Source organism: Dipodomys spectabilis, unplaced genomic scaffold, assembly GCF_019054845.1.
Source record: "Dipodomys spectabilis isolate Male_0828 unplaced genomic scaffold, ASM1905484v1 ptg000436l, whole genome shotgun sequence".
Taxonomy (NCBI): Eukaryota; Metazoa; Chordata; class Mammalia; order Rodentia; family Heteromyidae; genus Dipodomys; species Dipodomys spectabilis.
In genome coordinates, this window is record NW_024871113.1 from 5641022 (window position 1) to 5776955 (window position 135934).

At 37.6% G+C, this 135934-nt stretch overlaps 2 protein-coding genes across 3 annotated transcripts; one reads left to right on the forward strand and one right to left on the reverse strand.

Moving 5' to 3' along the window:
* The first annotated feature begins 12051 nt into the window (after window positions 1-12051).
* On the forward strand, window positions 12052-64308 carry Gucy1b1 (guanylate cyclase 1 soluble subunit beta 1). 2 transcript variants are annotated; one of them, XM_042668458.1, is made up of 14 exons: window positions 12052-12147; window positions 12741-12814; window positions 30897-30997; window positions 32793-32911; window positions 47279-47476; window positions 49639-49869; window positions 51251-51367; window positions 52230-52363; window positions 56208-56405; window positions 59860-60097; window positions 61305-61445; window positions 61953-62107; window positions 62364-62490; window positions 63538-64308. In XM_042668458.1, exons 1-14 carry the CDS (start codon window positions 12145-12147, stop codon window positions 63559-63561), a joined length of 1860 nt encoding a protein of 619 aa, XP_042524392.1. In that variant the 5' UTR covers window positions 12052-12144; the 3' UTR covers window positions 63562-64308. The 2 variants fall into 2 exon arrangements, with proteins under 2 accessions (XP_042524392.1, XP_042524393.1); XM_042668459.1 differs by lacking the exon at window positions 12052-12147 and having other exon boundaries at window positions 12743-12818.
* Window positions 64309-84852: 20544 nt separating this feature from the next.
* On the reverse strand, window positions 84853-120316 carry Asic5 (acid sensing ion channel subunit family member 5). Its single transcript, XM_042668406.1, has 10 exons — window positions 120245-120316; window positions 115709-116015; window positions 111013-111250; window positions 101618-101743; window positions 98961-99110; window positions 97731-97878; window positions 95155-95211; window positions 92644-92812; window positions 87089-87180; window positions 84853-85128 (listed from the first exon to the last, which is right to left on the reverse strand). The coding sequence occupies exons 1-10, from the start codon at window positions 120282-120284 to the stop codon at window positions 84938-84940; spliced, it is 1518 nt and encodes a 505-aa protein (XP_042524340.1). The 5' UTR covers window positions 120285-120316; the 3' UTR covers window positions 84853-84937.
* Between the last annotated feature and the right edge of the window lie 15618 nt (window positions 120317-135934).

Consider the following 135934-nt stretch of genomic DNA (forward strand, 5'->3'; position numbering starts at 1 on the left):
TCAGCTCTGTGGAAACCAAAGCCTAGGGAATCAATGCTAAGTCATTCTAATACCTTCTCTCTGGTACTATTTTAGGAAGTCAATCCTTGGTCACTGATTTTTCAGGAATCATGGATCTTCTATGAACAACCATGAAAACTGTGACAACTAACTTAGTCACTTGCAAAATACCAGGCCCTTCTCTGCTGTTCTGTCAACAAAGAAAGATACCAAAAGTGTCTTGGCTGTCTAAAAGAGAAAAAGTGAGGAGCTTGTATGCTGAGTAATGAATGACGTTTGAGGGAAATGTTCCTAGAAATCAGCAATTATATAAAAGTGCTAACCAATTGATTATTCAACACTACAACAAATGGCCTTCCTTACTGAAAAAGAATGAAGTGTAAAAAAAATGAAGAGAAAGTTTCATGTTAACTATTCACAGACAACTTCAGGAACAGTGTTCTGATTTATTATTTCCTCCTGATGAAATAAGCTTTCTCTATAATTGGAGTGACATCTTCAAGTGTGCTCCAATGTCATAATTAATACAAATATACACCCTAGGCTAAACCAAGACTCTGACCTTCAGGCAACAGTTGAGACAATGTATATTTAAAAGCAATAATTAATTGACAAAATTGTACAGGATGATGATATATATCATGATTTTTTTATATACTGTGGAAAACATCGATCATTTTGTGTCACAATTTTTGTGGTGAGAATATTCAAAATTTCTCTCGTATTTTAAAGTTGAGCACTAGAATCTATTCATCCTTGTTGAGTAGAATTTTGTATCATTTGAGCAACATATAGATCAATATTTACATGCAAGGCAAAAAAAGTGAAATCAATGGCCATTCTAAACATTTCATCAAAACTTTCCTAGCTTACTTGAGACATGGAGGTAATAGATATTCCTATGTTTAATAGAAGTTTCTTTTCCATCTGAGACTTCCATAACATGCCCTTTCATATCCACTGTACCAGCGCTGACCAATTTCTAAGATGTTTCAGCTCTTCCACAGCCTCTTCATCTTCTGAGCTTTCACCAGAATCACCCACAACACTCTGATCACAGTATTTTAGGCTTTTACTTGCCTTCTTCTGAGATAATATGTTGGAAATGATCTGTACAACTTGGGGGTTGGGAGTAGGAAAGGGAAAGTAGGAGAAAAATGAAGGAAGGGGTAACAAGTTTGACAAGAAATGTTCTTATTACCTTACTTATGTAATGGTAACCCCTCTGTACATCACCTTGACAATAAAAAAAGAGATGATAACAAACCATCACCACATTTTCAGGTATAATTTAGAGAAACAACTCCCTAAGTTGGTACGAATTGTTTTAAGTCTATTTTTCATTGTTATAACAAAATGTACACTAAGCTAACACTATAAAGAAAGAAAGTTTAGTTAGCTAACTTTGTTCAAAGTTGAAAGTTTAAAAAGCGTAGTGCTGGCTCCACAAAAAAGAAACTAGAGTGCTGTTGTGGCCAGGGCTGGTCATTTTATAACAAATCTCTTTCAGAAGAAGGGTCCTTGGAGATTTAGCCTACTCTTTTCCTAGAGCCTGCCTCTCCAATACTCAAGGACCTCCCACTATATCTTACTTATGAAAGTCTCCTCATATTATCACATTGATGACTAACTTTCCAATGCACTAACTCTTGAGGAACAGACCGGACTGAAGCAAATTAGGGTTTAATGGCAACTGCAGGAACTTTTGCTTAATCCCATGAAGAGAAAACCTGGGGTGACTATCATGCATAAAGATCCCAGCCAAAAAGAGATAAAAAGAAGAAAAAAGATTCATCCCTCCAGCTCAAGGGATGAATCTGAGAAAGAACTTAAATGCTGCAGCCTATGTAAGTCCTCATAGAGAAAGTTTCAAGTTCTTTCTTCACTCTCCCACAGTTGTACCGCTGATGGTATTCTCTGGGCTGTTACACATCCTTTACTGTAACTATTAGAGCACAATCTGGACCCCTGTAGCTCCTGAATAGAGGCAAGAAATGCCCTCACTAGTTACATACCTGGGAGTTTTGCACAACAAAGGACACACAAACAAATAGGGCTGTGGGTATCTGATAAAGTCATGGAAGAAAGTGTTGCTTTCTGACAAATATGGATAAAAGTGCCACTGTCATGGGCTGTAGTATAGGCTGAAAAGGGCCTGTGCTGATTCCTCTCTCATCTTACCCACTTCTTTAAGGGAAATGATCCTCATTTGGGGATCAGTTTTTGTGCTCTGGTTACATCCCACACAGCCAACTGCATAGGGAGGCTAGATTTTCCAAGCAGAAGTTTGGCACAAAGAACAGGAGTGTGGCCAAGTAGGTGGTGAGCAAATATCTTCGTGTGTGTGTGTGTGTGTGTGTGTGTGTGTGTGTGTGTGTGTGTGTGTGTGTGTGTGTGTGTGCCCATTCTGGGACTTGAGCTCAGGGCCTGGGCACTATCTCTGAGTTTTTTTGCTCAAGGCTAGCATTCCACAACTTGAGTCATAACTCTGCTTCCTGGTTTTTGGTGATTAAGTGGAGATAGGAGTCTCACAAACTTTCCTACCCGGGATGGCTTTGAACTTCTATCCTCAGACCTCAGTCTCCTGAGTAGCTACGATAATTGCCTGACTCTAAGTGAACCTCTTTACTGCTAAAGGTGGAAATAGTCTATATAGAATCTTCTTGTCACTGATGCAGCCTACTTAGGACTCTGGCAAATTTTCACAGGGAGTTCACTGTCTCCGTCTCTCACTTTTCAATCTTGAGATCAAATGAGAGGAGCCCAAAAGTATAGGCATTGCACTTAGCCTAGAAACAAAACAGTAGACTAAATGCGAGTGACCTGCTTTGAAAAATTACTGGAAGAAGAGTTGAACCTGTCAAAGTGATATATTTCTGCAAACATATCCAACAATTAAAATAACAAGGTTACCCCCTGTCCCAGAGCTTGTAATTTTCTTATTTCAGTACAGAGACTTCAAGTCAGCTCCTTGAACTAGGCACACTATCTGTCATTTTTCTTTTATTATTTTTAGATAAGATCTTTTATTTTTGTTTTCTCTTTTGTTCTTTATTTTCTTTTGGCTAGGCAAGACTGAGACAGTGATCCTCCTACCTCTGTAACTTCAGTAGCTGAGATTATAAGCATGCACCTGGCTCAGGAATCTACATTTTAAACATATGCTCCAAAAGATTTTTTAAAAATCAGGTTTCCAACTCTTTCCATTTCCTTATGAGTAGTACAATATCATTCTCTGTAATAGAATATACCACATTTTCGTGATCCGTTTGTCTGCTGAGGGGTATCTGCATTGATTCCATATCTTGCTATGGTAAACAATACTCCAATGAATATAGTTGTGCTGGTAGCTTAGTGTGACCTTGTTTGTGGTCATTTGAGTAAATGCCCAGGAGTGGGATTGCTGGGGAATAGGGAAGATCTACGTTTAATATTTTTAAAAACCTTCATAACACTTTCCAGAGCGGTTGAGCATGTTTGCATCGGCAAATTAGTAGCCGGCAATTGCACGGGCAATTTAGTAGCATTATCTTTTAGCCACATCCTCACCAATATCTGTTATTGTTAGGTTTCTTGATAATGGCCATTCTAACTGGGGTGAGGTGAAATCTCAATGATTTACAATTTTTTATAAATTAAATCTTGAACATTTCTTCATATGTCTTTTGCCCATTCTTCTTCTGAGAAATCTCTCTTTAAGTCTTTAGCCCATTTATTAATCAGTTTATTGTTTCTTTGAGAATCTATTTTTGAAGGAATTAATGTTTTGAGGGCTAAGTGTATTTTAGATATGAGGACTTTGTCTGATGCATAGCTAGTAAAAATCTTCTCTTAGTTACATAAGTCAGATGAAATGTATATTTCTTTTTGGACAATGCCGCCCTTCCCTTGTTTTCTCCCAGTTGACACTTCTTTATACAACTACTCCAAGAAAATAAAAGTAAAATAAAATGAAAATATTGAGTCACATTCACAAAAAGAGAGAGAAAGAAACAACAACATTTACCTTTGGGTGAGATGAGACTTCTATATTGTATGTAAGCTTTATCTTTATGGTCATTTTCTGAGTGAAATGCAGTGTAATAAGAGGAGAATAATAAAAGATAGATACACATGATGACAAAGCCATACTATGAGAGGAGGCATTAGGGAAAACTTTCAACTCTTACTGACATTCTTGAAAAATTAACATACCAATGTAACTTGTAGACCTGTCTTAGTCAGTTTGGACTGATAGATAGACTGATATCACAAATCTTATTTTTGTCAGTCGTGGGGCCTGAACTCTTTGGGCACTGTCCCCCAGCTCTTCAGCTCAAGGCTAGCACTCTACCACTTGAGCCATAGCTCCACTTCCGGCTTTTTCTCCATATATGGTGCTGAGGAATCGAACCCAGGGCCTCATGTGTGCAAGGCAAGCACTGTACCACTAAGCCACCTTCCCAGACTGCTATCACAAAAATCTTATAGACTGGGTGACTTAAACTGAGAGAACATGTATTCCACTAGTTCTAGAGACAGTGAAGTCCAGGATTATGGTGCTGGTAGATTCAGGTCTTGATGAGAGCCTTACTGACTGGCTTTTTTATGTGTATTGGAATCCTCACCTTTATATATTCATCTAAATAAAATTACCTCCCAAAGGGCCAAGTAGCATCATGTGAGAAGTTGGGGCTTTAATCCAAAAATCTGAGGGGGACACATATAGTTAATCCTTAACAAAATCTCTAGGCAGTCTCAGAATTTGGCTTTCAATATGTTTCCACTGAATGAAAGGTTTTCCATTTAGCTTGCATCTCTCTATTCCCATTACACATGTCTAACTGCTACATATCAATTTAAATATCTCTGAGTTAATCACATTTGCTACAACCATTTCCCATGTAAGGTGAGATTCACTGGCTCTAGAGATCAGAATATGGATATTGTCTTGGTGTGGGGATTATCATTATGACAACCACAGTAGGCTGGGCACTGGTAGCTCATGCCTGAAATCCTAACTACTCAGGAGGCTGAGATCTGAGGATCACAGATCAAAGCCAGCCTGGGAAGGAAAGTCTGTGAGACTCTTATCTCCAATAAGCCACCAGAAAACTGGAAATGGTGCTGTGGCTCAAGTGGTAGAACACTAGCCTTGAGCTGAAGAGCTGAGGAACAGCACCCAGACCCAGATTTCAAGCCCCATGACCACCAAACAACAACAACAACAACAAAACCAAGCACAGTATACCTATTATTATTTCTTTAAGATATTGAAATAATCACTCAGAATTCCTGTTCACTCTATCTTTTTCCATATGAGAAAATCCATAGCTGCAGTAAAATTAGCTTTATCTTGGATCAAACATGAGAAACTCACTTATTCCTATAGTAAGCCAAACAATTGAGGTCTGAGCTTCCTTGAAACTGTTGGCCAAGATTTTAATGAACGTTTTTGTTGTTAGGTTTTTTTTAAATAGAAGTGCAAACAAAAATAACAAATTACAAAGAAGAAAGAAATAAGGGAAAAAAACTGATAAGAGAATTTCAGCTAATTTTAGTAGCGGTAACATCAAAACATACCACAGGATGAGCTTTTGTTTATTTAGCCTGCAATAATATAATGAACAGCATCTGTCCTTTCTTAATTCTGTAGACTTTGTCTTCTGTCTGTAGAGCTGGAGTGAAATAAAGAGATAAAGAATTGTCTCTGTCTGCCTGTCTCTCTCTTTCTCACACATACATATGCACACATATGCATACACACATAGTCACTAAAGGATTTAAGCAAATACAACATTGATAAAATATAAATTATGTTTTCACAAGCACCTGGCTTAAGTCACATCTGATAAGTGTTTACCATTAACAAGCAGAGTAGTATGTCCTCCTCCAGTCTGATTAACTATAAACCACAAATTCCCTTATTTTCAGGAGAGAAAACAGGGTTAGAAAGGTTCAGTCATTTGTTTCTCAGAGTAAAACTGAAAATCATATTTCCTTCATGATGTTTCTCACATGAAGATCCAGGTAGTTTAAACAATCATACAATGAATAATAGCAAATCAAATGAACACTAAAATTTACTGCACATAAAACATTTTCATGAATGTTAACTCATCTGTAAAACACTACAAAAGGAATAGAAATTGGTGTTTTTACTGTTTTTGTTTTACAGAGAAGAAAGTTTAAGGAATAAATGTGAATTCTCATCCAAATTTATGCAACTAAAGTAAGCTATGTAAGTGGCAGAGACTTCTCTTCTGAACTCTTCTATTCTTTTAGGCACCATAAGGAACCAATACCAACGCCTGATTCTCTAGTTGCATGAAGGAAAATAATTGTATGTAGAAGGAGGGCTAGATTTTGAATCAATGTTCTACAATGAGTCACTAAGTCACTTGGTGACTTTATTAAAGTCCCTAGGCATCTGATCCCTACTGCAAAGCAAGCACAGTCACTTTTATCTAGTAGAAAACCAAAGGTGATAATGAATATAAAAGTAATTAATAACTAAAGTTATTTACAAGCAATTAAAAATCAGCTATCTATCATTAAAATCATTTCATTGGATCAAAACTGTTTCATACTTGAATCTTTTTTTCACGCTTGAATCTTTTCAATGTGGTTTTGATATTTCCCAAGTGCAGCATCATTATTAGCTTTGAATCTTAGCAAAGTAGCTTAAGACATTTGTTTCTATCTTGAAGTCTGATGCGTTGTGGCATTTGGAGTTTATCATAGGGGAATATTGGAAAGATAAAGATTCTTTGAAATAAATTCTAAATGACTATGCAATGTGCACATTTTGTAAGGATGTAAGTGATTATATCCAATGTAATTGTACTGCTTTGTATGCCAATAAAAGTTACTAAGGTTTTATCATTCGATTAACACCAACTAATTGCATATTTATGCAACTATATGTGAACACCCATTCAGGGGAGCACCTTTTAATTATTTTATTCCTATTATATTTGTTAGAAAATTCATAATATAGTTGTATCATCTATTTATGTTCAAATTTTGTTTCAAACAAAAATGAAAGTAATCTGCATGTGAAAAGTTGGTGCAGCTAACGGACATTCTAGTTGAATGTCTGTTAAAGAAAAAATGACTAAGTGTTGTATGCTAAAGTGTGGTAACAATAACTTTTTTGAGCATCACCATGACAGATACAGGCACCACTGAAATGGGATTTCCAGTGGAGTAGAAAGATTGGGTTCCAGTCCAAGGTGAGCATGGGAAGGAAAGTGGGAATGTATAACTAAGAAGGAAGGTGAGAGATCTATTGCTAGATGAAACATCAGGAATAAAGCAGTGTCTAGATGAACTGACCTAATGGGATTTTTACAAGCTAGGTGATCAGCAGCTACTTGAGAAATGGTGGAAAATGAGAAATATAAACAAATACCAATCACAGGGGATTAAAGTACTTAACAAAACTGACTTTCACAAAAAAGTTCATATGGGCTTCATAGAACATTCAATAGCATTTTCAAAGTCTAACCAAGCACACACACACACACACACACACACACACACAATGTGTGTGTGTGCTCAGTTAGAAAAGGTAAAATTGCTAACAGGGTGTATGCCTTAAGGGAACCTCTCAAATAGGCTATTTCTTTTTAAGAAATAAATATATTTTATTACCATGTAGTAGTTGTACAAAAGATTTAGCATTCAACAAATTAATTTATGAGTACATACTTCTTGATCAATGTCACCCCTTTCATAATTATCCCACATCCCTCCCAACCCAAGCCCTCCTTTCAATGATTTAGCTTCATACATATGCAGTAAGTGTTGTGATAATGATTTCCCCGCCTTCCTCTCTTCATTTGCCTATCCCATCCCTTGACCCACTCCATCCACTTTTCAAGTACGTTTCCCGATATTCATTTTGTTGGACTATGAATTAGTTTTTCTAGGGAATTAATTATGCTATTCAAATTATCTACTGAAAATACTATATATCAGTTAATAAATTGGGGTACGACTGCATACAGCCTCATTGTGTTTACTTGTACATTTATATATTAGTTCTAGCTTCCATATATGAAACCTTTGTCTTTCTGGGCCTAACTTACTTCATTCACCCTAATTTTTACCAAGTCCCTCCGTTTTAATATCATTCCTCCTAATGAATGGGTAAAATTCCATTGTGTATATGTTATACATTTTCTTGATCCATGCATCCATTGAAGGATATATGGGCTATTTCTGTACCTTGGCTATGGTGAATGGAGGAACAAAGAACATGATTGTGTGGGTGGCTTTATTGTATCCTAATTTGTAACCTTGTAGATAAATGTCCAAAGAATAGTATCATAAGGTAATTCTATATTTCAATTTTTGAGGCATCTCCAAACTGCTTTGCTGAGTGGTTAAACAATTTCACATTCCCACCAACGGTGTAATGGTTACTTTTTCCCTACATCTGTGCCAGCATCTGTTATTTGTATTTTAACTGGGATGAGAGGGAATCTCAGTGTTATTTTGATTTGTGTTCCTTTTATGGCCAGAGATGTTGAATATTTCTTCATATGTTTGTTGATCATTTATACTTCTGCCTCTGAGAATTCTCTATTTAGCTCATTTAACATTTATTAATTGGGTTATTGATTCTTTAAGAGTTGAGTTTCTTGGGCTCTTTGTATAATCTGGATATTATTAGTGTCAGACATATGTCTGGCAAAGATCTCCTATTATGTAGACTTCCTTTTAATCTTGTTAACTCTGTCCTTTGCCATGCAGAAACTTCTTAGTTTGATACAATCTCATTTGTTAATTCCCTCTTGGATTTGCTGAGCCCTTGAAACGTATTACTCAGAGAAGTTTTGTTTCTCTCCCTCCTTCCTGTAGTAGTTTCGTGGATTTAAGAGGTCTTGGATCCATTTTTCAATTCATGTAGTACAAAGTGACCAATGGAGATTCAGTTTCACTGTTCTGCATTCAGATTTCCAGTTTCCTAAAACCATTTGTTGAAGAGGTTGTCTTTTTTCCAATCTATGTTTTTTACTCCATTATCAGATATTAGAATGCACTCTTCTATTTTTTTGGAAGCATTCTGAGCTTTTCATTTTAACTATCAAGTAACATTTAGTAAAACTTCTTAAAGGTATAAATTTTGTGTATCTCTATAAAAGAGTTTCAAAAAAAACCAATAATGAGGCTCTGAGAGAGATGTATTCAAGCATATGAGTTAAAAGTAAATCATTATTTGAGGAATTGTTGATATTAAAAAGCTCATTGAGCCACAAAAACATCCATCATAGAAACTCTGCTTCCATTACAGAAAAAAGTGGGTTGAGCATCAAAGCTTTAAAAGAATGCAAGCAGAGCTTAATACTCCAAAATATGTCTTCTTTATCCTCAATGTAAAGTGTTATCATGTTCAGAAAATTGAAAATAGTGGTCATAGTATGTTTTAGTATCAAACCTCCTAATCTATTTTTATTAACTAAAATTGTATTATTTCAGCTGACATTTTATATTGCCATATATTTGTTTTTCATTTATTGGATGATCTCCAAATAGTTAAATATTGACTTTCAAGCTGGCTAAACCATGCTTTAAGCTGCTCCTTTTTTTCTTCAATTGATTCTCTTCAGCTTGAAACAGAAAAGATAATGAAATATGTTGTTTCTAAGAATATGGCCAAAAGCACTTCATGGTATTATTTCTGTAGTCCTTGGTCAGCAGTATGACAATGCATCTGCTATTTGTAGAAGCTTGGTGATTCCCCCACTGAGGGAGCCTCTTGATCTTGAATGTCATATCCTTTGTGCTATCTTGTGGCTCAAGTAAAAAGCCAGCAATGGGTTCATGAACTTCCTATAGCTCTAGAATAAATACGAGATAATCAAAAAATAGTGAAAATTACTTACAAATGCAAAATTGTTTTGTGAAAGAGCATAATAAATGAAAAATAGTAATTGGACAAATGACTTTGGAGAAAGGGTGAATGTTAAAATGACAGAAAGGCAGAGAGACAGACAGAAACAAAGATTGACACAAAGAGAGACTAGTAGAATGCTTATTCTTCAGTTTTTCCCTCACCCTTCATCCCCAGAGAGCAAATTCTGGGATGGTAGGTAACTGTAAAGTCTAATATGAAGGCACCAGTGGAATACTGTATATTGAGACACCATAGGTACACAGCTGTTCAAAGTTAGACAAAAACATGGCTTAAAATATCTCTTTACATTTTAAAATTGTTACATCTATGAGAGTGAAAAATTCAGAGGCTATAGAATAAAAGGCAAAAGTTTGATCCCTTCAGCCAACAGCTATAGTAACACTTTGTTGTACTTTCTCTCACCCAGCAGGCTGTGCTTATAGAAATGTATGTGGCTGTACATGTTTTATTTTCACCCAGCTAGCACCTTGCATATTCTATAGAATGACTTGAAAATTGAAGGTGTTTCTACTTGATATCTTTCCTTACACAACAATATATATTTCTTTACCATGATGTATCTTATATCCTGTGCTTCTTCATAGTAGTGTGATGTGCAAACTTAGTGGTTTAGAAAATGAAAAGGTTAATATTAAAGGTTAGCTTAAATTTTGAACTCATGTCTTTATGTTTCTTAGGTAGGTGCTATAATCCTTAAGCCATGCCTTTAGCCTTTTATCCTCTGGTTAGGGTCTCTGATGATTTTGACCCAGGTAATCTTGGATTATGGGCCTTCTATTTGTGCTTCCAGAGCTAACTGGATGACAGGTATGTATCTGCACATCCATGCATTTTCACTAGACAAGTTTTTGTGAACTTTTTTCTGGGTTGGCCTCAAACCATAAGCTTATGCATATTAGTCTTCAGAGTAGTTAGGTAAGTGGTATGTGTTACTGGTACCCAGCAATAATGCCTTCATATTCAATAGTTGCATACAGTGAGATGTTCCATTGTATTAACTATTATAATTCACTTTATCATAATATCATTGATGAAAAATTTTAGATTATGTATTGCTTTGTTTTATTTCAATACCAGTAACCTTCAACAACATCTGGCAGCAATACACTGTTATTATTTTGACATTTGTTCTAGCCCTATTTAGAATGTTCTCACAAGAAATCATTCATATTTTAGAACATCATCCTGGCTTCTCAGGTCCTATCAAGAAGGTTAACCCTGCTTTCAACCTTACACTGTGTGGACAGTTAAACCTGCCTAACAGTTACAATCCAGGTGCCTCTGTTCTTCTGACCTCCTTGTTCCAAGACTCCAAGCTTTAAGTACTTTGTTGCCCTGTTAAGACACAGATTTAAGGATGATTAATTAAAAGTCTGCATTTCATACTGCGTCTTTTCTAGTTCAACAGTTACCTAGGAGAAACAACCAAGACCAGTTCTAGATGGTTAGAGACTTGGATGTAGAGACTGATGTACATAGATTCTGTATACTTTACAAAAGACAGAGTTGGATATCTTCAATGTAGCTGGCCAAACTACCCAAATGTTACTGAACATTTCGGTTGGCTCTCTGAAGTCTCATTCACTAAAAGTAAAACACATTCATCAATACTTTTAACATTCCATTAACCGTAAACTATTGGAAGACCAAGCCACAGAGGAAGTGTCTGTCTTCAAGAAGGCTGACCATCACATGGACATATTTCTTTTAAAGACTCCATGACACACACACACACAGAGAGAGAGAGAGAGAGAGAGAGAGAGAGAGAGAGAGAGAGAGAGAGGGAGAGAGAGAGCATTACCAGAAGACAGAACTTTCAATCTCTCCATTAGAATACGTGTAGTAAGATCACAACAACTGCATTTCCCTGTTTCTTTGTCCCCTTCAACAGAATTCACGTGAAGAGCACTGCTAGAGCTTCCAGTCCTCCTGGTTAGGGCCTCAAATGAAGGCCTTGTCACCAGATGGGGGAGGGAAGGCATTGAGAGTAAAAGCACCAAAAGCAGCTTACTTCCCTCTTCTGACCCTGATTGGTTGAGGACTGGAAAGCAGCGACCGGCCTCTGTGGCTCGACTAGCCATTGGTTGAAGAGACCTGTCAATCAAGGCGGGTGGGGGCTGAGGTGCTCCCGACAGCTCTGTGCTGCCTCCCCAGCCCGGTTGCGTTGTCGCGGCGGTAGCCAGGGTCCCTAGGCCGAGCCTGTGCGTGGATGCTGCCCGTGGGGCTCCGGCTGTGACACCATGGTGAGTGATTTCAGGCAGGTTGGGTAGACCTTGGGGAGGGCTGATCTTGACCGTCCCCGGGAAGCGCGGAGAGGTGACTCTGGGTCCCTGGGGGCGCCACGGCTGGCCGCTTTCTGAGCCCGGGTCCTGGCAACCCAGGTGGGAACGGCCGCCTTAGTAGCCCGAAGGATCGATGCCTCTGCTTCCCAGCGGGGTCCCGGGTGCGGGGTCCCCGCCTTGCATGCTCGGGAAGGGGAGGTGCGGTGGGCGCGAGGTGTTCCGGACTGGGTCAGGCCCAGGGCGGGGGGGAGACCCAGCGCCCAGGCTGGCGAGGCTCCGGGCACACGTCCCCGCGCGCGCGGTCCCCTGAGCAAAGCCGGACAGGTGAGCAGGGCTAAGAAGATGGCGTGGGGATGGGGTGGACGGTGACATTATCTGCCCCGGGTTAGGAGGTGTCCCCCTTGGCGATCCACTCATCTTAGCGTATGCTAAGCCCTAAACCTAGCGCAGCCCGAGGGTGAGGGGACGGGTTGGGGGAGCCACGATATGCTCCCAGGCCCCCTCCCACCGCGGCGGGCCCCTGACGCTCCATCTCCCCCTGCGCTTCCTTGCAGTACGGATTTGTGAATCACGCCTTGGAGCTGCTGGTCATCCGCAATTACGGCCCCGAGGTGTGGGAAGATATCAAGTAAGTGACCTGCTCCAGCCAGCCAGGAGGAGCATGCATGGGAGGGGAGGCTGTGTCCCAGGGTGAGGCGGCCCCTGGGGAATCCCCTCCCCCTGCCCCCAGCCTCGCTGCAACCTCGGCTTCCCAAAGGCTGGTGGGTGCGCATCCTCCGCGTCGCCTCCGCCTGATTCTACCCGCCGCAGCTGCGCTCCCACGCTCCGGAGCTGGGACCCAGAGAGGAGGGCCGACCGGGGCGGGGCTACGCGGGGGGGGGGGGGGGGTGAGCCACCGAAAGGAGCCCCTTGGGGTCCATGCTGCGTCCGGACCAGGCCAGAGCGTGGGAATTACTCTTCCAGAATCCCCGAGGCTCCCAGGCTCCGTGGGCTGCTGAGCTCCCACGCGCAGGGCCACCTCCGGGATTTCATAGGTTTAAACAGAGGCCTTCCAAACAAATGGAAGACCTGGTTCCTTCGTGTCCCCCCCCCCCCCACCACCTTTTTTATGATGTACACATCATCAAAAGACGCAAAAGATGCACCCACCTTTTCATATATTTAAAATACACTCAGAGTAGTTCTTGAACAAGTGATCAAATGCATTTATTCAACCTGAAATCAAGTGAAACTGGAGTTTTTTCTGCTTAACTTCATGAAATCTTGTGAGTGGGAGGAGCTGTGGGGATGGGGAGTGTTTTTGATTTGTTTTCTACTGGCAGTTCTGAGGTGGAGGGGTCAACTAAAATTTCAGTCTAGAAATTTGAGCCTGATGCTCTGATGGGAACAGAAATACCACACCCACTTGAGGATCTAACCCTGATGTAAAGACACACAGCACAGCATCTCTCTGGACCCTCCCGTGTTCTGCGTTCAGTATTCCTAACAGAACCAGCCCCCTCCCTCTCTCCTGGAGATCCTACCCACTCACCATACCAAAAACATGTCAAACTCTCACAATCCATGAAGTGGATAGAAGGGTTACTTGGGTGGACAGTTTTAATTGTTTTTATTAGTTGTTCTGATTTTGTTGTGCACTGTAATTTCATTTTTTTTTTTGCTGATTTTTTTCCTAAGGAAATTAAGAAGAATCAATGTTAACAGGCTTTATTATGCAATAGCATGACAATGATTGCTTATCATTATTTGTAACGATGAAAGATTCTAAATGCAATGAATCCTTCCTCCGGGCCTGTTGCATTCAGTAATTTCCTTCGTGTTCCATGAGTCATTTTTGTTACCCATGGAGGGCATATACATCTCATACAAACAAGTTGCATTTTGCAAATTATTGCATCAAATGGGAATCTAGGCACTCTAGGAGACTTCAAGACTGAAGTTTTCTTTCCACATTTCTAAAATCTTTATATTGTTTATTTTGTCTGGTAGAAACAAAGTTGTAAACAGTGCAACTTATATACAACACTATTTTTACATCACCATATTTGTGCATTTATGTAAGCAACCCATCCTTAACCCCATATGTTTGTTAATCTTTATGTCCAATTTTCTCATAGATTTACTATAAAAATAAGTATGATTAGAATTTCAAGAGCATAATAAAAGATGACAGTTGTGGTGGTCATTATGTCATTCAATCACATTTAAAATGCTTGACAAAGCTCAGAGACAGTGGCTCATAGCCATAATCCTAGCTACTCATGAAGCTGAGATCTAAGATCATAATTACAAGCCAGCCCAGAAAGGAAAGTCTGTGAAACTCCAATTTAACACACACACACACACACACACACACACACACACACACACACACACACACACACACACACAAAATCAAGAAATGAAGCCATGGCTGGAGTGAAAAAGCCAAGGGATAGCCTGACTTGGCCATTATCAATTTAGATAATTGGTAAATACACAAATATGAAATTATGCTACATAGATTACTTTTAAAACTAAATTGTTGAGAAATTTGTTTATATTAGCCATATTTTCCTTAGGGGAGATAAAAATCTAAAAATATACAAATTTCATCAATGAAAACTTAACTACCAAAGCATGCTGAGACTATTGTCACACTCTAATAAAGTGTGTATGAATTTTGACTTAAACATTGGTATCGTTTAACTTAAGTAGCTCCAAATTTAGTTTCCTTATTTTCTTGCTACTGGAGTTTGAACTAAGAGCCTTTAATTACTAGATGATTACTCTATCACTTGAGCCACACCACCAGAATTCTTTTGCTTTAGCTGCCTTCAGATAGAGTATTATGTTTTGGAATCCTTGCTAGCTTTAGACCATGATTAACTATTCCTCTCACATATTTAAGATTAGACATGAAGCCCCATACCTGGCTTATTGGTTGAGATGGGTTGCACTAACTAGGCTAGCTGTGCTACCCTGAGATCTTCCTAACCTCCAACTCTTTATTATCTGGGATTGCAGATGTGAGTCACCAGTCCTAACTAAACAGTATTATTTTTGGGTGTGTGGGTGCCCATACTCAGGCTTGAACTCAGGGCCTGGGTGCTATCTCTCAGTGTTTTTGCTCAAGACTCTTATCTCTAGAGCTACAACTTCACTTCAGCTTCTTGATGGTTACCTGGAGATAAGAATCTCATGGCCTTTCCTTCCCAAGCTGATTTCAAACCATTCTCCTCAGATCTCAGCTTGCTAAGTAGCTAGGATTACAGGTGTGAGTCACCATTAATATTCTTAGACTGTTCAAATGATCATAATTCTAGTCTTGTGAATTTTTTTGTTAAAACTGAAACACATCACACGGATATTCTTCCTTTAAAATTACTTGAAAGATTAAGTGTCAGCAATGACAGCACTGTTAGTGGAAGTACTGTTGGCCGTTCAGGGGTTAATTTTGATTCAGTTTAGTATCTGAGCTAGACAGCAGGGTTGAGCTCTGTCCTGAGGAGACTGGAGTTACTCAGTGGTCTTCAGGCCAGAATTCCTGAGCGACTGCTAAATGATTGCTGAAAGACTATTTGCTTTCCAGAGCTGAGATGCTCATGGTCTGGGGATGGATAGTACAACTGAAAAGACTGTTGCCCTAATTCTGAGCCATCCTGTCCATTTGGCCTGACTGTCCAGAGGTAATCTCTAGGCATTGGGCCAACATACTTTCACTTTCAGCATTTGATGATAAATTGAATGTGTGAGAAAAGATTCTTTGTCTTTTCCTCAGTAAGTACCAGATTCCTCTATCTTCCCTTTCTGTGTATCTATCTAAATGAATGCTTATGAAATGTTACATAACACATTTTATTTTTGTTTAGTTTAGTAGGAAATAGCCATCCATCCTTTCTAAGAAAGATGCCAAACATTTAATGACAAATAAAACCCTAAGTAACAGATTCCAGACAGAAAATTATTAGTGGATAGGAGCCAAAATGTTTCATAGTAAACTCAGTATCCACTTATCCTCTTACTGGCAATACAATCATTTCTCAAGAGCTTTAATTTCATTTTTGTTTAAAAAAATTACCTAGACCAAGGGACAGAAAATTTCTCTTAAAGTGAAAGGTAGAAAATGTTCTATGTATTGTGGGCTAAGTAAAAATATTGTCTAGTTATCTATATAATTATTAAAATGTACCCAAACACCATTGTTAGCCCCGGGACCATGGAAAACCATGCAAGCTGTTTATCACTCACTTTCACTTCTGCACTATATCAGTCCAAATGGAAGAAATCAAGAGATCCCAGACTTTACTTAAAAATCTCATTTTGTCAATTGCTTTTCAGTTTTCAGTATTCTTGGTCCTTTTAAGGATTGCAGTTCTTAGATGATGTGAAAAATCCATCATCAATTTAGAAAATACCCAAAGTCTAGATTTCTTCACATTAAAATAGCATCCAAATACTTAGTTTAGAAATATCTGTTTTTCCTGAGCCAGCTATGGTTAAAGTTGATGCTGAATGAAATTATTGAGTTCAATTTTAGGTTTTCTAACTGAACAGGAGCATATGGTTAATAAAGATAAATTCATCCGAGGTAAAAATTCTAACATGGCTGAGTGCCAGTGGTTCATGTTTGTAATCCTAGCTACCCAGGAGGCTGAGATCTGAGCACTGTGGTTTGAAGTCAGCTCAGATAGGAATGTTCTTGATACTCTTTTTTTTAAAATTGTGAAAATACTGTACAGAGGGGTTACAATTACATGAGCAAGGTAATGAGTACATTTCTTATCAAGCATTGTTACCTCCTCCTTTGTTTCCCCTTCCCATCTCTTCCCAGCTCCTCCCCTCTTACCCCCCCCCTCCGCCAAAGTTGTAAAGTTTATTTTTGACATAATATCTTGTACATCTCATTGGTGCAATGGGTCCACCTGTATCCCTATTTAAACAATTTGTTTTTTCCCTTCCCCTCTACAAATTATACCAACATCAAATACAGTGAAAACAGGGGTTATACCATGGGGGAGGGACATACAAAGCAACAAAGAAATATCTTATAAATATGTTAGACACAATAGCAAGAAAGAAAAACATTTGAGTCCTTAACTTGGGGTTCATTTCGCTTAACATCAACTTATCTGACCATTTCTGCTTGTCTCAGATATATATTGCAAATAAGGGAAACCATGCGACCTATGTTTCTTTGGATCTGGCGTACTTTACTTAATATAATTTTTTCCAGATCTTTCCATTTCCTAACAAATGGAGCAATGTCATTCTTTCTGGTGGAGGCATTGAATTCCACTGTATATATTCTTATCTCCAACTAACCACCCCAAAGCCAGAAATGGAGTGGAGTTCAAGGAGTAGAGTGCCAGCCTTGAGCAAATCACCAAGGCTCTGAGTTCAAGCCTAAGAACTAGCATAAAAGAAACAACAACAACAACACTACAAGATGACTAAGTGGGGGCTGGGAAGGTTGCTCAGTGGTAGAGTGCTTGCCTTGCATGCATGAGGCCCTGGGTTCGATTCCCCAGCACCACATAAGCAAAAAGAAAAAAAGCTGGAAGTGGTGCTGTGGCTCAAGTGGTAGAGCGCTAGCCTTGAGCCGAAGAGCTGAGGGACAGCGCCCAGGCCCAGAGTTCAGGCACCACGACCTGACCCCCCCAAAAAAATGACTAAGTGTATTAAAAACAAAACAAATATTATCAGCCAGCTCCTGGTGGCTTATGCCTGTACGCCTAGCTAAGCCGGAGGCTGATATCTGAGGATCGATTCAAAGCCAGCCCAGGCAGAAAAGTCCCTGTGAGATTCTTATCTCCAGTTAACCACTGGAAAACCGGAAGTAGAGCTGTGGCTCAAAGTGGTAGACTGCTAGTCTTAAGGAAAAGAGCTCAGGGACAGTGTCCAGGCTGAGTTCAAGCCCTAGAACTGGCCAAACAAAAGTGGAACAATGCATACATAGCACATCTAAGGCCCTGGATTGTTTTCCCAGTATAGCAACACAAGCAGTTAACACACAGTCAAACAAAAAGCCTTCTTTCTGAAGCTTACAACTATTTGTCCATCCTTAAAATCTGGAGAACTACACAAGAGTATTGATATGCCCTGTTCTGATTTGAGATAAATATTGGATCTGAATTTGTGTATGAAATATGTACATTTGACAGCGTTATCATGACGGAAAGGTTGTCATTTATGTTCCCTTGTGGAAAAGATTCCTATTTGATCCTGTGGCTGTCTGATTCCAGCAGGCATACTTTTATTTATAGATTTTTTTCTCTTTCATTCATTGTTAAGCTCATCTTTAAGTAACATAATTTGGTGTTTCAGGTACTGAGGACAGAAAAGCAAATGAGGTAATACTTGCCTTTGAAAGGTCTAGAGATATCAGGATATTTTTAGTCTTTTTTTTTAACTTTCCTGTCTGTAACTCAAATATGGAAGCATGGAAACAGCAGCTTGATTGTCGAATAATGTAGACTGACCTTCCAGTTTTGAAATTAACTTCTATCAGAATTTATTAATTACAAATAAATGTTATGGTTCAAACAAGCATAAACGGGTATGGGCTTTGCAAGTTGCTTAAAGTTTCCACATATAGCATAAGGAAAAATAATCACTAATGTATTGAACTGTCATAATATATTGAATAGTATGTACAAAGCATGCCAGACATGATGACTCAGGCTGTAATCCTAGCTACTTAAGAGGCTGAGATCTGAGGATCCCAGTTCAAAATCAGCCTAGGCAAAAAAGCCCATGAGAATTTTATTTCTAGTTAACCTCTAAAGATATACATGGAGTTGAAGTTCAAGTGGTAGAGTGCTAGCCTTGATTGACGTATCTAATGGATATCGCCAAGGCCCTGAAATCAAGCCTTATTACAAACAACCAACAACAACAACAACAAAAAACCTTTCAAAACACAGTTCTTAAATAGCTGCTTAACAAATAGTTGCTTTTAATTTTTATATCACTTTAGAATCAAGTTTTCCAACTTTTTTTCTCCCCATCTCTCATAAAAGTGATGAAGGTCCTTTTTAGAAGTAATACCCAGGGCTGAGAGCATAGCTAAGTAGTTGAGGGCTTGCCTGCATCTGGAATGAAAGTACCTGGGTTGGAGCCTAAGCATCAAGCAACAACATTAATAGCAGTAGTAACTATGATTAATTTCATCTTGCATACTACATCAGTCTAAGTGTTTCATATCCCTCTAGAATAAGTGATTAAGTCATTGACATTTTCCTGTTCTTTTGCTTTCTCCCCCCTCTTTTTCTTGAAATACTGGGGCTTGCACCCAGAGCCTCACACATGATAGGTAAAAATCCTTTAGTAATGCCCCCAGCCCATTTGTTTATATTTAGATTTTAGGATATGGCTTTGTCAAATTTGGCTGAGCTGGCCTTGTACTCCCAGACCTCCAACTTGACCTCTCTAGTAGCTGAGACAATATTCTTTTGCTTTCATTTGCTTGATTGAATTAGTAGCAGTACTGTGAATTTTAATTTAGTCCCTCTTTCATTTTCTCTCTTCCTAGTTTCCCTTATACTCCACTAATAGCCTCTCACTAGGTTTTCTGTATGTCTTATTCCTTTAGCCTATATTATTTCTCTACATATTTCAGGCCTGTTCACTGCCCACATCCCTCTTTGCTGTTTCCAAATGTAATATGTGCTCTTACTATTCTTAAAACAAATTAAAGCAAATAATGCCTCACAATAGTTTGCCATGTTTTAATCAGATTTTCACATTCATGAATATGAACTAAATTTCTATACCTTTCTGTACTCATGGTTAAGTAGAGAGAAGCCTATGTTTGTTTTATTTTTAGAGATACTGTGTGTGTGTGTGTGTGTGTGTGTGTGTGTGTGTGTGTGTGTGTGTGTGTGTGTGTGTGTGTGCTGGTTACTGAGGCTTGAACTCAGGGCTTCATGCTCTTGTTTGCCTTTTTTGTTCAAGCCAGGCACTCTACCATTTGAGTCATATCTTCACTTTCAGGTTTTTGCTGGTTCATTGGAGCTAAGAGTCTGTGGTATTTGTCTACCCAGGCTGGCTTTGACTGTGATTCCCAAATATCAGCCTCCTGAATACCTAAGATTACAGGTGTGGGCTACTAGTACCTGACAGTATTGGAGTGTTTAACTAGGGCCTTAGCACTTTCTTTTTTTTTTTTTTTTTTTTTAATTTAATTTAATTTTATTTGAGAACATACTGTACAGAGGGGTTACAATTACATGGGCAGGATAATGCATACATTTCTTACCAAGCATTGCAGCCTCTTCCTTTGTTTACCCTTCACCTCCCTTCCCAGCCGGCCTTAGCACTTTCTAAGTAGGAATTCTACTGCTGACCCACACCTCCAGCTCTGTTTTAACATGATAATGGTAAGTTATATTGTTGGTCATGTAGCTTGAACTCTGGGCCTGGACCTTCTCCCTGAGCTCTTCAGCTCAAGACTAGTCTTCACTTCCAGTTTTCTGGTGGTTAATGGGAGATAAGAGTCTTATGGACTTTCCTGCCTGGGCTGGCTTTGAACTGGAATCCTCAGATCTCAGCCTCCTGAGTAGCTAGGATTACAGACATGAGCCATTGGCACCCAGCTTATTATAAAGATATTTACACTTGAATTTTTTCATCCATAACTTCAATTATTTAGTGTTACATCTATTTGAAAGAAGAGATGACTTTCTAGGTCAGTAATTTTTATACAATAAATCTGACTTTCCAAGAGATTAAATGATGGTTCGTGTTGAAACTTCAGCACTGTAAGTTGAAGGTAGACATTCTCACTGCTTTTTTGATATCAGGCTGAATGCTTCTTTTAAAATACAATTCAGTATTTTCACAATAAAAAAAGATTAAAAAAATAAAATAAAATACAGTTGTAAGCTAGGATCTTTTATAATAAGCTTTAAAATTGAAACTAGATTTATTTTCATACCCCCGAACATTCTCAGAAAAAATAAACCATTGAATAAAGAGTTCCAAATATAAGCAAATTATATGCTTGTCAAAATCAGACCTTTTTCTCTTTATCTTTTCTAGTTAGCTAGAAAGATAGAGGAACATACAGCCATTTAGCTGATAAACTCACTAATCACTCACCTACCATGTGCTCTTGGCATGGACCTGCCCTCAACTGGGACAGTGCTAGGAATGACATGACACCAGGTCATCATTTCAACTCAGACATTTTTCTTGGTTTGTTTCTGTGTTTTTACATTTTGACCTAGCCCAAGAAATCAAGGCTGGTCTTGGAGACTTTAATTTCCTTGCATTCTGCATCTTCGTGAATTAAAACAGTTCATAGAAGCATATCATTTAATTTTGTATATTAAAGAAGGACTTTACACATCACATCTACAATTCATATAATCATGGAGACCTTTCAGAACACATATTTCATTGTTGTCAGCATATCAGATGAGAAAGCAGGAAATCTACATTTTCATCATTACTATATCCAGATGGTGAACATTTACTAGACATGGCTACTGTTTGCAAGAACAATGTTCTTTCTGCTCTCTTCTCTTTTCTCCAGAATCAGGGACTCTGACAAATGTTTTACTTTCATGTGCTGGAAGGCAAACCATAGCTAGGGGCTGATGCTGTGCAGACATCCACAGGAAAGCATCCTAAGGAAATGAGCACTCTACAGAAGTCTAACTGGCTGAGTTCAGAAGTGACAACTTGGATGACTAAGAGGATTTGCAGCTTTTGCATTTGCTACTTTGTTTCCTTTCCCAGGAAAATTAAATAGTGTCCTCCTAGTTTGTGCCTAGCAAAAGAGAGAGCTTTTCCTACACAAACATTATCAAAAGATACTGGGGTCCTAGCAGTTTCTAATCAAGGTAGAAGATCAGCCTTCTGAAGTTTTTCATTCTCTATTTGGGCAGTGACATTGGTATCATTACGTAATCTTATCCAGTTACCATTCATTGCCAGTTGGGTCATGAAATATTAAATTGTTGCTTTATTGAAATCCTTGGTGGTTAATCTTCAAATCTTTTAATCATGGAGACTTTTCAGAACCTACATCCTATTGATTCTCATCGACCAGCCCCTTCTTTTCTTCACTCTTCCCGTTCCTCCTATCAACATACATACCTCTCAGCATCAAGAGGCACAACAAATGTTACTTAAGAGAAACATTTCATATTCAAAATGTAATTTCCCCTCATGGTGCATTCAGGAGTACTATTTCACAAAATATTGTCATGCTTTACACACACACACACAATATATATATATATATATATATATATATATGTATACTCATAAATTCACATTCTTAATTTCCAGACTATAGAGAATAGTCTTTACACATACTTTTTCTGCAATAATAATATATAATGTCAGAAGGATGATCACCTTTCAAGATTTAATAAAATATTAGCTCTGTTAAGATAGACATTTTCCCATCTTTATCAAGGTATACTTGAAAAATGAAAAATGTATATACTTAGGCATACAGCTATACCATTTGATGCTTTCATATTGGTATACATTCTTAAACAATTACTCTAGTCCATCTCATTATTATATTCAGCCTTTTGGGGATGGTGAAAAAAGGTAAGCCCAGCCTTTGAACAGTTTCCAATATACATTTCATTGTTGTTAACCATAGAAAAATCACATTACTATACAAAGTGAACATCTTTTATATCAGTATTGGTTGAAAATAAAGAAATGAAAGTTACTACTTCCTTTTGGATTGTAGTTCTTTTATACAGTCTCTTGTGAACATATTACAAGGATTAAGATTGCTGTTGTTGGCATTGCCAATTTCATATATCACAAGATATTTACTGGATTGTGGATTGGATTCCAGTTATGAATTTAGCCTGAATCTAAAAGCAGGTCCTTGAGATGTTTTTTAAACTTGGTGCCACAGATTGCAGATTAATATTTGTCATACTGAAATTAAATTAGAAAACCAGATGGGAATGTTCACTATGCTGTCTCACTCTGAATGCAGTAACTCACTTAGATTGAAAGTTACCATATGTTTCTACAGTGCCCCAAATACATCATATCCATGAACCCACTGAACCTACATGGCACTGTAGCAAAGGGAGCCACTCTTCATTCTTATTTGACAAATAAGAGAACAGAGCACTGATTTGGACAAAAGTAGATTGGGAATTATCCTGATGTAAGCTGTCTCCCAATGGGAAGGACCTCTCTATTCTTATTTATAAAAACTAAGGAAATGGAAAGACTTGGAAAAAATTATATTAAATGAAGTAAGCCAGACCCAAAGAAACATAGATCCCATGGTTTCCCTCATTTATAATAACTAGTATATGTCTAGGGTAATCCTCATGGATGAGCAGAATAGCTCAATAGCTCTGTACATATGATCATACAAGATGTTAAGCGAAATGAACTCCAAGATTCGGAAACAAGGTTTTACTTGCTGTTATTTTAAATGTACTATGTGATTTCTTTTTGTGTGTGTGTGTGTGTGTTTTCCCCGTATAGCTTAGCCCTTATTGTCACTATATTTGACTTTGGTACCCTGGGCATTGTATATGCATTTATCTAATTTGGGGAAAGGAAGGGGAGTAAGAAAATGGTGAGAAGACAGACAAAGGGTGAACCAGTGCAACAGCCATACTCACAAGACAATATGAACTGTACAACTGTGGGGGGAAATAGGGAAGGGGGAAATTGGGAGAAAAATGAGGGAGTAACAAGTTTGACAAGAAATGTGCTCACTACCTTATGTTTGTCACTATAACCCCTCTGTGCATCACCTTTACAGTAAAATTAAACTAAAACAAGAAAATATCAGAAGATGTAAATACATAAATAACTAAAAATAAAAACACCAAAAACACACAAACTGTCCCCTGCACTTGCTTGCACTTGTGACACACATACTCACATACACACACACACACACACACACACACACACACACACACACACACACACACGAGCACTGTCTTGGTTTTTCCTTCTATAATGTTCCAGCCCTTGGACAGGTGATTTTAATTATAGTATTTTAAAGGTTGTTTAATTTACCAACCTGCACATCTGGCACAAAAAGTCTGATCCTGCAAAATTTTGAGCAAGCTCTTTGCTTTGAGAAGAGCTGCTCGTCAATATGCTCCCCTCAGTACCAATAACTATGAAGTGCATAGACACAGGTACACACACACACATATACACACACACCATGATTAAGTGAATTCATCTGTCTAGGGAAGCTTATGAAAAAGCGCATTTGAAACTTCTGTGGATGTATCTTCAGAACTGGTAATATAACTATGAAGAGCGAGGCTGGTTATATTAAGAAAAAAATAAAGTAGTAATCTAGCAAGAGTAATGTTGCTGAAGGCTGGGAGTATGGCTAGTGGTAGCATGCCTGCCTAGCCACCATGAAGCCCTGAATGCAAAGCCAAAACTACCCAAAATAAGTAAATTAAACAAATCATGTTGCTTTTGTGTCACTTATGCAAGCTATGATCAGTGGCATATTGACTGACTGAAAATAAACTATCGGTATTTTCCAGCAACATGAAAAATGTGAAGAGAAATGATGTAATTAGTTTATTCCTTCATTTTAAAACATTAACATATTTTTTGCACTTGCTCATTCCAGACACTTGGGTTACCTTATAGTGTTAGCCTATAGTGTTCCTAAGCAATTAATAAGTACATCTCTTACTATTTGGGGGGAAATGGAATTGGTAGAAGTAAACTCATTTAAGTTCCAACAAATAACAACCTTGAAGCATGACTAGAAAAAAGGAAGTGGCTATTGGGAAAAAAATCACATACATATTCAATGTTAAAACCATTATGTGACTACAAATACTTAGAACATGATTACTTCTTATTTTGTTCCCATTTGAGAATCTGATTAGCATTTTTAACCCCGTTTTCCTAGGGTAGCAAATGGGCAGCTTTCTGTGTAATTTTTTTGTAATTTAGAAATAGTTGAAAAAAATGAAAGTATATATTTATGGTCTTTTATTTGGGGGATATTAAATTGTTCCTCAAAGAACCCAGTGGTCCTCCTTTCATATATATATATATATATATATATATATATAAAATTTGTTTTTTAGTTAGTGGAGAAATTACATACTTGTTTCATGGAATGCAACAATTTCAAGTTGATGCTCAAAAATAATTTTATAAGACTGAGTGAGTCTAGAAAATTTGGCTAGTGTACAGAACTAGAATTGATCTTTCAAGCCTCAAAAAACCTTTGTATTTTAAGTAAGCAAATCTTAAATGGTTAGGATTGTTGAGTATAATATGTAATATATAAGTATATATATATATACACACATATACAAAGATAAATTATTCTTTGCTTTTAAGGAATAGCATAAGAGTTAGGGGCTAACAAAGCAAGTTCTAGAGGATTATGAGTTGGCTTATGAACGTTGTCTACATTATCTAAATATTAGCTTACATCTTAACTTTACTTCTTGTTTGTCATCTGTGATTTCAGGTAGCAGGTAAAAAAATAGGCTCCAAAATTGTGGAGAGAAATATATAACAGGAAAGAAACCATTAAAACCCCCCCCCCAAAAAAAAAGAGTAGTGTCAGATGTTTCTTGAAGAGTACTAAGTGTTCATTACAATCTCTGTGCTACCTGAAGGCTAAGACAAATGTAAGTTTGAAGAGTGATCTAACATGAATTTGTCTGGAGGTTAAAACTGTGCTAATGAGCAAGGTGAGACAAATAGAAGGCTTCATTGACTGAGAATTGCCAGGAGATTCAATGGCTGAACTGCCTTGCTGACATTATGTATCTTGGTTATCACTCCCTTCACACTGAATGTACTTCCCTCAGTTTAGTGCACAAGCCCTAGGCTTCGAGGTATCACAAATTACTTCTCTCCCTAGTAGGGAAGCAGATCAAGAATGAGCTAAAGAAAAGAAAGGAATTGGTTTAGGAAGAGTTAGGTGGCTGATGAAAGAGATTACTTTTTGCCTCTTCAACTCTTTGCTGATGTGTGATGGATAGAACAGTTATGGGAGAGTATGTTGACACGGCATTTATGTGTCAACACCACACACCCATTGTTCCTGCTTTTTCTACCAGCAAAACTGAAACTTTAGTGAGGGCAGTGGCCTTTATGACTTCCCTGTTGCTCACTGATATTATAAGCATGAAACATAATAGGTACTATAGTATTATGGTAAAAGCCCTTCAAGAAACAAAAAAGGAAGTAAGGGGGAGGAGGGGACATTGGCTCACATCTGTAATCCTATCTATTCAGGAGGCTGAGATCTGAGGCTCACAGTTCAAAGCCAGCCCAGAGAGGAAGCTGTGAGACTCATCTCCAATTAACCACCAGAAAACTGAAAGTGGATTTGTGGCTCAAAGTGGTAAAGTGCTAGCTTTGAGCAAAAGAGCTCAGGGACAGCACCCAGGTCTTGAGTTCAAGCCCCATGACCAACAACAAAAAAAAAAGAAAGAAAGAAAGAAGGAAAGGAAGGAAGGAAGGAAGGAAGAAAGAAAGAAAGAACGAACAAAAGGAAAAAAAGAAAAGAAAGAAAGAAAGAAGTAGGGAAGGAGAAAAATGAGCAATCCAACATTCCCAAAAGTTCCTAAGATACATGAAAATAATCACTCTTATATATTTACAAATGATTTAATGAAATTCATTTTCTGAAAACTCAAATTTTAAAGAGATGGTTTGTTCCCATATACAGTAGTTTAGTTTTTTGTTTCTGCTCCCAGAGAATTTACTGTAAAGGAACATTTTGTAGAGTAAATCTCAAAAGATAAAATATTTCACTTTAGTAAAAACAAGTGGGGATGACCTAGCTTAAAGGAAAAGGCTTTCCTTTAATTCCATGAAAATGATCTGTGAATTCTTTTGTGTGTGTGTGTGTGTGTGTGTATGTGTTGAGCTTTATTTTAAGTAGTGTTCTTTAGTGCATTTTTTTTATTGTAAGTTTCTTGTACAGAGGGGTTACCCAAGTAAGGATAAGGACTTCATTTTTTTTTGTGCAGTTGTGGGGCCTGAACTCTGGGCCTTGGCGCTATCCCTCAGCTCTTCAGCTCAAGGCTAGCACTCCACCACTTGAGCCACAGCGCCACTTCCAGCTTTTTTCTTTTTGCTTATGTGATGTTGAGGAATCAAATCCAGGGCCTCAGGCATGCAAGGCAAGTGCTCTACCACTGAGCCACCCTCCCAGCTCATGATCTGTGAATTCTATGTGTAGATGCATCTGTCTAACTTAATTGTTGTCCCAGAGTGTGTGGAATTGCAGAAACAAAGTTTATTTCAGAAATTTATGGAGTCTGATTTACTCCAGTTGGAAAAAGAAACCGAGCATAGTGAACTAGAAGTAATTTACATTTTCTTATCTATTTAATTAACAGTTTATGTGTATTTTATAAATAGGTTCTAAATCAGAGACTTCAAAATTCCTATCTGTGGACTACTGTTAATGAAAAAATTATAATTATTAGGTTCTCTGTGTCTTGCTTTAAGCCAGCAATTTTATGCCTAGGAATGTACTCTAGTTTTACACAGAAATATTAGCTACAAAGACATCCATCACAATGATGTTTCTACTTTCAGAAAAGATAAAAGCATCCTAACTCACTGTCAGCACTTCACTATATATAGACAATGCAAATTTATGTGGTCATCATAAAGAACTAAGTGTAGTGTCATGAAAAGGTTTCTCTTACCAGGTGGGATAGTGCATACCCATAATCCGAACACTCTGGAGGTAGAGGAAGGAAGAATAAAGAATTAAGCCATCCAGGCTACATAAAAGATTCTGATCCTGATTCAGTAAATGTATAAATAAATAAATACCCTGGTATAAGAAAATGAAAATGCATGTTTTAGATTAAGTGAAAAAAAGGGGGCTGGGGCTGGGCACTGGTGTCTTGTATCTGTAATCCTTAGCCACTCAGGAAGCTGAGATTTGAGGATCCAGGTTTGAAGCCAGGTTTAAGGTCAGCTCACACAGCAAAGTGAGACTCAACTCTAATTAACCATCAGATCATTGAAATAGAGCTGTGATTGAGCTGTGGCTTAAGTAGTAGAGTACTAGCCTTGAAGAAAGGAACTCAGGGACAACCAGGTGCCAAGCACAAGTACCAAGATGTTCCCCCCACAAAAAAATAGCTTTAAAGCAGTATGTTACATATGCCAGTATGTTCAAGCTTGAGTAACTTGAATATGATGTTGTTAGAGGTTTTCTCAAGAAATGGTATGTCATTTTTCCTTTCAGTTTTTATTTCCCATGTTTCATATATATTTGATGATTAGAAATTAAAATAGCATTCATCACATTGTATATCTTTGGATAGCTCAAAAAAGACTTGAAGCTGGGTGCTGGTGGCTCAAGGCTGCAATCCTAGCTACTTAGGAGGCTGAGATCTGAAAATTCAAGTTTGAAGCTAGCCTGAGCTGGCTTGTTTGATTGCTAGTCAACCACCAAAAATCCAGAAGTGGAAATGTGGCTCAAGTGATAAAGTGCTAGCTTTGAGCATAGTGCGCAGGCCTTCTGAGTTCATCACATAGGAAAATTTTTAAAAAAGGAAGAAAGAAAAAGAGAAAGAAAGGAGGGAGGGAGGGAAGGAGAGCGGGAGGAAGGAAGGAAGGAAGGAAGGAAGGAAGGAAGGAAGGAAGGAAGGAAGGAAGGAAGGAAGAAGGGAGAGAGGGAGGGAGGGAGGGAAAGAAAGAAAAAGAAAGAAAGAAAGAAAGAGAGTGAAGAAAGAGAGAGAGAGAGAGAAGGAAAAGAAAGAAATATTTGAGAGATCATTGATGAGCTGAATCCCCATTAATAGTTATATGTCTGGAAAAAAGAATACTAAATTTACATTTTATGTTTAGATTTACAATTGTGGAGGTGATTTACATTGCTATTCTATTTTAGAAAAAAAAGAGGTTTTAATCACATGAAATCTGGTTTTCTCAAATTCACTCAGCTATGAAATTATGGACTTTAAAATTCAGATCCCTGAACTTAACAAAATCATGGTTGCTTTTTGAAGTGCTGGAGATGGAATCTGGGGTCTTGTGCCTGCCAGTGCTTTGTCACTGAGTTATACCTCCAGCTACGCATAGTTGTAGGGTAGCGTCTTGAAGAATATTTTTATGTGCAGATTGTGACAGAAGACAAGCCACCACTGGAATGTTTCTTTGAATGAAAAAGAGCTTCTGAGCTTCTGAGGAGAGTTATGGTGACAGTGGTCTGCCTTGATGTTTACTTGACTCCTCTGATCACTTCCCCTTGTATTCTGTCTACATACAATGATTTATGTGAGTGGGATTAGAGTCAGACTGAACTGCCAAGTTCCATGAGTTCTGTGGATTTCACTTTTGGAGACATTTTGAACTATGCTTTAGCCCTCTCTTTTGGACACTTGTTTTGAGAAGTCTTCCAAATCCTATCAAAATAAATGTATTTATAGAACCATGACCACTATTAAAAATGTTAACTATAATTTCCCTCCACTAACATTGTGTCTATTTTGAGCTACTGTGTTTAGTAAGCAATGAATATAGCTGATGATTTTTATCAGTCCCCTTTGGCACCTCCAACTTCATGTTTAAAACATAACTCTTGATCTTAACCCAAGTCCACCCCTAATAATCTTTCCCAATTCAGCTACTGATGACATCTTCCTTCCAGTTGCAGGGCCAGAAATCCTAGTGTCAGTCCTGAGTTTTCTCCTTTGTTAATACTCCTTATCCAATTTATGAGAAAAGTATGCAGAATTGATCTTCTACATTCACCTGGCTTTGAAACACTGCCCATGCTTGCTCTGTTTTCCCTCACTGATCTCACAATGCATGCTACAAACCATTGCCCTTTCTCAGTGCAGTGAACAGATGAATCCTGTCCGCAGGCATCAGTCTCTGTGACTGCTCGTATCCCAGCAGCCTAAGCCTCGCCTCTCCTCACCTTGCACTGGTCCTCTCTGTGTTCATCCAGGCCAAGTCCCATAACCCCTTCTAACCTTCCTAATTTGCTCCCTTTCTTCTGTTGCAGCTTAGCTGGCCTCTGTTGTGTCTCCTGCAGCCCACAATACACGTCCTCAGACTACTAATGGCAGCTTACATGCCAGGTGCTTAGGGAGGCATTCTTTGTCATCATGCCCAAAAGCCCCAATTCTATGTTCTTTCTATCTCCATCCTATAATCTGTATGTTCCAAAAGCACAAGAATGTGTGTTTTTCTAAAAATTATATTGACAGTATCTCAGATTTAGAGGGACTCCACAATCAGCTTGGTTATATTTAACACAGGTCATTATATTGGACTTTGGAGTACTATAGAAACTTATTTTACTAAAATATAGGTAAGTATAGAGTTTGATTTTGGGGAGAAGGATGGGTCATATTTCTTTTTAATCACAATGTTAATTTAAAAAGACTAACTAAAATCAAATCATATTTCAGATATAAACACACTGTTTAGGCCAGGTACCCATGGCTCACGCCTATAATCCTAGCTACTCAGCAGGCTGAGATCTGAGGATGGCTGTTTAAGCCAGCTCTGGCATGAAAGTCTGTGAGACTCTTACCTCTAGTTAACCACCAGAAAACCGGAAGTGATGCTGTGGCCCAAGTGGTAGAGCACTAGCCTTGAGCTAAGGAGCTCAGGGACAGCGCCCAGGCCCAGAATTCAAGCCCCATGACCTTAAAAAAAATAGTTTATATATTGATTTTAGGTGTGTTTGCTATTGTATTTCAACTCCCAGCTCTCATCATTCTCTCAATTTTATTTTCCAGAAAAGAGGCCCAGTTAGATGAAGAAGGACAGTTTCTTGTCAGAATAATATATGATGATTCCAAAACTTATGATTTGGTTGCTGCTGCAAGTAAAGTCCTCAGTAAGTTGGATGCCACTTTCCTTCTTTGTCTCAGTTACATAGAGTAGCTCAAAAGAATGTATCCTTCAAGATCAAGTGTAAAGAAATACAAGTTGTGAACTGCACATGCATACAATGTTAGGACAAAGTATGCTGAGTCCCATGCTTTATTTCACAAGATCTTTAGAGAATGGAAAATATAAAGAGGGCTTTCTTTCCTTCTCTACAAAGCAATCCACTAGGAAGGAATAGCAATATGGATGCTAACTTCAGTTATGGTGTCAAAAATGTAGTAGTCACCCAAGTGTAGTTGGCTATCATAAGTTGTGCCAACCATTGGCAAAGACAAAGCCAGAAGTCCTTTCTCAGAGAGAGTTTATAACAGAAGAAGGCAATTCTCAGGAAAAAGAATAGTTAGTTTCTCTCCAAGTATCATCTGTAATCTTCATATTTCTAAGTTTATCCTGGTTTACACTTCATGTAGAATAGAATCAATCTGATTAGCTTCATTTAGTGGAATAAAAGAATTAGATAGTAAGTGGTTAACAATGCAAAGCAAAATATATAACTTCATTAGTAATCATAATTGACACAAACATGAGACAAACTTTATATCTGTAAGTTTGAACATTTGTAAACATGAAAAACAGGGTGGTTAGAAGTGGAGTTTAAAAGGGATATCATACAAATTTTTAATCTAATGATAAATTAAGATGACTTTTTTTGGAGAATGACTTTGTATCATCAAAGTCTTTTGAAAAATATGTTCCAACATTGAAGGAAGTTTTCAAAAAAAAACATTAGATTATTTTCATTTAAATTCACATATGAAGTTTTTTTGTAGTGTTTGAGTTACTTATGCAAAGGTAAAAATAGTAACAACGCAAAAGTACAATATTTCAGTAATGTTACTCCTTTGAACAACTTCTTACAGGCTAACAAAATGAATAGCAGGAAGCTGCTACTTTAGTTGGGGGAGGGAGGGATGAAAGGAAGAGGAGTAGATTAATGGGGAAAGGAAAAATGGAGGAATGCAGTAATCATATTTAATGTTTATATCTAAAAATGAAACTAGGAAAACTAAGGGGATAGAGAAGTTGGAAAAGATCGGGAGAATAATGAAAGGGATGATATTGATCAAACTGTATTATACTTATGTTGAATTTTAACTCCTTAGTACAACTACTTAAAGACAATAAAATTATAATGAAAAGGGAAAAAAGCCAATCAATAAGAGAAGTTGCTTTTTATAAACTGTTGCACCCATATGTTGAATAAGATAATATTTATAAATGAAACTTTTGGAAATAAGAATGACAATACAGAAAAGCAGGATCCTGATATACATACTGCTTTTGCTCACTTGTTAAATTTATATATATATGTATATATAAATTTATATATTTATTCATGTAAATTTATATATTTATATGAAAGAAATTTTTTGCTTCAAAATATTGTTCTGAGTATTCTTGATTATTTAAAACAGCTTCTATATTTCTGAAGACATGAGAATTCATTAAATAGATGTGATATAGTAACAAAATTAAGTAGTTATAGTTGATGAGAAATAGTTACATTGCTAGTTAAGTACAAAGAGACACCAATAATGTTAAGATATTGTGCTTTCAAATACTGTGTCCCTTGTATTGTACTGGCTAGAGTTTTTGTCTCTTGATCCAAATTCACACTGCACAGAATCATGGATATTTTAAATCATGGCCTTACCTTCATTCTTCTCATTAACAGCATCTCACTTATTTTATGTGTTTTCCCCCTCTTTCCCCCCGCCCCCCGCCTCAAACCTACAAAACAGATCTCAATGCTGGGGAAATCCTCCAAATGTTTGGGAAGATGTTTTTTGTCTTCTGTCAAGAATCTGGTTATGACACCATCTTGCGTGTCCTGGGATCAAATGTGAGAGAATTTCTGCAGGTGAGTGATTAGAGGTCTGCAGTTGTGCGTTTTGAAGTTTTGAAGTTTTTATTTTTTATATTTGTGGTGTTAGGATTTAGACTCAAGATCTCATACTTGGTTTGCATGACTGCTGTTCTACCACTTGAGGTAGTCCAGCTTTTTATTGGTTATTTTAGAGAAAGAGTCTAGTGAAATCTGTAGGATTATTTCAAGCAAATATCCTTTGAATCTCAGATCCCAAAATTATAGGTGTGGGCCACACAAACACGCAGCTGAGTTTGTGGTTCCTTTTGTTGTTGCTGTTGTTCTAGTACTGGGGCTTGAAATCAGAACTCAGGGCCTCCAGATCTCACTCTACTTTTGCATTAATGACTGGTACTAAAAACACTTGAGGCAAGCTTCTAGTTTCAACCTTTTGCTGGTTAAGTGGCTGATCTTGTACTGTGATTCTTAGATATCAGCCTTCTGAGTAACTAGGATGATAGGCCTGGGCTACAACAGTGCCACTTGAAATTGTGGTTCTTAAGAATACTTTTATTTAGTCAGCTATACAGAATGCTTAAAAGGAGCCCTAGTGACATATTCACATAAAATCATATTTATTATTCTATTTTAGCACTTTTTTGAGGGGAGGGGCGGTCGTGGGGCCTGAACTCTGGGCCTGGGCGCTGTCCCTCAGCTCTTCAGCTCAAGGCTAGCGCTCTACCACTTGAGCCACAGCGCCATTTCCAGCTTTTTTTCTTTTTTGCTTATGTGGTGCTGGGAAATCGAACCCAGAGCCTCAGGCATGCAAGGCAAGCGCTCTACCACTGAGCCACCTTCCCAGCCTATTTTAGCACTATTATATCATATGTCTTCTTAATTCTTAGCTGCTGACACTAAATATGCAAGTCATATATTAGTGTTCTTTTAAAATCTCTCAGGGTTGATTATGATCTATTCAACTGCCTTTTTATGATTATATATTCAAGTGGCATAGTTCTGTGCTTTAAACATATAACATAGTCTTATACTCTGTTTGTAAAGTATTCCTATAACTTAGTCTATTTAAATAGAATTTATGAACTCTTATTTAAACGCTTTAACAGAAAAAAGCACTAATTATGTTCACCTCAAAAAACGTTTGATCACTGATGAAATCGCATATTATTTAGATAGAAAGAAGGTAGAAAAGTTTATAAAGCTAGTTTCAGGTTTGTTTATTAAAAATAAACAAAAACAAAAGCACAAAGATTTTTATCCTATACTGTAGTTTTTGTTAAAATTACATTAAAAGTTGTCATTAGAAGCTGATGTCAGTGGCTCCTGTCTGTTTTCCTAGCTACTCAGAAGGCTGAGATCTCAGGATTGCCATTCAAAGCTAGCCCAGGCAGGAAAGTCATCTCCAATTAACCACCAGAAAAGCCAGAAGTGGAGCTGTGCCTCAATGGTGCAGTGCTAGTTGAGCACAGAAGCTCAGGGACACTGCTCATGCCCTAAGTTCGAGCCCAGGATTGGCACACACACAAAAAGTGGTTACTACAGCCTGGCAATGGCCACCCTAGCCTGTAATCCTAGCTATTCAGATAGATGAGGTCTGAGGATTGTGGTTCAAAACCAGGTTTGCCATTCAAAGCCAGCACAGGCCGGAAAATATCCATAAGATTCTTACCTCCAATAAACCACCAAAGGTCTGAAAGTGAAGCTGTGGCTCAAGTAGTAGAATGCCAGCCTTGAGCAGAAAGAGCTAAGGGACAGTATTCAAACCCTGAGTTCATGCCCCAGTACAGCCATACAGACCACACACACACACACACACATGCATGCACGTGCACGCGTGCACACACTTATCTGTATCTCTCTCTCTCTATATATATACGTATGTATGTATGTATATATATGTATATATATAAATTTACACATTAAATGAGAGCGTATTCTGGAATTACAGTTCTATTTTAAGCTGAGCATTTGTGAGACCCTCCTATTGCAATGTCTTAACACTGAAAATTATGGAGCTGTTTGCAGAGAACATGTCTAAGCTAGCTGCAAAGAGCAGCCAGATCTTGCTGGAAAATGATGTCAGCCCAGTACCAGCTGAACCCAAGCCCAGCGTTGGGGGAATGTAAACTACTTGCAGGCCAGCTGCATTATTTATTTAACAGCCAAAATAAGAACTTTTGTGTTTAATCAAAATGTCTGTTGTTTACACTGGGACATTTTTCTTAGAAATGTAAAACAGTATTAAATCATGTTGGAAACTCGTTTTCAGTTCATGCCAAGGATTTACTAAACTAGTGTCAAAAAAAACACAAAACATTCCTCTTTCTAACGAAGCTGCTACCGGGATGTCCGGAAATTAAAGTGGAATCGGTGGTATATAAGAGACTGAATGGATTGAGATGTGATACTTAAAAATTTGTGAGGGAATTTAGATTTGGTGGTAGTCTTAAATTGTTTTATTTTACTGTTGATTTGCATACATCAGCATACAATTGTAATAATTCCATAATAAATAATTAAATACCCATCCTATTTTAGTTTTTGGTTGTTTGTGGGGCTTGAACTCAGGGCCTGGGGGTTGTCCCTAAGCTTTTGTGCTCAAGGCACAACTCTACAACTTGAGCCAAAGCTCCACTTCCAGTTTTCTGGTGGTTAGTTGGAGTTAAGAGTCTCATGGACCTTCCTGCCCAGGTGGGAATCCTGATCCTCATATTTCAGCCTCCTGAGTAGCTAGCATTACAGGCACGAGCCACCAGCACACAGCTCCTCTCCTGTTTTTTTTTTTTTTCTAATATTGACCATTGTCACATTCTCAATGTCATTGCTCTCAAAGACCCAGTAATGAAACAGTTTTAGGAAGTTTTCCACTTGTGCTTATTGTGACCACCTATCTGAACTATTAGCAGGGAGACCTATAGCAGTCACAGATGTTACTTACTCTGAGCTCTGCATCTGTGTCCTCCAAAGATCCATGAAATACAACAGTTACCAGATTCCTTCGACAGAGCAAAAAAGACTACCAAATAGCTCTTATCCAATTTTACATTAAAATTTAACAAATATATCTTTAAATTCCATTTGAGCTTTAAATGATAACAATGAGGAAAATACTAATCTAGACCACAACAGAGTTTTTAGGATGTTGAGGGATGGATTAACTTGTATAGCACTTGGTCAGGAGCTGAAAAACCCAGGTGAGAGTGAGAAACCCTGAGTTTAAGCCCTAGTACCAGCATATACACACACCAACTTATCAACATTATCTACTTTTGATTTTTTTCTTGTTAATATCATGACAAATCCAGTATGTTAAAAATGTTTTTCTTAAAAATAGATGTTTTTGTTATGATTAGGCTAAGACAACAAAATTTAAGCAGTCGTTTTTCTATTTAAGTAACTGTACAATAAACCAATTGATTTTTTCATACATTGTTTTAAAATCCTAGCACACACACAAAAACTTCTCATGCATTAATCAAACATTCTTCACTGAACGCTTCAACCATTGAGTAGAGAGTAAGGTGAACTGGCCTTCATTGTGAAGACATTTTAAAAGCTTTTATATTTTTTCCACTCCCTAGTTTTAATCAATCATAAGAACTTTTAGCTGTATTTACTAAATACTAGATTTGGAGAACTCAGTCATTTGTGTTTTATGTTTCTCCCACACATCCTTGGGAAGTCATCTGGAAATTAAATAAGTCTTCCACCCTTGTTTTCCTTACATCTCCGGTCTCTTATCCATTCTAGAACGGTAGTGATTCATCTGAAATATAAACACATCTCACCATAGCATTTTCTTGCTTACACTTTTGATTGGATTTTCATTTGTGGTTGGAAATACTAAACATTTACGGCAATGGAATCTACTTTTATCCTCTGTTCATCCCACCTCTTCTCTCTGATTTTAGCCACTCTTAACCACTTTTTAGAACTTTGTCTCTGTCTTGATTCCCCTATCTTCTCTCTTAAAAAAAAATAGAACTCTGGGACTGGGAAGGTGGCTCAGTGGTAGAGCGCTTGCCTTGCATGCATGAGGCCCTGGGTTCAATTCCTCAGCACCACATAAGCAAAAAGAAAAAAGCCGGAAAGGGCACTGTAGCTCAAGTAGCACTGTAGCTGAAGAGCTGAGGGACAGCATCCAAGCCCAGAGTTCAGGCCCCATGACCGGACCCCTCCCCCTCAAAAAAAATAGAACTCTTTATTGTTATTGTTGTTAAGAAATTGTTCAGATGAGTTGCTATTCAGCATGTCAATTTGAGGACCATGCAACTTGATCTATGTCACTCTTTCTAGCATCATCCCTCCCTCTATTCGAACTGCACTCATCCCCTCAAGTTATCTGCACATATACACTGCATATTTTGACTAATAGGAGAACTCCTTGATGAGACAAATCTGAAGGAACCTCAGTGCATACAGCAGATGAAAGCCAGGGCTGCTCGATTTGGGGCTTGTGACTAAGAAACCACTTCACAGCACAAGGCTCTTTGCACTGAGCTCCAAAACCCCTGCCTCCACCAAAACCCAACAACTCCCACCTCATCCTCACTGCCCTGACACATCATCCTACTGCTGTTCTTCAATGTCATTAGGAATAGTCAGTATAAATATCTGGACCTCCATCCCTAGTCTCTGAAATCTGAACACCTTCAAGTCAGCTCTAGAGAGCCTACTTAAAATCTGATCTTATGCAGCTGGAGTGAGACTCCAGAAGTCTGTTGTGTATTACACTTGCTTCACTCTTTTGTACATACTCTATTGCTCTGTCTGGAACATCCTCTGGCTCCTTCTCACCTCCCTACATCCAGTTCACCTACAGGTCAAATTGGTTCTACCAAGACACTTCTCCTCTCTCCAATCTCCCATCCAAGTGAATTGGGAGCTTAGTCTTTCTCCTGCTTTCAGAGAACTGTTTTCCCACCCACAGTAGTTCTCATGTCATATTATCATTTCCTGTTTGTTGGACTGGAATGTAAACTTCAAGAGGACATGCATAATCCCTTACTGGCTATATCTCCACAGATTGTGTCTAGATGAGTGACCATCTTTCTAAAGAAGAAATTCACAATTCATTATTGGAACGAACATAGAAAGAAAACACCAGTAGAAAACAAACTCAGTAGTAGCTCAGGAGGAGTTATTTTATTATGGATGATCCATATGAACTCTGATACAACTTTGGAGGTGAAGCATAAATTAAAATAGAAGTTTAACACAAAATAGATCAGTCTCTTTTCCACCTGGTAAAGGTTAATCACTGTTCATTAGTCCATTTTCAATGTACATGTCTTGAGTCTGTGATAATTTTTGTTCTAAAATTTCTATTAGTTCGGAGTGAGCAACACATAGCTTTGTGAAAACAGCATGGAAGACTATTTGATCATGTCTCACACCCATGGCTCACACTATCCTCCTAGCTACAGAGGAGGCAATACATATCCCTTACTGTAATTTTGTATCCAAAATTCAAGGAAATCATATGAGCCAGACATCAGTGGGGTGGCTCATGCCTGTAACTCTAACTATCAGGAGGCTGAGATCTATTTAAACCAAGCCTGGGCAGAAAAGTCCGTGAGATGCTTACTTCCAATTAAACAGCAAACAGCCAGAAGCAGATATATGGCTCTTGTTGAAGAGTGTCAGCCTTGAGTGACAAATTCAAGAATGCAGAACTCTAAGTTCAAGCCACAATATTGGCACCAAACAAACAAATAAGTAAAAAATTAAACAAAGAACAATGTAGGGAGTGTCTGTAGTTTATTTCCAAAAAAGTACTTTTTGTTCCCACTGACTATCATTTGCTTAGTTAATTTAAATAACTGATATTAGCATGTCTTTTCTTTTTGGAAGATTTTGCTTCTTATATAAAATTTATGACCATGATTATATGATTTCTCTTTTACCTTTAAATTATTTTTTTTTCATTTTGCCTATTTTAAACCAGAAAGTAGTCCCAAATCCAGTTGGATACAGCAATAAAACATATGAAACTTTCTACAAACATTTTTCTGTGTAGAAATTTGGATCTGATTTTTCTAGTATTTTCTGTTAAGCTATCCATTTATAGGCTATTGGCAAAAAAAATGCATAATTGAAAAATGATTTATCTGAATACGGTAAAGAAATTTTTTTCTGATGGCTGGATTTTACATATATTATCTAGATATATTGGTTTTAAACACCAGATTTACAGTAAGATTTTCTTTTTTGATTTACTTTAAATATTTTTATTACCTTTATAATCTTTAATTAGTTGTACAAAGGAGCTGCCATTCGACAAAGCAGTTTATGAGTACAATTCATTTTGATTAATATCACCCCTTTCAACATTGTCACCCATCCTTCTCAACCTACCACTTCCCTTACATTGCTTAAATTTTGTAGAATATACATTGATATTTTTATTGATTTCCCTCCATTTATATATTTGTTTTTAAATCAACATTGAAATATGTGGTTTCATGCTTAGGCTATGTAAATTTCTACCTAAGCTTTTAGTATATTAATTAAACCACTGTAGAATACAGACAGGATTTGTAAATTCCAGGAGAAAGTACTTGAAGGGATGAAGGCTCAATGGATGGCATTTCCACCACAGTTCATGCTCCTGACTACTTCTAGTGGCAAGTAATGTTCTCTGAAGATTGCTGCAACAATATCTGCAGCTCATATGCATTCTATAACATGGCTTTGCCTGAACCTGTCATGAGATGTAATTCCCCTCGCCTGGTTGAGCTTTGAGCAAAGACCCAACTATAACTCAGAGACATTGAGTGACTCATCTAAAAACTAGTCTACTGTAGCTAATCATCAATCCCAGCTTCTCTGTGAGTTCAAGTCCATGAAGAACTTCCATAGGTAGCCAAGCAACCCACAGAATTGTCAATGATACTAATAAATTATTGTTGAGAGCAATTATAGTTTTGACATCATCTAGTATAGAGCAATGGATAATTAGAATAATGATTCTTTTTTTACCTTTATGTCTATGATAGTATGTGTGTTCATACTTATACAATACGTCAAGAGCTTTTATAAAATCCTAAGGATAGCACAATATAGGACCTCTGGGAATAAGATCCAAGTTAGTACAGCAAGACTACCCACCCATTTTCAGTGGCATTACATTATGACATTCTTATTCTTTATCAACACAAGAATTTTAGAGGCAAATGAAGTTAAAATAAACATCAAAGGCTGTCACATTGACTATTGATAAATAAATAAGCAAAATGCAAGTTTAGAAAACAACCAGTAGGAATTAAATTATGAGCTCATTGAAATATATAAAGATCTCATTTGAATATTGCACTACTTTTACATTAGTTGCTGGAACCACTAGCATCAGCAGTTGATCCTGGTGTGGTAATTTCCTTTATTCACTCAGTTCACATAACTTCATATATGTTCCTCAACTAGTGTTTGTGTTCAATTTGCAATGAGACTTCCTTCAATTCCTGTTGGCTCTAGATTTTTGGCTTATAAGCTACAACATTGTACTTTGGCCAGCCTACCAGCAGCAAAGGATTGACGAGTTATCTAATTCTTAAATGTTTGTGCTAAGAGTTATTTTGGGAAATATGAGGATTTTCCTGAACAGCTGTAAAATTCTAATACTTCCCTAAATTATTTATGTTTCTTTGAAAAGAATGTACAATTCCCTTTATTTTTAACTCTGGAATTTCAAAAGAAACATTTTGCTCAGCATCCTAAATGACAATTTCTACAACCTACATTTTTTAAAAATTTACATATGAGGGTTTAGTTTTACTTTTTAAGATACTTGTGAAGAATGGTAAATATTTTAATACTGGATGATTCATCTATTTGAATAACTAGTATATAGTATCAAAATTTCAAAAAATATGGATTGTCAAATGTGGCATTATATGGTAATTATATGTGAGGGATCTTTCCTATTTTATAGTACTAGGGATGGTACACTTAACTTTCTCATTCAGCTGGTTACCATTTGAGCATTGCCTCCAGTCCAGCTTTTTGCCAGCTATTTTGAAGATGGAGTCTCCAGAACTTTCTGCTCTCTCTGATCTCAAACGGAAATTTTCTGAATCTTAGCCTTCTAAGGATTACAGGTGTGAGCCATGATGGGCTCTTGGATGAGGGATCATTATTTATTTATTTTTAACTTGAGTTTAAAACCCAAGAATTTGTTAAGATATTTTCAGAGATATAATTCTTTGACTTATTTCCTTTTTTCTTTTGGTTAAAATATTTCTCTTGAAGCTGAGCACTAGTGGCTCACACCTATAATCCTAGCTACTCAGAAGGCTGAAATATGAAGATTGGGAATCAAAGCCACCCTAGGAAAGAAATTATGTGAAACACTTATCTACAATTAAGCACCATAAAAGCGAGAAGTAGGGCTATGACTCAAGTGGTAGAGTGCTAACCTTCACCAAAGAAAGCTCAGGGGCACACTCAGGTCCTGAGTTCAAGCCCCTGGACCAACAAATACACACAAAAAATTCCTCTTTAGAAGATTGTATAACTATATAAAGATGGACAAGTGTTCCTATTTAAATAATTTTCAGGGCTCTGATGTATTTTTTTCATATAGGGCTTTCTTTTTTATGTTTTTAATGACTCTGAACATTTCATTTGGAAAGTATTTATATCTTAGGGGATAGCTCCCAGAAGCAAAGACAGAAAGCATAACTTACTTGCTCTGATTTTATATGTTATGTCTGTTTTCTGCTATGTATTATCTAGGATTGAGGTCACTGTGTTTTCAGTCATCAAATTCTAAAATGACTTCTTAGAAAACTTCATGAGATATTTCCATGCTGCATAATCATCATTCAAAATATTGAGGGAGAGAAAGAGGAACAGAGAATTTTCAGTGACTGATTTCAGGTTTCAGTTTCAGGGATGAAGTCAATATACTGTATCCCCTCTCTTCCATCTACTAGGACACTCTTGAAAACTAAAAATCTCTTTTCCTTAAAACTTTCCATGCAGGGCTCATATTTTTCTATTCCTGAGGATTATCTAGGGATTTCTACAGATCTTGTCTTCCTTATTATGAAGGAGATTATTTTTGGCATGCTTATTACAAAAATAAAATTTACATTTATTTGAAAGCATTGCATGATCTTCAAAAGTATGGACTTCATAATTTCTCAAAGGAATAATGAAAGATTTTTCTCTCTAAATCTGTAGAGCACATTAAGCCTGGAACCCAAGCACACTTTCCTTGGCACCAGAACTACTTTTTCTTTTGTAAATAACTTTTTCTTTTGACAAAAATGGACAAGAGGTAGCAGAATTGCTGTGTAGAAAAATTACATCAATTTGGCTAAGAGGAAAAAGAAACAGTAAATGATATCAAGACATTTACAAATGCTTTAATTGTGGTCTAAGAATTACATCCTCAGACTAATCTTAGATTGATATCTCAAAATAAAGTATCCTTTTTAAAAATTATTGTATAAAGTCAATAAGAAAATGAGTGCAAGTATATTTCAGGTTTGCTTCTTTTTTTATTTGAAAATGCTAAAAAACATTAAGGTTACAGTTACATAAGTCAGGCAAAGAGTACTTTGCCTTTTGGAGGATGTCACCCCATCCCTCTCTCTGTCTCTTGGTGTTTCCCTCCAGTCCCCACTTACAGACTGTATAGTTCATTTTCAACATAGGGTCCAGCGAGTACTGTTGCTGCATTTGTTGTTTGGACATTCTCCATTTCTGTGCCTCCCCTTATACTCCCAAAGACATCTAGGCAAACAAGACAAAAAAAAAGGAAAGGAAAAAAAAAGAAAAAAAAACCTTTTGTTTCCATTTCCTGGAGTTCATTTCGATAAATATTACTTTGTATAATCAGATGTACATAGGCATGTACCTTTCTGTTCCTCTCCTAAGAATCTCTTCCTTTGGTCTCACTGTGTGTGAATACCTACAGACATGTATAATTTATTATGTCCCAATGTATTTTATATCTGTCTTCTACATATGAGAGAAAACATGTGCCTTTTTTCTCTTTGTGCTTGGCTTACCTCACTTAACATGATTTGTTCTAGGTCCATACATTTTCCTGCAAATGACACAATATTATTCTTTCTAATGACTGTGTAAAATTCTATTGCGTATAAGTACCACACTTTTTATAGAACATCTGGGCTGTTTCCACAACTTGGCTATTGTGAATAGTGCAACAATGAACATGGATGTGCAAGTATCTTTATGGTATCCTAGCTTGCGATGTTCTGGGTAGATCCCTGGCTCATAGGGAAGATCTATGTTTAGTTTTTTTTTTTTTTGAGGAACCTCCAGACTGCTATCCAGAGTGGTTCACTTTTACCCCCCACATCCCTGCCAACATTTATTGTTGTTGGAATTCACGATGTCAGCCAATCTAATGGGGGTGAGATGGAATGTCAGAGTTGTTTTGATTTACATTTCCATTATGGCTAGGGATGGTGAGCATTTCCTCATGTATTTCTTTGCCATTCTTACCTCTTCTTCTGAGCAGTCTCTCCTTAGCTCCTTTGCCCATTTAGTGATTGGTTTATTTGCTTTGGGAGGAGCTAGTTTCTTGAGCGACATGTATACTTTGAATATTAGGCCTTTATCTGGTGCATTGCTGATAAAGATCTCCCAGTCTCTGTATGGTATTTTCACAATAAAAAAAATCTCCCAGTCTGTTGGTTGTCCTTCTGGTTTAGTAACTAAGTTCTTTGCTGTGCTGTAACTTTTTACTTTGATGTAATCTCATTGTCCAGTCTCTCTCCTATTTGCTGTGATCCTGGGACTCTTCAAAAAGTTTATGCCTATGCCTATCAGTTCTAGTGTTTCTCCTATTCCCTCTTGTTGTAGGTTCAAAGTTTCAGGTTTGATGAGATCTTTGATCCACTTTGAGTTGATATTTGTCTACAGTGACAAACAGGGCTAATTTTTAGTTTTCTGCATATGGATACCCAGTTTTCTGAATAGAATAGTGAAGAACAGGCTTTTTTTCACTAGATATCCTTGGCACCTTTATCAATATCAGATAACTGTAAGTATATGGGTTATTTCCAGGTCTTCTAGTCTGTTCCATTGATCTTTGGATTTATTTTATGCCAAGTTGTTTTTGTTATTATAGCTATGTGGTAGAGCTTCAGGTCTGCGATTGTAATAGTACCAGCATTACTATTTTGTCTAGAATTGTTTTGGCTATTCAAAGTCTTTTGTTGTTCCCTATGAATTTTTGGATTATTTTCTCTATGTTTGTAAAGAACTGCATTGGGATTTGGATGCAAATTGCATTATATCTGTATACCATTTTTGTCAGTATAACCATTTTTGCAATATTAATTCTACCCATCCATGAACATGGAATTTCCTGGTGTCTTCTTTGATTTCTTTCTTCAAATTTTTATAGCTTTCACTATAAAGGTCTTTTGCTTCTTTGGTTAGGCTTATTCCTAGAATTTTTTTGAGGCTACTGTGAATGGAGTTGTTTTCCTAATTTCTCTTTTTGTGCATTGTTGGTATATGGTTGGTATATGGAAAGGCTACTGATTTTTATAGGTTAATTTTGTGTCCTGCCACATTGCCAAAGTTATTGCTAAGCTTCATTGTTTATTGGCACTTTCCTTATGTGGTAGAATATGTTTTGACATTTTTTCATGTCTCTTTGGCTTTTATGCATATGCACAGTTCTGTATACTTGGCCATTAAGCACGCAGGATGCTTCTAAGGTCACTCAGAGAATTAAAACAGAATATCAGAGGTTTTTGTTAGTTTATTGGTTTGTTTTTTGTGCCAGCCCCAGGGCTTGAACTCAGGACCTATGCTCTATCCCTGAGCTCTCGGTTAAGGCTGATGCTCTAACACTTGAGCCACAGCTTCACTGCTAGCTTTTTGGATAGTTAATTGGAGCTAAAAGCCTCATGGATTTTCTTGCTAGGCTAGCATCAAGCTGTGATTCTCAGATCTCAAGCTCCTGAGTAGCTAGGATTACAGGCGTGAACCACCAGCACCCAGCTCCAGAATTTTGGTTTTAATGCCAAACTTTGATTTCTCAGAATGTGTTATTATAGTCATGTGAATATTCAACTCTGTTGGGACAGGACTATCCAGTCTACAAATGATTTTTCTATTGTTCTTCTGAGAATCATGTCTCTGACTTTTTAAAGTTGCTGCAACAATTATAATCCAAATATAAAAATGCCAAATTTATTAGCAATATAAATGGACTCAAATGAAAATAATTTCATTTCAAATTATTAATCCCATTACTTAGAATAAGCAAGTTGTAATCACTTTAATTTTGAGACAGTAAAAACAAGTGAGGGAAGCTGTAACTAAAGAAACCCCAAGAGTATCTTTTGTGTTTGCTACTGTCTAAAGAAAATCAATATGACATTAAGTGGTGCTAAATCTTTCATGCTTCAGAAAAGCACTTTACTTGTCCAATTAATTAGTAGCAAATTCAATAAAACAGCTGATCTCTGTAGAGCTGGTGACCACAAAAAAAAAATCCATAAAACTCGAACATTCTTATTCAGCATTTTTAGTTTCCCACCTGCCTTTACAATGTAAGGAATATTTTATTATCAATTTTAACATTCTACTACTATTCACATTTTTATTCATATTAAATAACTCTAAGGCTAGGCCTTGTGGTTCATACCTATAATCTCAGCTACTCAAAGAGGTAGAAGTAACTTTACTAAGGCAAAGTTAATGAGACTTTATCTCTAAAACAAAAAGCAAATTGACTGGGGGCATGACTCAAGTGGTAGAGTATATAGGCCCTGAGTTCAGTCCTCAGTTCAATCATTAAAGCAAATGGTTCAAACCACTCCTATGGTGTAGTACCTGCATCTTTAATGATCCAGCATATACAAGTTGGAGTGATCAGTTGCAGTATCTGACCTCCATTAGGTCCAAGGTAACCACAAATGATGCCATTTAGCATTGCTGCATGTCATTGTCTTGACTTCATGGGAAACTGGCTGATAATACCAAGGACAGAAAATGGAAACAACTACAAGTGTTATGGACATATGACATCTTTAAATATTTAAGCTTTTTTTTTAAAGAAATACTGAAAAAATTACCTATTTGAGATCATTTTCTTTCTTTTTAATGAGCTACATACAATCCAGGAACCAGGCTGGACTATAATAGAAAAATGTCTTTAAGGTAGCTAAAGTTCAATTTTGACTTTATGGAAAATGGAGAAAAAAATACAACTTTGTTGACAATTACATTTTTTCAGGAAATTTTCTCTCACAAGAGTTTTCACAATTCAGTAGAATTACAAGTAATCTAGGGGTTTGTGGACAACAGCCTCAGTTATTTCTTCTCAGTGAAGAACTTGCCATAGGAATAGACCCTCATACTATCAACCAAGTAAAAAGAAATATAAGATCTGTGGTTCATATAAACTCTCCAATGCTTGGTGTCATCATCTTGGATTACATCTACATGTCATAGAAGCTGCTAGAGGCAATCAGGATAAGTTGATGGTTTGGTTAGGGACTAACCTGACTAGATTTTAAGAGATAGAATTTGAAAAAAAAAAAAGAAAACAAAAAGCAGTGTGATAGAGGCAATGTAAAAGAAATCAGATTTATCCAATTGAGAAGGTCATTGAAACTTGTATTTGAATCAAAGTATCAGCCTTCATGACCACACTGATACACTGACAAACTGCAAACTAAGTGCTACTTACAGCATCATATTGAACCAAATTAAATATGTAGTTTAGATCCTTATTGTGGCCTCTTTATACAAATGAGTTTTACATTTTATTATATAGTACAAGATGTTAAGAAATTTGCATGTTCTAAGTGAGTGGTATACTTCTCTAACACTTCAATTAAAGTTATTTCATGAGTTTCCATAACTCTTTACCTTGATGAATAGGAAGATATTATACTACTTTAATTTGTAAAATGTATTTTTAATTTATCCACAAATAATACGTTTTTTTACTTCAATGTAGTTAAACATAAATTGATAGTAGTAGATAAAACAGAAGGAGGTTACTTAGAGGAGGTCACTTTGGCCATTCTTTACGTAACACAACTTATACATACTCCTGTCCTAAACCTCTGTATGTACACTTGCCTTTGCTTTCACGCATAACTATCTTCTTTGTTCTGTGGAAGGCATTTCTTTATATGTGCCACTTGTTTGTTGTTTGTCTTTTCTTCAAATGCTCTAAGTATTAACAGCCACACATATCTGTCTTAATTATGTTAGTTTCCCTTCAACTTCTCTACAGTACTTGCCTAACAGATACCAGTAAAGGCTATGTTATGTATATGTTTACTCTGCTGACCCACCCAGTAAATTCAGATTAAAGACTGTTTCCATCTCTTGCATTGCAGAACTGTGCTGTTATTATGGAAGTATCATTTATTCATCATTCTCTCCTTTTTACTGCAGAACCTTGATGCTCTGCACGATCACCTTGCTACCATCTACCCAGGCATGCGTGCACCTTCCTTCAGGTGTACTGATGCGGAGAAGGGCAAAGGACTTATTCTGCACTACTACTCAGAGAGAGAAGGACTGCAGGATATTGTCATTGGGATCATCAAAACTGTTGCTCAACAAATACATGGCACTGAAATAGACATGAAGGTAAGGATCAAGGATAGAAGCTGTCTTGAACACTGATGACATTTTTGCTATTGTAAATGCTACTGTCTGAATTTTCCTGGAGTTATAGCTGGTAATGGAATTCATAAGAAGCATGTATAAGCCAGACTGGTAAAATCCCAAGTAATATTTTATATTTGGTGTTGGAATGTACTATGTAGGGTGTTTATTTTTTACACGGAGGCAGAAGACTTTTAATTATGCATTGCTTGAGGCAAGGGAAGATTTATTTTGCTTTCCATGTGAGAGCTCGCCAGCTGGGAGGCAAAAGAACATATGATTGGTTGAGGTGTTGGTTGAGGCATGCAAGAGAACCATCCAGTGTATAGTCAAGCAGAAGATTCATGTCAACTTAGAAAAGATTGTTCACATTTCTTTTTTCTATCATTGTGCATATTTTTGTCTGCACCGAAATATAGTTAGATTGTTTTATCAGTGAAAAAAGTGGCTTAAAAAATCAAGGTAGTTGGGGCTGGGAAGGTGGCTCAGTGGAAGAGCGCTTGCCTTGCATGCATGAGGCCCTGGATTTGATTCCTCAGCACCACATAAGCAAAAAGAAAAAAAGCTGGAAGTGGTGCTGTGGCTCAAGTGGTAGAGCGCTAGCCTTGAGCTGAAGAGCTGAGGGACAGTGCCCAGGCCTAGAGTTCAACCAGACCCCCCCCCCCAAAAAAAAAAAAAAGAAAAGAAATCAAGGTAGTTTAGCAAAAGTAGCTTAGTTTAGCATCTTAACAAATGTCGTTAGTTTTTAGTGGTAATTTCAATGTTCCTCATATATTACAATTGTCTAACAAGAAGTATCACAATGTTTGCCTATCGTTGATCATATAGTCTCCCAGTAAGCTGCTTTATGTGTTTAGTTCCGTCCACAGTACCATTTTTCAGGGTCCCTAAGCTTGAGACACAGTGAATACAAAGAACCTTTATTTTGGCTACCTGGGAGGCAGTACTTTCTTATTTTTTTTGATTGATAGTACTAAGGGTTTTGGAGGACCTTGTGCTTGCTAAGCAGGAGCTCTACCACACGAGCTACGATGCTAGTCCTCTCTGTGTTGCATATTGTTGATATAGAGTCTTGATACAAACCTCTGCTAGGCTGGACCATGATCCTCCTATTTATACTTTCCTTTTTTACTGGGATCACAGCACCTCTGCACTCAACCACTGGGCTTCCTCTGTAACTAGAATGACAGGTGTATACCATTACACCCAGTCATTCAGGGAGACGGAGTCTTACAAACTCTTTTTTTGCCTCACTTACCCTCATCTCTGCATTCCAAGTAGCTGGAATTATAGGCTTGAGACACTGTACTCGGCTTGAGTTTTTAAATTCTTGACAAGTGATGTATTAAAAATGATATCGCAGAAGCTTTACTATATTCATCTCTATATTCTAATTTCTATTGTCTTAATAGCTCTATTTGCACACTAGGAGGTGATACATGTGCTTTATCTATTACTCATTGAATAAGTGTGCCTGGTTGAACAGACCTCATGCTGAGGGAGTGCTTTTCCACTGTTTCTAACCAAAAGGCCAGGTTGGCAATTTATAAACATTCCCATCTTTTCATTTCATAGGTCAATGGATACAAATACTTTTCTATTTGGGGCATGTATAGTGATTTATACAGATTCTAATTGTAATTAACTTTCAAATGTAATTCTCATAACCAATTCTTTTTAAAAATTTATTTACTGTTATTGTAAAGATGATGTAAGTGGGCTTACAGTTTCATAAGTCAGATGAATTGCATTTCTTTCTGGAAAATGCCACCCCTTCCCTTGTTCTCTCCCAGTTATATATAGAAGTGTGTGTGTGTGTGTGTGTATGTGTGTGTGTGTGTGTGTGTGTGTGTGTGTGTGTGTTGGCCTTGGGACTTGAATACAGAGCCTGGGTGCTGTCTCTGGGACTTTTTGTTCAAGCTAGCACTCTGCCACTAGAGCCACAGCTCAACTTCTGGTTTTCTGGTTCTTAATTGGAAATAAGATTTTCATGGACTTCCCTGCTTGGGCTGGCCTTGAACGGTGAACCCAAGATCTCTGCCTCGTGAGTTTACAAGTGTGAGCTACCAGTGCCCAGCATATTTAGGTATTTTAAGTAACCTGAAATACAACAGTTAACATAGCTTCCTCCCTTTGACATTCAGGTTATTCAGCAAAGAAATGAAGAATGTGATCATACTCAATTTTTAATTGAAGAAAAAGAGTCAAGAGAAGAGGATTTTTATGAAGACCTTGACAGATTTGAAGAAAATGGCACCCAAGAGTCACGTATCAGCCCATATACCTTCTGCAAAGCTTTTCCGTTTCACATCATCTTTGACCGGGACCTAGTAGTCACTCAGTGTGGCAATGCCATATACAGAGTGCTCCCCCAGGTAAAACACTACACACATCCACAGAATCTAACACTTGTCACACCTGACCTTTCATGAACTCCATCCTCTGAGTGTATACCAGGTGAAATCACACATCACATTGCCAGGATTTTAACCTAACTGTGCTTAGACTTTCCATACCTTACCCAGGACACTTTTTGTCTATTTCCACTTTAATCACTTACAGAGAAAAGAGATTTATGAGAATGACAGACTTCTTTTCATGAGCAAAGGAAAACTTTTGTAATAGCAACCAGCTCTAACTTCTGAATTCATGTAAAGAGTAAATCTCTACCACACTACCTTCTGAAAACTGCTTAAATAATCAGAAATGGACATTTTCAGGGAGAAGAAATTCACTGAAGAATTCAAAGTGATAGAGATAATTGGTAGAAAAAGCAACAAAGGACCAAATATGGTTACCACAGACATTAGATTTATATTCCTAAAACCATACTGTTCTTCTCATCCACTAAATGCTTTAGGAGGCATGTCGATAGAGGCACTTTTTACTTGGAATTCGGTATTCTTCCAAATGGGAAATCTGTAACTCTGTCAGCAGAAGAGTGGTGTTATACTGCCACTGCCCTCAAGTATTTGAATCACTCTGCCTCTGCCCTTTTTCCCTCTGATCTGACCCAAGCAGAGAACACACGAAGAACCCCTAGTCCAGTGCCTGGCTCACCATCATAAGCAACCAATTAATGTCACTCATGGCTCTTACCAACCTTCTTTTGATGAACTTGAAGAAAGTGTCTGCAGTTGTTTTTATATTTAAATTAAATTTATGGCATAGGCATTTAACATATATATTTTCATGATGAAGTTTTATTCTTTCTTTCTTTGAAAAATGCTTATTTTCTTTGTATTAGTTTACCTTTAAATTTCAGGTAACTGTAGATGTATAAAGTTTCTTGCCTATATAACTGTTTTGTGTGTGTATGTGTTTGTGTTTGTGTATGTATTTGTGTGTGATTGTGTGTGTGTGTATGTGTGTGTGTGTGTGTGTGTGTGTGTGTGTGTGTGTGTGTGTGTGCGTGCATGTGTCGATATCGGGGTTTGAATTAATTTCCACTTCTGAATTTTTGCTGGTTAATTGGAAGGAAGAGTCTCACTGACTTTCCTGCCTGGAATGGCTTTGAACTGGGATCTCCAGCTATCAGCCTTACAAGTATGTAGGATTACAAGTGTGAGTCACTGGCACCTGGCCTTTTGTAGTAATTGGATGTCCAAGTAATCACTGTATGGCATAAAGAAAATCTAAGTCCATGGAGTACCTTTTCTATTTTTAATATAGACTTGCTTAACCTACTTGTGAACCTCAAATTACAACAGTCACTTTAATTAATGAAGTGCCCTTTATTCTTTACCTCCACTTTAGCTCCAGCCTGGGAACTGCAGTCTTCTCTCTGTCTTCTCTCTGGTTCGTCCTCATATTGACATTAGTTTCCATGGGATCCTTTCACACATCAATACAGTCTTTGTGTTGAGAAGCAAGGTAATCAAGGCCTATTTTTTAAAAGTTAAATATGAATAAGTAAGGTATGTTAGAAATTAGAAAAGGAGAGGAAGAAAAAGTATCAACTGTCATGTTCAATGAGATGGAAAGGTTATAGGGTGATAAAAACAATTCTCAAAAACGATGGCTTTTAAAAGGCAATGCTGTGGCTCTGTAGCTTGGCTGAGGAGCTTGGACTTCATTCAAGTTGAGTCTGAATGACCTAAAGTAAGTTTTAGAGTGTCTTGCTGGTACATCTGAGATTCACATAGTAAAACCAACACCTTCTGTTCCCTACTCAGCCTCAATGCTTATTTTAGAACTCAAAACACTAACAAAGACTTTAACTTTACCCTATGCTGCTAATTTAGCCTTCCTTAAAGTGTTTATTATTCTTGGTGCCATTTTTGTGGGAATAGAAGAATGATAAAATAATCTTGTTGGTAATTTGGATGGCTTTCTCATCTCATAGTTTGTGTTCCTAGGATAATTTTAGCAAAATCAGTCTTCTAAGTGTACAACTTCCTCATTCTGACTACTGTCAGCTGCTCTGTGAAGGTTAGCCTGTTTATTTTTGTTGGAACCCAGTAATATATGTTGCAGTCCTTTTGGAAAGTCAAGGGGGACAGAAACTTAAATACATGACCAGAAGCATGCCCTTCTGAATGAAAGGAGAAGTTCCTGGCATATTTGTTTCTCCCTGATGTTGAAAGGGAGAAACTGTTAATTGCCTGGAGAAACTCCCCCTCCTGGTCTAATTGGTACCCTGACTTCTCTGGAGATTGGTGAGCAATCTGCTGTTTCCTTCCTGCTCAATGGTCGGGTAGAAGAAAGCACTAATCAACACTCTTACCTTTTCAAGGAAGGACTGCTGGATGTAGAGAAACTAGAATGTGAAGGTGAACTGACTGGGACAGAGATCAGCTGCTTACGCCTCAAAGGTCAAATGATCTACTTACCTGAAGCAGATAGCATACTTTTCCTTTGTTCACCAAGGTAATAATTTTGGAATTCATTTTAATTAATGTCTACATCTTAATTTAAATAAATTCAGTAGCATGTAATTTTTTATATTTTTATTCACATGTCTTAATTGTGTATATTAATGGGATTTAGTATAATATTTACTATCTGTATACAGAATGCACTGATAATAAAATTTTATTCCCTATGCTTGCATATGCTGATGTAAAATTAGGTTTTCCAACCCTTGCTTTATAATGCTCCATGACAGGAATGAGCTCAACAAACATATGTTAATAAACTCGAGAAATCATGCACATGCCACCTCATAATCTATTTTTTAAGTACTTATGAGGATTGACTAATCTACAATTAACCAAGTTGGTATTTTTATATCTTTAAAAGAAGCATTGTCTGGAAAAATAGTTTTGAAAACACCTGGACTGATGGCATAAATACATGGGTACAGTTGGTATCCTGAAATGAACTTTTCTATAGGATGTCAGAAAAAGTTATAGAAAACTAATGATTTTTGGATTTGGGCCACTAAGTATTAAAAATATTTATTTTCATTAGGATATGGTATATATTATAAAATTGCCTCTTATAAGAACAACAATGACTTATTTCCTGATAAAAATGTATTATAAAATTAATAGAAACAAATTATGAATTGTACAAATTTTTAAATATTAATACTCTGTGAAATCTAGAAATACCTCTGCTATCAGATATTTTCTTCTTCCTCTTTTCAGGTTGAGATTTTGTAGAATGAGAGATTTCCATTAGACACAGGCTTTTTTGGAGAGAGAATCAGACAGTTTCAAGTGTATTATTGATTGCTGCATGCAGACAGGATCCAATAGATTGTCATAGTGTCTGCTTATGGTTGTAGAAAGAATTGAACTCATGCTAAATAATGCAAAAGTGCAAATAAAAGAAGTGTTACTTGCAAAATAAATAATTCCAAGATAATTAGTTGAAATCAGGAAGGACTCATAGCTGGATACCAGTGATTCATGCTACTCAGAAGGCTGAGACATGGAAGACCCTGGTTTAAAACTGAGGCAGAAAAGTTCATGAAACTTCATCTCCAATCAACTAGGAAAAAGCAGGACTGGAGGCCTGGATCATGTGGTAGAGCACTAGTCAAATAGGCAAGCAAGTATTAGGTCCTGAGTTCAAATCCCACCCACTACCAGCAAAAAATACTTATATTCATACTTTATTAAAAAATAAGAAATTTTTAGAGCAATGAAATGTTTATAATTCAATTAAGTTTCATATACATTATATGAAAATTTTCTCTACTCATTTCCATTTTGGGCTTTTAATTTTTTTTCTCCTTATGTGAACTTACCTTGCCTATAATTTAGCAAATAAACTAGTTTCTGACCAGATAGATTTATTCCTACAAGAGGGCTTTAGATTTCATGGCTGTTTTAACGAATCTAAAAAGATAGTGTGTTTTGTCAGTAAAGTTTTCAATTATTTTATTTTTATATTTTGGCATACTAAATTTTCCTTTGAGTTATGAACATTTCTGAGAATATCTTGAATAGAAATCTTTTGTTAATACAAAATTTTTAGTAAAATCATAATCAAATTTTACCCTTCTAGAACAAGTATTAATTCTTAACGGAAATTATTAGTTTTCACTTAAAGAATTAAAAAGCAATAATAAAACCTAAGAAATTTTAACTAGTGAAATATATTTAACAGTCAACTTTATACTTGCCAAAACTTTCACAGAGCCAATGGACATTATAATTTTGGTTCCAAAATGACTTAAGTTACAAAGATAAATAGAATTCAATGGGTCAAATAATGTGTCAAACCAACAAGAAAAGTTAGTGAGAGAAAACAAGAATAGACAGGTGAGAGCCAGAATTAAGAATAGCATGTGTACATGCCAGCACACACACACATACACACACACACACACACACACACACTCATACACATCAAACCCACATATATCAGAAATACTTAAGTATACAAAATACTGTTGAAATCATTCAAAGATGATTAATAACAACACCCTCACATTTTTTCTTGGTACTGGGATTGACCCATGTTAGCTAGACAGGATCTTTACCACTCGGAGCCTCACTATTGCTCAGTTGGTACTCTACAACCTGAGTTGTCTCCAGCCTGGTTTTGCTGGTTATTTTGGAGGAGGAATCTTAGAGAGTTTTCTGTCAGGACTAATTTTGAACAGTTCCCAGGATCACAGTCATGAGCCACTAACACCAGTGACTAAATATGCTTGCCCGCCTGCCTGCCTGTCTGCCTGCCTGCCTGCCTTCCTTCTTTCCTTCCTTCCTTCCTTCCTTCCTTCCTTCCTTCCTTCCTTCCTTCCTTCCTTCCTTCAGTTCTTCCTTCCTTCCTTCCTTCCTTCCTTTTTCCTTTTTTCCTTTCTCCTTCCCTCATTTGCTCCTTCCCTCCCTCCCTTCTTTCCTTCCCTCCTACTCTCTCCCCTCCCCCATCTCTGTTTCTGGTGTGATATGAACTCAGGGCTTTGTGCATGCTAGACAAGCACTCTACCACTTGAGCCACAATGCATCCCCTTTGTACACTTTTTTTTATTGTGAAAATACTGTACAGAGGGGTTACAATTACATGAACAAGGTAATGAGTACATTTCTTATCAAGCATTGTTGCTTCCTCCTTTGTTTTTCCCCTACCATCCCTGCCCTCCCATCTCCACAACTATACTCTCCCCCACCCCCAACAAAGTTGTAAAGTTCATTTCTCGACATAACATCCTGCACATCTCATTGTTACAATGGGTCCACCTGTATCCCTATTTAAACAATTTGTTTTTTCCCTTCCCCTCCCCAAATTATACCTACATCAAATACAGTGAAAAGAGGGGTTATACTTTAGGAGAGGGACATACAAAGCAACAAAAAAAATCACCTTATAAATATGTTAGAAACAATAGCAAGAACAAAGAAAACACTTGTGTCCTTATCTTGGGGTTCATTTCACCTAAGATCATCTTATCTGACCTTTTCCGCTTGTCTCAGACATATACTAGTAATTGCAAATAAGGGAAACCATGGTACCTATGTTTCTTTGGGCCTGGCTTACCACACTTAATATAATTTTTTCCAAGTCTTTCCATTTCCTAACAAATGGGGCAATGCCATTCTTTCTGATAGAGGCATAGAATTCCATTGTGTATATATACCACATTTTTCTTGATCCATTCATTTACTGAGGGACATCTGGATTGGTTCCATATCTTTATGGTAAATAATGCTGCAATAAACATAGTTCTGCTGGTAGCTTTAGTATGTTCTTGTTTGTGATCATTCGGGTAAATGCCCGAAGTGGGATTGCTGGGTCATAGGGGAGCACTATGTGGAGTCTTTTGAGGAACCTCCATGCTACTTGTACACTTTTAATTATTGTTTCTAAATGGGAAAAACAACCATCATAAAAATCATGGACCAAAAAAAAAATCTGTTTTCTCAAGAGAACAATATTCTTCTTCTTAAGAGAGTAAAATAAGAGAGTAAAATTAATTTTTCTTTTTTGATAAGGAAAATATGAGAAAATGAAAAAAATAACAGCCTCATAATAAGCACCTGGAGAGGTTTCATGGGGTAATTTCTAATTGTATCTTTCAGTTTAAGCAAATGGCTCCTTAAAGTACAACTTAATAAAAATGTTTTTCAAGTTTACTTCATTTTGATAGATTGTTGAATGTGTCAGAGAACAAAGTAATTGTATTAATTGAATTATTAAGTCTTCAGTGTGACCTTCTGTATGGTAGTCTATAGCAGGACTAACTCCTGGCAGTAATTAGGACAGGACTGGTCATGTGGACGAATTGGGCCTGACTTTGACTCATTTCTCTGTGTGGCAGTGTGATGAACCTTGACGACTTGACAAGGAGAGGACTGTACCTGAGTGACATCCCTCTACACGATGCCACGCGTGACCTCGTTCTTTTGGGAGAGCAGTTTAGGGAGGAATACAAACTGACACAGGAACTGGAAATCCTCACGGACAGGCTGCAGCTCACATTACGAGCTCTAGAAGATGAAAAGAAAAAGACCGACACGTAAGAATGTGATTAAAGATGAGGTCTGGCTTCTATTCCTGGTATATCACAATTCTACTGTAGCCAAGATTGATACTCAGATTAGAAAGGCATCTATAACTTTTTTCATTCTGATAGCAGTTGGCTTGCTTCCAAATATTAACTAAAGGCAGTAAATTCCTGACTTCCTTAAGAGATTTTAACCAGGATCTTGGGTGTTCATTTTTTATTTTAATACCATTTAATTTTAAGGTCAATTTTAACACATGAGTAGATACCTCTGGGCAGGTGCTGTGCATTCAACTCATGAATTATCTTTCTAAATAGCATAGTTGAATTAGAGAACACAATAGTACACGACTATCTTTAACTATAATTGTTTAAATAACATACTGGGATTCTTTACATAATTACATTGAAAGCAGTTCTATTCCTTCCTTTGAGGTCATTTTACTTCCCCCCATAATTCTAAGCTACAACTAGATTGAACTGTTCACCATGTGCTTGGAAGATTTTGGAAAGAATCGGAGCAGACAGTTTGACATCTACCATTGCTTGGAAACAAAACAAAGTGTGTGTTTGTTTTCATGAAAAATCAGACTCCGTATGGAGCTTGTGAGACTGCATTTAAGAACTTCAATGTCATGTAGGTTTTGTCAGTTTATGTTACTCAAAATCCTGCTCTGTTTGGAGATGGAGAAAACCATGTAGGTTTCCTTTTGCTTTTGTATTGTGGTTCAGTATTGGCTGGTGTCTCTATTTATAGCTGTGTTGGTTATTTTCTATGACTATGATAAGCTGCCAAGATCATCAACTTAAAAGCAGGGAAAGTTTTTTTTAATGTTGTTTTTGGGGCCCATAGTCTAAGTCCATAGTCACTTCTTCCAGTTGCTTGCAGAACATGACTGAAAGTGTGATGGATGAGGCTGTTTGCCTCATGATGGATGAAATGTTAAGTAGTCAGGAAGATATCTATATCCCAACACTCTCTTCAAGGAGACTATCTTCTACCCAATTGCCTAGCTTCCTCCCATTAGGCCACACCTCTTCTAGGCTCTACCACCTCCCAATACTACCATTGGCTAACAAGCAAGCTCCCAACACTGGCCTTTGGAGGACAGTTCTAGTTCACACTATAACAGTAGTTAAAAGATAACTAATATATTCCATACAGAAACAACTTTTAACTAACTCACCTCCCCTCTCCCTAAATTTTCTTCTTTTGCTTTTTACATTTTTCCATTAATTTAGTTTCTTTTTTTAGTAGAACTGGGAGAAGCTGTCAATGTACCATATATTGGTCTCATTAAGATTTTTTTTTCAAATGTAAAATGTCAAATAGAGAATCAAACAACCTTAGAAAAAGGCACCAATACCAATAGATAACAACAAACTTAACGTAAATCTTGAAGTTGTCAGACTATACACTTAAAGTTGAAGCCAATCCTGTGCTCAGGGATAATGACTCCAGTTTCAACAGCTCTGGGGACATTGGAAGCTGGTGGGCTCTTGCTGTCCTCTGGGTATCAGGCACTGCTTTATCTGTCTTTCTTGGCAGAGGCGTGGCAGTCCATGGTGCCCAGTGGATTAGTACAGGGCTACAGATGTGGCTGGAGACTGTGGGCAGAAAGGGAGAGTGTGGTCTCCTGAAGTTGAGGAGCTGAAGGACCAGGTATTCCAAAGCGCAGGCAGGTGTAACCCCGGGGAGCCTGATCTGTAGGTCTCCCATATCCAGAGCCTCAGCACCTGTGAGCTCTGTTACCAGCCCTCAGGCTCCTAGTACAAGTGTGAAGGAAGTGCTGCATAGGACCCTTTGTCAGACACAGGCTCCAGCTATCTGGAAGGTGGCCTTGGAAAAGGCTGGAGGAAAGCCTCGGCCATCTCTGCTGAAGGCCTTGCGACCCACTGTCTCCTCTCACATTGCAGCTGCAGTGGCTGTGGCCAACCACTGGTACATCGGTATTCAGAGGTCTCCATCTAATGCAAGCTGGCAGAGATGGCAGAGGCTCTGTGCCCCCTGGGGCATCTGGTCTTTGATGTGGAACTTTGGGGCCAGAAGCTCTGTTCTAGGGCCCTGCTTGAACAAGGTGTCCATACCTGTATTATGCACTTGGGAAGTAGATGTAGCAGAGTATGTTTATCTCTTAATAGACCAGTAGTCCAACTTTGGGAGTTACTAGGACTTTTTTATCAGGTAGATGAGAAGGGCTTATCACAGGACTTTGGTTTCCTCAAAGTTGATTTGACTTTCTGAGTCTACTTATTCTGTTTAGAGATATTGTGCTTTAGGAAATCTTAGATTAATTTTATATTGATAGATTTGAATTGAGGTTTTTTGTTTTTTGTTTTTTCTGTTCCTGGGCTTGAACTCAGGGCCCTGGGCACTGTCCTCAAGCTTCTTTTGCTCAAGGCTAGCACTGTACCACTTGAACCACAGCACTACTTCCTGCTTTTTTTCTGTATATGTGGTACTGAGGAATCGAACCAAGGGCTCCATGGATGGTTGGCAAGCTCTCTTACCACTCAGCCACCTTCTCAGTCCCGAACTGAGTTTTTTGGTTTTGTTTTTTGGTAGATAGTATTTCAAGGTGAAACTATTAGTTTTCTTTAAAGTTGAATAGTTCTATTGTTTACAATTAATAATCAAGTATAGCTTCAACACTTTACAAACTGTGTTATGCTTAGAATTTAAAAATGAACATTGGAAAAAATTCACTATGGTTTGGAAAAGAGTTTGAGCTTCCATTGCAACTATCTAAAATTTACCTCTAGACTTTAAGAAAGAAACAAACAAGAAAGCTCCTTTTCTTCCAGATCCTTCTTGTTGAGCCAAGAGATCACTGATTCTGTTCTGATTTGGTCTCTATATACAGACTGAACTAGTCCCTTGGCATGACCCTCATGCCATGGTGGTAGTTTTAGTATCATCTATGGACACAAATAAAATATTTTCTCATCTGGACCAATCCCTATCTGTTTTGTCTGCCTTTCCCATGGAGTATGAGGTAGGGATGACTGGAAAGCAATTCCACTTCATTTGCTATGACTTGACAAAAATTGCGATAATTTCTTTTGAGTCCTGAAAGGTTTCCAAGATTACACTATATCACACAACATTCCAGGTGCTGATAATGACAATTGTCAAATGGTCACCATCATCATAGCAAGGGCAAACACAGAACGATAAGTACAGACATTATTTTCTGTTGCTAGTCCTTTCTGATTTTTATTTTTTCTTTGTTTGTTTATTTAGCTAATTTTTTATTTGGTTTGGATTGTCTTTATTTTGGATTGTCTTAAATCTAGGAAGCATATGATCAAAATGAACAAATGGTTTATGTGTTTGATGTCACCTTTCACTCACATAAGAGCTGATATTTGATGATTTTTAGGATGTCACTAATTCAATATGACAGCAAAAACATCCAAGGTTTGCCCAGCATGTCTTACAGCACCTTTCTCACAATCCCAACAGACTACTGTATTCTGTCCTTCCTCCATCTGTTGCCAATGAGCTGAGACATAAGCGTCCAGTGCCTGCCAAAAGATATGACAATGTGACCATCCTCTTCAGTGGCATTGTGGGCTTCAATGTGTTCTGCAGCAAGCATGCCTCTGGTGAAGGAGCCATGAAGATTGTCAACCTTCTCAATGATCTCTATACCAGATTTGACACACTGACTGATTCACGGAAAAACCCATTTGTTTATAAGGCAAGTCCTGGAGCACCCAAGGCAATGCTGTTTGGGGTCTGAGATTCTGTTTACTTTCTACAAGTTCTGCTACCATGGTTTTCAGACTGTAGCTGCATCTGAGTACAATGAGTCTCCATGAATCATGACTTACTATTTCTTTAAATAATTACCTTCTTCTCCTTGTAACCCAAACAAGCATTTCATGGAGCTGATGATTCTCTGATTAAAGTGGAGTGCTCAGCAGCTTCTCTGCACTTAGGTTACCAAATCTGTGCAGACTGTTTAATCATACTTACTATAAACATGGCATTCATGTGGGTGCCTGCAAAAGACACTTTTACTGAAATCTATAAATGCTTTGCACCATAAAGAAATCATGGAGCTTGAGAAAGGTCCTAGGACTGAAGTGTACTTTGAAATAACAACTGGCAGCTAAACATTTATAAGTATTTTTGCCATTGGTTTCAAGTAGAAACAGATATAATATTAGCAAATGAAGTCAGTGGAATATTGTTTTATAAGGCCAGAATGTTAACCATCTCCAGGCATGTGATAGAATTTCACAGGATCACTTATTTTATGGTCATTTTCTGAGGTACAGTGTAGCACTTGCTGAAAATTTCATGAAAATAAATGGTGAGTAACCATGAGAAATCACTGAACTTTGGGCAGTGACAGTTTTATGTATGAGTGTGTGTGTACTGGTCTTGGAGCTTAAACTCAGGTCATGGGTGTCCTTCCTAAACTGTTGTGTTCAAGGCTACCACCCTACCCCTTGAAGTATAGCTACATTTTGGGCTTTTTTGCTGTTTACTTGGAGATAAGAGTCTCACAGACTTTCTCATCTGTGCTGGTTCAAACCACAATCCTCACCTCATATCTCAGCCTCCTGAGTAGCTAGGATTACAGATGTGAGCCACTGATACATGGTTTATCCAATGAGTTTTGTACCATCACTCTTTTAGTGACAAATGAAGTATTCAATTATTCTGTTAAATTTTCAGGGATCTCAGATGGGAAACTCATTGTTTATTAGAAGAAAATCTATAATTAGACTTGCTCCTGACCATAGATCAGAATGTATAATTTGTAAATACTTTATAAGGGTTTATTTTGTCAGAGTTCGATGCATTTGGATTGGGAGAGATAGTTTTTACTAGTGGAATAATTGAAAAAATCATTTATATGCTAACCATTGAACATGTACATGTGTGTGTTGCATTAGGTGGAGACTGTTGGTGATAAGTACATGACAGTGAGTGGTTTGCCCGAGCCATGCATCCACCACGCACGGTCCATTTGCCACTTGGCCTTAGACATGATGGAAATTGCTGGCCAGGTTCAAGTAGATGGTGAATCTGTTCAGGTTTGTACATAAAAAGGTAGTATAAAGATATTGTAATATTAATAGAAATCCTTTGTGGAGAACTGACTCATATCCTTGTCCAGGTAAATCATTAATACAAACAAGGAAGAGTATTTTGAGAGTAAAGACCAAGATATTTTGTTGAGCTCACTATTTCATAGAAATGGGAAATATGTATTTGAAATTAGCCTGTGCCATGGCCCTAAAGACAAGATCAAACCTCTTTCCCTTTTTGTTTTATTAATCACTTTCCTGCATCTCATACAAGGTGTTCCAATCACATCTTTAATAGTTAATAGTAATAATCATCATCATCATCTTTAAATATTTCTCTTGGGAGACAGAAGTTTGGTAAGGGTATAGAGAGTAGTCTAGAGTAGGTGTGTGGTTTTCATACATAGTTATTCTGTTTTGTATCATATCTACATTATTCTGTGACATAAAGAAAGCAAAATGTCAGATGTAAGTAAGTTGACACTTATTGAAGTCAAGTTCTGGTCTCTGCAGATAACAATAGGGATACACACTGGGGAGGTGGTGACTGGCGTCATAGGACAGAGAATGCCTCGATACTGTCTCTTTGGAAACACTGTCAACCTCACTAGCAGAACAGAAACCACAGGAGAGAAGGGGAAAATTAATGTGTCTGAATACACATACAGGTAAGAGAAATAGTCCTGGCATTTACTGAGTTGTGGGGAAAACGTGCTTTGATGTGAGTTAACTGGATGTTTTTGTTTTTTTTAGACTGTCATTGTTTCTGTTTTAAATGATTAGATAAGAAATACTTACGTGACATGACCATTGTTTCTAAAGCATTAATGTCTTTACATAAGACTGCAATATGTTTTTAATGTTTCCAGTCTCTATACAACCTTACTCTACTTCTGTCTATATTCCTTCTGTCCTGTCTTTTAGGTGCCTTATGTCTCCAGAAAATTCAGATCCCCAATTTCAGTTGGAGCACAGAGGCCCTGTGTCCATGAAGGGCAAAAAAGAACCAATGCAAGTCTGGTTCTTATCCAGAAAAAGCACAGGGACAGAGGTATGACTAATCTCAGCGTAATTCTCATTTCTAAGAGAATAGAAAATAAGGAGTCCACCATAATCAATGAACACAGACTATATTTGGAAAGAATTCTTTCAGAAATTAACTCTTCAGTAACCTGGTGGAAATAATTGCAGCTTGAATGACCTAGTTACAACAATGCATACTTTTAAGGAACATTTCATGGCTGCCAGTCTTGGAATGAAATTCAAAGCAAAACGGTAGATAGATCATACCTGAGTTTTGCTCTTTCTCTGTAACCCAGCTCAAAAATGACTGAGGTAAGTGGACTGAGAGGAACAAGCTCAGCCCTTTTCTCCTCTACTCCCTCAACTGGTTCTGAGATCCCCAGACCCATCAAGGAAGGGCTGCAGTTAATGGGCATTTTCCTTAGCCATCAAGCCTAAGACATTTCCTAGGGTTGCAGTGTCTCCCCATGGGAACAGATTCAAAGCCAAGTCCCTTGGGAGTTTCTTCTAGTGAGATGAGTGATTTATAATTTGAAAGAATCAAAACAGTTCTTGAAGGAAGTCCCTTAGATTCTTAGAATACTGTGGCTCTAACTCTAGCCAGAACGCTTTGTCTTGAGGACATTCTCCCACTTATACTGGCCTCTTCCCCAAGATCATGGCTGGTTGGATTCTGTTCCCTCTGGGGAGTGGGGAAGTCATATCAGAAATCAGGGACATTTGGTCTCTTGTTGACCCACTGGTTCGTCAGAGATGAGACTAGATCATATTTCTTTTCGTATAATCCAGTCTTGAAGGGAATGGAATGCTAGCTTTTTAAATATTTGTCTTCTTTCAGTTGGTTTTACTCTCAGCAGTTTACCCATGAGCTTGACATGTTTACCAATGAGATGTAAATGTGCACCATCTTAGTTGGGTGGTCCTAAGGATAATTTGACCCATAATTTTAATACATATGAGTTATAGAAGCTGGCTGTGCCTACAGACATCATTGTGAGGGAAGTCTGTATTTAGGGGACACTGTAAATTTTATGATCATTGCAAATTAAAACCACATTCCTTCCACTCTTTTAAGGAAATAAATCAGGATGATAACTGAACCTCTTCCCTTGGGATGGAGGACTGCAGATGAAGATTCTATGATCTCCAGACACCAAGCCAAGGATAAGATTCTGATTTTTTTGACTGTCCTCTTTGATTTTTTTCCCTGTACTCCTAAGTCAATTTCATACTATCCATTGTTCAGTATTCACTCTGCTTTGATTATTTTTAAGATTTTCGTATATTATGTAAAGTTTGGCTTTTAATGTGGATGATGTGAATTTCATGTATCTTAAAATCTACTGCAAGGATTACCTTAACTGGTGATGCCTGCAAGTGGTAGGCATCCAATAAATATTTGTTGAATTTAAATAAAATGGAAGAGTATTTTGCTGTGTGTGTATGTATATAATCATGCTTCACCAAATCTGTTTAATGCTCCATATATATGTATATGTATATTTTAATGACTATAACCTAGAACAAACTTTATATCATATTTGGTGTATATCATTATAGAAATCATTTTGTAATGGAGTGAATCTAAGTTTTAGGAAAAGATGATATTTATTTTCAGACTTCCAAAGTAAGAATTAATACCATGCTAAGGAAAGAGTGACTATTTTAAAGTATGCTAATTTTCTTTTGAAAATATAATACACATTATGATGATTAAATCATTGGATTCAAGTCATGTAGCAATCATAATTTGTTTGAAGTGCTATCATTTATATTGTAATAAAATTTAAATTTCACTGGGCACTGGTTACTCATGTTTGTAATCTTAGCTACTCAGAAGGCTGAGATGTGAAGATTGTAGTTGGAAGCTAGTACAGACAGGAAAGTCTATGGGACTCTTATCTCTAGTTAGCCACTGAAAACACCAAAAATGGAGCTGTGGTCAAGTGATAGAGCACTAGACTTGAGCAAAGAAGCTCAGGGAGAGCACCTAGATCCTGAGTTTAAGTCCCAGGACTGTAACAACAACAAAATAAAGTAATGACATAAATTTTCTTAGCTACTCACAGCTCTTACTGAAATTTACTGTTTCATGTTGAGTGACTATATTAGCTTAGGGTAGACATTAGGGCTTTCAACTCTACCCAGGAATAAGGCTGGAAATGCACTGCCAGGATACTGTTATTAAAGCCACTCTTGACCTTCTATTTCCAGAAATGAACTTCCTTTCCTTAGCTTAGAATGGGATTTTATCCAGGGCATCATGTTCAGGAAAGTCAGTATAATTTCAACATAGAATGTGTTATTGGAATAAAAGGCCTGTTGCTCTTATAATGTCACTAATAATTTATTAATATCTATCTTCAGAAAAATATAGTATACTTATATGTGAAAATGTCTGTCCCTAAATTTAGTGTTTCCTATCAGTCTATTCCATAAATGTATAAATGTTCCATGTTGATGTATAAAAGAATTGACAATAAATTATTTTTTCCACTTGTCTCTAGACAATTTTTTCAATACAATGATACTAATATGTGTAATTTTTAATGCCATATTGCAGAAGCATGTTATAATCTTACATATTATAAATTTTAATTCTTTATTGTTATAGTTGTATGTTACTCCTTTTAGGAATTATTAATTATTAACATTATTAAATGCTTGTGAGTGTGTGCACACACGTGCATGTGTATATGCATGACAGTACTGGGGCTCATTCTCTCACTTTTTTTCTCTCAAGGTTGGCACTCTACCACTTGAACCACAACTTCACTTTCAGTTTTTTTTTGCTAGTTAATGGGAGATCATAGTCTCTTGCGTTTGTTGGCTCAGACTCATCTAGGACTTACAATTCTCTTGCATCAGTCTCTGGAATGAAGACATTATTCTTGGTAGTCACTGTCCTTGGTGATTGGGGGCTATGCTATACTTGGGATCTATGCTGTTCCCCAAGGATCTCAAATGGCTTAGTGCTGCTTAAGAAGAAGAGGCCTAGTAGAAATCATTGGCTCATTCAAGATGTGTCCATGATTTGGATTCTGGGTCTGGAGCCCTTTCTCTCTCATGAACATTGCTTCCCATCTGTTATACAGTGCTTCCATTATCTGCTACCTCATGACAATCCCAAAAGCAACAGGGCCAGGAGACTGTGGATTGAAAACATAACATCTTTTTTTTTTTGGTCTATCATGGGTCTTGAGCTCTGGGCCTGAGCGCTGTCCCTCAGGTCTTCAGCTCAAGGCAAGGGATCTACCACTTGAGCCAAAGAGGCACCTTCAGTATTCTAGTGATTTATTGGATATCAGAGTCTCACGGGTGGCTTTGAACCGTTATCCTCAGATCTCAGCCTCCCAAGTAGCTAGGATTATAGGCATGAGCCACCAGCGCCCTACATCAATTTTTTTTTATTACATCAGTTGTCTCAGATATTTTATGATAGCAGCATAAAGCTGACTAACACAGGATACATCATGAGCAAAAGATCTCTGCTTCTGAATAACTTACATTCCAATTTTTACATCTCCATTGTTTCTAAATGTCTATTTTATCTAGTTCAGGTACTCACCATCCTCAAATTGAAAAATTGTTAGAATTTTCTGTCTATTTTCCATCTAAACCCATAAATTACTGCCAGAAGGACCTTTTACAAATACTAATTGCTTTATTGCTGAGAAACTCGCTTAATTGCTATTCATTGTCTGCATACCTTAGAAAACAACTACTGCATGATTTCTTTCATATACAGTGAATTTAAAGAAAAATGCAATGGAACATAAATGGGAGATTATTTGGGGAAAGAACCAATGGTTGTGGGAGGAGCAAAAGAGAGTAAATGGGAGGGAAGCACATATGATTGAAACCCATTTTGTGTATGTATGAAAAAAAATCATAATAAACCCACTTGAAAAGTTTATAAAGGGATTCAGAAGCATGTATGGAAATAAAATGAAATCCTACACTGTGTAATTAGTGTACAAAAATAAGTGAGGGGGAAGAAATTTTGAGGACAATTTTTAAAGTATTGTCACATTTACAAGATTATCTGTTGTGGCTATGTTTGTAACTCTGTGCCTTGCTCTGTATGGAAGCCAGTACTGCTCGCAGGCTTTTACTTGTCTTCTTAAATCTTAATCTGGAAATTTCTTGGATTCTTTTAGGATACACACTGCCTACACTATTGACCCACAATATTTGCAATATATTGTGTATTTTCATCTGTATATCTGCTTTCTTACCCTAGAAGGTTAAAATAATTCTTTCACTGGATACAACTACTTGACTATTTTTTGACTGAAGGGAAGGAGACAGTCTTTTAGATGAAATCTCTAGGAATTGTATTTAAAGGGAAAGAGGGCAATGATTGAGATTAGAGATGAGATGCCTTTAAAATGCCATTATTAAATTTGTGTTTGGAGGAAAGACTGGAGGGTTTGTTGTTACTGTTATTGTTGGTGTTGGTGTTGGTGGTGATGATGGTGGTGGTGTGTGTGTGTGTCCCAGAGCTTCTTTTATTGTAGGCTACCACTCTACTACATGAGCCCCAGCTCTGTGTCTGTTTTTTTGTTTTGTTTTTGTTTTGTTTTGCTTTGCTTTGCTAGTTACTTGGAGAGAAGAGTCTCATGGGCTTTCCTGCTCAGCCTGGCTTCAAACCTGGATCCTCAGTTCTCAGACTCCTAAGTAGCTAGGGTTTGCACATGCGTATGCCACTAGCACCCAGCTAAAACTGGCATTTTTGTATTTGGTGCATAGACTTGTTCAAGTAAGGGCAATAAATATAGTGGCTTATGGAATTATTCAGAAGCAAAACTAAAAGAACCTTGTCATGGATGAGCCAAAGTGAATGGGGAGTAGATAGCCAAAGAGAGAGGTAATGACAAGTTAGTGGTTGATGGGTTGATGATGGTACCCTTCAAACGAATAGAGTTTAGAGGAATGGCAAGAATATCAAACAGATTTTATGTTCTTGTCAATCTATTTAAAAGAGAAATCACTGTTCTCCCCAAGGACTATGATGGTGTGATAGAATGATGTATGTAGAAAGATTAACACTTCTTTAAAATGTACTATGTAATTTTTTTGCTTCTTTTGTATCTGCTTCCCCCATGGTATAACCCTTGTTTTCACTATATTTGATGTTGGTGCCCTACATCTTGTATATACATTTTTTTAATTTGGGAGGGGAAGGGAAATAACAAAATACTGAAATAAGGATACAGGTTTACCCATTGTAACAATGAGATGTACAAGACACTATGTTGAAAACGAACTTTATAAACTTTATAACTTGGGGAGGGAGGGAGGGAAGAGGGAAAAACAAAGGAGGAGGTAACAACACTTGGTAAAAAATGGACTCATTACCTTACTCATGTAACTGTAAGCCCTCTGTACACTATTTTTACAATAAAAATCATTAAGAAAAAGAGTTGAACTTCATTTGTCTGTTTGCAAGTATATCCAACCTAGCTTGACTTTCCAAACAACCACCAGTTCTGGGATATTGATGAAGTCACCTAATTTTTCCATAGCCAAGTCTTTTCATTATAAACACAGGATTATAATAGCCACTTACTAGAATTGTTGGAAAAATGAATTACAACAAAGGAATAAGAGGATTTGGAATACTGGATAGAAAATTCATAAAATGAAAATTTGCAAATCATTGATAACATAATATTAAAGCTAAGTATGGACAGCTCACATCATGAGAAAACAAAAGGCTCTACAAGAAAAATATGATAATACATTTTTGTCTTTCATGAACCTTGATACATGTCAAATGAAAAGTCCCGTCCAGCAATTAAGACAAAATGTAAAAATAACACTTTACCAGTTTGAATTAAGACACACATAGTTTTAAAATTTTATAAATGAATTTGGATACATGGATATGTATTTCATTTTGTTTAAATCTATTATTCACTCACCAAACACTATGCTCTATTTTCTTTGTCACTGAAAAGGGAAAATAATTTCTCCTTTGCTTACCGATTTTGTTTTCCATCATTCTCTCTAATGGCTCATTACCCTCTAGAGGGCAGCAGAGAATGCTGTTTGGAACTGAAGGGCTGAAAACAATAGGAGCATACTTTTTTTTTCCCCTTGGCTTTATATATGTTTTTATTATTTAAGAAGTTGTACAAAGAAGTTGTCATTTAACAAAGCAGTTATAAATGCAATGCATCTTCCGTAGTGTTTCCCCTTTCAACATTCTCATAATACTCCCTACCCAGTCCTTCCCTGAATTTTCTTAATTTTGTAGGATATATTTTGAATTCTTTACTTTATTCACCACTCTTCTTTTCTTTGTTCATCATTACCTCTCTCTTGGACCCCATACCACCCCTTTCAAGTACCTGTTTCTGTGTGCTACTCTATGATCCAGCAACTCTACTCCTGGGTATTTCTCCAAACGATTATAAACCAAGACAGGATACAGTAAAGCCACCAGCACTACCATATTTATTACTGCACTATTCACCATAGCCGGGTATGAAATCAGTCCAGATGCCCCTCAAAGGACAAATAGGTCAAGAAAATATTATATATATACATATATATACAATGGAATTTTATTCATCCATTCCTTAGAAAGAATAATATTGTATCAATTGTGAAGACATGAAAAGACTTGGAAAATTATGTTAACTGAAGTAAGTCAAGTTTAGAGAGACAAAGAATGCATATTTTCTCTTGTATATGGAAGCTCAAATTAACATATAAACTTATAAGTTTGATTGGTATGCAAGTTTACACAAATTTATGAACTGAAATATGAGAGATTCAAGGGAGACTCAAATGGTGCAATTACTTTAAAAAGCAAAGGCAAAAATTTCAAGAAAACATACTTTCTCTCAGGAAAAGTTTACTTTGGCTGTCAATTGAATGCTGTTGCCTGTGTGCAGAAGACCATTTCTACTCATTGGGAATATTCTTGAATATTTTGTGTATTAGTGACTCAGAAGAACCTAGCAGATGTCCCTGTCACAAGAGAGAATCAGTGGGATGAGGCAAGGCAGAGTCCCTGACCTGGGAGAGACATAGTACCTGTGGTCTCACAAGGAAAGTACAGTGTCATATCTCAACACCAGATAAGACAGAGTCCCTTATTACACAGTAGCTAAATCACAGGTGGCCAGGCTGGGAGGTATGATCTCAAGAGGCAATCTCAAGGTGATCATTAAAGGATTCTAGGTGCATTTCTCCAGCTAAAAGCACTGGGAAAAACTTCCCAGTACTTCATAATGAAAAAAAAACTCTTACCACAATCTCTAAAGAAAATGTCCGAATTAAGAGTGACACAGAGGGTTAATCCCTGGGAGCTACCATGACAAAAAAGATCTAAGAGGCAAAAAAGCTAGAGATTTTTCTCCCATCTGTCTTATTCTAGAGAACCACCAAGACACACTTAAGAGTAACTAGAATAGGGAAAGGCAAGAGTTCTGTTTCTCCCTCTAATAGTTGGTTACTGTTTACACTTGCTTATCCCAGATTCCTACAGGATTTGCTTCAGGAAGAACTGAGCCTTTTGGAGGATACAACAGAGCTAAGAGCAAATCTCATCCTTGATAACTAGGAAAGATGATTTTATTTATTTTTTCGCTCTTTGTTCTTTTTTTTTTTTTTGGTTCCGGTCATGGGGCCTGAACTCTGGTCGTGGGCGCTGTCCCTCAGCTCTTCAGCTCAAAGCTAGCACTCTACCACTTGAGCCATAGCTCCACTTCCGGCTTTTTTCTTTTTGCTTATGTGGTGCTGGGGAATCGAACCCAGGGCCTCAAGCATGCAAGGCAAGCACTCTACCACTGAGCCACCTTCCCAGCCCTCTCTCTTTGTTCTTATCTTAGTTTTTCTACCTGATTATTTTAATTCCTTCTTTCTCTGGGCTATCACTTTTTTCATTCTTTAATATGCTATTTTATTTTAATTTTATTACCTTTAGTTGTACAAAGAAGTTTCAATTCAACCTGTCAGTTTATAATTACAATGCATCTTGATTAATGTTCAACCCTTTCATCATTCTGGTTCAGAAAGAGCTAAGCCTCTTGGAGCATAGAACAGAGCTGAAAGCAAATCTCATCTTGATAACTAAGAAAACAAATTTTATTTTCGTTTTTATTTTTCCCTTTCATTTTTATTTTTTCCTCTTGTGTTTCACTAATGGATTGTTTTAACTCCCTCTTTCTCTGGGTTATTACTTTTTGCATTCTCTATTATGCTATTTTATTTTAATTTTATTATCATTAACTAGATGCACAAAGAAGTTTCAATTCAAATGTCAGTTTATAATTACAATGCATTTTTTTAAATGTCGGTCATAGGGCTTGAACTCTGGGCTTGGGCACTATCCCTCAGCTCTTCCGTTCAAGGCAAGCACTCTACCACTTGAGTCACAGCACCACTTCTGGTTTTCTAGTGGTTTATTGGAGATAAGAGTCTCATGGACTTTCCTGCCCAGGCTGGCTTTGAACCGTGTTCCTCAGATCTCAGCCTCCTGAGTAGCTAGGATTACAGGCGTGAGCCAACGTTACCCAGCTACAATGCATCTTGATCAATGTTCACCCTTTTCACATGCTCCTCCAAATCCTCCAACCTCATTCAGCCCCTCAGGTCACCTGGCTTCGTTTTTATATGTGGGCTATCACTCTCAAAGTTACTGCTCCTCTGTAATTTCTGACGTCTCCCTGCTCCACAAAATCTGTACATATACATGTGGGTGTTAGGTACCTACTACCATCTGCCATTCCTCTTCTCTGCTCTCATTCCTCTCAATAGTTAAGTTCTATATCTACTATTTTTTTTCTTTGGGGGGGGGTCCGGTCATGGGCCTGAACTCTGGGCCTGGGCGCTGTCACCTCAAGGCTAGCGCTCTACCACTTGAGCCACAGCACCACTTCCGGCTTTTTTTTCTGCTTATGTGGTGCTGAGGAATCGAACCCAAGGCCTCATGCATGTAAGGCAAGTGCTCTACCACTGACCCACCTTCCCAGCCCTATATCTACTATTCTTATCTTTGTAACCTCCCAACAGTATAATAAAAATATCTTAAAGTCCTGAAAGCATAATTGTTGGTTGTGCTGGCATAATTAATAACCATATCCTCTCTTTGTTAAAATCTGGTTGAAGTTTGGGTAAATAAATGTTAGAATTGAGGTACAGCCCCAAGCAATTGTAGGGAGAGAAGCAGCACATCAAACCAGTTAATACCCAACTCTGTGAAAATGTAGAGACTAGCCAAAAGGGAAGATTTCAGATGAATAAGGCCTAGTACACAATTTCCCTTCAAAACCCATCTCAGAAACATGAAGAAGCTGAGAATATTAGGAAATACATCTATCACCAGACACCACTAACATCACAGTTAAGAATCAGAGTGACACTGAAGTGAAGGAAACTTTTCACATGGAACTCAAAGAAATGATCAGGATGTTTAATAAAATGAAAAAGGATGTTTATAAGCATTTTCATAAAATCAAAGAGGATACAAGGTAACAAAGTAATCCAATGAGAAGATAAATAGAAAGCTAAATGAATATCAAGCATGCTAAAAGAGCATCTAATCTACGAAAAGAGCTCAAAAAAAATACATTTAGACAGTTTAAAGAGTTCAAAGAAAACATTCACAAATAAGTAAAAATATCAATGTAAAAATGAAAAGAATCTCAATAAACGAATAGAATATGAAAATAAGCTCAAATTGAAATCCAAGAAATAAAAAATAAAGTAAAAGCTACTTCAACAAAAGATAAATTAGAAATAATAGGAAGAATAAGATAAAATACAGAAAAAAATGAGAATTCACAAGAACTTCAAGAATCCATTAAAAAACCTAACTGAGAATCATGGGGCTACTAGGATAGGGGAATATGTTAACTAAAGTTGACAAATAGAGGAAAATTTCCAAAATCTTGAAAAATAGAGGCCTGTTAAGATATAAGAGGAGTTTACAACATGGAACAAAACAGCTCAAAATATAATTGCTAAATAACATATCATAGTTAACAAGGAAATAATACTGAAATATATAAGGGAAAATTATATATATAATATGATATATGGTATCTACATATTATCTATATGGTGGTGTGGCTCAAATAGTATATAGCATATATATTACATATTATATTTATAATGTATAATATATACATATAACCTTCAAAGGTTTTTACAATACTGTGTACATATACAACATGTATATTTACAAAATATATTTACATATATATGGCATGCATATTTATAACATATTTACTATATGTGTGTATGTATGTATATATAAATATATATACATATTATAAAAATAATGTTGCTGGGCGCTGGTGGCTCACGCCTGTAATCCTAGCTACTCAGGAGGCTGAGATCTGAGGATCGCGGTTCAAAGCCAGCCCGGGCAGGAGAGACTGTGAGACTCCTATCTCCAATAAACCACCAGAAAACCGGAAGTGGCGCTGTAGCTCAAGTGGTAGAGCGCTCGCCTTGAGCTGAAGAGCTGAGGGACAGCGCCCAGGCCCAGAGTTCAAGCCCCACGACCGACAAAAAAATAAAATAAAATAAAATAAATAAAAATAATATTGTCTTGCTTTGGACAGACACCACACATAAACTCAACATTGTGATGACATACAGTTCAGAATTAATTGAGTTACAGTAATATAACTGAAGACATTTCCTTTCTTTTATGTAAAAAATCCATACACCAGCAGAGGCTATCCAGCTCCTGAGCCCTCTGTTCCTTATATATTAGACTCTGCCTGCAAGTGGACGGGGTAATCCCTAAAGAAATTGTGTCCTGCAATTAACTGGAAAGGCAGAGCCTGAAGATATTGAAAGTTTTAGGAAGTGCCTAAAATTCAAGTTCAGGATCTGGCAAGAAGACCTATTTGTCTGTCAAAGAAACCTCATCTCTCAAAGAGGATAGCACTGGTGGTTTAAGTCTCTAATCCTAACTACTTGGGAAGAGAGGTCTAGAGTTTATTATAGGCCTACCTGAGGATAAAACCTGGACACAGTAGTGAGTGCTTGTTATCCCAGCTACAGGGATACTGCAGAGGCACATGTCTGCAGTCCCCATCAATGTAGGAAAGGACAACTAAGATGGCTGAAGCCAAGGCTGAGCTAGGAGAATAAAAAAAAGCAAACTCCACCTTAAAATAACCACAGCAGCCAGACGAAGTGTTGGTGGCTCACTCCTGTAATCTAGCTATTCTAGCTGTTCAAAGACAGCCTTGGCAGAAAAGCCTATGAGACTCCATTTTCTAAATACCCAGAAAAAAAAGAAAGCTTGTGATATGGCTCAAGTAGTAGAATATTGGCAGAATCAGCAAACCAAACGGTGTGAGGCTGTAAATTAAAACACCGGTAACTATAAAAGAAGTTTGGAGGATAATAGGCAGTAAAGATTTTGGAGTTAAGATTGACTTGTGTTTTAAGTTTTTTGCATGGTATCACATCCACATGTGCTCCTGTGTGTGTGTGTGTGTGTGTGTGTGTGTGTGTGTGTGTGTGTGTGTGTGCAATGATGATTTTTAAAGTACATCATTTTGTAGCAAGCAGTACTTTATGTAGACAGCAGCATATTAAATACTCAATTGGGCATTAATATCTCAAGGGGTCAGTGTAACTATTATCTCTCCAAAAGATAATTTTTAAATCTGTTTAGAAAACTACCAGGGTAGTTTTTACTAATACAGTCTAAAAACAATAGGATGTGGGATATAAATCTGAGTCAGTAATGATATATGAATTTTAAATTTAAAAAGTTGTTTCAGCTAAACTTCAAAAAGTACCAAAAAAGGAAAATGATTTTGACATATCTAAATTCATCCATATTTTGTACAGCAGTTATATGACGTTAGTAGATTTTGAACAAGATACAGTCTAGGCTAATGATCTACTCTTCTGCAGGAAATGAAATTGTCCTAAATTTGAACTTGTCTTAAATTTGATGATCTGCTTTTCTTTATCAGAAAATTGAATCAACTTTTTTAGTTATAAGAATAGCAGAAGAGAATTAGCTGGATAGTTTTATAAGTTAGGTTTTCATTCCTATGAAAACTAACTGATACAAAATGAGACAGTCCAGTTTCAGTTCATTGTCATTTGGTTCAGAGTTTCCAGGTCAGTAAGAAGGCTTAACATCATGGCAAAAAGGCAATGGTGGATTATGGTTGCTCATCTCATGGTGGACAAGAATTAGAGGCTTCAAGGGAAAGGGTCTAGGACAAGACAAAGTCCCAAATAACACACCTGGTTCCTCCAAATAGGTCTTACATCCAAGCGTTGTCATCACCTTCCAATAATGCATAATTTATGCATAATAATGCATAATGGCATAAATTAATTAACATTTTGGCTAGACCAGAACACTCATGATCCAATCACCTTTCAGTGATTAAATACACTAGCTAGAAACCAAAATTTTAAAACATGAACCTTTTGTGGGATACTTCATAAAGAAACAATAGTTGGAGGAGAAAGTGATGGTTGGCTGAAGAAAAAAATATATACTTATTTATTGTTTTTCTTTTGATTCATAATATGTACATTTAATATGAATTTTTAAAAAATTTAAATATGTATTTTTATTGTAAAGATACTGTACAGAGGGGTTACAGTTACATGAGTAAGGTAATGCGTCCATTTCCTATCGACCATTGTTACCCCCTCCTTTGTTTTCCCCTACCCTCCCTTTCCTCCTCACCTCTCCAACTCCTCCCCCCCTCACTAAGTTGTAAAGTTCATTTTCAACATAGTGTCTTGTACATCTCATTGTTACAATGGGTCACCCTGTATCCTTATTTCAGCATTTTGTTATTTCTCTTCCCCTCCTTAAATTAGAAAAATGTATATACAAGATGCAGGACACTGGAATCAAATACAGTGACAACAGGGATTGTACCATGGAGAAAACATACAAAGAAACAAAATAAATCACATAGTACAATGTAAGTACATTAAAAAGAACAGCAAGAAAGATTAAAGTCTCTTATATCCCTATCTTGGGGTTCATTTCACTTAACATCATCTTATATGATCATATGTACATAGCTTTTGACCTCTTATGCTTGTCCTAGACATATACTAGTTACTGCAGATAAGGAAAACCATGGAGCTGATGTTTCTTTGAGTCTGGCTTACTCACTTAATATGATTTTTTCCAAGTCTTTCCATTTCCTAACAAATGGGGCAATGTCATTCTTTCTGATGGAAGCATAGAATTCCATTGTATCTATAAACCACATTTTCTTTGTCCATTCATTACTTTGGGGCATCTGAGTTGGTTCCATATCTTAGCTATGATGAATAGTGCTGCAATAAACATAGTTGTGCTGGTAGCTTTAGTATGGCCTTTTTCTGATCGTTTGGTAACTGCCTAAAAGTGGGATTGCTGGGTCATAGGGGAGCCCTTCGTGGATTCTTTTAAGGAACCTCCATACTGCTTTCTAAAGTAGTAACGTTTACATTCCCACCAACAATGCAGTAGGGTTTCCTTTTGGCCACATCCCCTATAGCATCTGTTCTTACTAGATTTCTTGATTATAGCCATTCTAACTGGGCTGAGCTGGAATATCAATGTTGTTTTGATTTGGATTTCTTTTATGGCTAGAGAAGTTGAGCATTTCTTCATGTGTCTATTGGCCATTCTTATTTCTTCTTCAGAAAAGTCTCTTTTTAAGTCTTTAGCCCAGTTAGTTATTGGACAGTTGCTTTTTTGAGGATTTGTTGTTGGGGGATTTAATTTTTTGAGTTCCAAGTATATTTTAGATATGAGGCCCTTGTAGGTTGTATGGCTAGTGAAGATCTTCTACCAGTCCGTGGGCTTTCTATTGATCTTTTTAGCTATGTCCTTTGCCGTGCAGAAGCTCTGCAGTTTCATGCAATCCCATTTGTCCAAACTTTCTTTGATTTGTTGTGTTTCTGAGTCTTTATTAAGAAAATTTCAGCCTCTGCAAAGGAGCCCTAGAGTTTCTCCTATTCTTTCCTGTAATGTTTTCAGGGTGTCTGCTTTTACTTCGAAGTCTTTTATCCATTTGGAGTTGATTCTGGTGCAGGGTGATGTATGGGGATCTAGTTTTAGTTTTCTACAGATGTTTAACCAATTTTGCCAACACCATTTACTGAAGAGGCTGTCTCATGATCCAATCACCGCTCAGAAAGTAATTAAATACACTAGCTAGAAACCAAGATTTCAACACATGAGCCTTTTGTGGGACACTTCATAAAGAAACAGTAGTTGAAGGAGAAAGTGATGGTTGGCTGAAGAAAAAAAATATATATATATTGGTTTTCTTTTGATTCACAATATGTAGTTTTAATATGAATTTTAACAATCCATGTACTATAGCATAATGGAAATGGAGGTAAGAAAAGGAATAAAGAAAAATCCACTTTGACAAGAGTAAATTTTAGGAAAAGATTGAAGAAAAAGAAATAAGACCTTTTTGTAAGTTACTAATTTTAGCACGTTAGTATTTTGAGAGAAAAGAAAAAGTTCAGTTTTTTTAACTTGACAATTCTTTTGCAATTTTTATTTTAATGAGGAGCAATTAACAAGCTCTAAATGGCACCTATTATCTTTGACAAAGTCATGGCTTTTTATAAAGATCTAGTTCATCATTCAATTGCCACCCACATTCTATTTTTTTCTTTTTATTTGTGTTCCTACTAAGGGTTGTACTTTCACTGTCAACCCAGCCTACTCTTTCAGCACTTGACAGGAATATTACCAAAGTATAAAAGGAAAGTGACTTATGCAAAGGTGACTCCAAGAAGTCTTGCACCCTTCTGTGCATAGGAACAATTTTTATTTGACTTGAGTTTAACAGAATGTTCCAGAATTACTCCAGTGGAACCTTTCTGACTTCAGGGAAAGCAAAAGTTCTTACTCTGGTCACCACACATCCTTCTCTGTGAACTTGACCAATATTGATCTTCTGGCTCATCAACCACTGACAGTCAAAGTTACTTGATATGTAAAGTCCTTAAGAAAAGACCTTTTTAAGGAAACAGAATTTGACTTATATCAGATGTTATACAACTCTTTTCAACTACTGCACATTTAATTACTGTGCTACTGTAACTGATTATGAAGCTTGACAGGTATCAGGGTCAAGGTAAGGGATAATCAGAATCTGTGCTGCTCCCCCAATTCTCAAGAAAACCTAGCCAGTCATATGGCACTTCAGGAGCAAGACTACATTCACCATTGTCCAACATGATTTCAAACACTGGGAAAGTTTGAATGTCCTTCTTGGTGCAATCCATTTTATGGAAACTGTACTTATCCTCTCCACCTCTGAGAAAAAGACGTATAAAATTCGGCCACAGTAAAAGAGTAAGTATCTAAACTATTACAAGAATGTAGGCAGCTGGAGGCTATTGCCCAAGCTACCTTGAGCATGATGAACCCACTCCAATCAGAAATAAGTAGCACAGATGCATGCTTAGTTTGTGCTTTGATACTAGATCAACGTGTTTCAGTTGACAAAGTTTTAGTCAATTGAGCAGAGAAGTATAAAACTCCTTGGACTTTTTTTCTATAAATCTATGACAAACACAGAAGAGCAGGATTTGGGGCAGGAAAAACAGACAGGGGATTGGAGCATGACTAACAAAACATATGATGGAACTAGATGTGGGTCACAGAACAGCAATTACAAGGGCCAGTCTGTGACCAGCCATAGTGTATAGTAAGAAGTCTTAATGATAGTTGCATAAAAGGCTAAGTATAAAAGGCTTACATTCTTGAGTTTTTAGATCAAGTGCTTATCTCTAACTGTGACCTCTGATGGTATGTGATGAATAAATGTCATTAACTGTGCCTTCCATTAAAGCTTCTGCTAAGAGTGTGCATTCTCAGGATGAGGAAGTCATTTTCTATGCATCTGAGATTTGTTTGTCACGCTTAAATTTCCTCCTTCTTTGGTCTAATTACTATCCTATTGTTTAATTTTGACATAGTTCCAACATACATATATCATAATTAGTGGAAGCTTTAATCAATTCAAAAATAACCCCAAGCAGAATGTAAACATTGGATGGATCTTGGTTTTTGATCCAACCTGCTTTTCTTATTCTTTTAATTGGATAATTGAGTCCATTAATGCGTAGGATTATTATAGAGAGATGTGTCATGTTTCCTGCCATTTTCTTGATTTTCCGTATTTTGTAGGAGGAGTAAGATGGCAGTCAAACAATAGGGAATTGCTGCAGCTCTCTCTAACCAAACAGAGATTGGGATTCCTCACATGCACTTTTCCCCAAAAGATTGACAACATCAAATATATAAAGAAGCAGAGAGTCATGGAAACTGAGAGGGAAAAAAAAAACCCTCATAACTTCTACACATAAGGACAAAAAATTACAAAAATCTCTCCCCTAGTCCCCATCCCGCAAAAGCTTCTGGCAGCTGCCTTGGCCTCCAAAACCCCACCAGCAGACTGTAACTTTCTGACTCTGAGAACTCCGACAGCACAGACAGTGGATGGAGAGACAGAGACCAGCAGTGAACCACTGTGATACTCAGCCCTGGAGAACTCCCATGGCACCACCGTTCAACCTAACACCAAGGAACTGAGAGAGTGCCCAGCAGCTCAGCAGTGGGAGTGGCAAGGAAGCTGGAGAGGCCTATGATCTGTGAGGCAGGAACAGCCAGCCCCTGGAGTAGCCTAGCAAACCAGGCGACAGAAGCAGTCCAATGGCTGGAGTAACCTGACAGCAGGAGCAGCCTTGAGATTGGAACAGTCTGGCAGTGGGGGTGACCCGTGCACGTCCGTCCTTGGAGACTTGAACCTAACCTTTCCATTCCCTGCTGCAAACCTGACCAAGCTTCCCCAACTAGCTCAGGGCCAAGCACACACACACACAGGCATTTGCTGGCCCAGGGACCCAGTGTAGGCTAGCCTACCCAGTGTGAATTAGTCCAGGCCAAGTGAAGGCTGCCACTTGTCAGGCATAAACAGACCAAGCTGGGACCATGGCCCAGACAATCTCTCAATCAAATGCTTAAATCACAATGAAAGATTACAAGATTCATGAGCGATCAAAACAATAAACAAAATCCAACAGCCAACAACAATCCAAGGGAAGAACTCCAGTGAAAATGAAGAGGAGAGGGAAGACAAAAGAACTATTAAACAAATGATGACAGAAATGGTCGATAAAATAAAAGGGGAAATGCAAAATCAACTTCAAGAGCACAAAGAAGACTCCTAGATGAAATGGACAATATTAGAAGTGATCTCCAAACCACAGAAGGTTCAATTTCCGCAATGCAAACCACAGTGGAATCCATAGGTAACAGAAGAAGTGAAATGGAAAATTGAATTTCAGAAGCTGAGGATAACAGAGGAGCTAGAACAAAAAGTCAAAAATATGGAAAAAACACTCTGAACCTACCAAATAGAAGTCCAGGCATTAGCAAAGTCTGCTAAGGAATCAAATCTATGAATAATTGAGATCATTGAGGGAAAATAATTTAACAGTAATGGCATTGAAAACCTATTCAATAGAATAATATCTGAGTTAAAATCTCACCTGCAGAACAGAAGCAGATAGAACTCTCAGTAGTCTGGATTCAAAAAGAAACACTTCTAGTAAAAATAAAAACATTAGATGTGACTAGCAAGGAATTTATTTTAAATGCAGCAAAATTTTAAAAAATTAAAACATTAGATGTGAATAGCAAGGAATTTATTTTAAATGCAGCAAAATTAAAGAAGGAAAGAAAATGGAAAGAAAATCAGAATCACCGCTGACCTCTCCACACAAATCTTCAATATAAGGAGAGCCTGGAATAGTATAATCCAAAAGTGAAGATCAACAACTGCCAGCCCAAGCTGATCTATCCAGCAAAGTTATCATTTACATTAGATGCTGAAACCAAAACCTTAAGCCTTAAAGGAATTCATAATCACTAATACAGCATTACAAAAAATGCTAAAGGGAGGAACACAATCTCAGAAAAAAAATCAAAGAAACACCTTAGAAAAAAATTACTAGGTCAATTTAGTAAACACAGAAAGAGGAAAGAAAATTATTACTATTATTTTCAAATTTCTAAATTTCTAAACTATTTAATCACAAGGAGTCCAGTACTCAGCAAAGGACTCTTCTTGTGGCAATTGCTTCTTCTATCTTCTGGCTTCACCAAGTCTAAGCACCCAGTGTGTGTGGGTGTGTGGGGGGGGTATGTGTGTGCAAGCACGCATACATATATTATCCAAGAGGAAAATTGCTGGTGTCTAAATACTGTTACATTGATTTTTAGATGTTGTATCTGTGAACCACATGACCTGTGGATGTTCACGTTTCAATACTCCCATATTTCCCACCAATACTTGGAACTATATTGTCTATTAATCCCATCTGGCATCAACCTCAATCCGATTGCTTCATTTAAGAGTTGTGGTTTTTGGTCAATTGGCTGTAGTGTGAAGACCTTGTAAAATAATTCAAAGATTCCCACCATATGACTATTGTCTTTTCATCCAAAATGATTTCCAACTTTTCAGTTTACTTTCCCCTAAGTTACTGTAAGTGGTAATTTGCAGACACACTGTGAAAATACAAATCCAAGCTACCAACATTTGCTAAGGGATGGCTCCACACCTACTCTCCAATGTCTGTCTAGAAACACAGACTAAGGAATTCAGATCTGTCACTTCCTCACCATTCTAGTAGCTCATCTTCCCTAAACTTTTATTTTTACAATAAATATTTTGAAACTTAAGCATGTATTGATCATGGGGCTTGAACTCTAAACCTGGGTGCTGTCCCTGAGTGAGTTCTTCAGCTCAAGGTGAGCATTCTATCTCTTGAGCCACAGCACCACTTCCAGTTTTTTGGTGGTTAATTGGAGATAAGAGTATCACAGACTTTCCTGCCTGGGCTGGCTTTGAACTATAATCCTCAGACCTCAGCCTTTTGAGTAGTTAGGACTACAGGTGTGAGCCACCTGTGCCTTGTTAATTTTCTTGAAATATTTTTCATGTGAGGACTTAGATCACAAAAATAATTCAACAGAAAGAAAGGACGATATAATGCATTTCTCAACTTAAATAGGCCAAAAATACACAATTTATGTATTTTAAAGTATAGTAACAAATAGAAACATTTTAGTATATTTAGATGCTGTAAGTAGTAGTAAGAGATGATAAAGTAGTAACCTCACAAGGAAACACTGTATGTTTCCAAATGAGGACCTTTAGGACAGAGCAAGGTCCATTATTTTTAATACTGTTGCTTCGAACACCACCAATATAAGTTTCAGATTGTTTTGTGCTTCATTTTTTCCCCTCTTCCCTCCTTAGTAATTTCACTGGCACTAGAGTGATCAACCAACCCAAGGGTTTCCTTCACTCTGTCCTTTTTTCAGACTATTTTCCTATTTGCTCAGATATCAAAATTGTATCATTCAAAACCTACCATTTATGTTTGGTGATCTTTGTTCATGATTTTGGTCCTTTAAACACAGATTATGGTTGGATATTTGGCACCAGGAGTCTTACCAAATCCTCAGTACTAATGTTTTCCCGAAGTGCTTCCTCCATAATGATTGACATCCTGAAGTCAGTCTCATTTGTATAACACTTTTTTTCTATTTCAATTGGCTAGCGTTGTTGACCTATGGCTCCAGGATTAAGGAAAGTGAAGCTTAAATCTAAGAATCTCCAATTCTTAACTAGCTCTTCCATGACATTAATCCCATTTAATATCTTTCAAAAATACCTATTCTTTTTTATTTTCATAGCAGAGGATTATAGGAAGATAAATTAGTAAGAATCATAAAAATATTACTTTTTACAATGCTAACCTCATCAATCCCAAAATTGGAATATTCTGCTCCTTACTACTATGTAGGCACAAAACAATATTCATGAAGTCTGTTTTATAATAGTTTCAAGATGTTCATTATATACTACAAAAGCAAGAAAAAAATGAGTAGTTAAAGGTACTTGGATAAACAATGGGATGCAGTGTAGGAAGTAAGGAGCTATATTCCAAAAAGCCTGATAATTGCCTGTGGTAACATTAGCCCGACACATCATTCTTTTCAAGTGTCAACAAAACATGGCTTTGCAGCTCCATGTCTTATTTTATTTTCAGGACCATGGGGCAGAGGCATGAGCTAGCCATTCACATTATACTCTCATCATTAGCTCAGATATCTGATTTATTTATTCCTAGATAATCTTTCACTTCCTATTTCCCCTCCCACCACAAGCAATCTTTCAAATGTATCCACATGTACACTTTTTAAATGTTTATTTGTATACTAGTAAATAAAATGCTAATGGATTTTTTATACTTATGCATTCCAGTTAATCTGGTTCCTTCCTCTTGTGACACTTAATATATTCAGTGCTCAAAGTTTGGAGACTGGAGCAGTCTCCCATCTCCACATTCTTACATTACCACATTAGAGGCAGTTGTTTGTCCCAGCCCCATTCAACTGTAGTTGCCTGTGCATCATTGTCTTTCTTGTGGGAGTCACACCTATACCTCATTCTTATTCTACAGACTTCACACCTGTGCTTCATTCTCTGTTCTGCAGGCTTAATACCTGTGTTTGCTGAAAGCAACTTTTATTGTATATAGTGGACGTCTCACTTTGTGTTCTGGAATAAACTTTGCCCATAATGATGATACTAAATGTAATCATTCCATGTGTTTCCTGGCTCTTTAATATGGTGTATCATAGTAACCATAATTATACTGTGTTTTCTCTGTTCTTACCTTTTAGTTTTTTTTTATACCATGTTGATTTTGTGATTAATTCTGCTGAGTTTCATTTTTTTTTATTTCCACCACCCTTTCTGTCTGCAGCCTCTATCCATATTTGTTACCTTGATCTTTGCTTTGTTATTACTTTTGCATACTTATAGGACCCCTCAAAGCCCTTACTCTTTTCACACTCCTTAAATTAGTTTATAAATGTGTCTTCGTTTAAGTGTGTGTGTGGTCTGAATGTGTGCATGTTTAATTTATGCAAAAGCTGCTATCTTTTATGCTTACTGTCCTTTGCTCTTTTCTAAAACCTGTTTCTTCCTTTTTTTTCTAGGATCTCACACTAGTTTCGTGGAGTATTTACCCACAGCATTTCTCTGCTGTGTAGTCTTCCATAGAGTGATTTTGCACCATCAACTATAAGTGGATATACAGATTATGGATGTCTTAGCATGACTCATTTACTGGAATATTTATCAGTATTGAGACCACTAAGTCGTAAGATGTACATGTTTCTACCTTTATTGAACCATCAGACTATATTGGTCTAATTTTCAGGGCACTTGTATGGATCTATAATTGTATTTGTAAACATTCTGAGATTTTTTTTTTAGGAATTATTTTCATGTGGCCTAGAAGAGAATGTAATGAAGTAATCCTATGCAGAACAACTTCAGAATTTTTTTTTTTTTGATACTGGGAATTGACATGTCATAGGCAGATATGCTAAGAATAAACACTGACACGCTGGGCACTGGTGGCTCACACCTGTAATCCTAGCTACTCAGGAGGGTGAGATCTGAGGATCATGGTTCAAAGCCAGCAGGGGCAGGAACGTTTGTGAGACTCTTATCTCCAATAAACCACCAGAAAAATGGAAGTGGCATGGTGGCTTAAGTGATAGAGCAGTAGCCTTGAGCTGAAGAGCTCAGAGACAGTGCCCAGGTCCAGAGTTCAAGCCCCATGACCTCCAAAAGAACAAACGAAAAAACTCCCACAAAAACAAAAACAAAAATCCCACGACCATTAGGCTATACCTCCAGCCCTGAACATAACTTATTTCATTTTATTATTATTTCTTAAATCTGTCAAAGAAGATATGAAAAATTCACCATTGACTGTGTATTCTGGGAGGTGGAAAGATTGTCTAAGGTGTAACTACTGGAACTCTGAAGGAATTTTCTCTCTAAATAAATAAGCAGCTGAAACTACTAGGAAAGGCATGCTAAACCAATGTTCACAGCCAGTATATTACAGATTCAACTTCATTTCAATTACATCTTTATTTCATCTTTATATAAAAAATATAGATCCAAATGATAGGAACAAACAACTAACTATATAGATAGATGAAAAAAATTCAAACAGTAAAAGTTGTCAGATAGTTTATAAAGCGTGGATTATATTTACTATTTCCTACATAAGCAATTATCCTGTCTAGGCTAAATGGTTTATTGGGTATAGTTTGAATATTTACTCATAAAGAATGCCAATTCATTAATTAAAATATAAGAAATGCTTGCCCCGTAGGCTTTACTTTTCTAGGTGCTGGAAATAAAATGAAAACAAAGTCAAGCAGTAACTATTTGTTAAAGATAAAATAGATAATAAATAGGTATACATGTAAAGAAACAGATATTTTCAATGATTTTTATTAAACTCCCCAAACTACAACATATAGTCACATAACAATGAATTAGCTATTCTAAATCTAAAAGTATTTTGAAGAGAACATTTTCATTTTGAACCTGAAATTAACACATCTCTATTCTATTTTTCTTTCCTGGATGATTCTGAGTTGGAGGAGCACACTGGATCATTTCAGGTATCTTCAGCAAAAGGAAAATGCATATCCAGTAGAAATTGGTAAATGCATATTCAATAATCTCTATAATTGTAATCATACTGGCTCCACAAAATAGACCAAGCTGACCACCAAGATCTGCTGAGATGGAAAGCAATACAGCAATTAAGCCATTGTTTAATCATTAAAAAAGAAAATTAAACATTACTAGCAGTTAAATTATTTAAAGCTAACAAGATAGTCACAACTGAAGATATATGAAGATATATTTATTGATACTGGGGATTGAACTCAGGGCATTTTATCATTACTTAAAAATTTAATGTAACGTGAATGCAAACTAGTAATACCTGCCAAAAATATCCATACAAATCATCTCAAAAAGAGAGACACAGTAAATATACAGTCTCTGAAAATCTAACTCAGATTTCCAGAATATACAGAGTCTAGATAAATCCCTAACAGAGCCTACATAGTTTAAAGTTCATTCTCATGTGTAACATGAATGGTAGAAATGAAACATTGGTAAGACAGTACTGGATGATGTCATTTTCCAGAAATTTAATCTTCAGGCAGTCTGGACAGCAAATGTTTAAACTTCCTTTTTTTTTTTTTTTTTTTGTCAGTAGTGGGGGTTGAACTCTGGGTCTGAGCTCAGTCTGTGAGCTCTTCAGGTCAAAGCTAGCTCCACACTTGGGCCACAGTGCTACTTCTGGTTTTCTAGTGGTTAATTGGAGATAAGAGTCTCACAGACTTTCCTGCCCAGGCTGGCTTCAAATCGCCATCCTCAAATGTCAGCCTCCTGAGTAGCTAGGATTGCAGGTGTGAGCCACCAGCGCCCAGCTAACCTTCTTTAATCAATATATCTAATGGTGAAAGGAGACATTTTTTGTTTTGACATATTTTTGTTTGTTTTCTTTCCTTTTGTTTGTTTGTATTTGGGAGGGTAAGGGAGGTCATATACAAAGGGGAAAAGGATCAACAAATACAGCAGTGATACTAGACACTATGTAAAAAATGAACTGTGTATCTTATGGGTGGGGATGGGAGGGAAAGACTGGGAAAGAGCGATGGAAGAGAAGACATGGTTCAATCAGGTACTGATAATACCTGATTCAACTATACAAAAACAATAAAAATATGTAATGTTCCATTTAACCGAAATATATTACATGTAACTGCCTTTTAAAAATGTTTAAAAGTCGGTATTTATCATAACTGCATTCCTATTGTGTTAAAGTATATTTAACATAAAATTTGCCATTTTCTATCATTTTCAAGTTGTGCAGTTCTGTGGCATCAAATGCATTCACTATTTTCTCCACCTATCACCATCCTTTCTTTCTATTTTGCTTTTGCCAAAAAAAAAACCTTTAGAACAATCATTTCTCATTCTCTCCTTCCACCAGAGACTGGATATCTCCCCTTTGGTCTTGGTAAATCTGGCTACTCAAGATCCACCTTCTCAACCAGATTGCATTACTAACCTGCTTCTCAGCACCTAACTCATCTTAGATCATGCTTAGCTTCACTAAGTGTGGTAATGAAATATAGCTTCTCCAGTGTAAAGGAGAATTGTGATGCTTTCTTCCTGTCTCAGTCTCTTCTTCATCTTGAATTGACTGATATCTTTTAATGCTGATAAACATTCATGTGATCAGCATAGCATCTTCTACTAAACAATAAAACCCAGAAAATAAACATTGAGTCGATTTTGAGTTTGATGATAAAGGGAACAGGCACTGGTTGTAAAATAACCACCTAATTTTATTTGCTTTAGTTCTATTTGTTTGCCCCATCCTGAGGTGACACTCTGTGCAGTTATGAGGTGGTCATACCTCACTGAAATAATCACCTGTGACTATTGTAGAATGTAAAATGTGAGTGTGAGTATGAGAGAAGAACCATCAGCCATCCTTGTTAAAGCCCAATACGGGGCTGAGTTGCATAGAAATAGAAGTGTTAAATGTAAATAACCCTCCATGAGATGACAAGAACTACTGATTTTTTTTCTCCCATTGATAAATTAAGCCTTAAAAAGGAAAGGAAAATAAGCTAATAGAAAATGAAGAGAACTGAGAAACAAGTAAATAACACTTACCAAGTAACTCAGGCACACTCACTGCTTTTTGTTGTTGGGTTATCTTATAGTTGAGGTCACTATAGTTTATTTCAATGTTCACAAGATTCTCCCTGGTGACAGAAACACAGTTAACTTAGCTTAAAATGATGAGCATGGTTTTTAATTTTATTTATTTTAAAATATTTATTTTAAAATCAGATGCTGCCTAATGTTCAGTTAGACCTATCATGTATACTCAATGGTTTTTTTTTTTTTTGGGTCCGGTCGTGGGGCCTGAACTCTGGGCCTGGGCGCTGTCCCTCAGCTCTTCAGCTCAAGGCTAGCACTCTACCACTAGAGCCACAGCGCCACTTCCGGCTTTTTTCTTTTTGCTCATGTGGTGCTGAGGAATCGAGCCCAGGGCCTCATGCATGCAAGGCAAGCGCTCTACCACTGAGCCACCTTCCGAGCCCCTGTATACTCTTTATATGTACTATTTGGAAAACACTCATGGCATGTTAATATTTAAAGAAAAAGAATTTTCCCTGGACCTAACAATTTCCCTTCCTCTTTTTTGAATAGAAGCATTAAATGTCTACTGAACAGACTTAAGTATTCACAAACTTTAAGTTATATGTTTAATTCTAATTCAAATCCTGGTTCTTTTTGTTGTTACTTATGTGACCTTGGAGAAATCAGTTTGTTTACATCTTGGTTGACAACTTGGTTAAAATCCTACTGGCCAAGATTTTAGAGTTGAATTCCCCATTGTTACAAGGACAAATTACACAATGTATATGCAGACCTGGCCTACAACCTGGCTTATGCTAAGTGTACAATAAATGGTATTTAACTTTAATCCTAAACTTGAGCAAATGTTCTCTTTTATTAATATTTTCTAGAAATATTTACATGAGATCAGAGTAATGAAACAATGTTGTTTTGTTTTGTTTTTCCCCTCATTGGGGCGACAGAGCTTTTGGCTCGCATGAGGTTTTTTCACTCAAAGCTGGTGCTCTATTACTTTTGCCACATCTCCACTTTTGGCTTTTAGGTGGTTAACTGGAGATGAGTCTTAATGACTTTTCTGTCTGGGCTGTCTTTGAAGCTTGATCGTCATATCTCTACCTCTTGAGTAGCTAGGATCACAGGTGTGAGCCACCATTGTCCTTATGAACCACTGTTTTGAAATTAATTCTTTATATGGCCTTGAAGACTCTTGCTCTATCTCCTCTACCTTGAACTTAGCTTCTACCTTGAACTCCAATAGTATCTTCAGTTGTTTCTTGATATTTCAACTTGTATGTCTTGCAAATGAATAAATTCCCAGTGAAATTCTTGATATTTCTTCCATTTACAATGTAAAGCATGGCACTCCCTGTGTTCAATAGGAAATTCTATTTTTCATACCTTCAGTATATATTAGAGTGTGACTACCTTTGCCTGAGCTTCATAATATTTCCTGGAGATTTTTACAATATCATTCTGATGGATCTTTGTGCTTCCAATCTTAAATCATCCCATCTCAAAAATACATATCTTCTGACCCCACATAGTAACCATAATGTACTTGGATAACTTGCTGAATCACAGCATGAGCGCTCAGTTCTGAGCTCACAGATACTACAAGGTATTTAGTCAAACTCTTGCATGCACTTCTGACTATCACCACTGTGAGTCCTTGCTCACTGTCCTCTTCAAGAAGCTCTTTCCTATCATAGAAAACAACCTTGACAAAGAGCTTCTGTACCTTCTCCAGACTACTTTCCACCTACCTTTGCTGTCACAGGATCCCAGTGCCACATGACACAACTACCTGTATTAACTGTCAGTTGATACTTCAGTGGAATAGACACAAGGAGGCAGAGTTCTGTGTCTCATACGCAGATGAATCCCCAGATACTAGAATATTCCATGAATCTTAACACATCACAGGTGTTCATTATATATTTGCAAAAAATCATAACAAATTAAAGATAAAACCAGTAAATGAGTGGGTAAATATTAACTTGCCTACTCTATAAATGGAAGAGTAATCCAACCAGCACATGAATTTTAAATGACAATAATAATTGTCATTATGGTTGGATTCTATTTGCAAGCCTTCCTGTAATGATACGGTGTTCTTTGACATATCTAAGGAACAGGACTGTAAATCTCTTTCCTGTTGTTTACAGTTTGTTAAAAATCAATATTCCTAAATAAACTTAATTCAAAGTGTATCATTAATATGTGTACTTAATGTTCATTGGTTTAACCCTGAGTAACAGGAAAATGTATTATGTTTAAACAGATAATGGAGAGTCATGGAAATGTTTATAATTTATAAAATAATTACTAAAATAAAAGAAATAATAAAGTTGTCTTGGAAGTTCAGAAATCTTAGTAATAATTTAATCTCCTCCTCTTCCATTATGGTCCTAATTTACATGTATATTGATAGTATTGTTTAGTTTCTCAGATACAACATTCATGGTCATTCCCAAACATTATCCACATGTGTTTTGGGGAGACAAGAAATTCCTCCCTTAAAATAATACTATGATGTTTGTGCAGCATCTCTCACACAGGTAATTTGTCCAGTCCGTCGGGTCTAACTGAATCTTTATGTTATAGTGACCCAGAAATATTTCACTAATGTCTTAGATTACATGCTTGTCTTAACAAAGCTACAATTATAAAATAGAATGTGGATTCTCATAAGGGAAAAGGGATTAGAGAAAATGAAAACGTATCATGTTCCAAAACTCCAAGAAAATGTTTTTCCATGGGCTTGAACCCAAAGGCTGCATTATTCATTGAAGAACTATTTTTATAAAACAATTTTATATACAATTTAATAAACCACTTTAGACATTTTATTATAAATTTGTTAAAGTAGAACAGTTTTAAAAATTCACTTTTGTTTTTATTTTTTTTTCCTTTCATGCAATTTGTTTCTAACATATTTATAAGATGATTTCTATGTTGCTTTGTATGTCCCTCCCCCACGGTATAACCCCTGCTTTCACTGTATTTATGTTGGTATAATTTGTGGAGGGGAAGGGAAAAAACAAATTGTTTAGGGATAAAGGTGGACCCATTGCAACAATGAGATGTACAAGTCCTTATGTCGAAAAACGAACTTTACAACTTTAGTGGGGAGGGGGAGGGAGGATCGGGTGATGAGAGGAGGGGGAGTATGTAAAGGGATGGTAAGGGGAAACAAAGAGGAAGCAATAATGCTTGATAAGAAATGTACTCATTACCTTGCCCATGTAATTGTAACTCCTCTGTACGGTATTCTCACAATAAAAAAATAAATAAATAAAAATTCACTTATACAACTAATGAAATCTGCCTAAATGCCACTACAATCGATCCTTACATTCATGTCTATGATGCTTGGCTCAATTAATCTAAGATTCTCCTCATCTGCCTTACAGGTTCCGCAGCTGCCGCGTGTGGCAGAATGGCTATGTTTTGGGGTTGGTTTCTTCCCCAGAAATAAACATACACAATTGTGAGTAAATTCAAAGTTGTTTCTTTTTTCACCTATTGCCAGTAAGATTTATGTCTGCTTCCTCAACACACGGCGTTTGCCTTTTCTAGTTCACTATTCCTTCCTTTCTGCTCCCAGTGCACAAATAAGTCCATAATTCTACACCGATTTCTTTTTTGTTATTGTTGTTTTTGGTCGGTTGTGGGGCTTGAACTTCAGTTTAAGGCAAGCGGTCTACCACTTGAGCCATAGCACCACTTCCGGTTTTCTGATAGTTTGTGGGATTTAAGAGTCTCACGAACTTTCATGTCTGGGCTGGCTTTGCACTGAAATCTTCAGCTCTCATCCTCCTGAGTTGCTAGGATGACACTAGCCCCTGGCTCTGCACAGATTTCTAATGAGCTCTGTCTGGGGCCTGTGAAGCCCCTGGGGCCACTGTGCTTGATCAGCAACTTGCCTTGGTCCTCTTGCTAAGTACCCTGAAAAGACCCCCCAGGCATCAGTTATGATGAAATACATAGGAAGCTATTTATAATTATCTGAGTTTTAGAAAAAGAAATGGTGCTGTCTGGGATTGTGTCCAGCAAAGAGAGGAATTTTTTCTAATCCCCCAATACATCTGTAGTCTCATGCCTATATCCTGTGCAATTAAATACTCTAGAGACCTCTCAAAGTGAAGTCAAAGTGCTTTTTTAAGTCATATTTGAAAGTAATAGGCATAATATTACATGCAAATTAGGTTCCTTGTTAAAATGGAATACAAAAATACCCTCACTAAAGGCAGCAGTATCAACTGAGATATAATTACTAGTTTCTTACTCTCTGGCTTTTCATTAAGGGTTTAATTAAAAACACTTTTAGCTGAGTATGTGAAATCATACCCCAGGAGTCCATCTTGATAAAAACACTTCCATCTCACCCAGACTTTTAAAGATTATTTTATTGTCTCTGAATTTACATGGGAAGAAATTTTTATTAAAATAAATCCCAGAAATAAACACCTGAATGAAAACAAACCTTCAGTCTCGTACTGGATATGCAAAGATAAATCATCTTAAAAATAATTAATGTATTTATTTTAATAGATGTAAGTCCAAATTATCAACAGATGATATTTGATTCCCTTCTAGGTTAGGTCTTATACCTAAAAATGTAAATAAAAACAAGTCATTTGTTGTTTGCTTCTACATGAGTTCAAGTCCCTGTACTGGCCAAAGAAAAAAAATACCCACAAGAATTTTCTATGCAGTTTGATTTATGGTTTCTTAGGGGCATCATGCTGTAGCAGAAACAGCACTAATCTAGTCCTCATTTAAGGGTTGGCTGAAATAGAGGGAGAATCCTAGGTCTTTTCATAAAGACCAAGATCCGAAACTAATTCCCTTTTGTGCCATTGAAGGCCTTGATGGAGCAGTTATTAACAGTAGTGTGTATTAAAATTAGTATTAATGCATTTTGAAAAATACTTTAAATACTGTGTCGGTAAGTGTTTTGCCATCTACTCTGTTGCAAAATAAAAACAATAATTTTTATTTATTTTTTTCTCCTCCACATACACCAACATCATATATAGTGAAAGCAGGGGTTATACCACGGGGGAGGGACATACAAAGCAACAAAGACATAATCTTATAAATATGTTAGAAACAATCACATGAAAGATCTCTCTCTCTCTCTCTCTTTTTTGTCAGTTGTGGGGCTTGAGCTCTAGGCCTGGGAGCTGTCCCTGAGCAATTCAGCTCAAGGCTCATGCTCTACCACTTGAGAAAAACAATTTTATCCTACCGCCTTACATCATTATTAGCAAACACAAATAACATAATATACAAGTATAGAATGTTCATATTTGAAATATTATTTGATTTCAATCTGCACAAATATTACCCCTAGCTGGGGCAGTGGAGGTATGATTTTAAGCAAATGAGTCCAGTATCATTTCATTTTTCAGACATTTGATTTGAAGGGGAAGAAAGACCTGACCTCTCACTGTACATCTCAGTGCTCTCATTGTTATTTCAGTGACACATACATTGCCATCCTTGATTAGTCAGCATTTCATTTCCTAGACTTAAAACATTCAATAAAGACACATTCATGTTAATTATGTGATTACCCAATATATTCTTGGCTTTGATTCAACTTCTTGGAAAGAAATCTCAAACCATTTTGACTTGGAAAAGTAGAATAAGAAATAGTAGCAGGATATTCTGTTTCTTCACAGGACACAGGGCAACTAGAATTATATGTTCCCATTGTGCACAATCCTCTTAGTTCAATGTAGTCTGAAATGAAAACCAGGAGAGAATATGCAGATATTATCTCACAGTGAGGACAGTTTGTTAAAGTTGTGATTTCACTCACTTTCTGTTTTAAAGTAGCTCACAAACTCCATCACCACTTTTTCTTTAAACAAATGTCTTTATATGTTTATGCTTAAGAATGCAGATAGCCAGGAAGATAGAACAGAAATCACAGGAATTGTTATCCTTTAATTTATTGAGTAACTGGATTCAGATCTTTAATAGAAATGAGAAACTCTCCAGAAAGACCCTGTGTGAGGTTATTCTTAGGAGAGGCCACAAAGGTTGAACAGCTATGTGCACTCAATCATATAAAATGGTATTTATTGAAATGAACTCCAAGAAATGGGAAGAAGAGGATTTGTTATTTTGCTTCTTGTTTGTTTGCTTTTTTCATGTCCTTTGTCACTGTTTTTGATTTCTGTATATTTTGTCTTGTATGTAAATTTATCTGTTTGGGGGACGGCAAGGGAGAGCAAAGTACAAACAAATGCAGCAGTCATAGTCACTAGACACACTGTTGAAAATGAACTATACACTTGTGGTGGAGGAGGGCCAAGAAGGAAAAACTGGGAGAAAACGAGGGAAGAGGTAAAACTGTTCAAAAAGAAGACATGACTTATGTAACTATAACCCATCTGTATATCACCTTTACAACAACAATAAAAAAAAAACTAAGAAGTTATGCCCTCCAGGTGCCAGTGGCTCATGCTTATAATCCTAAATACTCAGGAGGCTTAAATCTGAGGACCAGGGTTTATAGCCTGCTCAGCCAGGAAAGTTGGTGAGGCTTTTACTTCCCATTAACCACCTAAAAGCTGAAAGTGGAGCTGTGGCTCAAATGGTAGAGTACCACCCTTGAGCAAAAGTGCTCAGGAATGGGCTGGGAAGGTGGCTCAGTGGTAGAGCGCTTGCCTTGCATGCATGAGGCCCTGGGTTCGATTCCTCACCACCACATAAGCAAAAAGAAAAAAGCCGGAAGTGGCTCTGTGGCTCAAGCAGTAGAGTGCTAACCTTGAGCTGAAGAGCTGAGGGACAGCGCCCAGGCCCAGAGTTCAGGCCCCACAACCGGACTCACGACCGGACCCTGCCCCCCCCCCCCAAAAAAAAAGTGCTCAGGAACAGGGCCTGGCCCTGAGTTCAAGCCCCAGGACCCCTACAAACTAAACTAGAAGCAAATGTATCCAATTATACACAAGTTTCACACTTAATTCCAGCATTTAAGAGGAGAATGAAGGAGGATACTGCATTTAAGATTATCCTGACTGTGCTCAGGGTGGCTTAAGCCTGTAAATCCTAGCTACTCAGGAGGCTGAGATCTGAGGATTATGGTTCAAAGCCAGCCAGGGCAGGAAAGTCTGTGAGACTTTTATCTCCAATAAACCACCAGAAAACCAGAAGTGGCGCTGTGGCTCAAGTGGTATAGCACTCGGCTTGAGCTGAAGAGCTGAGGGACAGCGCCCAAGCCCAGACTTCAAGCCCCATGACAGACCAAAAAAATAAAAATAAAAATAAATAAATAAAAATAAAAAGATTATCCTGGATTACAGAGTAAGATCTTATCTTAAAAATAAAGGAAAAAAAGCAAGAAAAAAATAGGAAGGAAAAAATAGGCATTTGGGCTGGGAAGGTGGCTCAGTGGTAAGTGCTTGCCTTGCATGCATGAATGAGGCCCTGGGTTCGATTCCTTAGCACCACATAAGCAGAAAAAAAGAAAAAAAAGCTGAAAGTGGCCCTATGACTCAAGTCGTAGAGTGCTAGCCTTGAGGTTAAAAGCTGAGGGACAGCGCCCAGGCCTCGAGTTCAGGCCCACCACCAGACCCTCCCCCCCCAAAAAAAAAAACAAAACAAATAGGCATTCATCATTATGATTCCAATTGTTTAAAATTTAACATGTATAAAATAAGTGGATAATAAAGTGAACAGATGAAAGCCTGGTTCTCACATGGCTCACTTTACATGACTTTCTCTTGTATCTGTGATTTGACTTATCCATGACAAACATGTTTATTTACATACAAAAAGAAGGCTATTTTTATTATTATAAAGAGCAAAATTTTATGTAGTATGCTAATTCAAAAAAAAAATACCTTGAACTCTCCTGATGTTACTCTGTCAGTGTGCATTTTTAACTAGAGCAAGTCTGGAAATCTGAAGGATTTTAGTTTGTTTTTGTTTTACTATGTTTATTTAAGTTATCATTAAGAAATTCCCTCTTGCAGTTTATTTTGTTTCATTTCTGCATTATTCATGATATGATTTAATGTTGATAGGTAAGTTTAGTGCAAGTCTTGAATACAAAATAAGTAAATGAAGGCACTTACCAATGATAGGAGAAACACAGCTGTAGTATTTTTGTAGGTCACATTCTGTTCCATTTCCTTAAAAACAGTAAGTTTAACATATGCTTTTTTTTTCATGTGTTTGTTTTTGGTGCTAGGGAATGAACCCAGGACATCATGAACCAGGGTACTCCTTACCTCAGAGCTGCTTTCAAGCCCCAAGACTGCACATAAAATAAACAGCTTAATGACAAACATTTCATCTGTCCAAACATCCCTCCATCCATCTATCCAGACACTTATTCTTTTGTAAAATAAGTAGGATAACATATTAAGATCTAATGAAACTACCTAGAATGAATAAGGTATTTTTTTAAATTTCTTTCAATTTTGCCTCTACAATTCTAAAATCCTTAAGTGGGACTAAAAGTTTTCAAATGTTGGTAGTCTTTTAGTTTTAAAGCTCACAGTTATCATCTTATTTGACTCATCTGGCAACCTTCTGATGTGGAAATTATCATTTAACAAATGAGGAAACTAAGCCTCAGGAAGCTGCTTGTCCAAAGCTAAACAGTCAGCCTTCGCATGCTCTGAATATCTTAAATCCTGTTCTGTCCATGTATATAATTATCTCTATCTATCTATCTATCTATCTATCTATCTATCTATCATCTATCTTTCTTTCTATCAATTTATATATCTATCTATGTACCCAACTATCTACTTAGCCACCTAATCTACACACACACACACACACACACACACACACACACACACACACACACACACACACACACTGGCTGGATGCCTCTCGAGATAGAATGAAGGCAAATAAGCACCAATATTTATTAATACTGAGACAAACAACAAAATGAACATCCATTCAAGTGGAGTTTAACCCCAGGACTGATTCTAAAAACTTAGTCTTTGAATCTCATCTGAATTTATTGCTATACCCATGGGGTCTCTGATGTCAACTACAGTGTTTAGTCAATAATCTGGCAAATAAGAAAAGGAGATTATCCTCTTAGAATTTGTGGACAATTTATGGAATGTTTGCCTAAATACACTAATGTGCTCTGTATATGGAAACAGCAAAAATTGAAAGGCAGAAAAAAGACCTGCATTTAATGTTAATAGAAAATTCCACTTTTTCAAACCATGCCTTCCTTTCTTCTAAAACATAATGAAACTTTGGAATTGACCCACAATCTGAATAGCCAATTTGGAAGAATGCTTTTTCAAGTTATTATTGGAGTTACTTTAGCTAATTAACTTTAAATCTTTATTTCTTCATCTGTAAGTGAAATTAAAGGGATATGTGAGGATCTAGCCAAAACAGTAATAATTTTTGTGGTTTATTGAGTGTCTTGCTTAATTTTCAGTCTATATTAATAACTTTGCACTTTATAAAAAAAAATTAAGTTCTTTTTTGTTGTTTTGTTGTTGTTTTAATTTGTTTGGGTGGTTTTGTGATAGGCTCTTTCCATGTAGCCTGGGTTGGCCTGAAAGTCATTATGTAACTTGAGATCTTTCTGTCTTAATGAGGATTTTAAGAAAGCATAACAATTCCCAGTGCGTGTGTGTGTGTGTGTGTGTGTGTGTGTGTGTGTGTGTGTGTGTGTGTGTGAGTGATTTGAGGAAATCAGTCCCCAGGCAGTCAGCATGCTAGAAAGTAAACATTACACTACATGACTCAATTTATTGTTCTTTCCAATATAAATGGGAAGGGCAAATCTGAGTCAGAGCAGGCATTTGTATGGGTCAGTAGCTGAAAGGTAGCTCTTCAGGAACATGGTATTGGTTAAGAGAAGAGATAGCATGAATGAATCTTTGAGGCTTCTCCAATGGAAGAGAGAAGAAAGGGTTTGCCATTTGTGTGGAGGGGGAGAATAATGGCAAACTGGTTTTCCCTTAGTGTGGTTTACATTTTTAATAGATATGTTATGGAAAGGGGGATTAAGGAAATATGGATAGGTAGGTAGGTAGATTCTTTGCCTGACACTTTTTAAACCACTTCTAAACTCATTTAATCCTTGTAACAGTCCTGGAAATTAGCATGAATATCTCCTCACTGGGCGGAAATAAAGACAGAGGTTCATCCACTTGTGTGAGATCATCCAGATCAGTCATTGTGATCAGATCCCACTCTTACCCACCCTGCTTTATCATTTCCTTCATCGCTGGCCTTAAGCGAGTCCCTGGCTGTGGAAATGTCTCAAACTTCAGGCAGAGGAGACTTGAAAATTCTCCTGTAGTCACAATGTACGGAATGCCCCCAAAGTGAAATCTTCAATGTCCATAAGACTTAATGCAAATGACCTGATTTTTCTTTCAAATTAAGAACACCTTTATGTGTAGTTTCAAGTACCAGAGAGCAACTAGTTGTAACCTTTGAAATAAGAATCTAGGATTTACCTTCAGAACACAATTGTCTTTTATAGCAATTTCTGCAGGACTTTATGACTTATGTATCAGTTGAGTTACATTTGGAGAATGAATCAAATTTCCAGCATGGAATTTCATAAGAAGAGAAAAGAGTTGGATGGTGTATTGTTTTCCCATGTTTCAAAATAAGAATTGGTAATTGAGTATGGAAATTGTCCATCTTTGTTTACCTGGAAGCAGAAAAGGCAAACATCCACATTGCTTTTTTATGTGCTGGGCTTTGCATTCCTTCAAACAACCATAAGTACTGTAGCTGTGAAAATTCTGCAGCTTGATATCAGGATTACACTCTCCCCAGGGGTATTCTTGGTGGACTGTCTGAAGACAAAACAAACACTTGCTTCAAAATATTTGTCTAAGTCAATCCAGCCATTTTTTTTCATCAAAGAGGTTCATACATTGTTTTATTTTCACTCGGAGCTCTTCAATTTTTAAATTTGACTCTACAGGCCTATTTTGCCTACACTATTCGTCTGAAACTTCCTAAAGTAAGTATTAGAGTGGTATTTTTTACATTTATCTCAAATGATAGTTAATAATGTCCTGCAGACTAATAATTCTAAAAAATTAACTCATAGAATAACAGGAATGTGGCCCAAGTCTGCCAAGCAAAAGAAGAACCCTAAGTCCGAACCTCAGTAGACCAACTAGTTAAGTAACTAAATAAAACTGTGTAAAAATTAACTCATATAAAATCATTTTAGTGTATGTTGTGTTCGCATAGTGACCAGCCAACTCACAAAGAAGGGACAAAAATTCCCTTAAATAAGGGAATACAGTGTTCCAGGTTGCAACATAAATGCTTTCTCCGTATTAACTAGGGAAGTGAAGGAGTAAATTCTTTCCTCATACTAACCAGTTATACAGAGAAGGCACACAAATTCAGCAAGTTAATAAAGATAATTTCCAAGCCAGTAGGTAGATAATGTAAAAAAGCCAGACTTGCTCGATTGTTGCTTGGCACTCTTACCACTCTAATTTTCCCCTTCCCAGATAACCCCTGGAGACAAAACACCATGTTCAGCAACTTCTGAATTTCTCATGCAAATTACTTTGGGTTGCATAGCTCCCCAGCTTGTACTCAGGTTGTATATATGAATTTAACCACTTCTTTTTGCTTTCAAACTTTTTTGAACTTGCATACATTTGTAATAAGAAAGGATCTCATTGTGTTATTTCCAAAAATCACATAATATGCTTTGAACAAACTGTAATTCATACTTTATTTAACAAGCATGTGCCTTCTGATGAAGAAATAGAATGTAAAATGAGACTTGGATTTCCTGCCCTATTTTAAGGCATGGGAAAAACATGTTTTTTTTGTTGTTGTTGTTGTTGTTGACTTAATGTGCTCATTAATCCACCTAATTCCTCTGACTCTGCCCATCTCTAGCACTTGCCTTGAGTTGGCGGATTGTCACCCGTGCATGCATGCCCACTGGTGAGGACAGGCCCAAGCCATCAAACTGTGGCTCCTTCTTAGGTGAATGGATAACAAATATGATCCCAGCATCAGCAAAGCCCAGGGAGGGCTTATCAGTAAATTCCTCCTGAAACATAAATATCCATGTTCTCAAATGCTAGAATTTATGATTTTGTTGCATCATGTCATAGCATTAGACTGCCCTAAAATCAATATAGTCAACTTAATACTAGGCTTCAGTCTCTTTTTGTGTAAATGATGTAAAAGACCCCTTACAGCTGTCTACAGATGGGGACTCAGATACACCGGTGGCTCTTCATGCCTGACTTCCATCTTCCTCTTCACCAAACTGTCTTTTTATATTTCCCCTTTGGCCCTTTTCTTTGATCCTATACTTTTGAGAATCTATTGGCTTTTCTCTCTTTGCAATTAACACCCCTAGGCTTATTTCAAATTTATTTTCCTGAACTTGTAATATTTATACTATTTCATTAACACCAGTATTGCTTTGATATAAATCTTATGTCAGGTAAAGATATTTTTGTACTAAAACTCTAGGAACTTGATCATTGGACTTGAGAATATGATGACTTCTCAGCAAATGGGTCAACAGAATATATGATTACTCCTTTAATGAACATGCTCAATATTCTCTTTTTAAGTCATAGTCTTACTCTACTGGTTACAAGCCTTTAAGAAGCAAGAGCCTGATCTGGTGAAATATCTCAGTGTCATATATTTATGAAACATTGCATTGTTTGCAACATTTTTTCTAATTTTCTAATTTTTTATATAATCATAAAAGAATGGCTACATAAAACATTCACGGAAAGTTGTCAAAGAGCATAGTATTTCAAAATATGTTCTGGAAGTTTGTTACTTTAGGTTTTGTAAGAATGCTCTCAAATCAATGATCAAAAGCAGAGAGGTAACAGTTCATTATCTGCGCAAAACTATTCCCATTATATTGTATGTTCACAATATTAATTCTGATTTTTGTGTGAGGTCTGATCTTAGCAGGATATCAGGATAAATAAATGAATTTGCATATTTTAATTGGAATATAAAATGTTTTGGAAATCCCAGCGTGGGAAATTTATGATTAGTTTTTAGCTGGGTGCCAATAGCTCACTCTTATAATCCTAGTGACTCTAGGTTGAGCTCTGAGGATCTGATTTGAAGCCAATCTGTGTGAGAAAGTATATGTGACTCATTTCCAATTAGCCAGCAAAAACCTGGACATGGAGTGGATAAAGTGGTAGAGTGTCAGCCTAGAGAGAAAAGCTCAAGGCCATTTCTTAGATTTTGTGTTCAAACCCCAGTACTAGGATAAAAAATATTATGATTAGTATCTGATTAGTAGGGTTAATGGCTTGAAAATATTGGTCAAATATTTGCAATGTGCAACATTGTATTTGGATGTAAATAAAATTATCCTGAATAGATATAACAGAAAATTATAAAAGAGTACTTTAGTGGAAATTCTTGTGTGTGTGTGTGTGTGTGTGTGAGAGAGAGAGAGAGAGAGAGAGAGACACTTCCACTTCTGACTTTTTTTTTTTTTTGGTCACTTGAGAGGCTTAAACTCAGGGCTTGGGCATCATCCCTGAGCTCTTTTCACTCAAGGGAAGTGCACTACCACTTTGAGCCACAGCGCCACTTCCAGTTTTTGAGTGGTTAATTGGAGATAAAAGTCTCAAGGGAACTTTTCTGCCTGGGTTGGCTTCGAACCACAATCCTCAGATCTCAGCCTGAGTAGCTAGAATTACAGGTGGGAGCCATTGGCTCCTTGCTCTACTCCCGACTTTTTCATGGTTAGTAGGAGCGAAGAGTCTCATGGTCTTTTCTTCTGTAGAGGCTGGCTTCGAAATGCCATTATCAGCTCAGAGCCTCCTGAGAAGCTAGGTTATAGATGTGCATGGGAACCGGGCTAGTAGAAATTCTTTTAACAGTGCCATTGACTTCATTAAGGTAGATAGGGAGAATGAGGTAGTTTGGTAGCATTCATAACCAGATTTTTCTCTCATCTATCTTATGAATTGTATGCTTTTGGATACTTAATAAGTCATCATTTCAGAACTCTCACATACAAAACCTTGGTAATGGAGTAGAATGCTTTTAAATTCACAAGAGCACCATTTTAATACAAGACAAAATGAAAACAAGCTTTGAGAGAAGTCACTTAGGGACTCTTGAGGATGACACTACTGCATTTGCTAGGTCCTGAACACTTGCCTTCCAGGTCTAACCATTTACAACCTCCCAGGCCAATTCAAGCACATTACAAAACAAAAGCTGGAATTACAGTAATCTTCAATTAACCACACATATTATCAAACAATTTTATACACTATACAATACTGAAATCTGTTTCTTTATTTTGTGTCATAAACAATTCCAGGAGTCAGGGTAATGAAAATCACTAGGATAACTAAATTCTGCAGATTGTGAGTCCAAAAAATTGCCTTTTTATTCTCTGAGTCAGTAAGTTACATAACCCCCATGTACCCTAGCATAATAACAAAAGATAAAATAGAACCCAACCAGTGGAAAATATCCTAATCACATATCTTTATACGCATGTACCTTTCTTATTCAATGTGAGCTCTGTCTAGGTTGAAGAAAGCTCAATACCTGCTTAACATTGAAGAGCAAATTTAATCCTCTTCCAGAGACACTCACTTTATTCTTTCCTTGGATATTTTCACCATGATTAAAAGTAAAACAATTTCCATATTCAGTGAAGACATGTTTAAAATCCTCATAGGAATATAAACAAAACATAGTTAGTTGAGCATTTTAATCAATTCTAGAGTTTACATTGCTTTGACTTTTTTTCTAAAAATGACAGATATTTAAAGGAAAAATAGACATATCCAAAAAAGAAAACCTCAGGATCTATGGACTTATATGCATATACATAATAATAATAGATTTCATTTTAAGGATGCAATTTGTATCAATTTACATATGATTTTTGTCATGATAATTTTTCATGTATAATGAAGTGTGCTTATAATGTTTACAATGAAAACTAAGCAATGATATTCACCAGACACTATGTTGAAAATGAACTATAGAGGGGAAGAGAAGATGGCGACGGGGCAGTAGGGAAACGCCACAGCTCTCTCCAACCAAAAAGAGAGTTCGAGTTCCAACCTTTAATCTCCCCAAGAGACCGACAACAACAAAAAGACGAACACTCAGAGAAAAACCAGAGGTGGAAAATAACAAAAAAAGAAAGAGAGGAAAAGAAGAATTTCAGAACAGAGAAGAGCGAAGACCCCTCCCCCAACCTTTACTGGCCGCGCGGCAGTGCGCCAAGCCGCCGCCAGCCGGCCCGGCGGGGGCTGCCGGAGCCACAGAGACACAGGGGGCTGCTTGCAGATCACCAGGTACCGGATTGCAGAACAGCGGATCGCCAGGAACAGAGAAACCTACCAGCCGGGAGTCTCCAGGAGGATCCCACCCCACCCATCACTCTCCACCAGAGCGGAGAGGCTCCATCCCGCCAAAGCCGCCCGGCACCAGCAGCGCCACAAAGGGACCTGTCCGCGGACCACCTGCCCAATCGCGATCGCAACGACCCGGCGGGGGGCCGCCCAACCCAGCCCGCAACCACCCCAACTGAACTCGGAATGCAACAACAACTGACGGACTGCAACAACAACTGACGACCTACAGGGTGAGTACCCATCAGGGGACAGGGAATCCATCAAGGGAGACCAGAGCTGGAGGGAATCCCCAGACCCTGACCTAGACTCCCTACCCCAACACCCGGACCACAGGACCCACTAAAACTGGGAACTGTTCGAGAGCTCCACCAGCCGGTGGAGCACACTCTGCTGGCCAGGCCAGAGCAAGAGCGACCCTGGAAGGGAGCTTAAATGCTCAAGCCAGGAACAGTGCCCCTGGGTCAAGACTACCAACAGTAGAAGAAATTTGAACTGTGTCCTCCAGGCTGCATAACCAAGGTGGTATACACATTAGCACAGGCCTAACGAGCGCGCTCCAGGCTGGGGCCGGAACCAGGCCAGGGGACCGGCGCCTGAACAAAGCAAAAAGGGTCAGAAGTGGGGCTGTGGCTCAAATGGTAGGGTGCCAGCCCTGAGCTGAAGAGCTGAGGGACAGCACCCAAACCTAGAGTTCAAGCCCACAACCAGCCCAAAACAAACAAACAAAAACACATCAGGAGCCCATAGCAGACTCCAGTATTTGGGAGAGTGCATCCAGAGCATCTGATCTTCCCAAGAGCACCCGCAAGAGCAAACACAAGCAGTCTAGGCTGCTCAACCCTTCCAAAGGCGGGAATTGCTACAGCAGAGAGCTGAGAATCCTAAGTGAATAGCAGCTGGAAATAGGCTCCCAACAGAATCCAGATCAGGCATAGACTCTCTCTACCAATACAGAATCAGCAACCAAGCAAAGACAGACACACCAAAACAAGATTGAAGAGCAGTCTCCTGAACCCCCATGCGAAAATCACAGAGAAAAATCACAAGGTTTACCACTACCCAGGACAGCAAGCTCACCTCAAAAGCCAGCAGCCACGCAGGGGAGAGCCCCAGTGGGAGCAAAGCAGGAATGGAAGACAAAAACTACATCCAAGGGTTGCTGGAGGCAATGACTCAAGAAATAAAGCGAGAAATGGATCAGAAATTGAAAGAGCACAAGGATGAACTATCAAAAGATATACAGGATATCAAACAAAAATTGGATGCAAAAATAGAAGCTGCACAAACCTCAGTAAGAAGTGAGATAAACGCCAAATTAGAGGTAATGCATACTGATATCACCTCATTGAGAGGTGAGATCAGTACTCTGAGAACCAACATTGAATCCATAAAGGGATCCATTTCCACCATGCAAACCACAATAGAAGCCACGGTCAACAGAGTGAATGAAATGGAAGGTAGAGTGTCAGATACAGAAGACAGAATACACCAACTGGACCAAAAAGTGACAGATATGGAAAAATCACTCAAATTAAACCAAAGGGAAATTCAAGAGCAAGCAGATAATGCTAAAAAATTTAACCTTCGCATAATCGGAGTGGACGAAGGTGAGGAATTCCAGAGCAAGGGAATGCAACACCTATTTAACAAGATAGTCAATGAAAATTTTCCCCACCTCAAAAACGACCATCTTAACTACATCACAAAAGCTTATCGAACACCCAACAAGCAAGATCCCAGGAGAAACACTTCTAGGCACATAATAGTAACAATGATGGATCTGAATAATAAGGAAACAATCCTGCATGCAGCAAAAATGAAGAAGGAGCTATACTACAACGGGAAAAAAATTAGAATCACTGCAGATCTCTCCACACAAACAATGAATGCAAGAAAAGCCTGGGAAAGCACCATACGAGCCCTGAGAGCCAATAACTGCCAACCCAGACTGATATACCCGGCAAAGCTAGCATTCACATTCGATGGAGAACTGAAAACTTTTAATAGCAAAGAAAAACTAAATGAATACATAAACATTAAGCCAGCATTACAAAGAATTCTAAGAGGGGGGACACAACCTGAAGAAAGCAACCAGGAACTGGGACCTGCCCCAAACAGGCATTACTCAAAGTCTAACTGAGCAAGCACAGGAGGAAAGGAAAGAAGAAAAACTTAGGAAAACGGAATGGCAGGGACAACAATGCATCTCTCTATACTTTCTCTTAATATAAATGGGCTGAATTCGCCAATTAAAAGAAAACGAACTGAGGACTGGATCAGAAAACAAGACCCATCCATCTGTTGCCTTCAGGAGACCCACCTCTCAGCCAAACATACAAACAAACTCAGAGTGAAGGGGTGGAAAAGGATCTACCAATCAAATTCCCCCAATAAGAAAGCAGGTGTAGCTATCCTGATATCTGACAAAATAAACTTTTCATTAAAATCAGTACAGAAAGACAAGGACGGACACTACATATTAATAAAGGGAACAATCCAAGAGGAGGATATAACCATCATCAACTTATATGCCCCAAATATCGGTGCACCCAGATATGTTAAACAAATGCTCTCAAACTTACAGAATAAAATAGATCCCAATACGATAATACTAGGAGACTTTAACACGCCACTCTCACCAAAGGACAGGTCTACCAACCAGAGGATTGGCAAAGAAGCTACCGAATTAAGTGAGGCCATACTTCAAGCGGAATTAACTGACATCTACCGAGTATTTCACCCTAAAACAACACAGTACACATTCTTCTCAGCAGCTCATGGAACTTTCTCCAAAATAGACCATATCATAGTTCATTCAAGGAACTTAAGCAAATACAAAGGGATCGACATAATCCCCTGTATCCTATCTGACCACAGTGGAATCAAGCTAGCTCTCAATAACAAAGCATACCGCAGAAATTTCTCTAATACATGGAAATTGAACAGCACACTCCTTAACAAGGCCTGGGTAACAGAAGAGATCAGAGAAGAAATAAAGCAGTTCCTAGAACTCAATGAAAATGAAAACACCTCACAAAGAAACTTGTGGGACACAGCAAAAGCAGTCCTGAGGGGCAAATTTATTGCCCTCAGTGCCCACATCAAGAGAATGGAGACAGACCAAGTAAATAATCTCATGTTGCAACTAAAACAGCTAGAAAAACAGGAAAAAATGGGACCTAAAGCTACTAGACGAAGCCAGATAACCAAATTGAGAGCAGAGATTAACCAATTAGAAAATCAGAAAACCATAACCAAAATAAACCAAACAAAAAGCTGGTTCTTTGAAAAAATAAACAAAATTGATGGCCCGTTGGCAAGATTAATTAAAAAAAGAAGAGAGGAAACCCATATTAATAGGATTAGGGATGCCACGGGAAACATCACAACACGTACCCAAGATATCCAAACAATTCTAACAGACTACTTTCAAAAGCTATACTCTCTAAAGGAAGAAAATCTGGCGGAAATGGATGCATTTTTAGAGAAATACAAGTTACCCAAACTGAGCAAAGAAGAAGTTAACCAATTAAATAAGCCAATATCCTATAATGAGATACAGGAAGCTATCAAAAGTCTTCCAACAAAAAAAAGCCCAGGACCAGATGGATTCACAGCAGAATTCTATAAGACCTTTAAAGAAGAACTAATACCCATACTCCTCAAGCTCTTCAGAGAAACAGAGAAGGAGGGAGCTATCCCAAACTCATTCTACGAAGCCAATATCACACTCATCCCCAAACCAGGCAAAGACCCAACCAAAAAGGAGAATTACAGGCCAATCTCCTTGATGAACACAGATGCAAAGATCCTTAACAAGATTCTAGCTAACAGAATCCAGAAACACATAAAATAATACACTATGATCAGGTAGGCTTCATCCCAGAGACACAGGGATGGTTTAACATACGTAAGTCAATAAATGTAATCCAGCATATCAACAGAGCCAAGGTCAAGAATCACATGATTATCGCCACAGATGCAGAAAAGGCCTTTGATAAAATTCAACATTCATTCATGCTAAAAGCTCTGGAGAAAATAGGAATAGAAGGAACATTTCTAAAAACAATAAAAGCCATTTATGACAGACCAATAGCCAATATTATACTTAATGGGGAAAAGCTACAACCAATCCTCCTAAAAACAGGAACAAGGCAAGGATGTCCACTGTCTCCACTCCTCTTCAACATAGTCCTAGAACCCTTAGCCAGGGCAATAAGGCAAGAAAAAGACATTAAAGGGATCCGCATAGGGAAAGAAGAAGTGAAACTATCCCTTTTTGCAGACGACATGATACTATACCTCCACGATCCCAAAAACTCCATCCCCAAACTTTTAGAAATCATAAGTCACTTCGGCAAAATAGCAGGATACAAAATAAACCCACAAAAATCAGTTGCCTTCCTATACACTGATAACGCACAGGAAGAGAGGGAAATAAAGGGAGCAACCCCATTCACAATAACCTCCCAAAAAATAAAATATTTAGGAATTAACCTAACCAAAGATGTAAAAGAACTATTTAATGAGAACTATAAAAAGTTAAAGAAAGAAATTGCAGAAGACACTAGGAAATGGAAAGACCTCCCATGCTCCTGGATAGGCCGACTTAATATAGTAAAGATGGTGATACTTCCAAAATTAATATACAAATTCAATGCAATTCCTATTAAAATCCCAATGACGTACATCACTGAAATACAGAAAACAGTCCAAAAATTTATATGGAACAACAAAAGACCTAGAATAGCCAAAACAATTCTAGGGGATAAAGACAATATGGGAGGGCTATCCATGCCGAACTTCAAACTCTACTACAGAGCTATAATCACAAAGACAGCATGGTACTGGCACAAAAACAGACCCGAAGACCAATGGAACAGAATAGAAGATCCAGATATAAATCCACAGGCCTACAGCCAGCTGATATTCGACAAAGGAGCCAAAGACATACAATGGAAGAAACACAGCCTCTTCAACCGCTGGTGCTGGGAAAACTGGGCAGCCACATGCAGAAAACTAAAAGTGGACCCCAGCCTATCACCATGCACCAACATCAACTCAAAATGGATTAAAGACCTTAACATTAAACCTGAATCTCTGAAACTACTGCAGGACAGAGTAGGAGAGACACTTGAACTAATAGGCACAGGAAGGAACTTCCTGAACAGAGTCCCAGGGTCACAACAAGTTGGAGAGAGACTCGACAAATGGGACTACCTTAAAATAAAAAGCTTCTGCACAGCTAAATCTATCGCAACTAAGCTAGAAAGACAACCAACTAATTGGGAAAAAATATTTACCAGTAATATATCAGACAAGGGGTTAACATCCTGTATATACAGGGAACTCAAGAAACTAATCCCTCCCAAACCTAACAAACCAATTACTAAATGGGCAAGGGAACTAAAGAGGGACTTCTCAAATGAAGAAATAAAAATGGCAAAGAAACACATGAGGAAATGTTCATCATCCCTGGTGGTGAAGGAAATGCAAATAAAGACAACCCTGAGATACCACCTTACCCCAGTCAGAATGTCCCACATCCACAAATCAGCCAACGACAAATGCTGGAGGGGATGTGGAGAAAGAGGAACCCTATTACACTGCTGGTGGGAATGTACACTTATACAACCACTTTGGAAAGCAGTCTGGAGGGTCCTTAGAAAGCTAAAGATTGACCTCCCTTACGACCCAGTCATACCACTTCTAGGCATCTACCCTGAACAACAGGAACCAATATACAAGGACACGTGCACCTCCATGTTTATTGCAGCACTGTTCGCAATAGCTAGGATATGGAAACAACCTAGGTGCCCCACCACAGATGAATGGATCCAAAAATTGTGGTATCTATACACAATGGAATATTATGCAGCCATTAGAAATGACAAAATAATGGCATTTGCAGGGAAATGGATGGAGCTAGAAGGAATCATGTTGAGCGAGGTAAGCCAAGAACGAAGAGACAAACGGTACATGGTCTCCCTCATAAGTGGATGCTAAATCCAAAAGGTTAGCGATACGACAAAACTAACAGGACTTAAGAAACAAAGAACTCCCGCTCATCTGGTTGAACCACTACTAAATATCCTCATGCTGCTGATCACAAATATGGTATATAACATGTGAACACTGTTATATATTACAGACTGTGGTAGACAATTTGCTCCAGGGAAGTTAGAATGAACTTGTGACTTTGAAATTATGTAATCATTTAATCACAATCAAAAAAAAAAAAAAAAGAACCTCGGTGAAGGGAGGGAGGGAGGGGATGGTAGGGGGAAAACAATGGAGGGGGTAACAATGTTCAAGAGGAAGTGTACTCATAACCTCACTCATGTAACTGTAACCCTCTGTATAGTAGCTTTACAATAAAAAAAATAAAAAAATAAAAAAAAAAAAAAAAAAGAAAATGAACTATACAACTGGGGGTTGGGAGTTATGAAGTCAGGAGGGAAAAACTGGGAGAAAATGAGGAAAGAAGTAACACTGTTCAAAAAAGATATGTATTCAATACATGACATATATAACTGTAACCCCTTTGTACATCACCTTTACAATAAAAAATAAAATGAGCTTGATAAGAAATGTACTTGTTATCTTGCCCATGTAATTGTAACTCCTCTGTATGGTATTCTTACAATAAAAAAATAAAGAAAGAAAAAAAGAAAATGAAATAAAATTAACATTTAAAAATAACTTTTTCTAGGTTTCAGTAAGGATACATGGGAATATATGCTTTTTTGCAGTAATTCTATTCAATATTATTTATTTTAGGAACCACCCGTTTTCCACCTATTTGTTCACTGTGGAGAAATCACACTGCTCTGCCCCTTGACATCCTCCAGCCTCTTCCTGCAATAGTGGTGGTGTGCATGTGACAAGGACAAGACTAATCAGTGTATCTCACACTTTTATGTCTGTGACTAGTTCAGCAATTGATGCAACCTGCCAAGCCAGAGACTTTCATGGATTTTTATATGGATATTGGACTTCTATCCTATGATAATGAAAGTTTGGGGTTGCCTTAGCTATTATATTGGCTATGTGTGTAGCAAGTCAATACAAAAAAGGCAGCAATAATTTATAAGGAAAAAACAAAAGTCGTCTATAAACACTGGTCTTGGTCTCCTATAGTATGGCAATTTAAAGCTATTCCTTCTTAGTTAATTAAATCAATTCAGTCCTTTTACTTCTGGCTTACTAATGCTGAGTTTCTGTAAAACACAAATGCAAAAGTCTTGCTCAGCCAAAAATTCCCAGTGGTGAGTTTAAACCATCTCTGTCAATTATTTTCACTTCTATTAATTGTCCATCCATATTTTTATTCTGTCTAGCATTGTGCCTCTTATAGCTGACAAAGTGATATGGAATTATACTCTAAAACCATGAGTTTGCAAAGTTTAATTTGCAACACAGAGTACTACATTTATGACATAAGAAATATGGGACCCAAATTGCCTATATGTGATTCATTAATAGATTCCTGGTGTTATCACTTTATCCTCAATGAAAATAAATTATGTAAGTAATTAAGTCATACATTTTTGCTGAGCTCTGGTGGTTGACACCTGTAATATTAGCTATTTGGAAAAGTGAAGATTGGGAAGATCATAATTCTGAGGCAGCCTGAGCAGAAAAAGTTTACAGAGTTCTGTCTTAATGGAAAAAGTTACAATGGGAAGTATAAAACAGGTGAGTTTCTGCTCCAAGGCTGAGACAGAAAGTGAGACTTTATTTCAATAATGGCTACTACAAAAATTTGTTGTACTCATAGCTCAGCAGGGAAGCACTTGCTGAACAAGTGTAAGGATCTTAGTTTCAAACTATGGTACTGAATATATATTAACAACAACAAAACAGCCAGGTGCTGGTGGCTCATGCCTATATTCATAGCTATTCAGGAGGATGAGATCTGAGGATCATGGTTCAAAGCCAATGTAGGAAGAAAAGTCTGTGAGACTCTTATCTCCAATTAATCACAGAAAAAAGCCAGATGAGGAACTGTAGGTAGAGTGCTAGCCTTGAGCCAAAGGAGCTCAGAAACAGCACCCAGGCCCAGAGTTTAAGCCCCGGGAGTGAAAAAAACGCCTCCAGAATTTTACAGGTGGTGCATACATATAATTCTAAGTTTTATGCTGGGGTAGTTATCTTCTTCTACATCCTCTCATAAAATAATGCAGTACAAAAACAATAATTGCTGCTTAATCATAATAGAAATGTTATAGGGTTCACAATAAAAGTAAAATGTGATAATAAAGAATCAAGAAGATTAAAATATTCTCTCCTTTTTTGGAATTACTTTTCTTTTGGAAGAACTGTGCTACAAGAAAGGCTATCAGAATATCTGCTCTCTGTCTTTCCTTATCTAACTTCTTGAAAAGAGCAAGTTGTTTCACAGTATTTTGGGTCTCTTGATTCTATAAAGCAAAAAGTAACTAAAAGAGCTTATCAAATGTAATAGTTGAGTAAATTCAGGTCAATTACCCAAGGAAGTGAACTTTTTATCATCATGAAACAAAAGGAAGCTTATTATCTTGATGATATTTGGAGACACTTCAGAATTATTACCTTTGGGCTACATGGCATTCCAAAAAAGTCACAATCCAACAAAGTGCTATTATTGAGATAAAAACCATTGTTCTTGACAAACTCTGTGATGCTGAAGTTTTGGTGACTGACAGCAAAATCAATAGCCTCATTAGAGTCAGTGAAATTGACTCTGGTTTCCTGAAGGTGAAGAACTTTGGAGACTATGTCCCATAAGAAAAAAATGATGCCAAATTTGGCTACAGCATCTGTTTGGAATCTATTAGAAGGAATAAAAGCAGCGGTCAGAAGAATACAACCTTTAATTAGCTACAGACAGAGACCAAACATCTTGATTCAGTATCAGCATCTTGGGTCCATCTTTATAACTGCCACTGCCATAATTGTTCTGCATCTGCTCAGAAGAACCATGTTCCCAGCCTCGCCATCATCATATGGATATAGATGGAAGTGGAGGAAGTATGTTAACTGAAATGAGCCAGACTCAGAAAGATATGCTTTCTCTCATATACAGAAACTAGATATATAAGTACAAACAAACAAACAAAAAGAGACATGACTCTAAAGAGACCATTTGGGGGAGAGGAGAATAAAGGAGGGTGCTGGGGAGATGAATATGATTACTATTCCTCCCCCACCCCCAAAAGAAGAATCATGAAGCCTGATCCAGAGCAATAGACCAAGCACATGAGGCCTGGCTCCTGAGAAATAGCAAGTGGGTACTTTATATCAATTCAATGAACTCCAAGGTAAGTAATCAAATCAAATGTTTTTTCTTTCATGCAATTGTTTCTAACATATTTATAAAATGATTTCTTTGTTGCTTTGTATGTCCCTTCCCCACGGTATAACCTCTGCTTTCACTATATTGATGTTGGTATAGTTTGTGGAGGGGAAGAGAAAAAACAAACCGTTTGAATAGGGATACAGGTGGACCCATTGCAACAATGAGATGTACAAATCATTATGTCGAAAAACGAACTTCACAACTTTGGGGTAGGGGGGAGATGGGAGGGGGAAACAAAGGAGGAAGCAACAATGCTTGATAAGAAATGTACTCATTATCTTGCACTTGTAATTGTAACCCCTCTGTACAGTATTTTCACAATTAAAAAAATAAAATAAATAAAAATAAAAACTGATTCAGTACAATGAAACAGAAGAAGCACTCAAATACAGGGTTTTCACATGAGCCTGTCACAATCTCAAGCTTCTCTTTTCTCTAGAACTAAATATTGCAAGAAAGTTAGGTTGCTATGATTTCTAGGCCTGAAGTTTTGCTCATGTAATCCTGGAAACATCATTTTGGGTTATTGTTGTGGTGGTAGTTTTCATTACTGGGATGAACTCAGGGTCTTATGCTTGCTAGTTAGTCAGGCTCTTGATGACACAACTCCAGCCATATAAGGATCTCTTTTGTTTGTTTTGTTTCATTAATTATTGCTTTCCTTGGAGATAAAGACAAATGGAAAAGAAAATGTAATTGGTTTTTATTTTTGAAAATAATTTATTACTTACTGAAATGTAATATGAATATGTAGATAAAATCCTAATGAAACAGATATCTCTACCAATTCAAGCAATATCTTTAATTCAAATTCAAAACTATTACTGTTAGTAAGTTCTGTGGAAACATTTTTCTCAAGTAATTACTTTTAAAGGCAATAAAAAGAAATCATTTGTATATACATATTTTTCATTTAACGTATAAAATAAATAGGATTCTCAGTATAATTCACAGTTTCAATGACTTTATGAAACAGATGCATTTAGTAGTTTGTTATATTTTATTTCTATTTTTATGTTTCTATCTTCTTTCCATAGCTGTAAAACTTTGTAGAAAAATTCTACTTAGGGATTGGAAAGGTGGCTCAGTGGTAGAGTACTTGCCTTGCATGCCAGAGACTCTGGGTTCGATTCCTCAGCACCACATAAGCACAAAGAAAAAAGCCAGAAGTGTCACTGTGGTTCAAGTGGTAGAGTGCTAGCCTTGAGCTGAAGAGCTGAGGAACAGCGCCCAGGCCCAGAGTTCAGGCTCCACAACCAGACCCCTCCCCCCCAAAAAAAGAAATTCTACTTAGTGGGCCCTGATGCCTCATGCCTATAATGGTAGCTACTCAGGAAACTAAAATCTGAGGATTTTAGTTCAAAATCAGATCAGGGATATAGCTATCATTATAGCCTGACTCTTGTTCTGAGAAAAATCTTGCAATATAGTTGCTACTGAAACCTTAGGTCTCCCAAAGTGAAATCTCTACTTAGTGAGCAAACTAGGGTAAGATTGATATAATATTCTCAGACTACCAAATCTGGGGTATATCTCCCATCCTACAAGTAGGAATCACATGGAGGAAGAGTATTGCCAACTTCTAAGCTGTATACTCCTAGAATTTACCCTTTGCAACATGGATCTGAATAATAGAAATGAGCTGGAAGCCTGCAGAGCACACTGGGGCACTTTGCTGAAACTCTTTCTAGCCTTTTGTCATACTGAGGCACAAAACAAAACAGAGGAAAAGATACCATAGTTCAAACTCTGTAGACTTTCACTGTTGTTACTGACACTGAATAGAAGTTCTGAATAAATACTTGCTAATATTCTATAGACTCTTAGGATAATTTCCATATATTTTAAGGAATTGTTTTTTAAAAAGTATCTTCACCAGTTACATTTTATTCCTTGGTGACAAAATTGAGGTGGGAGGATCTTTATGTGTCCTTCTGGAAGTCATGTCTTTGTTTTCTTTCAGCCAAGGGCACCAGCCACCAGCCTTTGCTTTTGGTAGAATGCATGCCATGTCACAGAAGGAGACACAACATACAGAATAGTTTTTCTCTGGCGAAGGAGGGTGACTATCTTTGTTGTCCGAGGCCCTCATAGAGAGCTTCAGTTCATGAAATACCATCAGCCATAAAAACCTCCTATATTATGTGAAGGTTCTTAGTAATAGCTTAAGAAACTGTTTTAGAAGTTTCTCAGAATAAAAGAAAATGGAAGTAGATATTACTTGATCAGATGTAATGACAAATATATAAAGTGGATGATATTACTTCTTTTTATTTGATGGTACTGGATTTGAACTCAGGGCTTGGCATGCAGGGGCATTACCATTTGAGCTATTCCAGATTATATATATATATATACATATATATATATGCATATATAACAAAATATATATCTATAATAATAATATTTAAAATATATTAATACCATAACATAGATAATATACATATATATATGTATTTAGTAGATAAAATATGTACACATATGAAGTACATTAATGATGAACATAAAATAACAAACTATGTAATTGGTTTTTATTTTTTAAGATAATTTATTACTTACTAATTTATTACTTACTAATTTATTATTTATTCTAACTAGTTAGAATATAACATACTTCATAAAATGAAGTATGTTATATGTATAAGGAGGTATATAGTATGTGTATATGTGTGTGTGTGTGTAAATCAAAGCTCTGAAAATGAAGTGATCCCTTCATGCAAAAAACTGATTGAAGAAGTTCCCTTCCATGTGTGTGAAAATCAGCTCTGTGATCTTTCCAGCTTTGCCATAGAGCATCACTAAATTATTACAGGGCATGGCCTGTGCAGCTCTGAGGGAGTCTCATTTCAGACTTGATGCACAGGCAGTAAACTGCCAGTAAACTCTTGGAATGAGTTGTCATCAAGGACTCAAGAAGTGTCACTAAATTATATATTGTTTTTGTATCAGCTCAGGTCCTTGTGTACCTATCCAGGTGACCACACCATGGAGTTACTCCTTCATCTACTAGGTTAAATACAACACGTTTACTAGATCATGCCATATTGATGTGGATTTTGCACAAGTGCTCCATCTTCCAGTTCTTCCTTATCTCCTCTGGTGACCCTCTAAGTCAAGTTTCATACTCAGGTTTCCATAATATCCATACAAAGACTGCTACTTTCTTCCCTGTATTCTCAGACCACTTCCTGGCCCAGCTTTCCTTCTTTCTTTTGTTCCTTATCCCTCCCTCCCTCCCTCCCTCCCTCCCTTCCTCCCTTCCTTCCTTCCTTCCTTCCTTCCTTCCTTCCTTCCTTCCTTCCTTCCTTCCTTTTCCTTCTTTTAGATTTGTCTTTGTTCTGGGTGGAGCTTGAACTAGGACCTGGGTATTGTCACTTAGTTTTTTTTGTTTTTTGTTTTTTTTTTTGCTTAAGGCTGGTGCTCTGCTACTTGCACCAAGTTAAATGTCTGATTTTTTAGTTGTTAATTGGAGATAAGAGTCTCAGGGACTTTTCTGCCTGGGGTGGCTTCAAATCTCCATCCTCAGATCTCAGCCTCCTGAATAGCCAGGATTATAAGAATAAGCCACAACTTTCTTTTATGACTCAATTAGTATATTGCGTTTTGTTGGCTATGTTCCTCTCTTTTTTGTGTGTGTTTGGCTAAGTGCCAAACACAAAATATAGGAAACCACACTTTCACATCCATTTAAACATACAATCTGAAATTTACCTAAGATATAATTTTGAAATCAAGAAAAAAATAAGGAAAATAAGTGAGAGGAAAAAGCTAGTAATTCTATTTCCTTTCCTATACTTTTAAGTTCAATTAAAAGCATCAATGTTTCACATATGTTAAATACCAAGTAAGGAAATGTTATGCCAACCATTTACCTAAAGTTACGCTAGCAAATCCATAGACGTAATCATGATTTATAAAGTAATTTTTTACCTGTTCAAGTTACAAAATGTCACAGCTGGGAACTCGATCTTTTCCACATACTGCACCTCTATTGAGGTCGTGGTTGGCCATGTGAAGTAGTTGACCAAGCGGCTGTAGATCTGCCATACTAGAAGTGAGACAGAGCCCAGCACCACCGCCAACCAGATGACTTTGCGAACTTTGTTCTGGTTCTGAGCAATGTTGTGTACCCCATGAAAGGAAGTGGAGGTGGCAAAGTCGTGGTCAAACTTCTTCCGGTCAGTGGGAGATGGCAGTGGTTTCTTGAAAAGGTAAAGTTTTATCTTTGCTAAGAGTCCTAAGGTTTTGTCCATAAAAGAGTTAAAAGAAAGAAAAGTCATGAGTTAAAGAAGTCTAATGAGGATGGCCAATAGACACATGAAGAAATGCTCAACCTCCCTAGCCATAAAAGAAATGCAAATCAACATTGAGATACCACCTCACCCCAGTTAGAATGGCTATAATCAAGAACTCAAATAACAACAGATGCTGGAGGAGATATGGACAGAAGGGAACCTTACTACATTGTTGGTGGGAGTGTAAACTTGTTCAACCACTTTGGAAAGCAGTATGGAGGTTCCTCAAAAGACTTCACATAGAGCTCCCCTATGACCCAGCAATCCCACTTTTGGGCACTTACCCAAATGATCACAAACAAGACCACACTAAAGCTACCAGCACCTCTATATTTATTGCAGCATTATTTACCATAGCTAAGATATGGAACCAACCCAGATGCCCCTCAGTAGATGAATGGATCAAGAAAATGTGGTATATATACACAATGGAATTCTATGCCTCCATCAGAAAGAATGACATTGCCCCATTTGTTAGGAAATGGAAAGACTTGGAAAAAATTATATTAAGTGAAGTAAGCCAGGCCCAAAAAAACATAGGTCCCATGGTCTCCATTATTTGCATTAACTACTATATGTCTGAGTCAAGCAGAAAAGGTCAGATAAGTTAATGTTAGGGGAATGAACCCTAAGATAAGTATTCAAAAAATTTTTTTGTTTTTTTTTCCTTTCATGCAATTGTTTCTAACATATTTATAAGATGATTGCTTTGTTGGTTTGTATGTCCCTCCCCCACGGTATAACCCATGCTTTCACTGTATTTGATGTTGTTATATTTTGTGGAGGGGAAGGGAAAAAACAAATCCTTTAACTAGGGATACAGGTGGACCTATTGCAACAATGAGATGTACAAATCGTTATGTCAAAAAAGGAACTTTACAACTTTGGTGAGGGGTGAGGGGAGCATTAGATGGGGGAGAGGGGGGAGTATGGGAAGGGGAAACACAGAGGCGGCAACAATGCTTGATAAGAAATGTACTCATTATCTTGCCCATGTAATTGTAACTCCTCTGTACAGTATTCTCATAATAAAAAAATAAAAAAGAAGTCTAATGCTCCCTATAAAAAAATCACAACTTACCTATAATTAGACAGTTGCTATTCTTTCTGTGTGTATCAAGGGTAGAGACTGACCTTGCATTGGATGATTTATTCAGTAATCAACAAGTAGGAGTGTTAGTTAAATGCATCTACTGGGATTGTATAAAAGCTATTCAGAATATGCCTAAGGTGAATACAAATGTTCAATGGCATCATATGCATTTATTATGATTTCTAGCTTCAAATTTACCTTTCCTTGAATGGATTATTTACAATAATTTATAATCTAAAACAAAAAATTAGCACTAATGTTTAAATTATTTCTTCTCCTGAAAGAATCAAAATTCTATATCTTCCATGAACAAAATCAAGGTTTTCCTTTCTTTGGTCATTTTTTTTATGTCAGTACTGGGTTAGAACTCCAGGCCTCATGCTCTCTTGTAGCTGGTGCTCTACCACTTCAACCATAACTTCACCTCTGGCTTTTTGCTGGTTAATTGGAGGAAGATTTTCCCAAATGTGTCTGCAGCACCAGGTGGCTTGAAGCTGTTATTCTCAGATCTCATACTCCTGAGTAGCTGGGATTACAGGTGTGAAGCATCAGCATCTGTTTTGGGTTATTCTTCTGAGACTCACAAGTGAGGCTCTGAGAAGTCAGGTCTTCAATTCATCTTTCCTCTTTGGTGTTACAGTTTATGTCAGGTATAATTTATTATGTTTTGTATTCTTTCCTACTTGATTATTTTATTTATCTATGAATTATTTGCTCAGAATACTTAAAGTTAAAATGACATTAGTAGAAGTCTGGCACTAGTAATACACATCTACTCATGAGACTATGATATGGAGGAATATAATTTGAGGCCAACCAACGAAGAAAAGTTTTTTAGACTCCATCTTTAAAATAATGAGAAAAAATCAGGGTTGAAGGTATGTCTTAATATGTAGGGTTCTCTGAGTTCAAACCCAAATAGCATTTAAAAAAAAGTTTGTGTCATTATTAGTTAAGTGATCTAAGTTTTAACTTTGTAGGTGAATTTATCTTTTGTGGCTTTCAATAATCAAATAATATTGGTCGATACTGTATCACAGAAAGCCAATCCATGAGGATTACACTAAGATGCTTTTGATATTATAGGACATGTTTGGAATTTTCTCCTAGTTCATGTTGACTTCATCTGTCAGTGGGAAATGGGAGGTATCCTGTTGCAGAGGGAAAGGAGTGAGAGGTGGGCTTAGAATGGGAACACCTAATCCTGGTCCAGCCCCACTTCTTGTACTCTATGCAGCGTCAGCCAAGGTTCTTCCTCTTCTTTCCACCTCCTCTGCCAAGTAGAGCAATAGAAGCTGCCTTGTGTTTTAATGTATTGAATAACACAATTCACATAGCTGGTTCAGCCCATGGAACCTGGCCACAATAAATACCGAAGAGAATTGCATATTTATAGTATTCTACTAAATTAGAAGTAATGTAGCAAATAAGAAAAATAGTTTGGCTCTATGTAAACATTTTCAAATTCTCATTTAAGACTTCACCAAGCACCCATGGCTAACACCTATAGTCCTAGCTTGCTAAAATCATAGTTGAAGCTAGCCCTGGAAGGCAAACTGGAGAGACTCTTATCTGTATTAAACAGAAAAAAATTGTAGAAGGGGATGTGTGACAAGAGGCCCTGTGTTCAAGCCCTGATACTGGCACAAAAATAAATAAAAAGTAAAACTAATGATATTGCATTATTTGCAAAGAAACAGCAGGATGAGAAGAGGGAGAGGAATGTTCAGTGAGGGAAATGAATCCCAGAGAGACTAAGATGCATGTATGTATTCTTTCATATGTGGAAGCTAGAATTAATATATTCATATACACTTCAGGGTGATATACAAGTTTATACAAAGGTATTACTCAAAATATAGTAGATTCAAGGGAGACCTCAAATGATATGATTCTTTAGAAAGGTTAACTCACCATCTAACAAAATCAACACCAGGAGTTGGGTAGTCCAAAGTGTATGGGTGGAGGAGGGGGGTCACATGGCTGGGATCAAGGGGAGGGAGGAAACAAATGGGGAGAGAAAGAGGAAAACGGAATTACAAAATCCAATGCATACTGAGGGAAAAGGTAGTTTGGGAGGAAAGGAGAATGATCAAGGGGGGACATTGATCAGGGTTCATTGCATTATATACTACTTCATTGAATGGCAATTTCCTTTGTACAACATCTCAAAGATAAAATTAAAATTAAAAAAATAACTTTTTAATGTGCTCACAATAAGGCTCTTAAACTTTTTTTCTAAGTGCTAGTACTATCCAGTATTAATTAATGTCAAGTAACATATATAACTTATCTGGCCAAGCCCCAGAGAAATGAAAGCAGTATGTTGCTGTTCTTATTAATTAGCGAAGTAGTTTGCCCAGGACATGTTCTGTATGACTGAACTATTGAAGCGAAGGTGAATTCACCCTGACATAAAGCCAACTTAGTTTTTCGACAACTTAAGCCTGTCCTCTGAAAGGAGCCAAAGCCCCTGGTGAGGAAGACTTTTCTACTGGTCTGTGGCAAGCCAGCAGAGTATAACAGGTGGGAAGCATTGCCCTAAACACACAAGTTGCAAGTTTGCCTTCAGAGACCAGCTCACTCATGAAGATATACTCCCTGACGATTTCTTCTGCCTTCCCCAGGAATTCTGAGCTATTTTCTAGAGACTTAACAAGGTCTTTTTAAACAGCATTTCCAATGAATAGTGAAGAAGCATGGTGACATATGCCACCCAGAAAGAATAGAACTGACTTCATCATACCCTAGGAATTACAGGAAAAGGCTCAGCACCAGGTGTTGCTCATAGTAATAACATTTCCAGGAACCCTGAACAAGTTATATTGTGTTTTAAAAATCACACACAATACAACAGATGGAAACCAAATTAAATGAAACAACATAAACCGATTCTAACACTGATATTTTTCAACTATTTCTGAGTTCTATAAACAGATGACTCTCCCAAAATAATGAATAATATATTTTTCACTTGAACGTGATACTGGAAATTACATCTATTACAATGAAATAAAAACTTTTCCATTTGCCCCTGTCTGGGCACTCACGGTTCCGATGGCTTACGTCCATCCGTACCTTTCTCAGAACACACTTTGGATTTCTCGCTCGGCTCCATCCTGACTACAATGAGCAGGCGTCCTCAGCGATACTCAGTTTTCATCCATAACAAATTCATTTTGTGGCCTTTATATAAAATATGGCAGTTGAGGTCATAAAGTGTGGGTGCAATTTAAATATTTGTGTTGCTATGTTTAACCTCATAAAGTACATAATCTACAGACCAAAAATATTGACAGAAGCAGCTATGGGCATTTGTGGGCTAATGCGAAGCTACCTTTGAGTGAAAAACAGAAAGTGTCATTAGGAAACCATTTATATATATATATATATATATATATATATATATATATATATATATATATATATATATAATTGTAAAGATACTATAGAGGGGTTGCAGTTACATGAGTAAGGTAATGAGGACATTTCCTATTGAGCGTTGCTACCTCCTCCTTTGGTTTTCCCCTACCCTCCCTTCCCTCCCCATCTCCCAAACTCCCCCCCACCTTGAAGTTGTAAGGTTTGTTTTCAACATAGTGTCTTGTACATCTCATTGTTACAATGGGCCAGCCTGTATCCTTATTTCATTATTTTATTATTTCCCTTCCCCTCCCCAAACTAGAAAAATGTATATACAAGATGCAGGGCACCAGAATCAAATACAGTGAAAACAGGGGTTATACCATGGGGAAGAACACACACAAGAAACAAACAAACAAAAAATCACATAGTACATTTTATATATATATATATATAGCAACAGCAACAAAGATAAAACCTCTTGTGTCCCTATCTTGGGGGGTTCCTTTCATTTAGATCCATCTTATATGGTCATATGTGCATAGCTTTTGAGCTTTTCTGCTTGTCCTATGCATATATTATTTATTGAGAAACCATGGGACCTATGTTTCTTTGAGCCTGGTTTACTTCACTTAATATAATTTTTTCCAAGTCTTTCTGTTCCTAACAAATGGGGCAGTGTCATTCTTTCTGATGGAGGAATAGAATTCCATCATATATATATATATATATATATATATATATATATATATATATATATCACACTTTCTTGATCCATTCATCTACTGAGAGGAATCTGGGTTGGTTCCATATCTTAGCTATGGTAAATAATGCTGTGATAAACAGTTGTGCTGGAACCTTTTTTTTTTTTTATTGTGAGAATACCATACAGAGAGTTACAACTACGTGGGCAAGATAAGGAGTACATTTCTTATCAAGCATTGTTGCCTCCTCTTTGTTTCCCCTTCCCATCCCTTCCCATACTCCCCCCTTCCCCCCACCAGATCTTCCCCCCACCCCACCAAAGTTGTAAAGTTCGTTTTTCGATATAAAGTACATCTCATTGTTGCAATGGGTCCACCTGTATCCCTATTTAAACGATTTGTTTTTCCCCTTCTCCTCCACGAATTATACCAACACCAAATACAGTGAAAGCATGGGTTATGACGTGGGGGAGGGACATGCAAAGCAACAAAGAAATCATTTTATAAATATGTTAGAAACAATTGCATGAAAGGAAGAAAAACAAAAATATATTTGAATACTTATCTTGGGGTTCATTCCCCTAACATCAACTTTTCTGACCTTTTCTGCTTGACTCAGACATATAGTAGTTATTGCAAATAAGGGAAACCATGGGACCTATGTTTCTTTGGGCCTGGCTTACTTCACTTACTATAATTTGTTCCAAGTCTTTCCATTTCCTAACAAATGGGGCAATGCCATTCTTTCTGATGGAGACATAGAATTCCATTGTGTATCTATACCACATTTTCTTGATCCAAGGATAAATCCCGCCAAGTATCTGTGCTTTTGTTTTATTTTAGGTATTTGTTTGTTTTTGCCTGGGTCCTGGGCTTGAATTTAGGGTCTAGGTGATGTCCCTAAATTTTACTTGCTAAAGGCTAGCACTCAAGTACTTAGGCCAAAGTTCTACTTCTGGGTTGGGAGTAGGGGGTGGGGCAGCTTATTGGAGACAAGAATCTCAAGAACTTTTCCTGCCCAGGCTGGCTTTCAACTGTGAACTTCAGCTTTCAGCCTCCCAAGTAGCTAGAATTACAGACATGAGCCACCAGACTGCAGCCTCTGACAACCAGAGGACACTAACGTGACCCACTTGGGATAGTGGGTCTACCTTTCTCTTCATGCAACTCTGAATCAAAATGAAGTTGGAATGAGTTTTTTGGGGAAAAGAATATTTTCCTTGAAGTTTTTTCCTAACAAGCAAAAAGCAAAAAAATGAAACACTAGATAATATCACCTTAGATTACAAAAATAGTATAAATTAAGTAAAATACATGGGCTAATTTTTTAGTAATCTTTTTGAGAAATTACATTTATTCAGCTATTACTATTATTCAACTGGAAGCTATACATTATTGTGTAAATGCTGCCATCTGTTGATAGCACCTAGGAATTGCATGTATCTCTTGGAATCTATTGCTATGGTGATGTTTCTTAAGCATCTACCATCAATAGAGTTACAGTACATATAGTTTACATACATTTAGGAACATGAAAATTCTTAGTCATGAAAGTTCAAATTAGTCTTACTGGGAGAAAACTAAGATATTCAAGTGGACTGAAAGTATGGATCAAAAATTAGATCCTGCATAGGAAGGCCAAGATTCTAAGTGCAAATATCAGTATCAAAACAAACAAGCAGCTGGGCGCTGGTGGCTCAAGCCTGTAATCCTAGCTACTCAGGAGGCTGAGATCTGAAGATTGAGGTTCAAAGCCAGCTGGGGCAATAAAGTCCGCAAGACTCTTAACTCCAATAAACCATTAGAAAACTGGAAGTGGCACAGTGGCTCAAGTGGTACAGGACTAGCCTTGAGTTGAAGAGATGAGTTACAGTGCCCAAGCCCAGAATTCAAGCCCCACGACCGACCAAAAAAAATAAGAAGCAAACAAAGAAAGAAATGATATTTAATCTACGGTAATATGATGCATGAGTTTCTTCATGAAAGATCTCCTTTTGAATTAATTACAAATTCAGTACAGTCTTAAGAATTCTGGTACTACTGAAAGAATACCAGCTTTCTTCCTTTGTTCTTTTGTAATAGCTCTCCACAGGGCACTTAGGATGTCCACAAGTATGTGTTAATGTGCCAAATAAAGCCTAGATTTTTGTTTTCATTGTTTGGACTGCAAAAGGAAAAGCCCATAAGTTGCTTTTTGTTTGCTGTCCACCTGGTAAGAAGTAGAGTGAGATCATACAAGGCAGGCCAGGCTGAAGGTGCTGCAGGAAAGACCGTGGGAGGTAGTGCTCCTTTGGAATGAAATGTGCAAAGAATGGCCAAAGTGCCCTCCAGAGTTACATTCCCTCAGCTACATGGCCTAAGTCACCAGTGCAAATGTGCCTCAAGTCCATTAACTATTTTTACTTTTCTTTTATTAGTTGGCCACAACTTTTTGATTGCCCTCCTCTAATGCTTCTGTACAACAAAAGAAAGGGGCAAGAAAATCAGCATGGAAGAAAGGCAAGAAATTAAAGAAAAGCAACGAACTTACTTTTAAAAATATATTCTTATTATTTTTAAGTCACTGTGAAAGGAGGTTACACTCCAATATGTGAGGGGAGATCTAGATCTCCCCTTTCATTACTCTTTCCTATGTAAACCTCTCAACTCTAGCAACTCTTCAATTTTCCTAGTTTCATAGGCTATGCATTGGATATTGTTACTGTATTCTTTACAACCCTCTTCTTTCTTCATTTGTCTACCCCTTCCCTTGACCCCCCCACCTCAAGTACCAGCTTCCTTGTATGTATGTATGTATGTATATATGCATGCATGCTATTTATTGGTGTCAGTCCTGGGACTTGACCCCTGGGTCTAGACACTGTCCCTGAGCATTTACATTCAAAATTAATGCTCTACCACTTGGGCAACTCCACTTCCAGCATTTTGGTGGTTAATTGGAGATAAGAGTCTCACAGACTTTCCTTCCCAGGCCAGCTTTGGACCATGATTGTCAAAACCTAGCCATCTGAGTACCTAGGGTTACAGATGTGATCCACTGATGCCCAGCCCTAGTATTTATTTTGTTAGACAATATAGCAGTTGTTCAAAGGAGTTGCATCACTCGAATTCTCCCCTACAAACACCATAATATGTTCATGTTCATCATATGTTTGTGTATATGACCCTGCATATATCTGGATATATTTATTAATTATACCTAAGAAAGCTACTACTTTTTATTATGATATATTTGCTCAAACTTGTTTCTCTCTCCAATGACATTAAAAACAATGAAATTATTTGATCTTTGTTAAACTGATCTAATGATTCCCATGTTTTGTTTTGTAAATGTTCTGTGTGTTGTTTTAGTGACTCTGGAGTTTATATTCAGAACTTTGGACTCTTAACACTTAAGCCACACTGCCAGCATGTTTTTTGCCTTAGTTATTTTTCTGGCAGCATCTCAGGCTTTTGGCTCAGGCTATCCTTGAACCATAATCCATCTCCCTGTGTCTACCACCTGCTTGGAAATAGATATATTCCACTATATCCAGCTTAATTGTTAAGATGAAGTCATACTAACTTTTTGCATACGCTGGCCTGCAACCATGATTCTCTCAATCTGTCCCCTCTGGACTGTAATCCATTACAGTCACCAGCCACATATAGTTCTATTCTGTTATAAAATATACTTCATTCCTTACTGCTATTTTGTTAGTGACTTCATGAAGTTTTAATTTCAAATTCTTGTATAGTTAGGAAATATTTTGCCATTTTCCTTTATCTTCTTGTTTAAAGTCAAAAGTTAGTTATTTCTTGTTCTTCTTAAACCATCATTTGTTAACTTTCTTAAAAATAAACTCATCATTTGTTAACTTTCTTTAAAATAAACTCGTTAATGACAAATTCGTACTTCTCTTCTTATGCCTTCCAGGTCAGGGAAACTGATGCTAATAGCTAGGATGTAAGACAGAAGAGAGATTTTCAAATGTCTTCTCTTGTTCCAGCCTCACTACACTCATACATAGAGCTGGGTAAATAAATAACAAACCTAACTCAGTAAGATTGAAGATTATTCTGAATTATCACCACCTGCCACCCCTCTACTACCCACACCAATAGCAGAAAATGATCCATTAATACCAAAAAAGTTCAAACGGTCAAATAAAAGCGTACAGACAGATTAAGAAATAAACCTTTTATCTGACCTTGTTGTAACCTCAGGAAACAAAGCAGCATTTGCAATCAGTGTCCAGTGTCTAGGAAGATGTTCTTATTCTCACCAGTATGAGTTATGCACAGACACAGGTGGGCAGTCTTCAAGTATTTTCGATTAATTCCATTTTTTAAATAGTTTTAACTAAGATTAAATGATTAAATAAAATTCACAAATTTCACAGTATTTTAGAATAGTAATACTTAAAGTCATATACACATTTTTAACCTTCACAATGCAAAATTGTCATTAATATGCTCTATAAAGTTTGTGAATTCTATGGTACAACTATTTCTTCCAAATTGGGTGATATGTACCTTTCTTTAATTCCATTTTTTGAAAACTACTTAAGGCTTTTAATAACAAAAAGTTCTATTTTGTTGAACTGGCATATATGGCTCCTGCTTTTGTTTTTACATTTTCTTTGTGAAGTTGTAACCCATGACCTTTCACCAGCTAGGCAAATGCTCTGCTAGTAGGACAATAAATGGACATTGATAAGAAGAGTATTTCAAAATATTCCTTTAGATTTAGACAAGGAAGTTTGAGACTGCAGGGTCTACTTGAAAAGATATGACACAGAATACTTCACTAATTCTATTTTTGTTTTTGTGCCTGGGAATTGGACTCATGGTTTTGTGCTTTTGCTTGGGTTTATTGCTCAAGGCTGGTATTCCATCACTTGAGCCACACAATCCACTTCCAACTTTTTGCTGCTTAACTGGGGAGAAGAATCTCTTGGATTTTTTTTGCTGAGCCTGGCTCCAAATGTGTATTCTCAGATCTCAATTTTCTGAGTAGCTAGGATAATAAACATGAGCTATGGGGACCCAACTTACTTCACTTTCTTAGTCAGCCTAGGGGAAAAAAAAGAAGGAAGAATAAAATATCCAGAAATGTGGCATTGTGCCTGCTGGCCTTCTTTGTTTTCTATCCAACTCCATATTAAAATATAAAGTAGATAAAAGGCAACCAATAATACTGTTGCAAGACTAAATAATCTGTTCCAGCTTTGTACTTTTATTGTAGATACGATTGTGACATAAGAAAATTATTAAACTATTCATTATTAATTCTTTTTTTTTTGTCGGTCGTGGGGCTTGAACTCTGGGCCTGGGCGCTGTCCTTCAGCTCTTCAGCTCAAGGCGAGCACTCTACCACTTGAGCTACAGTGCCACTTCCGGTTTTCTGGTGGTTTATTGGAGATAGGAGTTTCACAGTCTTTCCTGCCCGGGCTGGCTTTGAACCGTGATCCTCAGATCTCAGCCTCCTGAGTAGCTAGGATTAGAGGCGTGAGCCACCAGCGCCCGGCTCATTATTAATTCTTAATCAACATTTTATTTTAAAAAGTGCATACTTGGACAGAAGGCAAGATGGCGCGGGGCAGTAGGGAAACGCCACAGCTCTCTCCAACCAAAAAGAGAGTTCGAGTTCCAACGCTTAATCTCCCCAAGAGACCGACAACAACAAAAAGACGAACACTCAGAGAAAAACCAGAGGTGGAAAATAACAAAAAAAGAAAGAGAGGAAAAGAAGAATTTCAGAACAGAGAAGAGCGAAGACCCCTCCCCCAACCTTTACTGGCCGCGCGGCAGTGCGCCAAGCCGCTGGCCAGCCGGCCCGGCGGGGGCTGCCGGAGCCACAGAGACACAGGGGGCTGCTTGCAGATCACCAGGTACCGGATTGCAGAACAGCGGATCGCCAGGAACAGAGAAACCTACCAGCCGGGAGTCTCCACGAGGATCCCACCCCCACCCCTCACTCTCCACCGGAGCAGAGAGGCTCCATCCCGCCAAAGTCGCCCGGCACCAGCAGCGCAAAAAGGGACCTGTCGGCAGACCACCCGCCCAATCACGATCTCAACTACCCGGCGGGGGGCCGCCCAACCCAGCCCTCAACCACCCCAACTGAACTCAGATTGCAACAACAACTGACGACCTACAGGGTGAGTACCCAACAGGGGACAGTGAATCCACCAAGGGAGACCAGAGCTGGAGGGAATCCCCAGACCCTGACCTAGACTCCCTACCCCAACACCCGGACCACAGGACCCACTAAAACTGGGAACTATTCGAGAGCTCCACCAGCCGGTGGAGCACACTCTGCTGGCCAGGCCAGAGCAAGAGCGCCCCTGGAAGGGAGCTTAAATGCCCAAGCCAGGAACAGCGCCCCTGGGTCAAGACTACCAACAGTAGAAGAAATTTGAACTGTGTCCTCCAGGCTGCATAACCTAGGTGGTATACACATTAGCACAGGCCTAACGAGCGTGCTCCAGGCTGGGGCCGGAACCAGGTCCGGGGACCGGTGCCTGAACAAAGCAAAAAGGGTCAGAAGTGGGGCTGTGGCTCAAATGGTAGGGTGCCAGCCTTGAGCTGAAGAGCTGAGGGACAGCACCCAAACCTAGAGTTCAAGCCCACAAACAGCCCAAAACAAACAAACAAAAACACATCAGGAGCCCATAGCAGACTCCAGTATTTGGGAGAGTGCATCAAGAGCATCTGACCTTCCCAAGAGCACCCACAGGAGCAAACACAAGCAGTCTAGGCTGCTCAACCCTTCCAAAGGCGGGAATTGCTACAGCAGAGAGCTGAGAATCCTAAGTAAGTCAGAATAGCAGCTGGAAATAGGCTCCCAACAGAATCCAGATCAGGCACAGACTCTCTCTACCAATACAGAATCAGCAACCAAGCAAAGACAGACACACCAAAACAAGATTGAAGAGCAGTCTCCTGAACCCCCATGCGAAAATCACAGAGAAAAATCACAAGGTTTACCACTACCCAGGACAGCAAGCTCACCTCAAAAGCCAGCAGCCACGCAGGGGAGAGCCCCAGTGGGAGCAAAGCAGGAATGGAAGACAAAAACTACATCCAAGGGTTGCTGGAGGCAATGACTCAAGAAATAAAGCGAGAAATGGATCAGAAATTGAAAGAGCACAAGGATGAACTATCAAAAGATATACAGGATATCAAACAAAAGTTGGATGCAAAAATAGAAGCTGCACAAACCTCAGTAAGAAGTGAGATAAACGCCAAATTAGAGGTAATGCATACTGATCTCACCTCATTGAGGGGTGAGATCAGTACTCTGAGAACCAACATTGAATCCATAAAGGGATCCATTTCCACCATGCAAACCACAATAGAAGCCACGGTCAACAGAGTGAATGAAATGGAAGGTAGAGTGTCAGATACAGAAGACAGAATACACCAACTGGACCAAAAAGTGACAGATATGGAAAAATCACTCAAATTAAACCAAAGGGAAATTCAAGAGCAAGCAGATAATGCTAAAAAATTTAACCTTCGCATAATCGGAGTGGACGAAGGTGAGGAATTCCAGAGCAAGGGAATGCAACACCTATTTAACAAGATAGTCAATGAAAATTTTCCCCACCTCAAAAACGACCATCTTAACTACATCACAAAAGCTTATCGAACACCCAACAAGCAAGATCCCAGGAGAAACACTTCTAGGCACATTATAGTAACAATGATGGATCTGAATAATAAGGAAACAATCCTGCATGCAGCAAAAATGAAGAAGGAGCTATACTACAACGGGAAAAAAATTAGAATCACTGCAGATCTCTCCACACAAACAATGAATGCAAGAAAAGCCTGGGAAAGCACCATACGAGCCCTGAGAGCCAATAACTGCCAACCCAGACTGATATACCCGGCAAAGCTAGCATTCACATTCGATGGAGAACTGAAAACTTTTAATAGCAAAGAAAAACTAAATGAATACATAAACATTAAGCCAGCATTACAAAGAATTCTAAGAGGGGGGACACAACCTGAAGAAAGCAACCAGGAACTGGGACCTGCCCCAAACAGGCATTACTCAAAGTCTAACTGAGCAAGCACAGGAGGAAAGGAAAGAAGAAAAACTTAGGAAAACGGAATGGCAGGGACAACAATGCATCTCTCTATACTTTCTCTTAATATAAATGGGCTGAATTCGCCAATTAAAAGAAAACGAACTGAGGACTGGATCAGAAAACAAGACCCATCCATCTGTTGCCTTCAGGAGACCCACCTCTCAGCCAAACATACAAACAAACTCAGAGTGAAGGGGTGGAAAAGGATCTACTAATCAAATGCCCCCAATAAGAAAGCAGGTGTAGCTATCCTGATATCTGACAAAATAAACTTTTCATTAAAATCAGTACAGAAAGACAAGGACGGACACTACATATTAATAAAGGGAACAATCCAAGAGGAGGATATAACCATCATCAACTTATATGCCCCAAATATCGGTGCATCCAGATATGTCAAACAAATGCTCTCAAACTTACAGAATAAAATAGATCCCAATACGATAATACTAGGAGACTTAAACACGCCACTCTCACCAAAGGACAGGTCTACCAACCAGAGGATTGGCAAAGAAGCTACCGAATTAAGTGAGGCCATACTTCAAGCGGAATTAACTGACATCTACCGAGTATTTCACCCTAAAACAACACAGTACACATTCTTCTCAGCAGCTCATGGAACTTTCTCCAAAATAGACCATATCATAGTTCATTCAAGGAACTTAAGCAAATACAAAGGGATCGACATAATCCCCTGTATCCTATCTGACCACAGTGGAATCAAGCTAGCTCTCAATAACAAAGCATACCGCAGAAATTTCTCTAATACATGGAAATTGAACAGCACACTCCTTAACAAGGCCTGGGTAACAGAAGGGATCAGAGAAGAAATAAAGCATTTCCTACAACTCAATGAAAATGAAAACACCTCACAAAGAAACTTGTGGGACACAGCAAAAGCAGTCCTGAGGGGCAAATTTATTGCCCTCAGTGCCCACATCAAGAGAATGGAGACAGACCAAGTAAATAATCTCATGTTGCAACTAAAACAGCTAGAAAAACAAGAAAAAATGGGACCTAAAGCTACTAGACGAAGCCAGATAACCAAATTGAGACCAGAGATTAACCAATTAGAAAATCAGAAAACCATAACCAAAATAAACCAATCAAAAAGCTGGTTCTTTGAAAAAATAAACAAAATTGATGGCCCGTTGGCAAGATTAATTAAAAAAAGAAGAGAGGAAACCCATATTAATAGGATTAGGGATGCCACCGGAAACATCACAACACGTACCCAAGATATCCAAACAATTCTAACAGACTACTTTCAAAAGCTATACTCTCTAAAGGAAGAAAATCTGGCAGAAATGGATGCATTTTTAGAGAAATACAAGTTACCCAAACTGAGCAAAGAAGTTAACCAATTAAATAAGCCAATATCCTATAATGAGATACAGGAAGCTATCAAAAGTCTTCCAACAAAAAAAAGCCCAGGACCAGATGGATTCACAGCAGAATTCTATAAGACCTTTAAAGAAGAACTAATACCCATACTCCTCAAGCTCTTCAGAGAAACAGAGAAGGAGGGAGCTATCCCAAACTCATTCTACGAAGCCAATATCACACTCATCCCCAAACCAGGCAAAGACCCAACCAAAAAGGAGAATTACAGGCCAATTTCCTTGATGAACACAGATGCAAAGATCCTTAACAAGATTCTAGCTAACAGAATCCAGAAACACATAAAAAAAATAATACACTATGATCAGGTAGGCTTCATCCCAGAGACACAAGGATGGTTTAACATACGTAAGTCAATAAATGTAATCCAGCATATCAACAGAGCCAAGGTCAAGAATTACATGATTATCGCCACAGATGCAGAAAAGGCCTTTGATAAAATTCAACATTCATTCATGCTAAAAGCTCTGGAGAAAATAGGAATAGAAGGAACATTTCTAAAAACAATAAAAGCCATTTATGACAGACCAATAGCCAATATTATACTTAATGGGGAAAAGCTACAACCAATCCTCCTAAAATCAGGAACAAGGCAAGGATGCCCACTGTCTCCACTCCTCTTCAACATAGTCCTCGAACCCTTAGCCAGGGCAATAAGGCAAGAAAAAGACATTAAAGGGATCCGCATAGGGAAAGAAGAAGTGAAACTATCCCTTTTTGCAGACGACATGATACTATACCTCCACGATCCCAAAAACTCCATCCCCAAACTTTTAGAAATCATAAGTCACTTCGGCAAAATAGCAGGATACAAAATAAACCCACAAAAATCAGTTGCCTTCCTATACACTGATAACGCACAGGAAGAGAGGGAAATAAAGGGAGCAACCCCATTCACAATAACCTCCCAAAAAATAAAATATTTAGGAATTAACCTAACCAAAGATGTAAAAGAACTATTTAATGAGAACTATAAAAAGTTAAAGAAAGAAATTGCAGAAGACACTAGGAAATGGAAAGACCTCCCATGCTCCTGGATAGGCCGACTTAATATAGTAAAGATGGTAATACTTCCAAAACTAATATACAAATTCATGCAATTCCTATTAAAATCCCAATGACGTACATCACTGAAATACAGAAAACAGTCCAAAAATTTATATGGAACAACAAAAGACCTAGAATAGCCAAAACAATTCTAGGGGATAAAGACAATATGGGAGGGCTATCCATGCCGAACTTCAAACTCTACTACAGAGCTATAATCACAAAGACAGCATGGTACTGGCACAAAAACAGACCCGAAGACCAATGGAACAGAATAGAAGATCCAGAAATAAATCCACAGGCCTACAGCCAGCTGATATTCGACAAAGGAGCCAAAGACATACAATGGAAGAAACACAGCCTCTTCAACCGCTGGTGCTGGGAAAACTGGGCAGCCACATGCAGAAAACTAAAAGTGGACCCCAGCCTATCACCATGCACCAACATCAACTCAAAATGGATTAAAGACCTTAACATTAAACCTGAATCTCTGAACCTACTGCAGGACAGAGTAGGAGAGACACTTGAACTAATAGGCACAGGACTCTGTTCACTTCCTGAACAGAGTCCCAGGGTCACAACAAGTTGGAGAGAGACTCGACAAATGGGACTACCTTAAAATAAAAAGCTTCTGCACAGCTAAATCTATGGCAACTAAGCTAGAAAGACAACCAACTAATTGGGAAAAAATATTTACCAGCAATATATCAGACAAGGGGTTAACATCCTGTATATACAGGGAACTCAAGAAACTAATCCCTCCCAAACCTAACAAACCAATTACTAAATGGGCAAGGGAACTAAAGAGGGACTTCTCAAATGAAGAAATAAAAATGGCAAAGAAACACATGAGGAAATGTTCATCATCCCTGGCGGTGAAGGAAATGCAAATAAAGACAACCCTGAGATACCACCTCACCCCAGTCAGAATGTCCCACATCCACAAATCAGCCAACGACAAATGCTGGAGGGGATGTGGAAAAAGAGGAACCCTATTACACTGCTGGTGGGAATGTACACTTATCCAACCACTTTGGAAAGCAGTCTGGAGGGTCCTTAGAAAGCTAAAGATTGACCTCCCTTACGACCCAGTCATACCACTTCTAGGTATCTACCCTGAACAACAGGAACCAATATACAAGGACACGTGCACCTCCATGTTTATTGCAGCACTGTTCACAATAGCTAGGATATGGAAACAACCTAGATGCCCCACCACAGATGAATGGATCCAAAAATTGTGGTATCTATACACAATGGAATATTATGCAGCCATTAGAAATGACAAAATAATGGCATTTGCAGGGAAATGGATGGAGCTGGAAGGAATCATGTTGAGCGAGGTAAGCCAAGAACGAAGAGACAAAGGGTACATTGGTCTCCCTGATAAGTGGATGCTAAATCCAAAATGTTAGGTGATACGACAAAACTAACAGGACTTAAGAAACAAAGAACTCCCGCTCATCTGGTTGAACCACTACTAAATATCCCCATGCTGCTGATCACAAATATGGTATATAACATGTGAACACTGTTATATATTACAGACTGTGGTAGACAATTTGCTCCAGGGAAGTTAGAATGAACTTGTGACTTTGAAATTATGTAATCACTTAATCACAATCAAAAAAAAAAAAAAAAAGAACCTCGGGGAAGGGAGGGAGGGAGGGGATGGTAGGGGGAAAACAATGGAGGGGGTAACAATGTTCAAGAGGAAGTGTATTCATTACCTCACTCATGTAACTGTAACTCTCTGTATAGTATCTTTACAATAAAAAAAAGTGCATACTTACAGTAAAATAAGCCTTTATAACGTTATGTTTTAAAACTTTGTGACTCAGTGTAGGAACACAGGGATTAGAAGATTTCATGTTCTGTACTCTTTCCCTGGACAAGCTTAGAAAGCTTTTGAAAGGAATAGAACTTTATTTGCTGAGGGACCATTGGAAATTTTCAATATCCTTTGCAAGATCTCATCTCCAGACTTGAGCCTTAAAGACAAAATAGCCTCAGAAACGAACAACACTACTCCAGATTTGTTCCAAGAAGCACAGAGCAAAACTCAAGGAATTAAACCGTAATCAAAACCAAGAAGCTTCCATGTCAGCAGTTGCCGGAGAGTGGAGTCAAGAGCAGTCCTCCTTAGGACAAACAAGTCGTTTAAGGATTCAGGTGGACCTGTTGCAACAATGAGAAGTACAAAATGTCATGTCAAAAACGAGCTTTACAATGTCGGTGTGGGGGGGGGGGAGGGGGGGAAGGATTGGGTGGGGGGGGAGGGGGGAGGCTGGGAAGGGAGGTGAAGGGTAAACAAAGGAGGAGGCTGCAATGCTTGGTAAGAAATGTATGCATTATCCTGCCCATGTAATTGTAACCCCTCTGTACAGTATGTTCTCAAATAAAATAAAATAAAATTAAAAAAAAAATGCAGATCTACCTGTATCCTTAAACGACTTGTTTCCTGTTGCAACAATGAGAAGTACAAGTTGTCATGTCGAAATCGAGCTTTACAATGTTGGTGGGGGGGAAGGATTGGGACTGGGGGGGAAGGGGGGAGGCTGGGAAGGGATGTGAAGGATAAAGAAAGGAGGAGGCTGCAATGCTTGATAAGAAATGTACGCATTATCCTGCCCATGTAATTGTAACCCCTCTGTACAGTATGTTCACAAATGAAATAAAATAAAATAAAATGAAAAAAAAAGAAATGCAGATCTATCATCTTGACTTCCTCTCTTTCCTGGGAAACTAGATATGCTTCCTCTCATTCCAAGAAACTGATGATGAACTACCCACATGCTACTCCCAAAATATGCAAACAACATCGCCACTTTTCTGCTCCTTCCCAGGAAAAGTGTATATACTCATTTCCTTACAAGTGCCTGCCTATCCTTGTAGTAATAATCTATACAAGCCATTAGGCACCTCTCTCTAACCCATCATTTGCTTCATATTTTAGGTCTCATTAGACCCACACAAAGTAGTCCATACCATATATTTCCTCCATCTCATTATGGAAACTGCCAAGTTCAGTTCAATTCTTACCCTTTGACTCTTTCTGTGCACAGGTCAGAGAGAAACTAAACCCAAAGGTCACGCATGTCGTAATGATCCTCATACCTGAGAGTGCTTTCCAACCATTAGAAGCAAACAAATATGGTTGGATTAAAAAAAAAAAAAGTCAAGTAAACACAAACCAGATGCAAAAGAGAAAAGTTGGGGAATTGGCAGCCCCTCCCCCCCCCCCCACCGCCACCGGATGGCATGTTCTAGCATGCTGAGCATTTTAATACAGAGGAAATTAAAAGGCCAGAGAGTTTGCCCTAGAATCAAGGCTCATATGATCCCTTCCTTTCTTCCCCTCCTAGCCCAGGAAGAAGCCCTCTGCAAATGTCCAAAGTTCAGACCCATCAAAGGAAAAAAAGAAAAAAAATACCAGATCTCAAGTCCCTTCTGTGAGCTTTCATTAATTAAACTCTTACTAATTTGATTTACTTTGAGAACGTTAACCAGATAATATTTAATAAAATTTTCATTCTAAATCTAGCTTTAAAATGTTATGCCCTTAAGAAATTAGATATTGAAAGCACAGAGTAGTAGACATCTCCAAGAGAGAGTTGAAGTAATAATCATGAATGCCAAATGTCTGTGCATCTTTTAAAGATCCATATTCAGCTTTAGTTTTCTTGAACTGTGGAAGTTTTGTGGTCACTTGTTGGCAGAATAAATCTTCTGTGCAACAGTTATAGCAATATTAGTCTTTTTAAAGGCTAATAAAAAGTGAATTAAAGTATGCTACGGTTGTGTTACCACAAGATAAAAGAAGAATAAAAAATGAATTTGTGTTATAAAAAAAGAAGACTGAAGAATGTCAAGACACTGGGAAAATTTTGTCACATGCCATTGTCCTTTATTTCTATCTCAAAGAAAAGATTTTATCATCTCAGTCTGTTTTAGGTTTGCTTAATGAACTTTGACCCAGGCTGTTGTCTGTTCTCCAAAGCCACTGGATTCCCCTAAAACAATCATTTACCATTCACCCAAAACTCTGTTTTCTTCTCTCCTTTGTAGGAAAAATATAGAGTATATAAGGTTTTGAATTCTAATGAGTATATGAAGTCATACTCATAATTTCCCCCATACTGTGATTATGTGAATAAATGTATATGTCTTTA

Excerpts from the sequence above, each read along its gene's own strand:
- Asic5 (XM_042668406.1), bottom strand. The coding sequence starts at position 120,284 with ATGGAGCCGAGCGAGAAATCCAAAGTGTGTTCTGAGAAAG. Across the intron at positions 111,251-115,708 it reads ACATTTTGTAACTTGAACAG|ATTCCAAACAGATGCTGTAG; the intron begins GTAAAAAATTAC and ends TCCTTCTAATAG. Across the intron at positions 92,813-95,154 it reads CTGTGTTTCTCCTATCATTG|ACTACATTGAACTAAGAGGA; the intron begins GTAAGTGCCTTC and ends TTTTCATTTCAG.
- Gucy1b1 (XM_042668458.1), top strand. Across the intron at positions 12,815-30,896 it reads GAGGTGTGGGAAGATATCAA|AAAAGAGGCCCAGTTAGATG; the intron begins GTAAGTGACCTG and ends TTTATTTTCCAG. Across the intron at positions 49,870-51,250 it reads TATACAGAGTGCTCCCCCAG|CTCCAGCCTGGGAACTGCAG; the intron begins GTAAAACACTAC and ends CCTCCACTTTAG.